We start from the raw sequence: 144179 nt of genomic DNA on the forward strand, positions 1-144179 counted from the left end.
AGATTATCAATTCCTAAAGTATTCTTGACTTCTAATTATTCTCAGTGGTCTAGTATTTTATTTTAATTTTTTAAATTTATTTTTAATTTTAATTTATCAACATGCAATGTAGTTGATTTTCATGTCCCTTTACAAATTCTTCCTTTTCTACCCTCTTTCTCCCCTGGTCAGTATCATATCTGTTCACTTATCTTGACAAGTTCAAGGAAGGAATTACTGATTGTTGTGTCTTCTTCCCCTCCTGCACCCCCCTCCCGATTTGATCTAGTATTTTTAAAAAGTGTGTTCAGATTGCTTGGAATTTGAATATATTTTTATGTGTATATAATTAAAACCAATGTTAACATAAAGCATAAAAATTATTATAGCATTGTTTACAAAAAGTTACTTTTCCACTAAAATGTTCAGAATATCTTGTTAAAATAAAAAGTAAAGTAAAATTATGGTGAATGATTATTGTATAACTAATAAAATTATATTTACAACTAATGAAATTTTAAAATCAATATTCAGTTAAGCTCAAACTTTGATGTTTTGAAATCTTAATTAAATCTTATGTATTTTTATAAAAATAATGCAATTCACAACTTTAGTGTTCCATCTCCCTTTAGTTGTCCAGGTAAGTGATTATGACTACCCTTTATGATATTATATGTAGATCTTTTGGATACAGTTTTAAGGGAAAAACATGAATGGTTCAATATTGCAAAATGTTCTTGGCTACTATGCTCAGCTGCTGCACATCCCACAATAATTTGTGAAAACCTCCAGAAACATGGTTTGGAGCATGCACAGAAACAAAAAAATGATGCTTCTGGAATATGATGCCTTGTGATGCAAACATTTATTAGTTTAATCCTGTGAGGCAGGAAGGATTTGGCTAATTGATTTGTCTTTTCTATTACTAAACACTGTATCTTTCAAGTCATCCTTGAAGTCTGAAGCTCTCTGCTCTGGCATACTCAGGAGAAGAACTTATCACCCTGCCCACTGTTTTGTTTCCAGACAGAGGGCAGGAGGTGTGGAGAAGTGTTCCTCTGTGGTCTAACTGGTATTGGTCGAGAGAGCAGATGTTGTGGGATATGGGTTTCGCTGTGTCCGCACATTGACTACGGTACACAGCATATGTTCTGTATGTTTGTACTGAATCAGAGAATCTGTGGTTAATCAGGACACCTTAACTGAGAGTGGATCTAGCTTGACTGAGGCCATGGAACTCAGAACAGAAGGGGTCAACAGATTCTTTACTGATCCAGAAGCTCTAGTGTATGAAGAAAATATGTTCTTCAGGGTTGTAAATTGTTTAATGTTTAATAAGTAAATGTTTTAAATTTACTAATCAATTGACATTCTTAAAAAGGCAATATTTCCTTAAATAATTGCATAATACTTTCACAAGTAATAAAAAGACTTACAAGTTTAATCAATTAGATTTCTCCAAACATCGAATCATTTATTAAAAATTTAATTAAAGGACCTTTAAAATGTAGTTAAAATCACGATTATAACTGCTTTAAGTCCCATAAGAAACACACGAAATACAAAATTTTGCGAAGTTTACAAAACTGATTAAAACTGTCATACCAAAATGATTATAAATAGCATAGATTAAACATTACTTATTATTCTTATCCTTCATATTCCCAGGGGTTGGGGTTTTACATTTTCTAGGGGTTTCAATAATCCTGCCAGCCACTGTTTTATTACTTGCTTAGGATTTCCATAACCTTACTGGATCTCAAAGAAAATAAAGGGCATTGCAGACCAGCGGATGTTGCAGTTTCTTGGGCAGAAATCACACGTTCTTGAGTTGCTCCATGCAAATCAATTCAAACCCAAGTGTCTGTCATAGGTTGAGCCTGTTTTAAAAATCATTCGCACTTGTTTCAACATGGGACTTTGAGGACCCTCCCTTTTATAGAGATTCTCAGTGTTTGAGACGTGCCTTTCTTCAAATGGGGTATCTTTTAAGTTTTGTGAGACTAGCTGTAGGTTACGCTATATAGATGTAGACTGCTGATATTTTTAAAAATATAGGTATTTATCATTAATATCTTATTAAAATTATTACCTATAATTAGTAGAAGTTTTGCTTTCTGTGAAGATGGAAGATTGAGTTGCCTGTATCGCTTGCTTCTTTAGGACATTTGGTGAGTGCATCTCTTTGAAGCCTCCCGCTGCCTGCCTTCATAGTAGATCTTCCTGAGTAGCCACCGTTGCTAACGTCCCTCTGGTTGTTAGATGAAATCAGCAGAGCTGATCACACCTTCCTGTTCTTGGTACAGTTCCCAGTTTTCTGGAACTGTTGGGCTCACTCGCATGTTTTTGTTCACTCTTTCCTGGTTACGTTACCATGCCCAGGTCCCACTGCTCTCTGCTCAGAAACAAAAGACTCATCAGTCCCATGGGCTGGTGTGAGGCAGGAAGTTTATTATCAGACATCTGAGGAGACAGACTTGAACTGTCTCTGAGCTTTAGAGTTTCAGGGGGGTTTATATAAGACAAAAGGACAAAGGGAAAAGTGTCGTGAAAAATGCCCAGAGATGGGATCGGTGACTGTGTTCACCTCAGCATGTCTCGATCTCAGTCCTTGGGCTCAGTCCTGTGGAGCCTGCAGTCAGACTTCTTGGCTCAGCTTTATCTCCTGCCCAGAACATCCGCGACTTCAAACAAAACTGCTAGTTTTGCGAGTTGTTGTGTTATGGCCTTGCTTTATTACTCCTACAAACTGCAGTGATTGTTCACTGTTCAAGCAGAATGCTTTCCTCACCGTTAAACTCGAACATGGCTGCCCTTATGCTAAGCTGATATTCGTGATGCTCTATCAGTCATTTAGATAGAAAGAAATACATACACTGTTTATACTTGGAGATATATATATGCTCAATTCAATAAAAGAAATCTCCTTGAATATCAGCATTGGCCTATATTTAAAAGTCAAAAATTAAACAACCTATTCCTTTCATTTTTCTTTAGTATTACAACCAATTTTTTTGTATATTTTATACTGACTTTTCTCTTTTGAGCTTTGTTTTGATCTTCTCCTCAAATTGGTGTAACCTGTCTGCTGGGAACCCCTTCAGCTGCCTTCTACTTGACCCTTTTAGCTCTGTGCCTGGTGTTTTAAGACAAAAATTTTATGTTCCAGATCCATCCTGATTTTTTTTTTTTTTTTTTTTGTCTGCCATAAGGACTCCGAAGAGTCTTACATCTTTGAATCGAAGGCTAGTGCTAGAGAGCAAAGTCTGAGTGTGGGAGGTGCATGTGAGATGGTGACGAGTGAGAGCTGCCACTGCTGCTGTTGACTGAACAAGAAGTAAAGACATTTTCAAGGTCATTGTGCCACATTATCATTCTAATTTACCATATTGTTATATTTTATTTTTATTATAATAAATGGCTTTATAGGCCACTAAGATATCCTTCTACAGGGATGAAGTAGAGAGTTGCGTGCTTTTATTAGGAAATTAGTGAGATTCTATATCTGGGTCATCCAGAGGGAAAGATTTATGTGTGTATATGTATGTGTGTCTATATGTGGTGTTTGTGTGTGTATGTGGTGTGTGTGTATGTGGTATGTGTGTGTGTGCTGTGTGTGTGTGGTATAAGTGTATTGTGTATGTGTGGTGTATGTGTATTATGCACGGTATGCATGTATGTAGTATGTGTGTGTGGTGTAGTGTTGTATGTGTGTGGTGTGCTGTGTGTATGCTGTGTGTGGTATGTGTGTTTAGTGTGTAGTGTGTGCGGTGTGCATGTATGTGGTGTGTCTGTATCATGTGTGTGGTGCGTGTGTTTAGTGTGGAGTGTGTGGAGTGTGCAGTATGTGTATGGTGTGTACGTGTGTGTTGGGATGAGACGAGGAAGACTGGCTGAGACAGCTAAGATGGCTATGACAGGCCAAAACATTCTTGAAATTTTTGATGCAAAGATAAAGTTTTATTTTCTCTTCTCTTGATGTTGATTACCTTAGGGGAGTAAATAGTATCGCTTTTGCGTGTGTTGGTTTTGAAAGGTTTTAACTTGTCAAAGGGACAAACATTATAACAGCATCACTCTTTTTTCTATTTTGAGATGAAAACCAAAGTTCTCATTCCTTAGAAAGCAAAACTTATATCCTCATGACTCCTGCTTCACAAATTGGAGAGAAAGTCTGGTGGAGAGTTTTGGTGGCTCTTTAAGTGACAATAAAGTTACTTATGCACACGCAGAAATGGATACAAGGCGGGGTTTGTGTGGAGGCAGGTGGTCCGTACCCATCACCGCAGGGCAGTGAGCCCTTGGGTCCAGGCTCATTTTCTCTTTGCACTTCAACATCCCCTAGCACTGAAGGGCTTTTGTCCCAATTCTTGTTGCCTCAGGGTCACAAAATGCTTTTGCTCCTCTCAAGATGCTTTCTGCTCACCCTGCCACCAGGAACAAGGGGGAAGGGGTAAGGGTAAAAGTTGGGGCAGTCTCTATTTAATAATATAATTAAAATCTTCTAGGAAGTTCTACCCAGCATGAATGGTAGAAATGGAGAGAAAATGTAGTGTAAAAACACAATGGAATACTTTTCAGCCATTAGAAAAAAAAATGAAATCCTGTCATTTGTAGCAACCCGGATGAGCTTGGAGGACATTATGTTAGGTGAAATAAGCCAGACACAGAAAGATAAATATCGAGTGATCTCACTCATCTGTGGAAGCTAAGAAAGTTGATCTCATAGAAATAGAGAGTAGAATAGTGGGTACCAGAGGCTGGGAAGCGTAGTGGGGAGACAGGATAGGGAGAGACTGGCTGATGGATACAAAATTACAACTAGATAGGAAGAATACCCTCTAGTGTTCTATAGCACTGTGGGGTGACTGATTAACAACAATTTATTGTATATTTTCAAATAGCTAGAAGAGAGGATTTTGAATGTTCTCAACACAAAAAAGTGACAAATGTTTGGGGTGATGTACGTGCTAATTTCCCTGATTTGATTACTACATATTGCATACACGTACCCCATAAATAATAGTATGTATAATTATTATATCAATTACAAATAATGATAGAGCAAAAAAAAAAAAAAGAAACTTGTCAGGGTTTTGATTGGAACTTTATTGAATTTATTGAGAAGTGTGTTAAAATTTCCCACTGTGAAGATCAATTAATCAATTTCACTATATAATTCTTTCTGTAGTATATATTTTGTCCGTATTCTATTTGTTCACGTATATTTGAGCCTATGCCATTAGGTTCATACATTGTTATATTTTCCTGTTTTTGTTTTTTATTTTTTGTGTGTGTGTGTAATTATATGATGACCTTCTTTAACAAACTTAATAAAGATTTTTTGCTGTAAGAATTTTTTTTTTCAAGATGTTTTACACCTAAACAAACTTTGTGGTTTCTCTGAGATCCCCTTCCCCCGATAAAAGATTGATTTGTTTGTTCGTATATTTAACTTTATAAAAAGAGGGATGCCAAAAATAACTTTGGTATGGTCCGTATTTCTTAATTAGTTCCACACTGTCATAAGAGCTGCTTGGGAAAAGGTCAAATAATGAGGCTTAACCTTTCCTAGGTTAATTCTATGTTGGTAAAGTATCACCAATAAATGTGTTTCAGAGCTTGTACAACTTTGCAGGATAGATCAGAAGGTCCCGGAAATTTGTTAATTCCCTAACTGTTCATAGTCTATTCTTATCTTCAGGGGAAATATTAATCAAATCCTCAAAAAATAATTATGTATTATATCCTAATATGGAATTTAGGGTATAATCACTTTCCTCCATTCTTATTTTGTTAGCTATTATAACAAATTAACTGCGACCAGTCTGTCTTCTCATAAATAAGTGATTTCAGCCTTCCTCCAACACTTGCCTGAAGTTTCTACTATAAGCTATAGTTCTGGAAACAGATCTTTAACAAAAAAGGATAGTTTCAGAGATTTAGTGGAAAGGGCTCTATCAGAAACTTCTATGCCTATCGTTACTTTAAAGACTAGATTGGTGAATACATAGCTTCTGAGCTGACATTGCATAGACAACTATCAGACTATATCATGGGTCTGAGTCAGAATTTCCAGAACTATTTTCAGTCCAGAAATAAACAAATTCATGAAACTAGATTACTCCCCAATATTTAACGAAACAAGAATTAAGTAAGCAAAACACAACAAACTGATGAGAAGAATTTGACTGTGATTTTTTTATTGGAAAAATGTTGGTATTAGTTTCAACATTAGATTTGATAGGTATATGATAGATATTACTACCTAATCTATTCTTAACTCTTTTATCTTTAATCCTAATTAAGTAGAACATTTAAAAAAGGGTATCTTATTTTCATTGACCCCTCACTATTCAGGAATATTTATTTTTATTTAATCTCTTTCCCTGTAGTGGCAATGTAAATTACTTGCATAGATTGAATAAGAACAAATTGACAAATTGATTGTACAACCAAATTATTGGGGGTTTTTTAGTGTCAATAAATTTATTTAAATACGTATGAAAAGCCCACCATTATGGAACAAGAATTGTGCTTTCTATGTGATACCAGTGCCTAAAACACCTCCCAGGAAGCTGGTCTAGTCTCTGTTCTATGGTTTACAGAGATCCAGACTTACAGGTAGTAAGGAAGGTCACTTCCTAGAAGGCCCAGGCTTGTAGAAGATTTTCAAGGCCTTAAAGAGAGAAGAATTCACCCACATTTATAGCTACTGCTGGTAAAATATGATGGTGATGAATTTTGGGGGTTTGGTTTTCTGCCATCCAAGTACCAATCAGGCCTGACCCTGCTTAGCTTCTGAGATTAGACAAGACAGGGAGCGTTCAGGGTATTATGGCCGTAGATGGATTTGGTTTTCTAACATTGGAATGGAAGAGCAATTAAAAAACATCTTGGAGCGCTGGAAACCGTTGAAAATACAATTCTTACAAAATCTTTAGACAGTTAAACTTCTGTCTTTAGTAGCTGCTTAAGCAGGTACAGCTGTGGATTTGTTGATTATATACCCCAAGTAGGTTTCTATATGTTAAATAATGCTTCTTGCTGCATCTTTGTAAGTTTATCAGGCTAAAACACAATGAGATCATTGATGAGAACAATAAAGGAACCATTAATAAAAAATATCTGTAATTGTAAAAGGAAAAATGATGACTGTGTGACTTTTCAATGTCAAACAGGCCCATCCTTGACTCACTAATTGCTATTTATTAGGATATTTTATTAGTCAGTTATGGCTGCTATGACAGAATACCATAAACTGGATGGCTTAAACAACAGACATTTCTTTCTCACAGTTCTAGAGGTTGGAAAGTCCAAGATCAAGGTGCCAAGAGAAAAATCATCACCTCATGTCTCTTATAAGAGCACTAATCCCATTCATGAAGGCTTCACCTAATTTCCTCCCCAAAGCCTCATCTTCTAATAACATCACCTTGGGAGCTAGAATTTCAAGATATGAATTTTGAAGGGACACAGACTTTAGTCCACAACATCCAGATAAAGTTACCTTTTAGAAATCTGAATGACATGTAAATTTTTCTCTCTAGAGCAATGCAAATGAATTTTTTTCTGCAGACATGTGAGTAACATCCAGTAGAAAAAACCCTAAAGATTATGGTTCATTGATCTGTAGGACATTAACCAAGTTTTTATCTAAATTAGCATTCTTTCTTTTAATGAATATAGATATTTCCGTCTTTCCTATAATCCTTTGAACAAGTTTTACCTTTCTTCTAATTCCCTCACTCATCAGTTAAATCTTTAACATATGCTCACTTGAAGACAGACATACACACACACTACAGAATGAAATATGACTAAATATCCACTAGAAAGGCTAAAATTAAAAATGTTAACAATGCCAAGTATTTATAAGGATGTAGAACAACTAGAATTCTCTTATATTGCTTGTCAGAAATAATTACTTTAGAAAAATGTCGTTATTCACTAAAGCTAAACATACTTAAACCCAATGACTTACTTCTGGGTGTATATCGAACAGAAAACTGTGCTTTTGTATGTCTACCAAAAAACATACACAAGAAGGGTTTCCAAAACTTTATTTGTAATAACCCCAAATCAGAGGCAACCAAATGTTCATCAACAGACTATATAAAGTCCATTATAAATATACAATGGAAATCTCCACGCTAATTTAAAAAAATGAACTGGTGATGTATGCCACAACATGGATGGATTTTATAAACATAACATTGAGTAAAGGTAGCCAGATGCAAAAAACTACATACTAAGTACATCTGATTCTGCCACTAAAACTGCAGCCACAGCTGTCTCATGCCAATCTCGCCACCCTGGCTAGAATGGATTTCATACAGGACTGCTTGCTTGTGACCTTGTTTGCAATTCAAAGTCTAGATCAGGAGATACTTGCCCCTTAGTTGCAAGAGAGGTTGGAAGAGAGAGCATCTGCCACTATTTCATAAGCTGGGAAAATTCCTCAAATTTCAGAAGGAGGTTCTGATGTGAAGCATCCTGCAAGAAAAACAAATGTCTGTCCAGGGGAGGTAATTCAATTAATCAGCCAGTACTTAATGTGTGCTCATGCCTTATTAACCACTGTGCTGGTGGAGGAAATCCTTGAAGCTGTTTTTTTATTAGATTAGTTGTTTTTTCTCATTCAGTTGTGGGGAGGCAAAAGAATTTGTACCCATTCAAAGTGCAGTTACTGAGAAATTAGGCTCAGATCTTAGTATTCAATTAATTCTTTTCCTTCTTTTGTAGGTTTATGAAAAGCAACAGTAATGATCTCAGCTACCTTTTTCTTAAAAGAATGAGATTTATTACTCTTAATAATGAACTTGAACAATCAGAATACTATACTTACTAGGGCATGAGTCCCAGCTTGTGGAGGTCTTGACTGCCTGTCAATGTCTTGCCCCCACAGCTCCATTCTTACCATTGTTGCAAAACCTGGCCTGGCATTTGTGCCTTGGGGTTATTTTGAGAAGAAACAAAGAATAACAGACCAATTTTAAACAATGCAAAATGTTGTTCTCCACTCAGATATGGAGGGGAGTGGTGAAACCAGGCATTGCCTGGATTTTAGCCAGGAGAGAAAGTTTGTTGTTAGTGGGCATTTACATTAAGGAGTCATCTAAAGAACCAATCTCTCCTATAACTCTATCTACATTGAGAAGCAGAGCTATTTCTTCATTACAAAGCCCTGTTCTCAAAACAGTAGAGATGACATGTTAGGAGCCTACAATAGCAGATGCTAAGTGTGTGTGTGTGAGAGAGAGAGAGAGAGAGTGAGAGAGAGAGTTAGAGAGAGAGAGAGAGAGAGTGACAGAGAGAGAGAGAGAGAGAGAGCAGTAAGCATTTGAAACAAGTACTGAGGACATTGTAGATGTGACATATGGAGCACAGTTTTGTTCACTAGCACTGCCTGGCCGTCTATTAAGATGTGAGTAAATATTCCTGGCTTGAACTTGAAACATTCTAAAATGTCTTTTTGACCTTGAAAATCACACTAATAGGTCAAAAGGGAGATATTAGCCCTTTGGTTATAATATTCATATGATCTCTGAAGGATATTGAATGGGACCTTGATTTGCTGTTATAAAATGAGTAGAAATAAAATCCTACTTGTATTTAGTGCCAAGGGAGCTGCAAATTGAACCAAGTGATATAATCAAGATGATAATTTGCTGAAAACATAAGACCTTGGCTGACACCATCTCTGACAAAGCCCTGACTGGAATAACCACGCACATTTCTGAAGGGCTTTCCTGTGCTCAAATTGCATTAATATTGGATCATCTGCAGAAAGATAGTCTTTCCAGCAATGTTCTTCTCAATATTTAAAGTTAGAGTAGACATGGAAAAAGTTTACTTTTGTTAATACAATACATAATTCATGCCACATACACTTGTCATTTTGTTCTGTTGGTCAAGGATCTTTGGGTTGAAAGTGATAGAAATTCAAGTCAAAGTAAAGGAAGGGGGAAAAGTAATTTATTTGTTCACTTAAAGTACAGAAGCTGGGCTGGTTTTTAGTACAGCTGGATTTACTGGAACTCCACAAGAACTCCATCTCTTCCCATCTTTTCCTCTGTTCTTCTTCCTGGTGACTTCATTCTTTAACAAAATTTCTCCATCTGCTGGGAAAGTTGCCCGTGGCAACTCTGGAGTCAAGTGGCCATGGGACCCTTCCATCCCTGAAGCTTTGTTGGGGTGGACCACCCCTGCCTGGTGGTTTACCTTCTGTATTAGTACATTTCTGTTGCTTATAATGAAATATACAAACTGGGTGATTTGTAAAGAAAAACAAAATTTACTGCTTATAGTTGTGGAGGCTAGGAAGTCCAAAGTCCAGGGAACACATCTGGTGAGGGTCTTGGTGGTGGTGACAGTGACCCAGGGCTCTCACATTGCAAGATGGTGGAAGCAGAGAGAGACAGATTCTCCCCTTCTTTTAAAGCCCTCAGAACCACTCCCCTGACCACCATTTTTAATCCATTCACTACTGCACGGTCCTATCACCCAATCATCTCTTCAAGGCTCCACCTTTCAATTACTGTAATAGGATTTCCCACTCTCTTAATAGTCACAGTGGGGGCTAAATTTCTAATACATGAAACTTGTGGGACACAATTCAAGCTTCAGTGAGTTTGGGGAAGACATAATTCAATCCACTACATTCCACTCCTGGCCCCCCAAAGCTTGTGTCCTCTCACATACAAGTACATTCATTTCATCCCTAAAGTCTTAACTTGTTTCAAATCAAAAGTCCAAAGTTTAAAGTTCCATCTGTGAATTAAAAATAAGTTATCTACTTCCAAGATACAATGGTGGGACAAGCATTGGGTACATATTCCCATTCAGAAAGGAAGAAATAGGTCAAAAGGAAGGTTCTGTTATGTTCTAAGCAAGACTGAAATCCAACAAGGCAGGCATTAAATCTCAAAGCTGGTGAATCAGGTACCTTGACTCCATGTTCCACCTCCTCTGCACGCTGGTGTGGGCGTTGGGTCCCCAAGTCCTTGGCAGCCCTACTCCTATCGTTTTCCTGGTTGCAGGCCACACTTCAGCTCTCCCAGGCTGGTGTTCCACACTGATAGCTCTACATGTCTGGGGTCTGCATGGCAGTCCCACTCCCAAGGCTCCACTAGGTACTCTTGGGGTTTTTCTGCTGCAAATCCAACCTAAAACTTCCTCTCGGCATTGCTCTAGTGAAGGCTCTATGCAGTGAATCCTCCCCTGAGCCAGAACTCTTCCTGAGTCCCTAGGCTTTTCCATACCTCTGTTGAAATCAGGGAGGAGGCTCCCAAGCCTTCAGAGCTTTGGCATTCTGTGAGCCTGCAGACCTAATACCACATGGATGCTGCCAAGTCTTCTGGTGTGTGTTTTCCAAAGCTGTGGGTCCAGCCACACCTGGGGCCATTTTAGCCACAGCTAGAGCAGCCAAAGCAGCTGGGGATGTTGGTGCTGGAAGCAGCTTCCAGGGGTAGACCTGGGCAGCAAGCCCATGGAGGGCGCCTCAGGCGTTTCCCCAAGGGATTCTGTCTCCCTCTGCCTTTGGGCCTGAAATGGAAGAGTTGGCCCAGAGGCTTCTGCAATGCCTTCAGGGCCTTTTTCTCCTTCTCTTGATATTCCCTTTCTTTTGCACTAATCTTCGCACCATTGGAGTTTTCTTCTGAAAACGCTCTCTGCTTCTCTACCCCATGGCCGAGCTGCAAATTTTCCAAATCTTTACACTCCCCTTTCCCTTTAAATTCTGGCTTTATGTCATGCCTTTTCTGCCATAACTCAGCATAGGTTGTTGCAAGTAGCCATGCAGCTTCTTTAAGGCTTTGCTGCTTGGAAATTTCTTCTGCCAAATATTCTGGTTCACACCTCTTAAGTTCCAACTTCCACAAAGTCCTAGGGCATGGACACAATGCAGCCACATTCATTGCTATGGTGTAGCAAAGGTGATCTTTTGTCCAATTCTCAATAAGTTCCTCATTTCTATCTGAGACCTTATCATCAGCACAGCCTTTACTGTTCACATGTCTACCAGCATTCTGGTTGCAGCCATTTAACCAGTCTCTGAAATGTTTCAAACTTTCCCTCATTTTTTTTTTATCATCTTCTGAGTCCTCCAAACTCCTCCAACCTTTGCCTAACACCCAGTTCCAAAGCTGCTACCGCATTTTCAAGTATTTGTTATAAGCAACACCCACTTCTCTGGTACTAATTTTCTGTGTTAGTCTGTCCTTTTGCTTATAAAAAAAATACACAGAACTGGGTGATTTATAAAGAAAAGCAAAATTTATTGCTTACAGTTTCAGAGGCTAGGAATTCCAAAGTCCAGGGAGTTCATCTGGTGAGGGTCTTGGTGGTGGTGACAGTAACCCAGGTGTCTCACATTGCAAGATGGTGAAAGCAGAGAGAGATAGATTCTCCTCTTCTTTTAAAAAGCCCTCAGAACCATGCCCTTGACCACCATTTTAAATCCATTCACGACTGACTTTCTTACTACTCAATCATCTCTTCAAGGCTCCACCTTTCAAATACCATAATAGGATTTCCCACCCTCTTAACAGTCACTGTGGGGGTTAAGTTTCTAATACATGAAACCTGGGGAACAAAATTCAATCTTCAGTGAGTTTTGGGGGGACATTATTCAAACCGCTACACCTTCCCTGCGCAGAGCTGCTGCTGCACCCACCCCATGGGACCAAGCTGCTTCATCTGTCCCTCCCAGCAGCTGCTAAACCTGCCCATCAGAGCCTGAGCTGGGGTGGCACACTCTCTTCCAGGAAATGGTGGCTTGGCTGCCCAGAGCAGTCATGCTCCCCTGTGTCTGAGATAAAGTGGTGCCCTGCATCTTGGGGAATTTGTACTTTGGCCACCCAAAACAGTCACAGCCCCTGGGCCAGAGCTGGTGAATTGGTGCCTTGGCCAAGCTGAACAACTGCACATTCTATGGCTGAGCTGATGTGTATTCCACTGCCCAGGAAAACAGAGCACTGGTTAAGCTGAGACACTCCACCCTACAGGTCAAACAACTCTAGCACCCTTCTTCCCTGAAACTGGACTAGCCTCCTAGGGTCTGTTTCAGTCCGTTTTGTGTTGCTATAACAGAACTGCCTGAGACTGGGTAATTTATAAGGAAAAGAGGTTTATTTGGTTTACGATTCTGGGACAGCTGCATCTGGCACGGGCCTCAGGCTGCTTCTACTCATGGCAGAAAAACAGCAGGCAGCTGGCCCATACAAGCAGATCACATGGTGAGAGGAAGCAAGAGAGAGAGAGGAGGTGCTAGGGTCCTTTAAACAATCAGCTCTCATGGGAACTAATATAGAGCAAGAACTCACTCACTACCCTTCCTCCCCCAGGGAGAGCATGAATCCATTCATGAGGGATCTGCCCCCATGACTCAATGAGTTTCCAACACTGCCACATTGGAGATCAAATTTCCACATGAGTTTTGGAGGGGACAACACATCCAAACTCCATCAAGGTCTGAGCTAATGAGACATCCCCTTCCAGAGAGCGGAATTATCACTGTGCTGCTCCATGCTCCTCAGGGCCCGAGTAACAGCAGTGCTTCACCATTGTGAGGTTCTTGCTGTCACTGCATCTGGCCTCATAGAATCTGGGATACTTCCATGTCCTACCATCCCAAGGTCCAGAATCATCCCTACACAGTGCCTCATTCCCTGGGGCTTGCATTGTCAATTTGCCCTATTAGCTCTGGTTCACAAATTGTACCTATGTCCTATTCCAAGGCTCAAACCTTCAGAGTACCTCTTATTCCCCAGAACTTGACCAGTGCTGTGTCCTGCCCCACCAGGGTCAGAGCCACAGCTACAACCTGGAACCCTGGGCCTGAGATTCTGGGGAATGCATCAGAGTTACAGACTCTGGCTTTGTGAGCAATCTGCATCTGACCCTGGCTTATAGAGGGAACCTGCACCCCAAGACCCAGGTGTCACAAGAAGTTTTCAAGATTGTGCCCTGAAACCCAGTGCTGCTACAGCTGGTTGTGGGCCATGTGAGACCTGACACCAAGAGGGAGCATCTCTGCTAAGACTCCCCATTGTGAGGAAAACAAGAAGAGAAGTACCCCCAAAGCCCTTACCACTGAAGACTGTAACAACTTACACTGTGGCCATCACTGCCACAAGCTCCTACAGGCCAGGCCACTGAGGCACCCACAATTATTGCTGATGTTGACTGCTGCTGAAGAAGCTGCATGGAGACTATAGCTCTGCATCTACTCAGAACCAGAGCCACCACGCATTTCTCCACTGGAACACTAAGATCCATCTGCAGGTGAAAGTCTTTCTCTATGAAATCTACTTTATAAATTTGGGAGAGGTGATTGTCCCACCAGATGATAGACAGCAGCACAGGGACACAGGAAGCATAAGAAAGTGCAGCAAAATGATACCACCAAAGGAACACAATAATTCTCCAGTAACTGACCCCAAAGGAAAGGAAACTTATGAACTGCATGAAGAGGAATTCAAAATAAGGATATTAAGAAAACTCAGCAAGGGCCAGCCCTGTGTCTCATTCGGGAGAGTGTGGTGCTGGTAGCGCTGAGGCCATGGGTTTGGATCCTACATAGGGATGGCCGGTGCACTCACTGGCTGAGCATGGTGCAGACCACACTGTGCCGAGGGTTCCAATCCCCTTACTGGTCAAAAAAAAAAAAAAATTCAGCAAGATACAACAGAATACAGATAGACAATTCAAGAAAAATCAGAAAAACAATTCACAATCTGAATGAAAAGTTATACAAAAAGATGGATTTTGAAGCTGAAGAATTCAATGAATGAAATAAAAAATATGATAGATAGCTTCAACAGCAGACCAGATCAAGCAGAAGAAAGAATCTTAGAACTTGAAGATAGGTCTTTTGAAATTAATCAGTCAGAGGAAAAAAAGGAAAAAGAGTGAAGACAGCTTGTGGAACTAAAGAGACACCACTAATCAAACAAACACTTGCATTATGGGAGTTTTAGAAGGAGAAGAAATAAAGATAGGGGCAGAAAGTGTACTTAATAAAACAATTGCTGAAAACTTCCCCAGTCTTGGAAGAGATATGACATTCAGATCTATGAAGCTCAAAGGTCCCCAAACACATGCAACCTAAGATGAAAAGAGAATTGTAAAAGCAGCACAAGAAAAGCATTAAGTCACATGTAAGGAAATTCCCATTAAACTATCAGTGGACTTCTCAGCAGAAATCTTGCAGCTCAGGAGAGAATGGAATAATATAGTCAAAGTGCTGAAAGAAAAAAACTCCCAGCCAAAATACTATACCCAGCAAAGCTGTCCTTCAGAAATGAAGCAGAAATAAATTCTTTCCTAGACAAACAAAAATTGATGAAATTGATCACCACTATACCTGCCTTACAAGAAATACTTAAAGGAGTTCTTCAAGTGGAAACAAAAGGATGGTAATTACTAACAGGAACATATATAAAAGTATAAAATTCACTGGTAAAGGTAAATATGCGAGTCAAATCCAGAATACTTCAATATTGTTATGGTGCCCTTTAAATCATATATATCTCTAGTATAAATATTAAAAGTCAAAACAGTCAAAAATAATAACAGCTATAATAAGGTGTTAAGAAATACATAATAGAAATAGATGTAAATTGTGACATCAAAGATATACATTGTGGGAGGAGGGTAAAAGTCTAGAGTTTTTGCATGCAACTGAAGTTAAGTTGGTATCAGTGTAAAATAGTTGATTATAATTTTTAACATGTTTTATGTAAGCCTCATGGTAACCACAAGCAGAGAATTATAGCAGATACACAAATGATAAAGAGAAAGTAGTCAAAATTAGCTCTATGGAAAAATCACCAAATCAGAAAGAAAAACAACAAATGAGGAAAAAAGGAACAAAGAATCTACAAAATAACCAGAAAACAATTAACAAAATGACAGTAATAAATTCTTATCTAATCAATGTAAATGAATTAAATGCTTTGATTAAAAGATAGAGTGACTGAATGGATATGAAAACAAGATCCAACTATATGCTGCCTATAAGAGACCCAGTTTAACCTTAAGGACACATATAGAGTGAAAGTGAACGGACAAAAGAAGATATTTCATACAAATAGTAACCAAAAGAGAGCAGGAGTGGCTCTACTTATGACAGATAAAATAGACTTCAAGTCAAAAACTGTCACAAGAGACAAAGAAGGTCATTATTTAATGATAAAGGGCTTAATTAATTAAGGGGGCATAATCATCATAAATGTATTCACACCCAATATTGAAGGACCTAAATATAAAAATATTAATTGACATGAAGGGAGAAGTAGATATCCATACAATAATAGTCAGGGACTTCAATATGCCACTTTCAACACTAAACAGATCAGAAAATTAATAAGGAAATTCTGGGATTAAACTTTACTTTATAGACAAAATGGACCTAACAGATATATACACAACTTTCCATCCACCAGCAGGACAATATACATTCTTCTCTCATGTACATGGAACATTCTCCAAGATAGACCATATGTTAGGCCACAAAACATGTTTTATTGCATTAAAGAAGATCAAAATTACATTGAGTGTTGTTTCCAACCACAATGGTAGGAAACTAGAAATCAATAACAGGAAGAATTTTGGAAAATTCACAAATATGTGGAAGTTAAAGAACATGGTCCTGAACAAGCAATGGATTAAAGAAGAAATCAAAACACCAATTAAAAAATATCTTGAGACAAATGACAATGGAAATACAACATACCAAAACCTATGGAATGCAGCAAAAGCAATTCTAAGGGGGACGTTTATAGCAGTAAATGCCTAGTTTAAAATAGAAGATTCCAAATAAATAGCCTAACATTACATCTCAAGGAACTAGAAAAAAGAAGGACAAACCAAACCCAAAGTTAGCAGAGGTAAGAAAATAATGAAGATCAGAACAGAAATAAATCAAACAGATAATAGAAAGATCATATAAAAACTCAATAAAACTAAGAGTTTTAAAAACACCCTTCTCTAATCTAAGAAAAAAGACTAAAATATATACAATCAGAAATGAAAATGGAGACATTACAACAGACATCTTGTAAATTAAAAATATCATAAGACTATTATATGCCAACAAATTTGTATGCCAACAAATTTGATAATATAGAGGATATGGATAAATTCCTAGAAAAATACTACCTACTAAGGTTGAAGCAGAAAGAAATAGAAAATTTGAACAGATCAATAACAAAGAGATTGAAGTAGTAATCAAAAACCATGCGACAAAGAAAAGCCTTGGACCAGATGGCTTTACAGCTGAATTCTACCAAACTTCCAAAGAAGAATTAATGCCAATACTTCTTAAAGTCTTCCAAAAAATAGAGCTGGAGGGAATATTTCCAAACACATTTTATGAGGCCAGCATCATCTTGTTATCTAAGCCAGACAAGGACATCACAAGAAAGGAAAACTACTGACCAATATCTCTGGTGAACATTGATGCAAAAATCTTCAGTACAGTATTAGGAAACTGAACTCAACAACACATTAGAAAGATTAACATCATGACCAAGAGGAATTTATTCCTGGCATGCAAGGCTGGTTTGATGTACACAAATCAGTCAATGTGATACATCACATCGACAGACTGAAAGACAAAAACCACGTGATCACATCAATTGGTGAAGAAAAAGCATTCAACAAAGTTCAACATTCTTTCTTGAAAACTCTTAACAGTTTAGGTATAGAAGGAAAGTTCCTCAACATACTAAATGCCATTTATGAAAAACCCACAGATAACATCATAATCAATGGAGAGAAACTGAAAACTTTTCCTCTGAGATCTGGTAGAAGGCAAGGATGTCCACTCTCATCGCTTCTATTCAGCATAGTACTGGACATACTATCAAGAGCAATTAGACAAGAAAAAGAAATAAAAAGGTATACAAGTTAGGAAGGAAGAAGTAAAATTATCTCTATTTGCAGATGACATGATCTTATATGTAGAAACCCCCAACGACTTCACCAAGAACTGCTAGATCTAATAAATGAATTCAGTAAAGTTGCAGGATACAAATCAATATACAAAAATATGTGGCATTTCTATACACAATAACTATGTACTTGTGAGTACAAGTTAAGAAAAAAATAAAAAAATCCCACCATTCATGATAGCATAAAACATACTTAGAAATAAATTTAACCAAGGAGGTAAAATGTCTGTATACAGAAAACTATAAAAGATTGAAAAGAAATTGAAGAGAGTACAAATAAATGGAATGATATTACATACACATGGATTGGAAGGAATAATATTGTTTAAAATGTCCATGCTATCTAAAGCAACATACAGAGACAATGGAATCTCTATCAAAATTCAAATGTCATTCTTCACAGAAATAGAAAAAACAATCCTAAAATTCTTATGGAGCCACAAAAGACCCTGAATAGCCAAAGAAATTCTGAGGCAAAAAAAGTTGAAGGCAGCACACTTCCTGATTTAAAATTATATTATAAAGCTATAGTAATCAAAACAGTATGGCACTGTAATAAAAACAGTCACATGAACAGGATAGAGAGCCCAGAAATAAATCTAAACATTTATGGTCAACTGACTTTCAGCAAGGGCACCAAGAAGACACAATTGGGAAAGAATAGTCTATTCAATAAATGGTGCTTGGAAAACTGGATTTCCACATTCAAAAGAATGAAATTGGACTCTTAAACCATACACAAAAATCAGCTCAAAGTGAATTAAAGACCTAAACCTAAGATGTGAGATTATCAAAGTCTTAGAAGAAAACACAGGGAAAATCTTCTTGATGTTGGCCTTGACAATGACTTCTAGGATATCACACCAAAAACTCAGACTACAAAAGCAAAAATAAATAAATGGGACTACATCACACTAAGCTTTTGCACAGCAAAGAAAGCAATCAAAAAAGTGAAAAGACAACTTACAGACTCAGAAAAAAATATTTGCAAACCATATGTCAGATAAAAAGTTAAATATCTAAGATTTATAAAGAGCTTTACAACTCAATAATGAGAAAAATAAAATCCAATTAATAAATGGGGAAAGGACTTGAACAGACATTTCTCCAAAGATGACATAAAAATGGTCAACAAATACATGAATAGGTGGTCAACATTACTAATCACCAGGGAAATACAACTTAAAACCACTATGAGATACCACCTCACTACCTGTTAGGATAGCTATTATCAAAAAGACAAGAGATAACAAGTATTTGCAAAGATGTAGAGAAAAGAAAACCCCTGTACACTATTGGTGCAGCCATTATGAAAAAATAGTATGGAGGTTCCTAAAGAGATGAAAAATAGAACTACCATATGACCCAGCAATTCCTCTTCCTGGTATACACCCAAAGGAAATGAAATTGCCACCTTGTAAAGATGTCTGTATTCCCGAGTTTATTGCAGCATTATTCACAAAAGCTAAGACACGGAAACAGCCTAGGTGTCCATTAATGGACAAATAAAGAACCTAATATATGTATTTACAGAGAATATTATACTGTCTTAAAAAAGGAGGATCTCCTCCCATTTGCCACAGCACGGACAGACCTGGAGGACATTATGCTGAGTGAAGTGAGCCAGATATAGGAAGAAAATTATTGCATGATCTCATTCATATGTGGAATCTAAAGGAAAAAGGCTCCCTCCCTCAAACAAGTTTGATACAGCACAAGATGAAATAGGCTCATCCGCTTATGGGGCCTCCTGGTTTCTCCTGGTTTCATTCATTCATTTCAACCTTACCTGTAGAACACTTTCCAAGTTTCCTTTTTTCAGTGTGGATATGCCCTTTTCACATTTCCTATTTTACTCCCTCTCTGCTACCTAATAGCTTTCATGAGGCAACAATAATGTTTGTTTTTTTTTAAATCAGGCTTCAGGACTACTGAATTTCATGTGCTTAAATACTATTGGCCACACACAGTTCTTATTCCCCATCCATCCCATTGTTCTTAATTCACCACCATGCTCCCCCCAACCCCCCCAAAAATTGAAAAAGGTAGTACAAAAATTTTTTTTTCCTAATCCGAAAAACATAGATAAAAGTATTTTTTTTTCAGTCTCCAGGCTTTAAATGTTCAAATCAGTGTTTTCTGACTATTGGGAAAAGCAATAAAACTAATTCTCTAGCTGTTTTATTCTCTCTCTCCATGTAGTTTGCAATGGTTTTTAAGTCATTTGTTACTGAGAATAACTGTATGTAACCAGAAGCTCTATTATAGGCCTTTTTCAATATTTCAATGTTACTGTTGATAGTCTTAATCCAGTTACTAATTCAGAGATCATGAGAAGTTGTTTTCTTTAAAATATTGTTTTTGTTTACATAAAATAGAATTTAAAACAAAAATTTCGTTCAGTAAGTAGAAATATTTCATAATAGAAAATAAATGTATGAAAAAGTATATTCATATAAAACAGAAATGTAAAGACAAATATTCATTTATATTAAATTTTTAAATTGACATATCCATGTCAAATTAACTGGCTCAAAAGTGAAAAACGGATGCTTCAGAATTGCCTTAGTCTGTAATGCTATTTTAGAAAAACTATTTCAACATTTCATTAAATGCCTATTTCTTGGCTTTCACATTTTTATTTTGCTGTCTTAGAAGAACGAAGATTATTATCAGGGATGTTACATTCAGAAATAAAGTTCTTTATTTCATAGAGCCCTTTATTCTCTGCCTCTTCTTTAAATTTTAATTTTGGGGGGAGTAGTGTTCAAATGCAGTTTACAAATGAAATACAAAGCAGGAAAGAATGCATAAACAAACACGACCCAAAGTGTAATGGTGACCATTGCTTTAAGAAAATATGAAACAACTTTAAGATCCTTCAAACACGAGCCGCCTTCCCATTCTCAGAGAGCTCTTGCTTTCCATGCTGCTGAGCACTCCATCCGATTTCATGGGATTTTCACACATCTCTCTTCACTTCTCTGACTTCCTCTGTCTAACATGGGCTGATACAGTTCAGCCACCACACAGAAACCAGAACGAGGTGTGAGAGCTGCGATTTCAACGACTCTGTGAGCCCCTTCGTATATTTTTTGCTCCTGCACTCAAAGAAAAAAAAAAAAAATGGTAAAAAGCTTCCAGTAAGTCACTGCTCTCTTTTGTTAAAATTAGCACAGTCGTGGTAGTAGATTGGTTGTAGGGTTCCCGCCCACACACATTCTCCTTCCCCAGGATCCAGAGGCTGACTGTAACTTGGGAAAGGGACAGTAGAGTGTCCCTGTGGGTGCCACATGACATCTCCCTGAGGGCTGCTGAGTGATTGATCCAGTGGTCAGTCTCTTTTTCAAGAATTTGAACTGGAGAATGGAGCAGACTTGCAAAGATAACAGTGGATGTGGCCACAGAAAGAAAGTCGGAGAGACAGAGCAGATTGCTTGTTATCTCCTAATAAACCTCCTCCCCTCCCCTCCCTTTTTGTATATGAATAAGTTTGAATGGGGTTTCTGTTCCACACAACTAAAGGAAGCCTGCCTGTCTTAGGTGGACACCAAAAAAAGAACATTCTGTTTCACCACCAAACCCAGATAAAGGCACTGATGGTGGATTTAGAATATCATAGCAAACTTTGTACAAATATATAATGCTGAGATTCAAAAACGACTTCACAATACGGTGTGTTGTAAAGCCCATAAAAATGAACATTTGTGAAAGTCAAATGGAATTAAATATTGTTAATAGCAATCTTTAGTTATGCAGGGAAGACCAAGGGGAGATAAGCTGAGGGACTGAAAGGGCACATACACACACACAAACACACACACACACAAATTCTGCTGTTGATGCAAGCACTAAATGTTTATCAATGGTGGTAAATGTGAGATAGAATTTTTAAAAGGTAAAGAAAAATAAGAGATAGAGTAGCAAAAAAGAGGACGTATAATATGGTCAAAATGTCAGTCAAATAAACAAAAGAAAAAATTACCAACCTTATCTGTTCATCTACGCTTACCTTTTCTAATGAATTGTTGATTATAAAAACGCGGTATACTAGTTCATAGTAATTTTCCATTGATATATTTTTTCCCTTTTGGTCTCTATATGGCAAATTTGGAGCATGGAGAATCACCAAGAAAGATCCATTAACTTGGGTTATATTTATGACTGGAGGATCTATTTTTGCTGGAAAAAGAATAGAAAATTTTGACGAATCATTCAAAAAATGTACACACAAACACATTATGCATAGTAATAGATCATTACCAAACTCAGAAATTTGGCAAAAATCATTATGAAGAGATCCTGCTGACACCTAAAGTACAAATATTTAAGAAGTTTTTCTGATGATAATTCTTTTTTGATGATAATTTTTTAATTGCAAAGACTGACACTTTCTATTTCAGCTTTAAGAGGACATCAATCAATCATTTCCATAGCCCTCAGTGATTGTTTTGGAAAATAAAGCATAAAAAGTTATTTGGGGAGAGACCTTAGAGTAAGGCAAATATTCTATAGGTCCTTAAGGATGTAAAATTTCAAAGAAGCTTTAAAACCATTTGAAGACTTAATAGCTATAAAATTAATTCGACAGGAGTATGTCATATCCTATGGAACAGTATTGGAAAGATCACAAGAAAGAATGTTTGATTTGTGCATTTTGTTAGCAATAACCAGATCATTATTAACTAGGAAAGAGAATTAGATAGATAGATAATCATTTTATTTGTCCCCAGATTCACTATAATATTGCTAGGTGTAGATTTAGTTGTTGGTGTTTTTTTGTTTGGTATTTATTATAGATTTGTATCTTTTTGTAGTCTTGAGAAGATAGACATTCTCTCTTTTCTCAGATGAGAGAGAATGGCTGTCTTCTCAAGAATACATGCACGTACACACATAAATATACATATATGTGCATTTATATGCACCTTTTTTTCCTTAGGGTAACATATTGAATGTTTTCCTCAGACATGTCTTTCAGCTGACCAATTTACCAATTTATTCTTCAGCTATGTCTAATCTAATCTTTAAGCCATAAATTAAAATTTAAAAATTTCAGTGATTATATATTTTTTATTTTTAGGAGGCCTATTTGGGTCTTTTTCAATCTATCTGGTCTAAAACCAATAATATTTTGGTCTTTGACTCTGTTTTTATTCCCTCTGTTTTATCTTTACACTTATTTATTTATTTATTTATTTATTATTTTTTCCTATATAAAGATGACCGGTAAGGTGATCTCAACCCTTGGCTTGGTGCTGTCAGCACCACACTCAGCCAGTGAGCCAACCAGCCATCCCTATATAGGATCCGAACCTGTGGCCTTGGTGTTATCAGCACCGCACTCTCCCGAGTGAGCCACGGGCCGGCCCTTACACTTATTTATTTTATCATCTGCTTCCAAAATTACAAATACTTGAAGTGCTGGTTGGGTCAGTGCTTGTTTCTTTCAAGTTGCTTATGTTGATCTGGTTCTTGTGTTTGTATGGTGAGTACATGTCCAAAAGTTGATACTTTCTTTTTTATAGCTTTGGTTTGAATTTTTAAATTTTCAATAATTTTTTATTGACCTATAAGACAGATACAGGCAAATAAATGAATTATAAGGATTTGGATCAAAAATATTTACAAATAAACACTCCTGTATAGATACTACCAAGGTCAAAAAACAGGCCATTGTGAGCACCCCAAATCTCCCTTATGTTTCCTCTAAGTACTTAATTCCAGAAGGAAATCACAATTGTCCTTTTTCCTAATCTACTCCCATACAGATTAATTTGGAATCACGCAATAAATACTTTTTTGTGTGTCTGACTTCTTTCACTTAAATATGAAAATAGTTATAGGCTGAATTGTGTACCCCCAGAATTCATATGTTGAAATTTTTTTTATTGAAACATAAGCGATAATACATATTTGTAGGGTACAGAGTTGACTATCAATACTTGTGTACAATATGTGACTATTAAATCAGGATAATTAGCATATTCATCATTACAATATGTAGTCATTCTTTGTGTCCATTAACCAATTTCTGGCTGACCTCTCTCCCACTCTCCCTTTCACACTTTTAGTAACAACAATTCTGTTTTCTCCTCCTGAAAGTTCAGTGTATTATGGTTTGTCCTCCCTCCCTTCCTCCCGTCCTTCCTTCCTATAGGTATCCAATTTTCCCTGTACCATTTGTTGAAGAGGCTGTCCTTTTCCCATTGTATGTTCTTGGTGCCTTTGTCGATCAGTTGGCTGTAAGTACGAGGGTTAATTTCTGGGTTTTCTATTCTGTTCCATTGGTCCATGTGTCTATTTTTATGCCAGTACCATGCTGCTTTGGTTGCTATAGCTTTGTAGTATAATTTGAAGTGAGGTAGTATAATGCCTCTGGCTTTTTTTTTTTTTTTTTGCTCAGCATTGCTTTGGATATTTGGGGTCTTTTGTTGTTCCATATGAATATTAAGATTGTTTTTTTCTACTTCTGTGAAGAATATCATTGGTATTTCGATGGGGATTGCATTGAATTAGTATGGACATTTTCACATTAATTCTTCCAAGCCATGAATATGGAATGTCATTCCATCTTTTGGTGTCCTCTTTAACTTCTTTCAGTAGTGTTTTTGTAGTTCTCATTATAGAGAAATTTCACCTGCTTGGTTATATTTATTCCTAGGTATTTTACTCTTTTAGTAGCTATTGTAAAGGGCTTGCTTTTTTGATTTCCTTTTCTGCTAGTTCATTGTTGGTGTATAAAAATGCTACTGATTTTTGTGTATTGATTTCATATCCTGCAATTTTGCTGAATTTGTTTGTCAGCTCTAGGACTTTTTTTTGGCAGAGTTTTAGGATTTTCTGTATAAGGAATCATGTCATCTCTGAACAGGAACAGCTTAACTTGATCTTTTCCAATTTGGATGCCCCTTATTTCTTTCTCTAGCCTGATTGTTCTGGCTTGTATGTCCAATATTATGTTGAATAAGAGTGGTGAGAGTGGGCATCTTTTTCTTGTTCCTGTTCTCAGAGGAAAAGCTTTCAGCTTTTCTCAATTCAGAATGATATTGGTGATGGGTTTATCATATATGGCTTTTCTTGTGGTGAGATATTTTCCTTTTATACCTATTTTGTTGAGAGTCTTTATCATGAAAGATGTTTAATTTTGTGGAATGCTTTTTCTGCATCTATTGAGATAATCATCTGCTTTTTGTCCTTTATTTTGCTGATGTGGTGTATCACATTTATTGTTTTGTTTGTTGAACCATCCTTGCATCCCTGGGATGAATCCCACTTGATCATGATGCATAATTTTTTTGATATGCTATTGTTTTCTATTTGCTAATATTTTGTTGAGGATTTTTGCATCTATTTTCATTAGGAATATTGGCCTGTAGTTTTCTTTTTTTGTGTATGTCTTCATCTGATTTGGGTATCAGGGTGATGTTGGCTTCATCAAATGAATTTGGAAGAATAGCTTCTGTTTCAATTTTTTGGAATAGTTTGAAGAGAATTGGTATTAATCCTTCTTTAAACGTCTGGTAAAATTCATCAATGAAGCCATCTGGTCCTAGGCTTTTCTTTGTTACTGCTTTAATCTCATTGCTCATTATTGGTCTATTCAGGTTTTGTATTTCTTCTTGGTTCAGTCTTGGTAGTTTTTATGTGTCCAGAAATTTATCCATTTACTCCAGATTTTCAAATTTGTTGGCATACAGTTGTTCATACTAGTCTCCAATGATTCTTTGTAGTTCTGTGGTATCAATTGTAATGTCTCCTTTTTCATTTCTGATTTTTCTCATTTGGGTCTTCCCTCTTCCTTTTTTAGTTAGTCTAGCTATTGGTTTGCCTATTTTGTTTATATTCTCAAAGAATAAACTTTTGTTTTGTTAATCTTTTATGTTTTTTTGCTCTCTGTCTTATTTAGTTCTGCTCTGATCTAAATTATTACTTTCCATCTACTAATTTGGGGATTGGATCATTCTTATTTTTGTAGTTCTTTGAGGTGGAATGTTAGGTTGTTCATTTGAAGTCTTCCTATTCTTTTAATGTAAGCTTTCACTACAATAAAATTTCCTCTTAGTACTGCTTTTGCAGTATCCCACAGGTTTTGCTAAGGTGTGCTTTTATTTTCATTTGTTTCAAGGGATTTTTTGATTTCCTGCTTTATTTCTTGACCCATTGGTTGTTTAGGAGCATGTTGTTTAGTTCTCATGCATTTCTATAGATTCCAGAGTTTTGTTTGTTGTTAATTTCTAATTTTATTCCATTGTTGTCTGAAAATATACTCAATATGATTTCAATCTTTTAAATTTTGTTTTAGAATTTAAAACATGTGGTCTATCCTGGAGCATGATCCACATGCTGATGAGAAGAATGTATATTCTGCCTTTTTTGGATGAAATGTTCCATAAACGTCTGTTAAGTCCATTTGGTCTAAAGTGCTGTTTAAATTCAATATTTCTCTGCTAATTTTTTGTTTCTAGGTGATCTTTCCATTGCTGACAGCAGCATGCTAAAGTCCCTAACTATTATTGTTTTGGGGTATATCTCTACCTTGGTCCAGTAACAGTTGCTTTATATATCTGGGTGCATATATATTTATGATTATTACGTCTTCTTGCTGCATCGATTCTTTCTTCATTTTATAATGTTACTCTTTGTCTCTTTTTATGGTTATTGGTTTGAAGTCTGTTTTATCTGATATAAGTATGGTGACTCCTACTCATTTTTGGTTTCCATTTGTGTGGAATATCTTTTGCTACCCCTTTACTATTAGGCTATGTGTGTCTTTATTAGTGAATGGAGTTTCTTGCAGATAGCATATAGTTAGGTCTAGCTCTTTAATCCATTCAGCCAGTCTGTATCTTTTAAGTGGTGAATTTAATTCATTTACTTTCAGGGTTATTGAAAGGTACTGCCTTGCTCCTGCTACTTTATTAATTTTTTTATGGTTGTTTTATATTTCTTTTGTTCCTTTCTTTCCCTTTTATGGTTTGTCTTTGCTGTGTGGTGTTTTTTTGTAGTGATAAGATACATTTTCTTTCTCTTTCTCTTTTGTGCATTTGTTCTACTAGTGTTTTTATTCTTTCTCATGTATTTATGGTGATATATATTGCTCTTTTGATTCAAGATATAGGACTGCCTTGAGGATTTGTTGAAGGACTAGTCTTGTGGTGATGAATTGCTGCAGCTTTTGTTTGTCTGGGAAGGACACTATTTCTCCTTCACTTCTAAAGGAAAGCTTTCCTGGATATAGTATTCTTGGTTGGCAATTTTTGTCATTTAGGACTTTGAATATGTCATCCTCCTCTCTCCTAGCCTGTAGGGTTGCTGGTGAGAAGTCTGCTATTAGCCTAATGAAGATCACTTATAGGTGATTTGATGCTTTTCTCTTGCAGTTTTTAGAATTCTTTCTTTGTTTGACTACAGTGCACCTCAGGGATGTCCTTTCTGGGATGAATTTGTTTGGGGATCTTTGAATTTCTTGGGTCTGTGGGACCATATCTCTCCCAATACTTGGGAAGTTTTCAGCTATTATTTCATTAAATAGGCTTTTAATGCCTTTTCCTTTCTCTTTTCCTTCTGGTACATCCATAATACAGATGTTTGTATGCTTAAGGTTATCAGAATGATCTTATATGCTTTTCTTTTTCTTTTTTCTTTTTTCTTTTTTTTTGGTCCAGCTGTGTTAATTCAAAAAGTCTGTCTTCTAGTACAGAAATTCTTTTTTCTGCTTGTTTTAGCCTGCTGCCTATCCTCTTTTTTATTTTATTGAAAGCATTCTTTAGTTCCAGGATTTCTTCTTAGTTCTCTTCTATTGTTTTGATCTCTTTGCTGAATTTCTTATGCATGCCCTGGATCTTTTTTTTTTTTTTTTTTTAAACTTCATTGTGATTTCTATTTTTTCATTTATCACATAGAGTTTCATTAATACTGACATTTGGGGTTTCACTTCAGGCAATTCATCAGTTTCCTGTTCGGGGTCTGATGTTGGACAATTGTAGTTTTCTTTTGGTACTGTCATGTTTCCCTGTTTCTTCATCCTTTTTGTATCTCTGCACTGATGTCTGGGCATCTGCTGGTGGCATAGTCACTTCTCTTAATTTTTGGAGTGGTTTTTGAGGGGAGGAATTCTTACTCATAGCAGTGTTTCATATTGATAGTTGGGTTGGGCTACATAGGTTTGGTTCTCGGTAGGCATGGTAGTAAGTGCTGGATTGTTCCCCTCACCTTCTCCTCTAGTGTAGGCATGCTGCTGTGTCAGATAGGACACTGGATTCTCACGGCAGGTGGCATGGATGGAGGCAGCTTCTGTACCCCTGGCATACTCCCTGCTGGTTCTGGTGGGTTCACTGAGTCAGAAGGACCTCTAAGCTCCAGGGGCAGGATGGCATGGATTCAGGTAGCCAGCACAAGGGACAGGTGCAGCTCCTTCTCGCTGCCCACTGGAGAGTGTACATGATGTTGAGTTTGGCAGGGCTCTGAACTCCCAGAGGAGGAGGGTTTGCATCCAGGCAACCAGTGCAAGTGGCCAGCACAGACCCCTGGTCGTTGTCTGCTGAAGCAGGTGCAGGGCAGGATTCTGAATCCCTGGAGGAGGAGAGTGTGGATCTAGGCAACAAGTGCAAGGGACTGGCACAGCCCCTGGATTGCTATCCACTGAGTGGGTGTTGCATTGAGCTAGGTGTGGCTCTGAACTCCCAGGGGAAGGAGGGCATGGATCAAGATGACTGGTGCAATCCCCTCACTCTCCACTGGCACAGGCAGCTCCCTATGTTGAGTGGGGCTCTGTATTCCCAGAAAGAAGGAGGACACATATCTAGGCAGTTGGTATGCTCCCCCCATGCTCTCTGCCAGGGTGTGCAGGGCCACTGGGTTGGTGGGACGCTGATCTCCCCTGGCTCCTATCCCAAAATGCGGCATTCAGCATCAGCCTGGGAGGGGAATGGGGAATGGTTGACTCAGTACTTAGTTTCCCTCTGGGGAAATGCAGTCATGTGGGCTTGTAGCAGCTCCACACACTGGGCTGACTGTCCATGAGGGCTGTATGGTTACCCTGCAGCCTGGTTTGCAGGCATCTAAGGTGAGGGTGCCTGCTGCCAACCCTCCCCCTCCTACCTTGTCCTGGCAGTGTGGGGTTTCTCCAGTCTCCAAGCCAGTCCTGTTCAGGAGCTTCTCCTTTCCTTCTATGTTGCTGTCTTGAGTTTTCAGGTTTAGGGGGGTTTTCTTCATTGCTAAGCTGGGTTACATTGTTTTTTTCTAGACACACTACTCTTCATGTGACTATCTATTTGCTGCTTTGGACTTTTTTTGCACCAGAGGCAAGGGCTAGTCACCTCTAGTCAGCCATCTTACCAAGAAAAAAACCATATGTTGAAGTTTTAACCCCCAGTAGTTCAGAATGGGACTATATTTTGAGATGGGGCCTTTAAAGAGGTAATTAAGGTAAAATGAGGTCACACTGGAGGTATGGGTGGTCCTTAATCCAATATACTGATGTCCTCATAAGAAGAGATTAGAACACAGACATGCAAGCATACAGAGGAAAGACCACTTGAATACATAGCATGAAGGTGGCCATCTACAAGCCAAGGAGAGAGGGCTTCAAAAACTACCAAAACCATGATCTTGAACTTCTAGACTCCAGAACTATAGAAAAATAAATTGTTTAAACCACCCAGCCAAGTCTGCAGCATTTTTTCATGGCAGCTCTAGCACACTAATATATCCACATTGTTACACGTATCAACAGTTTGTTCTTTTGATTGCTGTGTGGTATTTAATTGTATGAATATCATAATTTATCCACTGTGTTATCACAGACTTTTAAGCTATATCCGGTTTTTAGTTACTATGAGTAAAATTACCATGAACATTCTTGCATGTGTCTTTTGGGGAATGTGCATTTTATTGAGTATATACCTACAAGTAGAATTGCTGGGTCATAGGGTTTATATATGCTTAGTAAATAGATTTTGCCAAACAGTTTTTCACAGAGGAAACACTAATTTAAAGCCCCTTCAGCAGTATGTGAAAGTTCCCATGTTTCACATTTTCTCTAACACTTGGTATTCCATTGTGGTAAGTATATAGTACCAATTCATCGTGTTTTTATGTTGCATTTTCCTGATAATGGAATTGAGCATCTTTTCACATGTTTATTGGCCATTTGGATATCCACTTTTGTGACAATCTTGTTCTAGTCTTTTACCTATTTTTAAATTGGCTGTCTGTCTTTTTATTATTGATTTATAAGAGTTCTTCGTACATTATGGACCTAGTCCTTTGTCAAATATATGTATTGTAAGTATCTTCTCTTTGCAGGTCACATTTTCATCATTTTAATGGTATATTTGGATAAACTGTTCTTAATTTTAGTGTAGTTCATTTAACCAGTTATTTCCTTTATTAGTAATACTGTGGGGGTCTGTCTATCCCAAAATCATGTAAATACTTGCCTATGTTAGCAAACATCAGGAATCAACAAACATTTTCTGTAAAGGGCCAGATAAATATTTTAGGCTTTGTGGGCCACATGTATGTGTGTTGCACCTCTGCCACTGTAGTGCAAAAACTACCATAAACAACATGTAAATGAATGGGTGTGACTTCGTTCCAATAAAATTTTATTTACAAAAACAGAAGAAGGCCAAATTTTGCCCACAGGCTATTGTTGCTGAGTTTTATTGATTTAATCCAACCAGACTTGATTTTGTAAATGGATGATGTAGAGAGACAAGATTTATTTTTTTCCCAATTAATCAAGTCACATTTATTAAAAAGACCATAGTTACTACATAGAACTGTACCATGGACATAAATCGAACGACTGTATATGTGTTGTGCTGCCTCTGAACTCCAGTTTAAGGATTTGGCTTTGCTTCTGCAATGTATTCTGTGGCCCCATCAACCTGGTACAACTTTAAGTTGGTGTTTTCTGAAACATGAAAATTGTATATATTCGAATCTCAAACGTTTATGAATTTAGAGGACACTTAATTCCTAATAAAGTCAAGGCTGAAACATACAATTTTGTTTCCTTGCTTTATTGGAAGGGCTTTTCCTAGTCTGCCCTTTTATTGACAGTGTAGCCTTCAGAAGGTCTAAAATTTTTGTGGGGGTACTGGTTGTAATCCCCCCACCTTGTGCTGGCCTAAGACCTTGTATTTTGTCCTGGGAATGGCTGTTACCACCTAGATCTAGTTACCAAGTTAGGTAAATACCCTCAGGGAACCTGGGGCTTCACTATGTTTATACTCTGGTTTCCCCCCTAATTTCCAGCTATTTTGTTTTGGCCCCTGGGGATTTCCTTTATTTTCTTTCATGCTCCTCTGTAGAGTTAAGAGAATGTGTTGTATTTTATACAAAGTTTCTAAGTGTTTTAGAAAAGGAGGGCCTGTAGAATAATTTGGAACCCAAAGTTGTTAATTCACTTTTCAGCTATGTCGGATATTTTGCCTAATTGCTGGAAGGAAAAGGAATTCCCCCTTGTTTATACTCTAATCTCCCAAAGAAGTTAATATTTAATCCCATTAATGCTTTCCATGCTCTAAATTCTGCTCACCAGTGACCTCTTGCCTACCACCTGCAAATTGAGAAGGGTGACTCACTGCTCAGTTTTGTATGAGCGTGAGGTGTGATTAATTTCCTCCTAGATAAAAAACAAACTTCTAAGTAGTAACATAGAGTTACTATGAGACCCAGCAATTCTACTCCTAGATATATACCTAAGAGAAATAAAAGTATATGTCTACAAAAAACTTGTACATGAATGTTCATAGCAGCATCATTCATAATAGCTAAAAGGTGGAAGCCACTTAAATGTTCATCAGCTGAAGAGTGGATAAACAATATGTAGTGTATCCATATAATGAAATATTATTTGGCCACAAAAAGAAATGCAGCTTGAAATATAGGCTACGACATGGATGAACCTTGGAAACATTATGCTAAGTGAAAGATGCCAGTTACAAAAGATCACATGCTGTGTGAGTCCATCTAGAACAGGAAACGCTATAGAGACAGAAAGATTCGTGGCTGCTTAGGCTTGGGAGGCTGGGGGACAGCCAAGGGTAGAGTATGAAGGTGACAGTCAAAGGGTAGAGTATGAAGTCTCTTTCTGAGGTGATAAAAATGTTCTAAAATTGACTGTGAACAATGGTTGTACATATTTGTGAATATACTAAAAACCATTGAATTGTATATATTATTTGGGTAAATTGTGAGATATGTGAATTATATCTGAATAAAGATATTTAAAAACTCTAAGTGGACACAGGGACAGCCTAGTTTCTCAGTGTCCCATAGTTGCTCTATGGCTCATGAACAAAACGGTTGTATGAAAGGGATAAAGACTATGTATAGACTCAACAATATGGACTCCCTCTTATCAAAGTAGGGTTGACATGGCTGAGTGTCCAACTTCCCAGTAAGGAAGCCCAATGCTGAACCTCTAGTATAGTGCTATGTACTCCAGGAGCTTTCATCTACCACCTGGTTGCAGCTAGAGTTTTTTTGTTTGCTAGTTTCTTCCAACAGAGATGGTGTAAGAAACACCGGAATAGACACTCTTCTGGTTATAAATTTTTCTTTGCTGCTTCAATGCTTTTATTAGCAGACTATCCCCCCACACACATGCATGGATGTAGTGAATGCCTCACTCATTAGCACAGCACCCCACAACACACTGCTTATGACCAAGAAATTAAGTTAACGTGGAAGAAGTGAAGCAAGGTCTCATACCCAAAGGGATATTTGACTTACTGTATATCCCACCACTTAGCAATTCCTGCCTTTATAAAAAGGAGAAATAGATAATTGAAAACTCAGCCTGAGAGACACCTCGTGGGGTGGTATATGAATTGGTATGTGCACTAACTAAGCCTGTGACCAATATATGTTACTATTTCTTCCAGAGACAGAATTCACTGGTCTGGGATACAAGATTGGAAGTGAGAGAGGCAATCTCATTATTACACCTGGTGACCCACTCATGACATTTTTTTGTTTCCTATATGCCTGACCTTTAATTCTGCTGGTTTATAACAAAAATGGTTTTAAAGAATTGGAAGCTGAGGCTACCTTCTTACCATTGGGAGCTCCCTGTGCCATTTAACCAACAAAGAGAAAATGAGGTTCTTGTATCACCTAGGGTGAGTAGTTATGATTGTCAAGGGGAAGTGGAGTTGTTATAAATACAACAAGATCAGGTAGAAGGATGCCTGGTATCCTCTGCTGTGCCTCTTAGAACTTCTATATTCAGTGATAAAAAATAATGTAAGATTAAGTCAAGTTAACACAGGAAAGACCAAAAGGACTCCAACTCCTCATGAATGAAGAGCTGAGGTGCTGGCTGAAAAGGAAGTGAACGCCGAGTTAATAATGACAGAAGTTATAAATATTAACCACAGCTTCATGATTACTTGCAATTATGAAGATTGTGGTAAATACCCATATTTTCTTTCCTGGTCTATTACGCATGTCTTTATAATATACATTAAACTCTTTCTTTTTTTCTCTTTCCTTTTTCTCTACTATGTTACACAAGGTCAGGTGGTAATGGTTAATTTTACAATTTATGTCTTAAATTATATCTTATTCTGTGATTATGACTAAACTTGAAGAGGAATAAACATCATTCAGAAATAGATAGTGAGAACACTATTGGTCTCCCCTTTCAAGGAGCAACTAAAAGTCTTAATTTCTCAACAGAAAATGTTCTAACATGGGTATTTTCAGGAACTTAACCCTCAGATTTGGGAAGGAAGTAGGGCAGTATGACTTCTTTTCTGCTGTCTAAAAATCCTTTTTTTTTTTTTTTTTAGCAGGTAGCAATCTGGCTTCATCAGAGACTCAAGGCTCTTCAGATAACGCAGCAGAAGTTGAATCCTGACTTGGGGAATACAGGTCATGAGAATTGAGGTTAAAGCCTCTATACCTTGATTTCCTGGGCTGGGAAAATGGGGTAATAAATGCTATTTCCTAGAGCTGTCCTGAGAATTAGAGCAAATGAGATGCTGGTGCAGAGCGCAGCAAAGCACAGGGCCTGGGACCTAGGGAGGCTCTGTGAGGACTGTGCAAGGGCAGGAAGCACAAAAGGAAGGAAACTCCAGGGAACTCACTTTCCCACCAGGGAGTGAAGCGGCGTGTCACGCTCCAGGCCGAGCGGCTTCCCGCCGAGGCCGTCCTTACCCTCCCGTAGTAAGGTTCCTGGACGTCTGAGGTTTCATTGGTAAGGTCGCAAAAGAGTTCTTGAATACCCCAACAGTCCTCTTTGCTTTTCCATTTTCTCTGTCCATACCTGTAGAAGGGAAGAGACCAGGCTCTGAGTTTCTTTTGTCCATTAAAGGCATCTTCAGTTTTTTCAGTCTCTTACTAATTTTTTAGACTGGTTGAAACCATCCTCTACCATCAGTACCACTGTGTGCGAAAGCTTATTGGCAACTCTTCGGTGTCTTTTTACAAATTCCTTCGAGTTAACCACAGCTACCTTGTAGAAAGATAAACTCAACCCTGACACCTTCTCTATCCCTAACATAAGGATTTTAATTTTTCTAATACTCAGCCAGTGTTGCTTCTGAAGCATGGACCAACTTCCATTTTTGAGTACTTGCTTTCCACATCCTTAATGCTCTGAGGTTTCAAGTCTTTGTGGTTTTTTCCCCCACTTCTCATCAGCTTGCTGTTGAGTAATGTAGCTGATTCTGAGAAGTGGTTGCAACTTGGCATCTCAGGTGATGCTTACTCAACACACATGATTAATCTCTTTATTGCCAAGTGAGCAGAGGTTGTAGTGAGGGCTCTGTAGACACCCCGTAAGTAGGAGCTGGGAGAGAGGGAGGGAAACCCATGAGAAAAGGTAGTGAGGCAATGAGGCGGATAGGCTGACTCAGCCTGAGACCACGGGATGGTGAAATAGCCAAAGGGAAGAGTAGTGCTTCACCTCCTAATGGGTCACAAATTAGAGCAAAGGCAGTAGGTGATGGTGGTGAGGAATTCGGGACCGGGGAGAAAGGTTTTCTAAAATATTTGTTGAAGGACTTGAAATCTAACTTTTTAAAAATCTTTTAAAAAACTTTTTATAAATCTGCATTGTGCTGTTGAAAATACCATACAGACAGGAAAGAATCCAGTTATTCTAGGGTCCAAAATTTATATAAGCTTGGGAGCCCTCTTTAAGGAAAAGAATTACAAATATAAACTTCTTCCATGGGGCTCTGAAGTTTAATCTTCATTAGCTTCATGGTAAACAGCTTCTAATCACTTATTTCTTTGGACCACAAATAGGTCCTCTTTGGACCTATTTATATTACGTAAGGGGGAGTGTAGAAAGATTACCAATTTCTATTTCCTCTATGCTGAAAGCATCTCCAACTATGCCCAAATCTATTTTTGTAATGGAGAAACCTTTATTGTAAAGACTCGTAAATTTTGTAGTTGCTACACAAAATATGCGAGAAAAGCAGTTAAAGACTGAGAAACTTCTGGGGATAATCCTTCTGAAATTAATTAGTAAAATAATTAGTAATAAATTAATTAGGAAAATCTGACCTAGGATCTACTCCACGCTGGAGGAACATGGATGAATTTATGTAATAAAAATTGCTATTTTGACTCATACTTGCATCTGATTTTCTGAATTTCTAATGAAAAACCATGAAAGCTAAACTGTGTATCTCCTGTCTCATGCTCAGCCAGCCTGTCAAACTATGTCAGAGGAGGAAGAGCCTCAAGGAAATCTAGGAGTGGAAAAACTTGCCATTTTCAAATCAGAAGTGTCAGTTTCCAGGCCTTGATCCAGGAAAGGAGTAGATTTTATCTGAGTGTTGGCAATGATCCAGCAGGACCAGCCTGAAGATCACAGGAGAGAAACATGCAGCAGCATGTTCCAGTTTGTGTTTATGCTTGCAGGAATCATTAATTTTTTACAAGAATTTTAAAAATAGTAAGCCCCACTCTAAAAAAATGAATTTCATGTTAAAAAAATATTTTACACACTCACCTCTATGTTAACCACCATTTCTTTTTCAACTATCAGGAGTTTTGCCTTAATTGAGAACTGACTATGTGTGAAACAAGTCGTTTGCATTCATTTGACAGATATGTTTTGAGAGTCTACCATGTGTGAGGCACTGTCATGGAGCCAAAGGTCAAGACTATAAGATCTAGGGTTGAAGTGTCTGCCCAAAAGACTGCACATCGCTTGTGTTTGAGTCCCCATGCAGCTTCAGGGGAGACAAGTCACTTCTGTCTCTACCTCTGCCTCTTCTCAATCCCTATGAAGCTGAGAACAGCTCAGATCCTAACACTCCATTGCATTCTAAAACATGTTATCCCAGTGGCCATCTCTACCAGCTGGAGGCAGCTCAGTTTACTTACATTTTGTATTGCACAAAATAGACACTGCTGTTGCCAGTAAGCACCCTCCCAGGCTGCCAGTGCAAAATGTTGTGAAAATTCCGGGACTGAAATTGTACCCTCTGAGGCTTCAGAGATTCATGGGCTGGCTGAGTTCCTAAAATAATAAGAGAAGGAAAAACATCGAACGTCCATTTGAGCACCATTGTTATTAGCAGTAGTTTTCAGTGTGATGCGTGCATCAGGATTCTCTGAAGTAGTTCTAAGTGCAGGGGGTGGGGGTAGAGCCCAGAAATCAGTATTTTGAATCTTCAATGAGATGCTTTTGATTCAGGCTAAAGTTTCAGAGCAATGTGTTCCAGGTTATAAAAACATACAGGATATCCTCCCACCCTATTTCCCAAACTGTAGAGAGACAAAACATTGTCCTTAGTTCCTTCCCAGATAGTGATGGGATATAATGGCTGAGATGAAAGATCTTCACTAAGGCCCACTCATCCACCTTCCTAGGAACCACTGTATTACCACTACTCCAAGGCAAAATTTGCCTGGGATCAATTTTGGCTCCAGGACCTCAGCCCAGTGCTCGCTTCCACCTTTCTCAGGTTCTTGTTCAATCTCTGGGTCCTGCCTCTGGGTGGGTCTGCCTTTATTGTCCCTCTCCCGAATGGCTGTGCTCACCTGCCTGCATCCTGGCTCCCCATGGCAAGCGTAGCTGCTCAGATGAACTAGCCCACACTAAGGAGGGCGACTGCCCAAGTCTCTGCTGCAGGGCTGAGTGTTTCTGAGAACAATCATGGCAGGAGAGGGGATCACTCTGCCCTGGCATGGCTTGTGCTTTCTTCCTCAAATCATGTGACATAGGCGTCCCAGCCTTATGTGCGTTTAGTCCCGGGGAGGCAAGAGACCTTTGGCAAGTTTTATTCTAGGGTCCAAAGTTTCTGATAAGGGATTAGAACTTGGGCAGAAGGAGGGGTCAGGAAGCATATCTTCTGCTTTCTCCCTGACCTCATCTTCTGGCACCCTCCCTCTTGCTTCTCTAGAGTGGTCCCCCTGCTCCTGCTCCACCATGCCAGTGATGATCCCACCGTAGGGTTTCTGCATTGGTGCTTCGCTTTTCCTGGACTACCCTGCCCCTGGATTTCCACGTGGCTCATTGCACCACTTCCTTCAAGTCTTTGCTCAAATATCACCTTACTGAGATGGAAGAAAATACTCAAGCCCTGATCTCAGCTTTGAACTTTCAAGATGTGTTATTTTCTAATGAATGGGGCTGTTTCCTCAGCTATTTTTTCTTACCAACCAAATAGTGTTCATACTGTTATTTTTTCTTTTGTTTTTATCTTTATTTTTTGGACTTCCTTCCGGGCAAGAGTGTGTTTCACAGTTGAGTTAGCTCACCAGAATCATTACCTGACCGATCATATTTAGTACATAAAAATTCCAGAAGTTCTCAGGAAGTGATAGGCACAATTCCCTGCAGACCTGCCTAGAGTTGATTGGCTAACCTGAAGACAGATGGCTCAGTACCCTCTTATCTCTTCAGTCTGGAGATTTCTTCTCTCATTCTTGTACCAATACCATTGCTACCACCACCGACAATGATAACAACTGACCTTGCACCAGGCACGGAAGGACTTTTGTCTGCATTGACCCACTTCATTTGCTCAGCTCTTCTGTGAGAAAGGTGCTATTGTGGTCTTCCTCTTACAGACTAAAAAACTAGGCTCAGAGAGGTGAAGAAACTTGCCCAGCAGCAAATGGAGGTGCTGATTTTGTACCTGGCAGTCTGACCCCAGAGCCTTCCTCTTACCTACCCCAGAAAACCAAGAGCAAGTCCTCGGCAGAGAGGAGCTCAAGGAGGAGGCAGAGCAATCGGAGGCTGAGGATACTATTTCTCCACCTCCTTCTCCCCCCTCCTCCTTCTGGCTGGCATTCTTTGAACATTGAACATATATGAACATCAGACATATGTTAGGCACTGTGCTCAAATCCTTACAACTTATTGAATTCCTACAGCCACCAAAAAAGGTAGGTAATTTGATTACTGCATTTTACAGATGAGAAAGCTGAGGCTTTAAGATGTTGTGTATCTTGCCCAAGGTTACAGGCCAGGTAAGATGCAGAGCCAGGATCATTTTGGTAGCACTTGAATTCCTACCATAGTTTGCTAAACAAGTCCTTGTAATTATCAAGGACCAGAGGCATAGTCTACTCAATTCCACACATTTCTGGAAGATGGAGGCTTAAATTACTTTTATGTAGCAGTCACTGGACAACTGTGTGGTCTTGGAAAGTTCCTTGAACCACTTACACTGACTGGTAGCCATTGCTAACTCAGGATTCTAATAGCCTTGCTCACAGGTATGTGGTAAGAAGAAGCTCTACACTTTTGAAGAGTTCTCCATGAATATCAATAGCAAATTCCACATGTTGTTTATGGCCACTATTCTGTGCCAGGCACTGCTCTAAGAATTTGGCATACGTTTGATATTAGACAAAGGCAACAAAAATCTACATTGGGGAAAAGATTGCCTCTTCAGCAAGTGGTGCTGGGAAAACTGGATATCCATATGCAGAAGAATGAAACTAGACATGCATCTCTCACCATACACTAAAATCAACTTGAAATGGATTAAAGACCTAGGAATAAGACCCGAAACCATAAAATTACTAAGGGAAAATATAGGTGAAACACTTAAACAGTTTGGTCAGGGCACGGGCTTTATGAACATGAGTGCAAAAGCACAAGCAGCAAAATAAAAAATAAGCAAATGGGAGTATATTAAACTAAAAAGCTTCTGCACAGCAAAAGAAACAATCAACAGAGTGAAAAGACAACCTACAGAGAGGGAGAAAAATTTTGCCAACTATGCATCCAACAAGGGACTAATATCCAGAATATACATAGAACTCAAGCAATTATACAGTAAAATAAATAAATGACCCAATTAAAAAATGGGCAAAGGAGTTGAATAGACATTTTTCAAAGGAAGACATACAATGGCCAACAGATACATGAAAAAATGCTCAACCTCACTAGTCATCAGGGAAATGCAAATTTAAACCACATTGAGATACCACCTCACTCCAGTTAGACTGGCTATGATGAAAAAGACGATGAATAACAAAATGCTGGTGAGGGTGTGGAGAAAAGGGAACATTACTGCACTGTTGGTGGGACTGTAAATTAGTACAACCACTTTGGAAAACAATTTGGAAGTTTCTCAAACAACTATAGATAGATCTTCCATATGATCCAGCAATCCCTCTTCTGGGTATATACACAGAGGAATGGAAATCATCATGTCAAAGAGATACTTGCACTCCCATGTTTACTGCAGCTCTGTTTACAATAGCCAAGATATGGAACCAACCTAAATGTCCATTAATAGATGAGTGGATAAGGAAACCGTGGTATATATAGACTATGGAATACTACTCTGCTATAAAAAAGAATGAAATACTCCCATTTACAACAACATGGATGAACCTGGAGAAACTTATGTTGAGGGAAACAAGCAAAGCACAGAGGAATAAACAGCTCCTGTGCTCACTCATATGTGGGAGCTAAGGGAGAAAGAAGGCAGGAAAGACCACGGTAGTGCCACCATCCGACAGAGGGAGGGAACATTCCTAGGGCTACAAATTGGAGTTGAGGAGAGAGGGGGAAAGGGAGGGAGGTTGGGGGATAATTGGAAGGGGACAAAGGGTACAAAAGTAATTTCTGGTAATGGGTATGCCCCAGTATGAATCTGGACCCCACATCATGGGCAGGAGGGGGGACAATCAGCTTTGTATCTCATGAATATTTGCAATAAGTAAATAAATAAATAAATAAATTAAAAGAATTTGGCATATACTAACTCATTTGATTTTCATAGTGACCTACAGTCCCCATTCAACAGATGAGGGATATTGAGGCACAGATGTGTTAAATAAATTGCCCAAGTTTTTCTAGATAGCAATTGGCAGAGTTGAAATGCAGACTCTAACAGCTAACAGTCTGGCTTAGGAGCCTGTGCTCATAACCACTGTGTTGTATTGTCCCTTCAAGGAAAAAGAAATTCTAAAGAGAGAGAGAGATGGATGGACATTGGTCCTCCTCTTTAGTAGGTATTCACGGAGTTAAGTACATGTGGAGTTATTCAGGCTGCAGATAGAGACTGACCCCATGTCTGTTCTCAATATTTAGTGACGTAAGAAAGCAAAAATTTTTACAAAGCCCAGAAAAGCACTAGGGATGTTTCTAACAGTCCCTTGACCAGACTCAGATGACAAAGGTGGGAGCAATTAAAAAGACATAAAGCACTTACCTGCTACCGCAGTCAGGAAGAAACTGACGAGGAAGCCTAGAAAGCAATGTTTAGGCGTCATGGTCGCAAGTGTGACTGATAGGAAAACCAGTGTTTCCTTCCATGAGAGGACAGCTCAGGACAGAAGAGGAAACTATAAAATCCACAAACCGAACATTCCCTCCCGGGTTTAACCAAAGGTTGTGGGTACAACTACAATCTTGCTTTGTTACTGCATTATATTGTTATTTTAGGGAAATTATAAAAGTCTTAGAATTACTTAAAAAAAAAACTTGCTGTAAGTCACTATTACATGGAAGGGGTTTTTTGTTGTTGTTGTTTTTTGTTTTGCTGGGGCTTCATTAGCTGTGGAAAGGCAAAACACTGATGATGGGCAGACCTGGAGGGCAGGGTAGGGCAGAGATTGTGCAAGCTGCATGCAGGTGAGAGAATGAAACAACTCATGGGGCCTTAGGGGAATCTGGCCCCAGGAGGCAGAGAGGCTGCCAGGACCAGGACTTGACTGACAGGGTGACTTTGAGTAATGGGGTGGCAGGAATAGCTATCAGAGCCCCCGGCAGTGGTTCAAAGCAGGTGAGGTCTTTCACTGATTCTTCCTTTTCCTTCCTTTTCGGTCACGCCCAGGTGAACCTCCCGGTGTGACTCATACCCTCCCACACGCACTGGCTGTCCACGGGGCTCTCTGCCTCCCCCACCCCCGGTGGCCCTGGGCCCCACTCTACTAGTGCCTCTTCCTTTTCCACACTCACCCCTGGTTTCTAGCAATCTGGATAAAGATTTTGAGCCCGTTGAACCAAATGATTCCTTAAAAGGATGAATGTGGAGGTCAATCATTTTGAACTATATTAGATATTTTTCATATCTTCTTTGAAATCTGATTGAACTAAGTCATCTGTTCTTTGCCCATGATTCATTATATCGCTTTTTCTTACCAGATATTTTTTACCACGTAGTTTTAGAGGTACTAAAATAATACATTAAAGCACAAGAAAGTCATAAAGATTTTCTTTTGTTAAAAAAAGAGGCTCTTTTGGTCAAAAGAGGAAATGAATTCTGGCTCCCTTCTCCTCTTGTTTAGTCTCTTTCAAGTTCTTGGTAGAACAGCCTCTTAAGTAAGGAATAGTGATGGCTGCTGAGCAGTTATTCAACCTTCCATCCATCCATCTATCCATCCATCTACCCATCCATCCATCCAATAACTTTTAACACATATATGCAGCCCTTCCTCAAACTAGGCATTGTTCTCAGCAGCGAGAGTGCAGCAGCAAGACAGACAGACATTGCCCCCGCCTTCCTCCACTTCTAAAAGGGGGGGAATGGACAACAAGGAGCTAAGGCAGGGGCTGTGACTTCTATTCATCTCTCCTTCTTGACTCTTTCTTCTTCTTAAATGGCAAACAAAAAGCCACTTTGCCTCTACCTCCACCGCAAAGATTAGCCACGACTAGAGCTGTGAGGGGAAAGAGAAAAAATGGAAGAGTCGAAAGGTCAGGGATGGAGGCAGAGTCTTCAAAGAGAGAGGGAAGGACCACCTTCTGTATGGAGAAAGGAGCAGAGGGGAAGTTGTTCTCAAGTGTAGCCCCCCACCCCAACCCCATGTCCCAGCATCTGTGGACAATTCTAGATACTTGGGTGCGTGGGACTGTGAAGCCTGCGTGGAGGCGTGCACGGAAAAGCTCGTTCCTGAATCAATGTGTTTTGGAACAGAGCCTGTTGGGAATTTCCTCAAGGATCCGATCTTAGACCAGGTCACTACCATTGTCACATAACAAATTTCACAGTTATTGGGGACAGTTATGACTCAGTCCTTCGGAAACCAGAGCTGTATGGACAGGCTTACGAAGATAACACCAGATTTTTCTGCGTCTCCTTGCTCTGTCACACTTCTGAATCCAGACTCCTTACTTCTTCCAGGTGAAGCTTTCATTGCTTATATGGTAACGTATGCTTTGAAAGAAGAAGCCTGCAGCATATCTTACATTCCCTGTTCACCTTCTTGGTGCACCTTGTCTTCCAGGTTTCTCAGCATCATCTTTCGCTTACACTTGAACTCTATACTTGGCATTAACTTTGGTTTTTAAATGGGGGATGATAATCTGGGTTTGAACTATCGATGTTCAATATCTTCAACACCAATAGATCTTGTTTTGAAGCAACCAAATTGTGTCAAGTTCCAGTTAGAAAAAAAGGAAAATATTTTTAATTCAAGGTTTTATATGCAGAGAAGCAGAAATTGAAATTGGGGTTAACACTGGGTACTGACTTTGGAGAACAAATAATGTGAAATTGAGGGCAGGGGAAGATCGTGGAATACTTAAGAACTGAAGTCTCCTCCAGAATGTGAGCTTTTGTGCTACGTTAAATTTCAGAAACCAAACTAGTCCTGTCACCATTCAGTGAGCTCTGTAATTGTGTAATATCATAACCTGTGTAAAAGCCAACACTGCCAGGAGGGCCTCAAAGTAGATGAAAAGATAAATTTAATTCTAATCTCCCATCAATTTGGAAGCAGAAGCATTTGTACAGAATGTTCCCAATGAAATGCAATTTGGTTTTGGGAGTAAGAAAATTACAATTAATGTGGGGGGGCTCTGCTCTGTTTTGCTTCAGTCATAATATGCTGGCTTCAGACTCCCTCCCTACCTTCCCTTGGGTCTCCCCCACAGCCCTGCCCCCCATGCCTCAGCAGGGAGAATCCACCTTGATAGTGATAGCGGATGCCTCTGTGGTATTGTCTGGAGAGAACTTGCCTAAGCCCCTGCACTGGACAGACGTGATCTTCCTGCTTTCTTCTCAGGGCTTCCAACAGACCAACAGTTCATCTAAGTAAGGACTTATTAATTATATTTAGGTGTGATTTGGGATTTTGGTTATTCTTTTTATTTTTTTTTTAGAGATACATATTGGAGTACTACAGATGAAATGGTATTTCTGCGATTCACTTCAAAATAGTAGAAGGGGTTGGGAAAGGGGGGTGACTGGCCACGAGCTGATAATTTTTGAAACTGGGTATTGGGAACATGGAGGTTTATCATACTCTCTACTTTGGTATGTATTTAAAATTTTTCATAGCAAAGGGAGAAGATTTTTAAAGTTTATCTCCAAGATGTTATCTTTATAAAACTCCTTTTGGTAATTTTAATGCCATTTTAGTGTCAATAATAAGACAGTAATTACGGGGCACCGTGTTAAGCTCTCTCCCTGCGCTTATTGTCTTAATTAATCCTTTCGACAAGCCTAGGAGGTTGGTATTATTATCCTGACATTACAGATGAAGAAACTGAGACATAGAGAAGCTAAGAGAACCCGACTAAGGCTCTCTAGCAAGTATTGACAAAGGGAGGATGACATCAGATCTGGCTGACCTCAGGGCCTGAGGATTGTTATACAATCACTATCGTGTTATTCTTCACTTGCAATATCCATTCCATAAAGGGATCGAATGATGTCAAAGAAGATTTAGCCATTCACTTCTCTAGTTATTTATTCACTCAAACAAATGTCTGTTGAGCACCTGCTTATGCCCGGCACTGTGCTGGGCATCAGGGAGGCAGAAATGAGCAAGACAGCAGAGCCTGTCCTCATGGAGACTACAGCATTTTCTTCAGCCAGGTCTCAGTAGCAAAGGGCCACATTTTCCTGTTCCTCCTGCAGAAAAGTGTTTAAAAACTGGTGTTCAGTGTTCCTTGTGTGGTCTTCATCCATGGGGGGTCAGATTGATTGTGTTTCTGCTCCAGGTCTGTCCCTCATTCTATGATTTGGTAAGCAGCTCGGCATCTTCTAAAAGTTTCATCATGAACTAGAACTTGAACTTCACCCTTCCCTCCCTCAGACCTGTGAAAACCATAACCTGTAGTACGAACAATTGGGGAACTATTTGTTTTTTTCTTTTTTTGTTCATTGGGCCCCTCAACAACTCCACTGAGTAATTCCTATGATCTTTAAGCCTTTAAGCAGTCCTGTATTCTGGAAATAACTGGAATGCAATTTAAAATAGTTTGTGGACTTGAATTCAGAAAAAAAGGAACTTCATTATTCAAACACAAGCAATAAGCACAATTGCTAACCTAACCAAATTTAATTCTGAATGATTTTTGGACTGTGAACACATACATTATTTAAAATCTCCATTCATAGGACTTAGGGCTTCATTAAGTTAACCTTTTCTGCTCTTCGCTCCTGTTTTTTTGGATACAAGACGCTTTGATTGATCTTGACCAAGGTCCTTCATTGACCTTGAAACCCCTGCTGGGGATCATCAATCATTATGCCCATATACTAGCATACTCATGTGTGTTGTTTTGACCTTGGAAAGACCTTCATGGCACAACCAGAATCCAACTGGCTGTCACCCTCTCTACTGCAACCACCTGGGTCCCTGCTACCATCGCCTCTTGCGTGGGTTGTGGCCACGTCATCTTTATTGGTCTCCCGCCTCTGCCACTGTCCTCTGTTTCAGGTCGAGTGTTCCTTTTAAGTGTTAGACTAGAAAGAACATTTTGCTCACAACCCTCCAATGTCTTCCCATTGCACTCAGAGTAAAAGTCAAAATTTGTGCAGTCCTCTGCTAGGCTTTATGTAATCTGGCCCTGTTATCTCTAAATTCATTTCCTACAACTCTCCCACCCTGCAGTGCTCCAGCCTCCATGGCTTTTTTGCTGTTTCTCCAGCATGCCAGGCACATCCACACTCTGGAAAGGTCCCCTGTACTTGAATATTCTTCCTGACATGCCCAGGCTCATTCCTTTGCCTCCTTCATGTCTCCACCCAAATATCACCTTATTGGTGGAGTTCTCCATGACTGCCCCAAATAGCAGCACTTCTCCCCACCAGCTGTCCCCATCTCCTCTATCTGCTTCATTTTTCTCCATGGCATTTTCCATCATTTGACAGGCTATGTTTTATCTTATACTCGTTGTCTACCTCCCCCACTGGAACATAGGCTCCATGAGGACGGGGACATTGCTGTTTTGCTCACAGCTTTATCTCCTGCACTTAGGACAGAGCCAGGCACATTGTCGACACTTAACACGTATATAGTGAATCAATGAAAAGGAATGTGATATTAGCAGCTGACATGAATTTACAAGATTTAAGCTAAAAAACCAGAAATATGCTTCTCTACTTTTTAATGACCTGGGGTCTGAGTCCTGAGGGGAGGGGGCTGAGACTCTTTGGTTGACGGGGTCATATAATCCAGTCAGACACACACAGGCGAAACTGAGCCTTTGCAAAATTGGCACCGAAGCCACCTCTTCAGCTGGACAAATTAGTCTGCGTGACCTGGGAATTATCTGCTTCTTAAGGGCTGGATAGACTTTCCTGAGAAATCGTTGGGGTGCTTTTCTGAGTGGGGGGTTAGAGGGTGGAGCCATATGGGGAATGGTGTTTCTTTGGCAATTTTCTGATTCTTCTCTGGTAATTAGTCTGTTCAGATTTTCTATCTCATTTAGGTTCAGTTTCTGCAAATTACGTTTTCTTTAGAAGAGTATCCACTCCATTCGTGCTTTTAAATTTATTTGCAGGGAGTTGAGCAAGTTGTTCCCTTATGATTTATCTAATTTGCCCTGTTTCTGTGGTTTCCCTTTTATAATATCCTATTTTGAGTAGGAATTTTCCCTTGTTTTCTTATTATATTTTTAATAAATTAGGTCATTATTTATCTTTAAAAATTTTTTTAAAGGACCATATTTTGTAATTAGTTACATATTCTACTTTTTAAAAAATTTTATGTCATTCTTATCACCTTTTCCCTTTTACAATTCCCTCCTTCTGTTTAATTTGTTGGGATTTTTAGTGGAAACTCCTTGAGCCAGATGTTTATTTCATTTGTTTTATTCCTTATTTTATACCAATACAGCTATTTACAGCAGGAATTAACTCAAATGTATTGCAGAGGCTTCCCCAATGGCTGTGAAATGCTATGTTTTCATTATTTTTTTCTTTAGCAGAATTCTGCAACTTAGATTACTTTTTCTGGCTCAGAGGTTTTTTTAGGAGAGAATTAAAAACAAAATTTCCATGTAGAAGAGCTGTTTAATTTGTACTTTCATTGTTGTTTTTTCATGATTTCTAGAGAAGAAGAAAAAGATCCCGACTTACACAACCATGCTCAATTTGGAAATCCCCTGTCTTATTGCTTTGATGTCTGGGAATTGAAGGGCAGAGGGATGGATTAGCCTTTACTATTCAATTTGCTGTTTAACTTAGTATTCAAGAATAAAGATAAACTATATCAACTAGACAACTGCTTAGGTGTACATCAGTCAAACAAGATGTACACTGGACTTCTGTACAAAATCTCAAAATCCTCATGAACCCCAGAGTAAGAAAAATGCCTTTTGCATTTTAAAATAGTGACTTTTAAAAAATGATTTTACTGTAGCATTATAAGTAGTCTGATAAGTAACAGAGTGTATTTCCAACTTCACCTAAGGCTATTTCTGGATGCAGCTGTGGGTTGTCAAAGTTAAATGAAGCATGACACATATTCATGTTGTTCAAAGACAAGTGAAAGGGTGAATGTTTCTTTTTTATATAGGAAGCTAGAGACATCAGACTACAGTGGGAAAAGCAAGGGCTTTGGACAGAGATGAAACCTGAGTTCAAATCTCTCAAAATACACTTCCTCTGAGTTTCATCCACTTGCGATAGGGTCCCCATCATGGCACTCAAAGGCCTGTAGGATGCCATTTCTCACCCCCCTGAAATGCCCACACAAACCCAGAGTACTCACTAAATTTATTTCATTCCTGGGGTCTCTGGACTCTTTAGCTGAATTCATTTAAACATCCCATATTCCCCAAAGTAGGGGCTCCACCTTAACAGTGCTGAGGGCTCCTATCCCCTAACCCCTACCCCAAGTCCCTCCCTCAGAGGCTCCTGCCCAAGGTCCACCTGGGCCTTAGGCTCCCATGTCCCATCCCTCAGCTGTGCCTTAGCCTCTGAGCTGCCCTTATCCTGGCCCCTGAGGCACCCTTCCCATCCGTACTCTGCAAGGCCCAGGCCTGACTCTCAATGTTTTATTTGCATTCCAACTTCCTACTATGTTGTATTCCCAAGATACACTTTTTAGATTTTGAGTTTACCTAAATAACCACTTTTAACTTTCCCATGCCTCAGTTTCCTCACTTGGAAAAAATGTATAATACCAGCCTCATTAAGTGGCTAGGAGGGTCAATGAGAGAAACTCTGCCAAGCATCTGCCTATGGCAGAGGCTTGTAGACATTAGTTCTCCCTCCCATTTCTTTCATCTTGTGGCAGCAGGAGGGACCGTATGCCCCACGCTACACAGAGCTGCCATAATGTTTTCCAAACACGGAGCAGGAATCAAGATGTGTGCAAAGAAAGGAGTCTCCACAGGCCAGTCGTATCCCCAAGAGTGAGTCGGATCTGCTTGTAAGTCCCATAGAAGGGAGGTCGAAGTAATGGAAGTGGGTGATTCCACAGTTGGTGTAACGTAAGTAAAGTTGTTGAGGTAAAATCAAGTCACTAATGTGGCAAGCTGGTATAGCTGTTTTCTGTTTTTGTCTAGCTTTTTGCCATCTGGCTATAATCCCATACCTTTATTCCATATATTTTATTGATTTTCACTCAAGTCTTCTGCAGAAGTTTCCATATGTTCTGGAACCACAGAAACAGACATGTTTCTATCTCTCTCTAATATATATGATAAATTATATTATATTTATATTATATATGTTATATATAATAAAGTGCACATATAAATATATAAATTAAGTTTTTATAAATATATAGAAATATATTTTTATTTTCATAAATATGTATATTTACTTACAAATTGTAAAACTCTAATAAAGGAGTAAAACTGACATGAACATAAGTGAAATAGAGGTAGTTATGTAGACAATTCTTTAGTTGACACATATTTATTGCACACTCTTCTGTGCCAGACACTGCTGCACGCTGAGAATACTACGGTGCATTAGACAAGCTCTTGTTCTCATAGAGCTGACATCCCAGCGCATGTGCAGGAGGCGGGTGATAAACTAACAGTGGCGTTACTGTTGCCTGAGGGGGATGGTAAGTGCTGTGGAGACACAGCAGGGGACGGGGCAGAGGATGGTGGGAAGCTGCCATTGCAAGAAGGGGCAAGGGAAGCCTCGCTGACCGGGGACATGGGAGCAGTGGCCTGTGTTAGGTGAGGCAGGGAGCCACATGGGGGACAGCACAGTCTAAGCAGAGGGCACAGCAAAACTCCCAGGCCCGGGCTGGATGAAGGAGCAGGAGACCATGTGGCTGGAGAGCAGGGAACCAGGGACAGAATGCTGGCAATGAGGCCAGGGGCACCCAGGGGCCTGAGCCAGAGGCCTTGGATGTCATGGAAAGACTTTGGGTGTATTTTGTGGGAGGAGGAAGCCACTGGAAGGCTTTCAGCAGAGAAATTGGAAATGAGAGTAATAAGAAAATGTAAATGTGGAGGCAGCTGGGTTGGGGACATAAGCTGTGGAAGCTCTAACACCTCTGTTCAGGTTGTTCCTTGTCTGGGTCAGTGTAAAGCAGAGCCATGCATCTTCTTCCTCTAGGTGGTGACATGTTCTGGTGAGTCTTGACTGCCTGGTGGCACTGCGGAACTGTGAGGATGACAGGACAGTTTGAAACGGAAGTTAAAAATAATGTCCTCATGTACACTAAAATATGAAAAAATAATACATTGTGCAGCTCAGGATTCTGAATTTGTCATCCCCTCAGTTTGGAAGTTTCTTCCCAACTCACTCTCCCTGCACCCACCACCCAATTTATGCTTAAATGTCACTTTCTCAAGAGGCTGACCTGATCCCCAATTTCAACTAGGTCCCCTTGTTATGCTCTTGCTGTACCCTGTGCACCCTTCCCGACATTTATCAGTTTGTAGCGAAGAATTTGATGACTTAATTGTTTCCTTCTCACATTTGTGGTAGCTAATATTTATTAAGGGCTTGCATATGTCAAGTCCTGTGCTGAGGGCTCTATCAGATGATATCATAACAACACTATGTGCTAAGTACTGTCATTATCCCTACTTTGTAGTAAACTGAGGCAAAGAGAAGTTAAGTAACTTGCCCAAGTCACTTGGTAAGTAGCAGAGTTGGGTTCTGACTTCAGAGCACCCTTTATTAACCACTACCCTTCACATGTTCAGGACTAGGACCACCAGTGCATGCTTGGCTCTTACTAGGTGCTGAATAAATATTTGTAGACTAAAAGATGAGCTTTCTTAGAGCACATCATCATGTGAAATTGATCCATCTTGAGATTTTGAATTTAGAGTGCCCCTTTTTCAACCATAATTTCTAACCCAGGGTGGGGAGGGTGGGTGTCAGTGACACCAGTCTCTCAGGCCCTCACACTTCCCCCCACCCATTGTGTGCAACCTGCTCTTCTTGACCTCTGACCCAGCAGGAGAGGAGGGCCACGTCAATCCTCCACTCCACCGTGCTCTACATGCCCTCTCCTTCCTGGAGCTCCCAATGTGGAAATTCTCTGATCATGCTCCTCATTTTGAAAAAAATGGCTCTGCACTGACAAGCTTTGTGACCAGATGGAAGTTCTCCTCCTCTATAAAATATGGTGATATGGGGTGTAGGAGGAGTCAATGAGGTAGCAGAGGTGGAGCATTCAGCATAGTGCCTAGCACATAACAAGAGCTCAAAAATGATTGTTATTTACTCCTCAGCTCTCAGGGTACAGAGCTTTCTACTATCTCAAAGTATCTCCCAAACCTAAGCGCTAATCTCAAATGGGGAACTCAGTGCAACTCAGCAATCCCTTTATCATCTCCTGTAGGCAAAGATAATCATCAGATACCTACTTCTGGCTGTATCTTCCCTTATCTGCTTAATCCTCCTCCCCCCCTCCCTTTAGTTTTTGACTATCTCTAAAATATTTCTATTTGGGTAGTCTCTGAATACAGCTTAAGCATCCCAGGAAACATTTTCTACTCTAAAGTCTCTGCCACTGAACATGAGAATCACCACAGCAGGCAGCTGCGATTCATTAGCAAAAGCACGAGAGGCAGAATCCTCATCGACGGGCAAGTTACTTCACCGGCTGCACCAGGCTCCTCATTCTCGGTGGGGTTATCGATTCCTCCTCACAGGGGGTTGTAAAGAGGAAATGAGATGGGGGTATTTTTGAAAACAGGTCAATACTTACACATTTGTCCTTTTGTTCATTTGTTCATGCCTTCATTCCCGATTCGTGGTGCTAGTAAAAACAGGCAAGAAGAGCTCAAGCTCCAGAAGGCAAAGGCATAGAAGTTTGACGTGTAGAGTAAGTATCGCACCTGGCGAGTGAAGCTAACCAATGACCAGACAGAGCTGGAATTTATATCTACGTCATCCACTTATATTATTAGGCATAAGGACCACTACCTTAAATTTAATATAGGTAATAATCGTAGACAATTTAACTTGGCATGAAATAATGATTCAATAACACAAGTTCCTGGTAACCAGCAATAATTTAAAGGAAAAATTAAGTTTAAGAAACAGAACTATGTCGGGAAGATGCCCTTATTAGTTAATACAAGTGGAAACACTGACTTTTAGAGCCAAAAGGTAGAGAGGATTTAATATAACTCCCACGAGGCTATGTGATTTAACCAGGGTCACCAGGTTTGGTCAATCACTCGTACGAAACAGACTATACCAATTCATCAAAGTTTGAAGACAAGGGAATAAAATACCAATTTTGGCAATGAGATAAAAAGATTATCCTTATTTATAGATGCTACAGTCGTATACTAAAAAAAACCAATCAACTGAAAACCACGAAGAAAAAAAAATGTAACAACAGTTGTTTTGTACATAGAAATAGTAGTAAGTACTGATATAGTTTGCAATGAAACTAGTAGACTAACTTATTTTGGAAGCTCTCCTGAATACTGTCAGCTATTATAATTAAAATAGTGTGATACATACACAGTAGATGACTGATTAATGGAACTGTTATAGGAGCACAGGGAACTTGGCATATGATGTGACATTTAAAATCAGCACAGAAAAGTTGAATGATTTAATAGTATTTGGATGTCTAATTGGCAAGGAGAAAAATAGGAGTTGAATTGTATCCCTCAAAACAACAACAACAACAACAACAAAAAAAACCCCATATCGAAGTCCTGAATCCTGGTACCTATACACGTGATCTTATTTAGAAATAGTGTCTTTGCATGTGTAAGTAAGTTAAGATGAGGTCATACTGGACTAGGCTGGGTCCTAATTCAATGACTGGTGTCCTTATAAAGAGATTTAGACACAGAGACACACAAGGAAGAACACTACGTGACAGCAGAGGCAGAGACTGGATTGATGCAGCTGTGAGCCAAGGAAAGCCAAGGACTGCCAGCCCCACCAGAAGCTAGGAAGAGGAGAAGGTAGAATCTGGCCCTACTGAAACCTTGATTTCAGACTTCCAGTCTCCAAACTGTGAGAGAACAAATTTCTGTTGTTTTAAGCCACCCAACTCTGTGGTAACTTATTATGGAAGCCACAGGAAACTAAAACAAAATAAAGCTGGATCCCTATCTCATTCCTTATACACCCCCCAATACCAAAAAATCTACAAAACCCTAGATGTATAAAAGAATTAAATGTAAAAATGAAACAATGACCCCCAGACACTAGAAGAAAACATAGATAAAAACTGGTATCTTCCTGGGGAAGGGGAAGGATTTTTTAACAAAGGAAGGAAACATGTATTTGACTGCATAAACATTTCAAACATCTGTGTGGCAAAAGACTTGGTCAAAGGCAAGACATTATAAAATAAATGTATAACTCATGGCAGATAAAGGGTAAAATCAGTAAGACATAAATAGCCCAGAATGAAACAAAGGACAAGATTAGTCACGTCACGGAAGTATAAATACCTAATACATAAAACATGCTCAACTTTACTAATTTATTAAAGAAATACAAATAAAACCATTTAAGTGCTTTACCTATAAGACTGGTGGAGATTAAAGACTGAAATCAGTCAGTTAGCTAGGATATAAAAACAGTCACTTCATTCATATTTGGAGGGAGTACATATTGGTACAATCCTTTTAAAGGGCAGTGACTATTACCTTATTATCCTTGGCTATTTCAATTATTTTCATACTTTTGTTTCCCATTCTAATGTATTATTTCTCATTTAAGGATTTATTTTTTATAATTTTCCCACAAAAGATTGATCAAAGTCTGTCAAAGAATATGTACTTTTATAGAATGTGATATGTACTGGTATATCAGTTTGAAAAGCAATTCAGAAGACATTGCCCCCAAAATAAGTTAGAATACCAGTTTCACTGCAAACCACATCAGTATTTAATATTTTTTTTCAGTAATAGAATAAAATAGCACTTCATTTTAATTTGCTCTTTTGTGTGAAGAGAAATATATTCCCATGGTTTATTTGCTAATTTACTCATGTAAATTGTATTTAAACTTTTTTTTGGTCCATGAATTCATGGGAATCTTTTATATTTCTATCCTTTTAGTAATTCCAAGAACTCCTGTGTAATAAGGATGTTAGCTCTTGGTTTGCCTCTCGTTGGGGATTCTTTCCACACCACATGCTTTAAGGCCTCCTTCACCCACTCCTATGGCTCTGACCACCACCTTTATGCTAAAGACTCCTCAGTCCACACATTCTACAGCTAAATCTGCTTTTCTTCCCAAACCACTTGGATCAGTGTTCTGCACACTGGGTGCTAATCATTGAAATATAGATATAAAAGGATCATTTTTAAAGATCAGATTATTTTTAGGATTGTTTTAAAGATCAGATGTAAACAATGAGAAAATGATTCTATAGCATTAATACATGAAAACAGCAATGAATTAAAAATATTCTGGTTAACTATGAAAGACTGCCTAAGTACTTGAATAAATGAACACAAAAATGAGTTTTTAAAATATTTTATTTAAAAAGCTCCAAATACAATGTTCAATAAAAAATATATACATGTTTCTATTTACATTCTCTATTAACTCTATTGGTTTGAATTAGATTTTAAACTGAGTTTTGAAAAGCTTTCAGAATTTCTTCCGAAATTAAGCATTTAAAAATACTATACACATAAACTTACAAAAACAAATACCATACAGAGGCACAGAAAAGAAAAAAAGTCCATTACATTTCTTGAAGCAGCTAGAAAGGATCCTGAAGTATGAGCTGCTGTCACGGGAAGCAGGGGTGTTAGAGTGTTCACTCCTGCTGCTAATCCACCTACATGGAGAGGTTCATATGCTACATTGTTTTGTCCTTTTAAAAAAAAGTCTGTAGTTTTCAGGCCAAATGTGACAGTGCCAAACAGGCTCTTTACACGCTTCTATCTAAACCAAGACACTGCATTTGGTTAATGTCAACTAAGATACAATTTCTGAGATCATGATCTTTTCATGAAATCAAAGCAGAAAAACTGCCCAGGAAAAGCAGATTTTTCAAAGTTGGTGCATCTTAGTTATTCTTATGACAATTCTTTGGAATGTCCTGTAAGTCTATAACCAATCAAGGACTCTTTACCACCGTCATCCACAAGCAGATCCACTAGCACATGCGGTTTATCGTAACCGAAAGAGGTGGGGGCGGTTCTCAGTGTTATGGACTCTTGCCCTTGTGTCTTTATTTCAGTTTTATTATTTGGGGTAAACTCTGAGTCCAATAAAAAGCTGTCTGATCCCACAAGGCCACTATCAGAACCATTTCTGGAGTGATATACGTTTAAAGTGACGCTGCAGGGTTCAGACTGGTTACTACTTGAACGGAAAGAATCCTCTCTCTTTATTGGAGTCAGAAGGCTGCCAGAGGCCATGTCAGAAATGTTTCCTTCAGTAGTCACCACTTCTGTCTCACTGGAACGTTCTTCTCTGTGTTCTACTTTTCCTGAATTGTCTTCAGCATGCATGCCTGAAATTGCTGCTGGAGACACCTGCTCATCACAGATCACCTTCTCATTTTCTGGCACAACTGGCTGGTATGATATGATGAGCGATACATATTTGGATTCAGGTTTTGTCTCTGAAGTGGCACTTTTTACCACAGAGAGCTAAGAAGAGAGAAAAAGATTAAAGATAACAAATTATTAAACTTACCTATCCTCAAAAAAAAAAAACCCAAACGTCTGAAGGATCACTAAATGGCATGTTTAGGATAATATAATTGAATCAGGTGCTGGTTGCCTTTTCTTTTTTTCTTTTTAATGAAAAGTACTATAATAAGAGTAAAAATAAATTTTTAGGATTTTTAAAAAGTCACCCAATATGTTGCTTTTTGTATATTACCTTCCATGTACAAGCACGCTGCTGTAATGGGAGTACACCTGCTTATTTTATATAATATTTTCATTATTTGCCTTCATCATTATAATTTTCAGTGACTCATATTATTTCTTTATACTAATAAATAACTTCTCTAATACAGATGTTAGTTTCCAATTTTTACTAGTTACAGAACATGTTGAATATTTCACACATCTTTATTTATAAAATTATTTCCTTAGAATAAATTTTTAAGAATGAAATGACTATGTCAAAGGCTACAGCATGTTTATGACACTATATACTGTATGTACACTGTATACCTATACTTAACTTCCTACCAGGGCTATATTACTTTCCGCAAGCACATACCAGTTATACTACTACTAGTCCTACTGAATATTCAGCTTTATTTTCCCTTCTCTAGTGGGTATAAAATGGCATATTGCAAGATTGCTTTGTGCTTAATTACTAGCAAGGATGAATATTATAATTCATATGTGAATGGTCTAATAACTGTTGACAGTTCTTATCCACTTTACTGAAAGGTGGTGTTTTTATAGCAAATTTCGATGTGCCCTTTGAACATCACAGATATTATTCCTGTCACATTTGATGCAAATAGTTACCATTTGTTACCTTTAAATGTTCTTTTTATCATACAAAGGCTTTGAAATGTTAGACTTAAAATGTCAATCTCCTGTGTTAGTCTCATTTTGGGCCATTGTTCCTTCTACACTCCACCCATAATGAAGTATTTGTCTTTACAGATCTTCAAAAGCCATGCTTTGTTGACTGAGCCTTAGCACACACTGTCCCTTAGTACCTGGATAAAGTCCTATCTGTCCCTCAAGACTGCTCAGGCATTACTGCCTCTGGAAAAGCCATGAATAAGCCCCATCCTCAAAGCAGGACGAAATCTCACTGGCTTGTGTGAAAACCTCTATTTTTGAACCTATCGCATTGTACACCCATTGTATATTTATCTTTTCTTTCCACCAGACTTTAAGCTCTTTAACAGACTTGTCTGTGTTTTTGCCCTGAGAATAAAAAAAGTACCCGTGCACAGTAAAAAAGTATGGTTTGGGATGTATGGTAGACTGAGTGATTTATGGCAAAGGACATCCTGCTGAACATCATTCTACTCTAAAAACAAAAGTTAAGAAACGGTCAAAATAGGTTCAAGTTAACATTTTAGTGTATATAATTAAAGAAAAATATTTAAATACATTACCAAAGACTTGGGTAACATTACGCTTTTTCTCTTAAATAGATTCTTCTTAATAAGACACCCTACAAATACCAGGATGAGTACTAGAAAGAGTACAAAAGCAGCAACAACTGGAATCCAAATGGAATCTAAAAAAGGGGCAAAATCACAAATTAGAATTAAGATGGAATACTGCTATAGTCTATCAAAAAGTCTTAGAGTTATTCTTTAATAAATTTACACATTAGTTAATTAGCATGGTCAGAGTTTTAAAGAAAACCAAAACAGAAGTCAAGCAACCTCAGTAAAAAGTTAGTTGTCTGTTCTAGATAGCAGAATGATTCTTCCCAGCTGTGCAACTCTAAAACTTTCTGGAACTATATACTGTCATGACATAATGTACTTAAAATAGCTTTTTCATAACAATTTCCTTATAGCCCCAAATAAAGGGTGTTTCTAGGGTTACAATTTTCTCTCAGTTAAAAAGGGAAAAGGAGAATTTAAAATATCTCTTTAGAAACAAACTTTGGTAATGTTTATTTTTATTTGTTTTTATCTTCTGACAGCTGGCGGGTACAGGAATCCGAACCCTTGAATTTCAGCAATGACTGTAACTCAAAATAATTTAACCCCACTCAGTTTTTTTCTGTTACATTTATTTATTTCAAGACTAGAAATACTTAATGTTGCACAGGAATAAAGTTTCCTTGATTACAAATCAGATATAAGGAATAATATAATAGGTAAGATTCGCTTCAGAGCGCACACATTTATAATTGCTATGGTGTATTTTGCTCTGATGCTGCTTTTTCTTTTTGTGGCATACTCTGTATTTTTTTCTTCACAGTCCTCTCTTCCAAGTTAACAGTACTCTACATGCTGTGCAGTGTTTGGTCTCCTTTGTGGCATTTTATTACTTCTAATTCCTATTCCTGAGTTAATTCTTTGGAAAAGTAACTGGATGTTACAAGTTAATAAATGCTTTTATCATGCTTGTTAACTAATACCAGTACTGTGTCAGAAGTCCCACGGGCTGAGGAAGTGCAGTATGTAAGGCCCTTAGATAGGCAGGCAGAGATTGTTGTTCACGAGCCACAGTGGTGCCACCACATGGCCAAAATACCAGCCAGTTTATAGTTCAGGAAGCATTAAAAAGAAAAAAAATCTGGGGCATTCACATTATTTCAAATTTAGTGCATTAAGTAGGATTATATTTTTCAAATTGCACAATGCAAATCAGCATAAAATGCACTGTATTATTTTAAGTAATCTATTTGAAACCTTCATATAATGGCCTGCAAGGTATTAGTGTTAAATTTTAGATGTCTGGTCTGACTCTTTAGCCTAGATTTCCATTCTTCAAAAAGATACTTGTACACGATAGCTAAGAGATGGAACCAAAAAGCTAAATGTCCATCCATGGATGAATGGATTAAAAACTGTTATATATACACAGTGGAATACTACTCAATTATTTTTAAAAATATCCTATCATTTGCAGTAACATGGATGGAACTGGGAACAATCACGTTAAATGACATGAAACAGGCACAAAAAGACAAAATACCGCATGATATCACTCATAAGTATAATCTAAAAAAAATGTTTTTCACAGAAGTAGAGAGTAGAATAATGGTTAGCAGAGGCCATATGGGGACTGGGTGGCGTGGGAGGGAAGTGGTGAACTAATAGGTACAGAACTCTGCTGTCTACCCAAAGGGAATCATTGTGCAGTATATGCATGTGTTGAAACAACAGCTGTATCCTACAAATATGTACAAATGTTAAAATAAAAAAATAGAAAAAAAGATACTTGCATCATAAAATTTTAGAAGATTTTTTTAACCTAATATATTCTAAAAACATTGTAACAATAGGAAAAAATATATATACACACAAAGACAGTCATCAAAGCATGATTTTTATCACAATAAAAACCTATGATCTTAGAAGTCCAAAAATTGGGGAACATTATAAAAGAAAATTACATGATAAAATATTCTACACAGATTAAGCCATATTAATCAAGTATGTGAAACAAAATGGAAAAATATTTATAATATATGCTTAAAGAAGTACAAAAAACTATATATACTATACAATATGATCATGGCTACATAGAAAACCTAAAGACAAAAAAAAGGATGGGATAAAAACATCAAACTGTGAATAATGGGGTACTTTTTGGGATAGCAGAACTACAGATAACTTTGTTTTTTTCTGGTTTTTTATATTTTACAAATTATCTACAATGAACATTTAAATTTCATAACTGCAAAGAACACCCAAACTTTTTTTAAGGTACCTGCCACTTGAGAATGCCAGTTCTAAAGTTCTTTTATATGTATCCCTCGCCCCCCTCCTTCCCACAAGGAAAAGATAAGGTAAAATTAATTATTTTAAAATGTTATAAGAATGATCCACAATCCACTATTCAAACTGGTCTATGTTTATTTTTGGATATTAATTTCCAGTCCTTGTCCAGTTCACATGTCATACAGTTTTAATCAATGAGAATACTTGCTGTTCAGTTTTTGAACTTACAATCCCCATATAGAACATTTTAACGGATTCATAACATTTTGCTATGTTGAAGCATGAAATTGACATTATTTCTCATAATCCTGAAATGTAGATATTTATGCATATAGTTTTATGTATTTGTTATATTTTTTTCTTTCCTGGGTCAAAAGGCCATAGCATGTCTTTCCAAATTGGTTGTTTTGTATCTTTTAATGCCTGAGATGCTGCCTTATTTTAAATTTTCAACTTCTCTGAGGAATGAAACTACTGAATATTTTTAAAAGAAAACAGATTACTTGAAATTGCAAATGAATTTGCTTCTTTCCACATTATCCTATTGTGGTTATCACTCTCCTTATTTAAGAAAAAATGGCAAGAATTTACCTTTCATGCTGGTAGTGAAAACAGTAATACAAATTTCTTCTGACTTTTCAGTTGTAACTTCCCATGTGTTTGAGTATCCTTCTACTGAAACACAGTACCGAGAATTCACTGAAGACACTGGAATACTCAAATGGCACTGAGTCTCGTTGCAATCATCTTCTGTCTCTATGTGTCTTCTCTCTAGAACCTGTATGGAAAAAAAAAAAAAAAAACAATGAAAATGCATTCCTGTAATCTGCAAAAAAACCCCACCATATTAATCCTGGTCAAATGCTTGAAAAAAACATACATATGATTAATGCTGAACATGTCTAAACAAAGCTTTGATATCAAATAGTAAGTCAATTTGTTATTTCACCATAGCATGATGCTACGTAGCCATTAAAATGTTCATTATAGGGACTATACGTTTAAAAACTTGAATAGCAGAAGTGTTCATTGTTAGTTGTTAAACCAACAAATGTTCATTTGTCCTATTCCTAGAGGGCTAAAATCTTGGCTGGTGAAAGATAAAAGCATTTCATAGGAAGAATAATAAAGATATTACACAAAGGCTGTAAGATCTCTGGGTACAGAAGTGACCAAAGCAATCCCTGGTAGTTTATCATTCATTCAACTAGGCACAGCGTGTGGATCACCTGTGCGAGGGCATGAAGACACAAGGTAGGATGTTGGTGCCTGACTTCAAATAACTTACAATATAGTGTAGAAGAGAGATGAAAAAAATACTGCAAGAGGAACTAGGAATATAAGGAACTAGGAATAACCAGACCACAGAAAACAGTGTACTGGGTCAGAAAAGAATTCAGGGTGATACCCCAGTTGACTACTGAAGAATGAGCTGAAATTTACCAAATGGAAAAGGTGGAGAAGGGCATTCTATGAAAGAGCATGGTACCTTCAGAGAACTAAGAACAATCAGTTCACCAAAGCAGAAGGAAAACATGTTGAGGGAACAGGGAGACAGGTGGCTGGAGATGATGCAAGAGGTCAAATCATGAAGGCCTCGTAGGCCATGCCATAGAAGGGAATTTAGATATCATTTTGTAGTTGATGGGGATTTGTGAAAAGCTTTTAAGCAGCAGAGTAATATGATTAGATTTGCACTTTAGAAATACAATTCTGCTAACATCCAAAGTGATGTTTAAAAATCTAAATCAGATGTCACTCTCCTGCTTAAATCTTTCCAGGGGCACAGCATCTCACTCAGAATAAAAGTATAAAAGTCAAACCCTTCCAATGCCCTAAGAGACGTGGCCCCCAGTGACCTCTCTGACCTCACAAGCTCCCTGAACTCTGCCCCAGCCTCACTGGTCCCCTTGCTGCTCCCTTCCCATCCTACCCTGCTCCTGCCAGGGCCTTTGGCCTACTGGGCCCTGTGCCTGAAACGCTCTCCCCATGTGTGTCCGTGGGGCTCACCTTCTAACCTCCTCCAGCCTTGGCTCCAGCTAGCAGCTTCCCGGAGAGGCCTTCTCTGACCGCCCTACTGAAAATCATTATGCCCCACCCCCATCCTCCTTCCTTGCTCCACAGCAATTCTCCAGAGTTTTGTCTTGTCTGTACTGTTCATTGCTATACTCCTGGTGCCCAGAAGGCACATAGTATGTGCTTGATAAGTATTTGTTAAATAGATTAATGGCAGCACTGTGAAGGACAGAGTAGAGCAGTTCTAAGCCAAGTGTGGACTCCACACCGGTACCAGAATGTAAGTACATCCCCACAGCTGTACTGTTAACTTTTTCCTTCATAAACAATGGTTCAAATTATAGCTTCATATTATTTTCTATCACCACCAGTGAGGAAGAAAAGCTTAAAATTACTGTCATCTTACCAGTGGAGAAATGGAAGTATACGGGAAAAAATCCTAGATTATAGTTGTGCTGCTAAATGCGGCAAAGAAAAAACTTACATGTATTCACCTGGTCACTGTTAGTGATTCACTCCATACCAATTCCTTTCAATAGCATTCACATTTTTTTTTCTTATCAAAGTCTATGATCCATGAGTCTTACCTGAATATTCATTAAGTATCTTACTTTCATTACACTGCAGAATGAAACACCTTATGCTAGCTACAGAATAATTTCCATTTTGAAAAAGATGAAATAGAAATACATACCTCACTTTCATTCACTCTCACATACACATTGTACATGAATGTATCACAAGAATTCTCATAAATAGTTCCCCACTCTTCTCCATTTATCATACTTGTAGGGTGAAATATGTTAACAATGATTTGGTTTTCCTTCTCTCTGATATCCACTCTAGGTGGTCCAATTTTTCCTGGGAGAGGGGGAGAAAGTATAATTAGTACTGGCCTTGGAACTTCATAGTACATTTCATAAAATTACCAAAATCAATCAATCAACCTACTCTTTTTTGTATTTGTTGTTGTTGCTCTAAAGCAGGACCACATTTAAAGCACTCCACAAACATCAAGAAGATATTCTAAGTGTCCTTAATATATAAATGTTTAAAAGATTTCAGATAAGAAGTATTCTTATCTAATCTAAACTCCTCTTTAACAGTTTAATTTCATTTCTAGTTCTAGAGAAAAACGGTTGGTTATAAACCTTGAATAAAAAACAAAACAAAAAAACAATCTGGATATAACAGAAGTTCTACTAAGTAATTTTTCCTTTATCTTTGCTTCTGTAGATTAAGAAACCTGATTCTAAAAATGTTTAGTTATCTTTCCTCACTGAAACTGTATCTTCAACATCTCTGGGTGTCTGGCATGAAGGCTCTGTAAAAGTTTGCATTTAAGTTGTATTTAAACACTCAATTTTTATTGGGAAAATCAGAACTAGATATTCATCTATTTAACAAATATTTATTATGAGTCTTTGATATTTGGAACTTGGCTAGTGAACCATTCTCATCTATTCTTCACATATTCACTGCGTACCTACTGTGTGCCAGGCAGGTCTATTCTTACTTACCAATATATCCTCAGGGCCTAGTATACTTTCTGGCACACAGTAGGCCCTTGATAAATCTGTGTGGGAAAAACCTGACATCCAGATGGTGTGGTTATCACATGACAAAGACGTGGATTCTGGGGAATACAAATATTTAAAGGGCAAGTAGAGGAGGACCTGTGGAAGGGACCAATGGCAGGTGGTTGTGAAGTGATAAAGCACGGAAGCTGGACAAGGAATCAAGTGATGCTAGCAGAAAAGGCACCGAAGCACTAGAAGACCAGAGAGGAGGCAAGCGAGTAAAGGTTTCTTTGACCCAGGAGTGAGGGTATGAGAGCTAAGATAGGACATCACCATCAGAATACAGGAACTGGCACTGAAGATTCTGGACTTTGAGATGATAACAAGACCAGGTATACTAGGGGAGTGGGATGCTGGAAGAGTGAAGAGCTGAAAATCATGGGGGTTGAAGAGATGAAGGAACTCAAACATTTTTTAATGTATTTGGTTAGTATTCAAATTCCCACAAGCATTAAGGACTTAAGGAGAGAAGGATGAGAGCCAGCAGCTAAAATCCTTAGTGACTGTAACTTACAACTGAGCGACAGAAGACGGGGAGAAAAAGGTGGTGCAGAGCACAGCTGGACAGCACTGACCCACATGTGTATGGGGTGGAAATGCAATGGATCAGATTTGATTCTCTAAATTCCTCGTTTCTTAGGCATTCTGCTAACCTGTAGCAACCGCTAATAAAAGCACACATATACAAAAGACATGTAAGTATTTTAAAATTTAAAATTTACTCATGTATATGTTCTACTTACCATGTCGGCACAAAATGAATTCTTTTGACAATGCATAACGAGATTCCTCTTGTCCAACCCTAGCTTTAACTCTGGCCCAGAGAGAATCTGACGGATCATCAATTTGGTCAAAAATATTACAACTATGATGAGAGATATTGACACAGGCATTGTTCCACACTCCTCCCCTGAAATGAAAAGGAATAAGGAAACACAGGGTAACTTTTATTGTCATCACACTCAAACCATCTCAGTCTGTGCTTTGCTTTTCATTCACTGTCTGCAGGTGGTAGAAAGAGCTGAATAAGAATAGGTTAGAGAAGCTAGACAAAGTAGGAAGCCCTTAGTTCGGTTAGAAGTACTACAAATTCCTTTACAATAAAAAGGCTCAATTCAAAATATGAGACCTACAGAAACCACATTGCACATTTTATTTTTTAAAATCTGCTTTTTAAACAACTCTAGATCCTATTAACATAGATGTATTACAAAGACTCCCAACAGTTGTCAAAAATTTTTTTGAAATTTATCTTTCTACTAAAAAGTACACTATAGGAACTAAGATGACACCTTAACTATTAGCTTTATATTTCATGCCTTAAAATGTCCGAAGTTAGTGATACTTCTTTACTTTAACACTGATTGGAAGAAGAAATAAGAGGCAGGAAGTATTCTGCAAAAAGCTAATTTGCATCCTTAGTGCTTCTGGATGTCTACAGCAGTCTGGGAAGTTCTGCCATCTGGGAAGGGAGGATAACAGGAGAACACAGAGGGTTGCAGAATGTGTAAGGACTTAGACTAAAACAGAATAGAAAGGATAAAACAGCAACACTCACAGATACTTCTTCACCTGGACGGTAAAAACAGGGGTCTGTGGCATGACCTGGTATTCCCAATATAGAACAGGGTTCATGTTATAGGACTCAATAGTAACATTGGTTGGTACAGGCACTGTAAGAGATTCAAAAAGTAAAAGAGGCAATAGTAAGAACCTAACATTAACACAGAAAACGATATTACAAGATATCATTTCAATACATCTTAAGTCAAATATGTATACAAATTTGAAGAAACACAGAATTCACCAGAACAGATGCCAAAATAATTTAAATTTAGAGTAGATTTCTAGAACTTAAGTCTATTGAAAAATATATAAAATAGTTCTGATTCATTTTAAATTACAGAAACATCATTGTGATGGAAGGGAAACAAATACAGCATGAGGCAGTAAGTGCCCATGATGTCTCAGGGGTTTTTATAAATAAATGCAGTATCTATTGTAATAATAATCCTCAATTCATTTAATCACTAGAATTTTCAATATTTGATACCACAGATTGTATTCAATGCCTAGAGAAGAATGGGCTACACCAGGGATGGCAAATTTCACTCTCAAATACCACCAGGCACTCAATCCTACACCCAGTACTATTACACATCTTAAACCTTTTCTATACAACAGGAATAGATGCCTGAAGACTGACTGAAGAAGCCATTGGCCATTCCAGTTTCATCAACATTTTGTTCTCTGGGGTGTGGAGGGCTTTTTACAAAAGCTATACCTGACATTTCTTCTTGCCTTTGCTCTTTAAAAGCATTAAAGAAACCATGTGTTGATAAGGCTTGAACAAGTCACATGAAAACAGGTAGAAATCATTTTAACTTCTTCTAATCAAACACTACTAAAATTTAGTTATTAAAAGTAGCCATTTTTTTCCCCTGCTCAGTGTAAAAAATTGTCATCTACCACCCCTTGGAAAATTGAACCCACTCATATCCCCTCCCTCCCTTCACTTCTTTATTTGAACATGAAGGTATAGAATTAGTGAAACGATCTGAAATTTAAGGTTAATCAATCCCGCCTAGCTGGAAAAGTCCATTAAACACGTTTTATTTATACAACTGAAGTAAATAAATGAATGGCGATGTGGACAGGAACAGTGGCTTCCAAACATAACTTATCATCATTCTCAAAAACTGTGAGAGCCAGACATTTATGTTTTTTCAAAACACCCTAGAGATAATCACTTAGGTTTATGTCAAGTGAACTGCTCTAATAAGAAAAATACTCCCTGGCTTGGAAACTAAGAAACCTGAGTTCTTTCCTAGATACACTACTAAACAGTTATCAGATTTCCTCATCTGTCAAGTGTGATATTAATTTCCTATACATAAGATATTTGCTTACTATTGAAGGGAATACCTATCACACTTTTCCTAAAACAAAAATTTCAATATTCATTACTGAATACAAAACTGGCACATTAATTTACAATTATTTAAAACATGTATTATCTTTTCAAAGCAGAACAGGGGTCAAGAGTTATTTAGGTAAATAGTACACACTTATGGACAACTAAATTCTAGTGCCTTTCTATTCTTTTTCTGATTATTTTTTCCTTTATGGCAGTGGTTCTCAGCAAGAGGTGACTTTGTTCCCAGGTGACAACAGGCAATGTCTGTGGACATTTTTGGTTCTTCACAACCTGGAGAGGTTGGTGGGGATACTACTGGCATCTGGAGGATAGAGGCAAATATCCTACAATGCACAGGACAGCTTTCCACAACAAAAAAAGAATCCAGTCCAAGATACCAAAAGTGTCAAGGTTGAGAAATCCTGTTTTATATATTTATAATTTTAGGTTTTTGTTTTAAATTTAGAAGGAAAAACTAATTTTAAAACATAATTCTATACACACACACACTCTCTCTCTCTCACACACACACACAATCTAGTCACAAATAGTTTACAGTCTATTGTTTAGGTGGATTTCCCCACTTCTCTCCCCAACGCAACTCTGCCTGGTTCAATTAAACAGAAATATCACATAACAATCACATATAAAAACATAACTTTGCAGCCAGATAAGAAAGATATCTGATGCTAAGAAAACTTGTAATGAATCTGAACTTCCTTCAGAGGCCATTGCTTAATTTTAGCATCCTTTGCCTCTCGAGAGACTGAGAATTTTCAAACCATCAGGTCCTAGTTTCTTTTTGTTTAACAGTTCTTCCCACAATTTATTAGCCCACTCTTACATTCCACTTTAAGAAGCAAGAAGAAACTAGGTGGCACCTTCAACACTTTGCTTGGAAACCTCCTGAGCTAGATCCTGCAGCTCATCAGGCATACTTTTACTTTCCATGTTAATGAAGGCAATAGTGTTGCTAAGCTTTCTGCCACTACAAAGCTAGGATCCCTTCCTCCAGTTTCCAATAATGACAAGCCCCTCTTTTTAATTATTCCCAACAGGAATGACTTTATAATTGTGTATACTCAATCTGAAATTCCTGTGTTTGAGGAAAAGGCTATAGAAGTCAATCTCCATACTAGAATAGCAATTAAAATGCATTTGGACTTAGGAAGGGGCTTCTAAATCATACATTATAAAACCACAAACAACAATAGACTTGTGCAGCATTAGTTTTTAATGTGAATCAAACCATGTTTCCCATTTTTAAGTAAAAGCCTGACATGGTTAGGCTAGGACAAGGACTTAAATCATAGCTTTCAAGACAATCGAGACAGACAGGTGGTAGGAGGAAGAGGTTTCAATGGATTCTAGCAAACAGAAATCACTACCAGATTAAAGGAAAACTTTTGAGTATTTATGTCAAAAGATGTAATGTGTGGTTTTAATCCTGCCGGTAGAGAAATCATGCAGTGATTAGATATCTGCCTTTGTCGTCTCTGCTAAAATCACATGACAGACAGACATGAATAGTTTGGTTGATAAGTTTCAGAATTTTGTAAACTGAAGTTTAAACTGTTATATATTCAGCTTAAAATAATTAAGGCTTACAACAAGCTTCTATTCATAATACATTTGTGTAAATAAAAATATATGTAGAAATAGCAAAAGAGTATTATTATCTATGGAGTTTAAAGAAAGATCCTACTAGAGTGATTTTATAAAATTAAATCATCTTACTGATATTTCTATCTCTTGAAAATGTCCAGAGAGTCTTGTGTAACTTATGTTACTTTCAGAAATGGGCTCAGAATTATGTGGTACACTGTATCTGCATGCAATACCCAGAGTAAGCTTCAGCTATTTTAAGATCTAGTTCCCAGAACTCTGTCAGAACTTATAGCTGAAGATTTAACAAAACCAGATACAGAAAGAGAAGAATCAGTTTTTCATAACACTCTAATTACAATGTAGAAAAAAAGGAGAGCCAACTGTTTCCTCAGAAAGTTGATAAAAAGCCAGAAGAGACAGGATATGAAAAAAGAACAAAGGAGAGAACAGACAAGACAGGTGGAGATCAGCAGGTGATGGAGCAGTGCCATTGACAGGGCAATGAGAATGTCACAAAGAAACAAAAAACAGCAGCCAGAACAGCTCTGCAATAATTGCTGGTGAATGTAGGGCAGAGGGAGAGGCTGCTATGGGTCAAATATATTCACCAAAGTTCATGTACTAGAAACTTGACCCCCACTGTAACAGCACTAAGAGGGCGGAAGATCCAATTATGGTATTTGAAAGGTGGGACCTTTAAAAGGTGATGGATCACGAGGACTGTGACCTTGTAAATGGATTGATCCAGTCACGGAGTAAGGGGTTGATTGTTTAATGGGTGGTCATGGATGTGGTTCTGATGGTTTTATAAGGAGAGTGAGTGAGGAGATTAGCTCTCTTGCTCAGCCCACTCTCGCCATGTGACACCCTGGTTGTCATGGGACCTTGTAGATAGTTCCCACCCAAAAGAAGGCCCTCACCAGATGCACCCCCTGGACCAAGGACTTCCCAGCCTCCAAAACTGTAAGAAATAAATTTCATTTCTTCTTTAATTACACAGTTTCAGGTATTCTGTTATAAGCAACAGAAACAAACTAATACAGAAGCAAATGACAGATACCTGCAGAGTACAGTCTGACACTGGCAAGATCCTTTGCATGGATGGGTGATAAGAATTGGGGCTGCCACCTATGCTCCACCCCATAATTGCCAATCTGTGCCTCTTTTGAAAGAAGGACAGCCTGAAGAGTGCGTCACCTACTTTAACACACTAGCATACAAAAACTGTATGAAAGACACCTAAGGCAGAACAGAGCTACGGACTGCAAACATCATTCGACAATCTTCTCATCTGCTTCCCTATGGGAAGCACAAACCAAGAAGCATATAGAAGGATAAAGGGGCCAGTAGTCAAATTGTTTTTGTGGCAAGTTATTGGATGCTACAACTCCAAAAAAAAAAAAAAAAAAAGCTCCAAATTAAAGCATCTGCACCCTTTTCTGGCTAAACTCTTGGAGAAAAGATCTATGTTTCCCATAGATCTTTCCCACGTTAAAGTTACACGGCCCTGGGTATTTTCACAAAGGTTTCTTCTGCTCTGCAAACTAAGAAATGGCGTAAGAATTCCAGACTGAATAGGAGAAAAATATCAAGTCAAGGCTTTTGTATTTTTGTCAGAATATACTTATGATTACAATCTACCTCCTGAATGGTCTTATAATGCTGATAAAATGGCTATTTTTCTTAATGCTTTCCAACTTTCATCTTAGCAAACAGCAGCATTCTCTGGATTTAGACAGAATGACATCTTGAAAATTCTTGCACATGATATTTCAAAAGTTCATAAAAGTTTTTAATTGAAATATGTCTTGGCTTTGAAATATTTTTTGGCTTTGAAAAGAACTGTATATTGGCCAGTTTGTGACACTAATGCAAAAACAGTCAATTTTCTACTTCCTTCTATAGATTTTCTTGTACCTTCAGAAAAAGATAGTTTCAGAATTAAGGGTTCAATGAGGACACGTGAAATATCCCTAGGTGCCCTTCAGTCTCCTCTTCTTTCTATCCTCGGGACCTATTCTGGTTCATCACTCACTCACTCTCTTAAAATGTGAAGCCCAGAAGTGACACAACAGATGTGAATGAATACTTTTCTTCTCTTTGTTTAAAGACCTGGACATACCAAATAGTGGCTTACACTGAAACTGTAATGAAGCCCCATCCCCGATCCTTCACTCAAACCACCACCAAGTTAGGGCTTATCCAACAAACAGCTGCTTACCACTTTTCTGACCCAAATCCAGGATTTTGTTCTTGTTCCTGTTTACCCAATAGCATGAATTCTGATTGGAACAGACCAATCTAGTCTCTGAGAGAAGTCATTTCCCAAGACTAATTCCCTTTTGGAATAATTCATTGTAAGTTGAGAAATAATTTAGAAACCAAAAAAAACCAATAGGCCTTTTCAGTCTACCAAAAACAGGGAAAAGGTGGAAGAATGAGTTAGCTGCTGAGTTTTTAAATTTCTTGTATTAATCTGGATGAGTTTGTTATTTAAAAGCCAACACAACTTCTCATATATAACAAACAATTTAATATTTAAAAATATATTTGCTAAAATAGTGATGTACATTATTGGATGATAATCACAAACATATATTAAACATTTACTACAAGACATGCAGTGTGCTCAATTTTTTTATGCATTATCTCAGGTAATCACTACAATTATCCTATGAGCGTATTTTACTAATGAGAAAACAAAAGTTTAGAGAAGTTATATAAAGACCTGACAATATGCCAAGCTTTGCTGGTTTTCATTAAGAAAAACTGCTTAAGCATGTCAGTTCATTTAATAAAATAAGGGGTAAGTAATAACTTCCATATATAAATTGGAATTAGAGATGACTATTTTCTTTCTTTTTTTCTTTTTCTTTTTTTTCTTTTTGTCTTTTTCGTGACCGGTACACAGCCAGTGAGTGCACCGGCCATTCCTATATAGGATCCGAACCCGCGGCGGGAGCGCCGCTGCGCTCCCAGCGCCACACTCTCCCGAGTGCACCACGGGCTCGGCCCAGAGATCACTATTTTCTGATGACTTCACAAGCATCTGCTTCAAATAATGTTGCCTGATTTTATTACACTACCACACTTACATGACGGTCACTGGAAAACCTGAACTATGTATTAAAATAAATTATTTCTTTAAAATGGACAAGACTGAAATGGATACCTAGTATTCTGATTGCTACGCATTGGGATAATCTAAAAGAAAGATACCCTTTAATAAAACTAAAAGTAAACCAATTCGTTTCTGAAAAGAAGTCAGTTCACTCTGGTTCAAATTTCACTTTGATTCTCTGTCTAATTAAAATGAACCACCGATTATTCATTTCGTTTGTAAAATAACTGCACTATTGCTGTGTACCTCCAAATATTGTGAATAGTTTCTTAAAACTATTATTTTTCTCTTCGATTATTTAGGGTTTTTTTTTTTTATATAGAATCAAAATGTGGATCTTTCAAAGTATGTGTGAGTCATGGATCAAAATAAAATGAAAAAGAAAATTTAATACCCTCATATGGGCTGAATGTGTCCACCAAAGTTTCATGTATTAGAAACTTAATCCCCACTGTGACAGTGTTAAGAGGGTGAGAAATCCTATTATGGTAACTGAAGGTGGGGCCTTTAAAAGATGACTAGGTAGGTTATGGCTTTATAAGGAGGGCAACTGAGAAGCTTAGCTCTCCCTCTCTTGCTCAGCCATTTCGCCAGTTTACCCTGCGACACTATAGAGCCACCGCCACCAGGGCCCTCACCAAATGCATTCCCTGGACTTTGGGCTTCCCAGACTCTGAAGCTGTAAGAAATAAATTTTATTTCTTTATAAATTACCCAGTTTTAGGTATTCTGTTATAAGTAACAGAAAGAGACTAATATATATATAACTAAAATGCATTAGCTTAAGTATTTTGGATCTCTGAAATAAATAAAAATAGAATCCACAGAAATAATGAAAAATGTAAACACTACCCAGGGCATTAACTTAAAGTCAGAAAATGAGCATAAAATACAGAAGGTCAGTTAGGAACCCTACATCAGGGGGAAAGTCCAGTTTGGCTCTTCAGATAGTACCCAGAGTGGAAGAGCAACTGGAAGAAGGCAGCCACTAGCACACCCTGATTCACTTAAAAAATATATACTACTTTTATATGTAAAAGTACATGAAGAGTGAAACACTACTGATGATTAGTGGCACATATGGGTTTTATTTTCACTTAAGAAATATTAATTAAAGCCCATGAATATAACACAATACATACCAAATACTTGGATTTTCCAGATGCTGACCATATCACTATATTCTCTTGACTGCTTCCCTGCTCCTACCAGGTTGCCTCATTTAAGGTGAATTTCCAACTACACAGTTAGGCTCAGCAACAGTAAGAGTTAACACACGGGGCGAATACCAGAAGACTGGGAAGCTAACCAAGAGCCATAAGCAGGTGTCTTCCTCCCACTCTCAGGAGATTTTGCACTTTCACTTTAAAAGCATAGGGAACATAAAATCTAGAGAAATGCACTGAAAAATCTAGGGAAATGTACTGAAAATGAACTGAAAAGGGGAGGAGCTCACTGACACTTGTGTTTATAAAATGCTGGGGTACAGAAAGCTGCAGGGTATGTTCCCATGGGAGGCCTACAGGCGATCTTACTCCCAGGGCAGGCTTCAAGGATGTACAAATTGTGCAGTCACACGGGGCCCCACATTCAAGAGGGCCCTGTACTCAGCAGGAAGGGTCTGGCACTTGGTTTAACACTCTGCCTGAGCCAGGAACCTGAGTCATCCTCCTCTTCTCTGCTCACATCCAATCAGGATCCTACTGACTCTGCTTTCTCAATGTTCCTTCAAACTGTTCTCTTTTCTCCACTTAAACTCTATTTACCACTACTCAACAACTCCTTCCCTGACTTAAGCAGCAGCCTTCTAATGGGCTTCTCCTCCCAAACACTTTATAAGATGGCTGGTCTTTCTAAATGGCATATCTGATCCTGCATAAAATCATTCCCCTTTGTAAAATTATCAGTGACTGCCCACTAACTCAGCAAGGTATTATGGGCATATTATTTTTTTGGCTCAGCACCTGCACTTCTTTCAGGAACACCACTCCTCCTCACCCCACCTGCTGTGACAATGTCCTTCCCATGTGAGCTGGTACCTGAACCAAGCTGGGTAAATCAGAGTCTTCCCTTGGGATTTTCATAGGCTGGAGGAAGCTACAAGATGTCAAAACCCAAAAGCTGTTAGCATCCATGATTGCTGTCAAGTAGGGAAAGCTGTCAATGCCCAGTTAGAAATAAGAGGAGAGTTGCAGTAGTTTGGGTTCCTGGTTCTAGCTTCCTGAGGCCCAGCTGACATCTAATTTTCTGTTTAACTCTTGCTTGGATTTTCTAAGTCAATAAATTCCTCTTTTTGCTTAAGTTAGCCAAAGCTATATTTCTATCCCTTGCTGGTATGCATGACAAGGCACTTCATTAATTGGTTCCTACCTCTCCATCTATCCTATCTCCCCTTATGTCCTCACACACACAGTCTGCAATAAAACACTTAACATTCCACTAATTCAACATGCCATTTCACACCTCTTCCTCTGCATACGTCAATCTCTCTGCACCTCCAGTTCCAACACTGGTGTCACCTTCTCTGTGAAGTCTTTCCTGAGTTCCCTGGACATGAGGCCCCCACATCTTGCTTTCCCGTAGTCTGTGCTAAAATTCATCTTATCACAATATCCATGCACTGCAATTGTCCAAGTGGATGATTAACTCGCCCTAGATAGTTGCAGTTGGCAGGGAGGTTAAGAACTTGGACTCTGGAGCCAAACTGTCCAGCTCCTCACTGAATAGTAGTGACCTCTGTGCCAGCTGGGCAAACCTTTCTGGGCTTCAATTTCTCATCCATACATGGAGATACAAATAGCGCCTACTTTACAGGACTGCTGTGAAAACAAGATGTGTTAAACACTTACAACAGTGCCTAGCACTTAATAACTGTTAGTTATTAAAATCATGATCCTTGACATCAGAAAATGAGTGACCATCACTTTTGTATTCCCAGCGCTTGGCACAATGTCTGTTCCAAGGAATGACTATCTGTTTGCTTGACTTTTGAAGAGAAGCCAAAGGAGGGCTGGATATAAATGGAGCACACCTAACAGGAGCTCCTGGAAAAAGTCATAATACAGAGGTTCAGGCCCACAGTTCGCCTGACGTTAAGGCGGTTAGGCTGCCCTACTCCTTCCCCTTCCAGACAGCTTCTAACTGGACACTGAGGAGACACGCAAGACTGGGGAAAGTGGGGAAAGGGAAAGCTGGGTTGAAAAGGTTTACTGATTTCTTCGGAGCTCCAAATCACGATTACTTTAAGCTTTAGAAAAGCTATCCTCATCATTTGTTTCCTGAGAAACGTCAATAAGCAGGCGGAAATAAAATGCTCCTGAGAACTAAGCTCTGGGAAGAGACCTACGGCCCGACAAAACGGCTGGTCAGTGCCCACCACTGACCAGTTCCAGAAAAATCCCACCACTTCCAGACTTAGACGTAAGACGAACCTGTCACTGTCACAATAATTCTCGGCCGGCGACAGAGCACCTTCTCTCCTATCCTATTTTGGGTCCACCCTAAGAATATAGTATTTAAGCCATGAATTGTGGACACGGGGTCAAACACTGACCAGGAAACTAGCTTATTTTAAAACAGATTAAAAGAACAGGAGAAACTGTTTGTGTTGGCAACAACACAGAGGCGACAGAAAGGTAGCAGAGCCCGACGCCGGGGTGGCCTGGGAAGCCCGGCACCGGCTAGGCGGCGAGGGCGGCCGCGGAGAACCGGCGGTTGCCCGGCAGGGGCGGCTCCCGCCCACTTTCCGTCCCCACCCGGCCGCGGCCCCACCGCGAGCGACAGTACCCGAGAACGTCTCCGGTTCCGCGGTGCCCATCGCAGCTCTGCTCACGACCTGCGTGATAAGGAACAGGAGGGCGAGGACAGCCATACTGCTACAGAGCTTTGCTACAGAGCTCCGGGCCTGGCGCAGACCGACCGCGGGAGTCGCCGGCGCGGCCCCGCCGCAGCCCAGCCGCAGCCCTGCCGCCTGGGCCTCGCGTCACTTCCGCCGCCCTGAACTAGCGCGGCGACCGGGGGCGAGGAGTGGGCGGGGACCCGGAAGCTGGTTGTGGACCGGGGGTCGGGAGAGGCGGGCTCACGTCGAGCGCGGCGCTCTGGGCGCTAGTCTGCCGTGGCGTCGGGGTCGCGAGTACGTGAGGAACGAGGATCCTGCGGTTACGTCCTTTCGGCTTGACACTGTGTTCCGCAATTTTTGTTCCTGTGTTTGCAGTGTCCTGGGGTTGTAGACCTTTGCTTTAGGCCACAGCGCGGTCACAATTCTCATTTTACCCTCTTAGACTTCGCCGTCAGAGCGTCTTGGAGCCTGAGATTTTAGAACAGAGAGAGCCCTTAAGGGCCTTCTCCAATCCTTGCATTTTTATTTGAGGAAGCTGAGACTTCGAAGAGATTTGTGCAAACTCCCCCAGTTCAAATCGAGTTGGCTCGGCCAAGAACGAGTTTATTCTTGGACATCAAACAACTTGCTTTACCTTTTCAGCAATTAAATGTCAAATAGCGATTTATTAAGCAGCCTCTCATCCAGAAGGATGCCCTGTTGCCTCTCTGACCAAATCTATTATTTATTTATTTATTTATTTATTTATTTATTTATTTAGTTAGTTAGTTAGTTAGTTAGTTAGTTAGTTAGTCTTTTTTGTGACCGGCCGCACCGCGCTCAGCCAGTGAGCGCCCCGGCCATCCCTATATAGGATCCGAATCCACGGCCGAAGCACTGCTGCGCTCCCAGCGCTGCACTCCCCTGAGTGCGCCACGGGGGTCGGCCCCAAATCTATTATTTTGCATCTCTCCCATTCCACTCCAGCCACTTGGTCTAGTTGCCCTTCCTGAAAGGCTCCCCACTTGTGCTCAAATATGCATATGGATAATTCCTCACCTGCTTCAATTTGCTGCTTATGATGACCTTTAGCAAACATTTTTTTTTTCTTCTTTGTGACCGGTAAGGGGATCACAAGCCCGGGCTTGGTGTCGTCTGCACGGCGTTCAGCCCATGAGCGTACTGGCCATCCCTATATAGGATCCGAACCCACGGAGGGAGCACCGCTGCGCTCCCAGCGCTGCACTCTCCTGAGTGAGCCACCGGGTCGGCCCTAGCAAAAATTTTAAATTGCAACCCACCCTCCCATCCTCCTTACCCACCTCTACTATTTTTTAATGATGCTTTTCTACCTTCCCCCACACTACAATATACACATTAGTGTTTACTTTCTCCTCCTCCTAGAATGTAAGCTCCATCGTGCTGAAATCTTTGCTTGGCACATAGTATTTGTGGAATGAAAGAATGCACGATCACTCTAGCGTTAAGCAAAATTTAGAGAGAAAGACCTTATGAAGACACTGTACAAACTAGAGAGGAATTATTGCCTAATTCATTTTATTTATATTAGGCCTCATGGCTTGCTTAACATCAGCACAGCCAGGTTAATCTCCCCCTCCCCTTTCCCTTTTCTACTCTGGGGACGGAGCAGCGAAATTTCTCTCCTGGGAAGGGGTAAACATGACCATTTTCATCAAAGGAACATCTCGTGGGCTGCTGTAGCTGGCGCGCTTTGCACTGATACAGTAGTGACAGTGATCAGAAGCCTATGCCCTAACCAATCAGGTGTTAGCAGACTACAAGGGCTGTGTCACCTTGCATACCACTGTTTTCGAAGTTGCCCATTACTCTGCCAGAACCCTCAAAGGCTTATAAAACCCTGCTTTCCTTTGTTCAGAGGAACTGATCTGGCTCAGTCTCCCTTCCATGTTAGTGGAATAAAGCTTTTTGGTTGAAATAGCATCTGGCTTGGGTCTCTCTCTCCCTTTCCACCGTCTCCCCAAACCTAACTTTTATTGGTACCCAATGGTGGGACCAGGTAGTTTGGCTTTCAGCCACCCAGGCTATGAACCTGGTAAAGCTCGCTCTCTCTCTCTCTGCCCCCCACCCCTGGAACGGGGTCTGGGACTCGGGCAAAGGACTTTCTCTTGCAACCTGAGAAGGGATGGGCAGTGGCAGCACATTCCGGGCTTATTCCCGGATCCTGAGCAGTCCTTTGTCCCTACCCCCATCTGCCATCAACTCTCTCTCTCTCAGAGATCTCCCATAAAAAGGCGAGATAACTGAAGGCCATTGGCTGAGGCTACACCTCCTTACCATATAAAGGCCCTAGGATTGTTTGCGCCAGTAATCAGCCTCCCAAAGAGTGGAGATCTTTCTCTTCTGCTTCACCTCGTCTGTCCTGTCCTGAGACTGGAGCCAGCCGTTTTTCGCTGCACATTCCATTGTTGATTCTTGCATCCAACACCGACTACTGATCTCTGCTTAGGTCAGTGAATTCTTGTTTCCCTCTCACTATGGGACCCTGTTCACTAACAGTCCAGGACTGTCCTCAAAACCCCAGTGCTCTCCTCTCAGCCACACTGGTGGCTAGGCATCTCCACACTTAGGGGCGCCTGGTGTTGTTGGTTTGCCTCTCACTCGCAGATCCTCACAGATTTCCAGGGACGCCTGGTCTTCACTGAGGATCTCAGGGACCTGAATTTCTCTCACCCCCCAAATTTACATTTCACATTCTGGGCAATCAGGCCTCTCCTTCTACTCTCACCTGATATCCACCCAGAAGGACTTACTTTCTTCTGCAACACTGCCTGGCCACAATACAAATTGGATAATGAAAGCCGGTGGCCAGAGCACGACACTTTCGATTTCCAAATTCTTCGTAATTTAGAAAGTTTCCTCCATTGCAATGGAAAGAGGTCTGAAGTCTCCTATGCCCAAGCCTTTGTTTACCTTCGTTCTCAACCCTCTCTCCATCACTCCTACACTACTTTCCAGATACTTCTTTTATGAACTAAACCCAACTCCCCATCTTGGGTAACCATTCCCTGTCTTGGGGTGATGCTATGTGGTCCACGGCAAAACTGACCACTTTGTCACTGGATCACAAATCTTGCCACTTTGCATCAGGATAGACAAAGAATATATAGCAAATTAGGCTACATGCTCCCATCAAACAGTCTTACAGGCAAAGGAAAAAAAGTTAAAAAGAGCCAGTCAATGACAGGGTTTGTTTAGAAATGGGGGCTCATTTAGCAACATTGTATGTGTAACATTCTGAGCTAAAGGTGGAATGTGGGATGTTTTCCGCAGTGATGAAAACAGTTTCAATTTATAGCCTGCAATGGAACTCAGTAGCTAACACCTAGCCTAATGGTTGAAAAGGGTTGAAGAGTAACTACAGTAGCCAAACTAGTGGAGGCACAATAGACAGCCCTCTCCTTTCTGTGTTCCTTTGCTGCATGCTTCACTACCTAGTTATGCTGAACATCATGTGCTTTGCCTCCTTCCTTACTTTCCTGTTGTTCCCTTTTCAAGCATCTCTCTTTAACACTCTTTTTACACTGTTTGTTTAAAAGTTACCATTTGGGGGGTGAGAAGTGACTCAAGGATAAAAAAGCCAACATTTTGTATGTTTGGGAAAGGTCTGTATGCTTGGGTTTGAGCAATGAAATTCATGCTTTATGGTCATTTAAAATCTGGTGACCAAAAAGTTGTCTCACTGAGTTTCTCTAGGCAAGTTTGAGCAACAGAAATTGGTCTACAAAATTACAGTGGCTACATCTCTGAATGAAATGTATCTGTGCACAGAGTTCTGCAAATGTTAAGGCAAAAGACTGCTAAAGAAAAAACGGGGTAAAAGATTTAAAATCATATCACTATAAAAAATGTTTTCAGAATTATCAGCTTACATCTTTGACTGGGTTTTCTAACCAAATGGGATTACATTTGACTTTGCTAAAGGCTTTTAAGGTTAAAGTTGTGAACCCAGCCAAAACCAAAAAGATCATTTAAAATCAAATTATGTATAAGTTTTTCTAAAAATTAAACATTAATATCAAAGGTACTCTGATACAAGGTTAGAGTTTCCTCTCCTACATTACAACAACCAGATTTCCTGAAAACACTTAACTGCTATTAATAGAAAATTGTAAGAGATTATTTTTAAAAAAAAATTTTTTTTAGATAACTGTTCTAAGAAACTTATTCCATGTTTCATAAAGACAATTTCTTGTGCTCTCTGCCTTTGAAATCCTTTGTCACTTTTGTTTTATTTTTATGGTGATTTGTGATCTCATTAAGCTAAGTATTTTAAGCCTTTGTTATTTGACAAACATTCCAAAACCAAATACTAAAAACTCACACTTTTGACTTGAACTCACTTTGAGAAGTTCCAAGGGCTTGGAACTTTGGAGCTTCTCAAAGGATAGATATAAGAGATGTGCCAAAAACAATTGGCTTATTTGATAAATTAGACTATATGGGAAGCATTGTCAAAGCCAAAATTAATGTTTGATCTTCTTTATGTTATACTGAAATATTATTAATATGTATTCCAAAATTGTGTAAGGTTCTTAAAAATCTGCGTCTTATATAAATGCTATCAATCATAACCTTGGTTCAATTATAATTTTAAAGTGTTATGTCCTAAACTATCAGATAAAGGTTCCTGACAACTTTGAGTTTGTACCATTATTCTAACGAAAAAAACTAATGGATTTATAAAACTACTAACCAAGGTCGGAAGAACAAAAGTTAATTACCTAAAACTGAATAACTGATAAAAAATGGGGTTTCTACAATTTCTTTATTTTGAAACATTGATGGTTCTTTTCAACAATTAAAACATTTACTTTTCTCTCTACTCAATCCCTCCAGGATTTTAAAACTTGTCACCTCTCCCAGGGTGATGGAGATGCGAAGGATTACTCAAAGCCCATTTTTCCAGAGCAGTGAGAGACCCAGAAGGGGTTAATCCCAGGAGCAATTTCTTCAAGAGAGAAGAATCCCTAGGAGTAACCCCAAATTAGGTTTTCTCAGTTTTTATTGTCTAGGCAAGAAAGTTACAGAAAAGGAACACAGGTGGTTACAAAAAGAACAATGAGATAATCATCATGGCAACACTTAGTTCCCTAAGAAACTCAAAGAAAAAGCTGAAAAGGAGATGAGGAACATCCCCCAACTGTTAACATTGAAGCTTTTAGCTCACATACTTTCCCATCAGTAGGTTTAGCTGCACCAAGGATGACTGCCCTTAGAGCAAGCATTTTTGTTATGTTATTTTTTTTTTATTATTATTTTTTATCTACAACAGACTTTAGTTATGGGAAAGTTTTCTGTTTATCCCAAGCTTAGCATTTCTATGTGCAATTCTAAAAAGTTAGGCGATTCCTTCAACTAAAGGGCTTTGGCCTTGCTGCAACTACAGGGCTGTGGCCCCACTAAGCTATAAGTTAGGTTCTGTGAAAATATATGTGCTTATTAATGTTAGTATCCCCCATAAAAACTATTCATGAGTATTGTTATTTTATGACAATATAGTTATTTACATAAGTTCAATAAGGATCTATTCTTGAAACAGGACACAATTGGAGACACTCGTTTTTTTTTTTTTACCAAGGCTTTGACTGGAATGTCAGGTTTTCAGATATGATCAAACTACCCTGCTGCCACCTTCCCCCACCATTGTGCCTCCCCCTGCTTCTCCTGTTCGTCCCCTTTGAGAGGTAGCAGGAGCTGAGAACATTGTTAGGGTCCTTGTCCCCTTTTCCTTCAATGATATGGCTCAAATAGAAAAACAATTAGGATCATATACTACAAATCCTTCTCAATATACATAAAAAATTCTCACTTGACATGACATTTATGTTATCCTCTCTTCCACTTTAAACCTGGAGGAGTAGGACCAAGTCTGGACTACAGCCCAAACCCATGCAGACACCAGGCACACTCAGGATCCTGACTCAGTATCCTCTGGGTCCTGCGATCATCCCACAGACTGACTCAAATTGGAACTATCAACTAAAATCTCCAGATAGAAGAAAGAGAGGTTACATGGCTCACATGTCTCATAAAAGGGATAAAAAGGCTTCTTTAAAAGCATTCAATTACGGGCCGGCCTGTGGCTCACTCGGGAGAGTGCGGTGCTGAGAACACCAAGGCCCCGGGTTCGGATCCCATATACGGATGGCCGGTTTGCTCACTGGCTGAGCGTGGTGCTCACAACACAAAGTCAAGGGTTAAGATCCCCTTACCGGTCATCTTTAAAAAAAAAATAAAAAAAAATAAAAAAAAATAAAAGCATTCAATTACAACAAAATCAAGGAAGTTACTTAGGAACCTAACAAAAGCGCTGCACTTTTTGTTTCTCACCTCACCGAGGCTGTAATATAATATACCAACCTTGACTCTGAAGCCAAGAGGAGGAATCTAAAACTCAAAAACTAAAACGTGACCAAATCAAATGCCAGTTGCTGGCTGCTGCAATCCAGGAAAATCAGAAACCACAAACACCTCAAGGCAAGGTTCAGTATAAGCCTCCCATTGCTTCCCCAGGCAACTGCTTCAAGTGCAGTAAACCAGGGCACTAGGCAAGTGTCTGTTGAAACCTAAGGCCCCACCAGGGCCCTGTCCCCTATGTTGTGAGAAGGGGCATTGGAGAGTCGGCTGTAGCAAAAGGATCTCTGGACCTGCTCCAGTCCCTCCAAAACCCCTACTGAGCCCAGTTTGGAGCTGTCTGACCTGTTGGGACAAGCTGCTGAAGACTGTGACTGACAGGTCCCAGGGCTTACAATCCCTGCTGCCATGCCTATCACCACATCTGAACCTCCGGTAGCAGTAACAGTAACAGGTAAGTTCATTTTTTTCTTACTAGATATGGAGGACCACACACACTTGGTGCTTCCAGAATATTCAGGCCAACCTTTTGATTCCACTATTTCTGTTGTAGCAGTGGGAGGAATTCCATGCAAACCAAAGGTCACTTCCCCTCTACCTTGTATTCTTTTCAAAATAAGTTCCATACACTATAGAGGGTTAGAAATCTTGATTCTTGTTTGATTTTTAGACAGGGCTGTTTAGCTAAAAAAAATACTTATGGGAGAAGGGAGGACTGCTGCTGGTGGCCGGTCGTGGGGGCTGACTGCCACTTTGCCCTTGGCAGGAGATGCTGCCTCATTTACAGGCAACATCTTTGAAGTATGGAGCAGGAAAAGAACTGTTTCTTAGCTGCAAAAGCGAGTCTCTAAACAGGAAACACGGCGTTGTGGCTGCTGTTGACGCTGCCAGGATCCTGGAGGCCGGGGCCGCACTGAAGGTGGCCAGCTGCCCTATTCAGGATTCGAGGTTTCAGGCCAGCATAAAAGAAGATTCCTGGGAGCGCCCGAGCCACGCTGCGGGACTGACTGAGCAGCCCGAGGCAGCGGCGGTTGAGAACGGGGACAGAGATGGCGCAGAGGCAGAGAGGGAGCCGCCTGACACAGCATAGCCCTGTGAGTGACCCCCAGCCTGGCCCTGCTCGGGGGACGGACGCCCGCTCGGCTTCCACCTGCCCCACCGGGCCACTCACCGGCCCCGGGGCTGCCTCCATTTTCTCAGGTGATGGCAGCTCTGGCCCGGCTCGGCCAAGCCTGTCCTCCTCGCCCGGCTAGGCTCCTCACTGAGCCTTCCCACATACTTGCCCCGGCACAGGGCTTCCCGGGGCCTGCGGGCCGGCCTCCCCTCCCACTCCCTCCGCAGTTCTCTGGTGGGGCTGGTGGCATGGGGCGTCCCCGGCCAGCATCGGGAGGGCAAGGAAGTACAGGCTAGGCCAACTGTCACTCCACTGCATCCTGGGCTCCAGCCCCCGGTAAACTTCCTGTTACCGGGAGGCAGATACCATCTCTGCGGCCACCAGTTTGGAAAAATGCCTAACTGATTTCTGGTTAAGAATAGTGTGGTCAGAGAGTTCCCGAGTATGCTTGAACCTGCCAGAGAGCTGACTGCAGGCGGGCACCGGACTTTGTCCGCACTGGGGGGATTCAAAGGTGAACCGTGTGCTGTGGGCTCCTCCCCCGAGGAGCTCATGCGCTGGTTTGGGAGATAAGACAAGTACACAAATAACTGCTATACCAGGAGGAAGGTGATAAGTCCCAAGAAAGATCTACACAGTGCTACAAGGCACCCAGAGCGACCAGTCATCTGCGCCAAGCAGAAACCTGATAGACTTCCTGGCCGAGGTGGTGCTGAGCAGGGTCTTGAAGGCCCAGCTGATAGACGAGGGCTACAGAAGACATGTCCCAGCCCAGCCCAATGCGCACAGAGTGGGAAGATGTCCGGCTAGGGAGGCGGAGACTCGACAGAAACCACACACCCTGTGGGGTCACCACTGCGTGATCCAACAGCCCAGGCCAGAGCGCACGGAACAGGGAGAATTCCTGCACGGGAAGTGGAAGCTCAGCAGAGACCACACACCCTGCGGTACCGCCCTGTGATCCAGCAGCCCAGCAGAGTCCAAGCTGACCAGAGAGGTGGCTCCCCGGAGAGGCCCAAGACCCAAGGCAACCACACACAAAAGGCACTAGAGGACAACTGTGCAGTCACGGAGGTAGCCATACCAAATTGGCAACCACAGCAACATCTTAGTTAGTCAATAGTCTCAAACCGGTGGACTGTGAAACCCCCTGCCACAATGAATAAACATCAAAAAAAGATGCCAGAAATACAAAAAATCAAGAAAGTACACCACCAATAGTTAATAAATCCCAAATTCTAGATCCTATAGAACAAGAAGCCCTTGAAATGACTGACAAGGAATTTCGAGTGATAATTCTAAGGAAACTGAATGAGATACAAGAAAACTCAGCTAGACATCATGATGAAATGAGGAAAAGTATACAGGACCTGAAAGAGGAAATGTACAAGGAAATCAATGTCCTGAAAAAAAATGTAGCAGAACTTGCTGAACTGAAGAAGTTATTCAGTGAAATAAAAAACACAACAGAGAGTTTAACCAGCAGGCTTGTTGAAATTGAAGAGAGAACCTCTGAACTTGAAGATGGGCTGTTTGAAATAACACAAGCAGACAAAAAAAAAAAAAAAAAGAAAAAAGAATCAAAGACATTGAAGAAAATCTGAGAGAGATATCAGACAACCTTAAGCACTCAAATAACCGAGTCATGGGTATTCCAGAAGGGGAGGAAAACAGAGATTGCATTGAAAACATATTCAACAAAATAGTGGCAGAAAACTTCCCAGGTATAGGAAAAATAATGGATCTTCAGATCCAGAAAGCTCAACAATCTCCAAACGTATTCAACCCAAAAAGGCCCTCTCCAAGACATGTTATAGTCAAATTGGCAAAACTCAGAGACAAAGAGAAAATTTTAAAAGCTGCAAGAGAGAAGCGTCAAATCACCTATAAGGGAGCCCCAATCAGGCTAACATCAGACTTTTCATCACAAACCCTAAAAGCTAGAAAGGAACGGGATGATATATTCAAAATACTAAAAGACAAAGATTGCCAGCCAAGCATACTCTACCCTGCAAGGCTATCCTTCCGAAATGAAGGGCAAATAGTATATTTCTCTGATGAACAAAAACTGCGGGAGTTCACTACCACATGACCACCCTTACAAGAAATCCTCAAGAGAGTACTGGGTTTGGTTCCTGAAAAATAACTACCACTGCCATAAAAACCCAAGAAAAATCTAAACCCACTAGTATAATAAAAATGGCATTCATGAAGAGAAAGCAAACAAACAAAAATGCTGTGTACAACCTAAGGAACCAACAAACACAGAAACCAAACAGTAAATCAGAAAGCAAGGAACAAAAGACACCTAAGACAACCAAACAACCAATAAAATCCTAGGAATAAATCAACACCGCTCAATAACAACTCTTAATGTAAAAGGCTTAAATTCCCCAATCAAAAGACACAGGCTGGCTGACTGGATCAAAAAGGAGGACCCAACTATATGCTGCTTACAAGAGACCCACCTCACCCATAAAGATTCACATAGACTGAGAGTGAAAGGATGGAAAAAGATTTACCATGCAAACAGAAAAGAAAAACGAGCTGGAGTAGCTATTCTTATATCTGACAAAATAGACTTTAAACTAAAAACCATAAAAAGAGACAATGAGGGACACTACTTAATGATAAAAGGACTGATCCATCAAGAAGACATAACAATCATAAATATGTATGCACCCAATGTTGGAGCAGCCAGATTTATAAAACAAACTCTATTAGACCTAAAGAAGGAAATAGACACTAATACTTTAATAGCAGGGGACCTGAACACCCCACTGTCAATATTAGACAGATCATCTAGGCAAAGAATCAGTAGAGAAGCACAAGATCTAAACAATACTCTAGACCAAATGGACTTGGCGGATATCTACAGAACATTCCACCCAACAACCTCAGAATATTCATTCTTCTCATCAGCACATGGATCATTCTCCAGGATAGATCACATATTAGGTCACAAATCAAGTCTCAATAAATTCAAAAAAATTGGAATTATCCCATGTATTTTCTCAGACCACAATGGATTAAAACTAGAAATTAATAACTAAAAAACCCTCTGGAAACTATACAAACACATGGAAATTAAACAGCATTCTACTTAATGACATATGGGTCCAAGAAGAAATCAAGCAGGAAATCAAAAAATTTATTGAAACTAATGAAAACAATGATACATCATACCAAAACCTGTGGAATACTGCAAAAGCAGTATTAAGGGGGAAATTTATTGCATTAAATGCTCACCTCAGAAGAATGGAAAGATGGCAAGTGAACAACCTAACACTTCACCTTAAAGAACTAGAAAAACAAGAACAATCCAAACCTAAAGTTAGCAGATGGAAAGAAATCATTAAGATCAGAGCAGAACTGAATGAAATTGAAACCCAAAAAACAATTCAAAAGATCAACGAATCAAAAAGTTGGTTTTTTGAAAAGATAAATAAAATTGACAAACCATTAGCATGGCTAACAAAAAAAAGAAGAGAGAAGACTCAAATAACAAAAATTAGAAATGAAAAAGGCGATATTACAACTGACTCATCAGAAATACAAGGAATCATTCGAGACTACTATAAACAACTATATGCCAACAAATTTGAAAATCTGGAGGAAATGGATAAATTTCTGGACACAGACAAGCTCCCAAAACTGAACCATGAAGACGTAGAAAATTTGAACAGACCAATAACAATAAAGGAGATTGAAGCTGTTATCAGAAGGCTCCCAACAAAGAAAAGTCCAGGACCAGATGGATTCACAGCAGAATTTTACCAAACATTCAAAGAGGAATTGACACCGATTCTTTACAAACTATTCCAAAAGATTGAAACGGACGCAAATCTCCCAAACTCATTCTATGAAGCAAACATCATCCTGATACCCAAACCAGGTAAAGATATAACCAAAAAAGAAAACTACAGGCCGATATCCTTGATAAATATAGATGCAAAAATCCTCACTAAAATACTAGCAAACAGAATACAGCAACACATACGTAAAATTATTCACCACGATCAAGTGGGATTCATCCCAGGGATGCAAGGTTGGTTCAACATACGCAAATCAATAAATGTGATACACCATATTAATAAACTCAAACACAAGGACCATATGATCATCTCTATAGATGCTGAAAAAGCATTTGATAAGGTTCAGCACTCATTCATGACAAAGACCCTCTATAAGTTAGGTATAGAGGGAAAGTATCTCAACATAGTTAAAGCCATATATGCCAAACCCACTGCCAATATCATCCTGAATGGGGAAAAGCTGGAAGCTTTTCCTTTAAGAACAGGAACTAGACAAGGATGCCCACTCTCACCACTCCTATTCAACATAGTATTGGCAGTACTAGCCAGAGCAATCAGAGAAGAGAAGGAAATAAAGGGCATCCAGATTGGAAAAGATGAAGTCAAACTGTCCCTGTTTGAAGATGACATGATCCTATATACCGAACAGCCTAAAACCTCTACAAAAAAACTGTTGGAATTGATAAATGATTTCAGCACAGTAGCAGGATACAAAATCAACACACAAAAATCAGTAGCATTTCTTTTCTCCAATAGTGAACATGCAGAACAAGAAATCAAGAAAGCCTGACCATTTACAATAGCCACCAAAAAAATAAAATACTTAGGAATTGAGTTAACCAAGGAGGTGAAAAATCTCTATAATGAGAACTACAAACCACTGCTGAGAGAAATTAGAGAGGATACAAGAAGATGGAAAGATATCCCATGCTCTTGGATTGGAAGAATCAACATAGTGAAAATGTCCATACTACCCAAAGTGATATACAAATTCAATGCAATCCCCATCAAAATTCCAAAGACATTTTTCTCAGAAATGGAAAGAACTATCCAGACATTTATATGGAACAATAAAAGACCACACGTTGCCAAAGCAATGCTGAGCAAAAAAAATAAAGCTGGAGGCATAACACTACCCGACTTTAAGCTATACTACAAAGCTATAATAACCAAAACAGTATGGTACTGGCATAAAAACAGACACACTGATCAATGGAGTAGAATAGAGAATCCAGAAATCAACCCACACACTTACTGCCATCTGATCTTTGACAAAGGCACCAAGCCTATACACTGGGGAAGAGACTGCCTCTTCAGCAAGTGGTGTTGGGAGAACTGGATACCCATATGCAGGAGAATGAAACTAGATCCATACCTCTCACCATATACTAAAATCAACTCAAAATGGATTAAGGATTTAAATATACACCCTGAAACAATAAAACTTCTTAAAGAAAACATAGGAGAAACACTTCAGGAAATAGGACTGGACAGAGACTTCATGAATATGACCCCAAAAGCACGGGCAACCAAAGGAAAAATAAACAAATGGGATTATATCAAACTAAAAAGCTTCTGCACAGCAAAAGAAACAATTAACAGAGTTAAAAGACAACCAACAGAGTGAGAGAAAATATTTGCAAAATATACATCTGACAAAGGATTAATATCCAGAATATACAAGGAACTCAAACAACTTTACAAGAAAAAAACAAGCAACCCAATTTAAAAATGGGCAAAAGAGCTAAGTAGGCATTTCTCTAAGGAAGATATACAAATGGCCAACAGACATATGAAAAAATGCTCAACATCACTCAGCATCCGGGAAATGCAAATCAAAACCACACTGAGGTACCATCTAACCCCAGTTAGGATGGCTAAAATCCAAAAGACTCTGAACGATAAATGCTGGCGAGGTTGCGGAGAAAAAGGAACTCTCATACATTGTTGGTGGGACTGCAAAATGGTGCAGCTTCTATGGAAAATGGTATGGAGTTCCTCAAACAATTGCAGATAGATCTACCATATGACCCAGCTATCCCACTGCTGGGAATATACCCAGAGGAATGGAAATCATCAAGTCGAAGGTATACCTGTTCCCCAGTGTTCATTGCAGTACTCTTTACAATAGCCAAGAGTTGGAACCAGCCCAAATGTCCATCATCGGATGAGTGGATACGGAAAATGTGGTACATCTACATAATGGAATACTACTCAGCTATAAAAACGAATGAAATACTGCCATTTGCAACAACATGGATGGACCTGAGAGAATTATATTAAGTGAAACGAGTCAGGCACAGAAAGAGAAAAACCACATGTTCTCACTTATTGGTGGGAGCTAAAAATTAATATATAAATTCACACACACACACACACACACACACACACACACACACACACACACACACACACACACAAAAACAAACGAGGGTGGGGGAGAAGATATAACAACCACAATTACTTGAAGTTGATACGACAAGCAAACAGAAAGGACCTTGTTGAGGGGGAGGGAGGAGAGGGAGGAGGGAGGGAGGTTTTGGTGATGGGGAGCAATAATCAGCCACAATGTATATCGACAAAAAAAAGTTTAAAAAATAAATAAATAAAAAATACTTATGGGATAAAAGTCCTTAGCTAGGAGGCAATACCCTACATCTAGCAGAGTGAAAGTCTATCTGATCAAGCAAATGTGGATTCTCAGTTGCTTCTTAGTATAGGGTTCTTAGCTAACAAACTTATGGGACAAAAGTCCTTACCTAGGAGGCAAAACCTACAGATAGGGGGCAAGAACCCATCAAATGAATTCTAATCACTGTTTAGTATGATTATTTAACATACTGATTGTTGTTAAAAGACGTTTAAAAAATTGGTGTAGGGAAAAATGTGAAAACATGTTTGCTAAGGGCAAGCTGTCTGTTGGTGGAAACTTTAGAGACAATTAGATATAATCATAAGAATGTAACTTTTGCTGAAGTCATTTAAGGAGAGATTATATTTTAGATTAGATAATGATCACAGTTGGATCAACTTAGCTTTTCACAAATTGTACTTTGGAATGTCTCATTGTTAATTTAAATGATGTTATTAGTTTCTATTGTTTAAGCTATACTTGGCCATAGATAACTTTTGTCACATTGCCCATGTCATTGTGTCCTTTTGAAATGATTGAATCAACTGATTTTTCCTGTGAAACTTCCTTGTCTTTACAATAAAAACAGAAGCTAACTTTGAATCGGGGCTGTCCTCAGTTTCTCCTTCTAACAGAGGAGTTGCTGAGGTGCGGTCCCTTCGGGCTTCTCATTACATTCATGTTGCTTTGAGTACTCTTTTTTGTGTTCCATTACACAGTGAGAAGTGTAACGATACACCAGTTTATAGTCATTCCACATTGCCCTACTCCTGTTTTGTAAAAGGACATCCTTACCAAATTCCAGGCCTCCATATACTTTATTGCAAACCCACTTGAACTTCTTCTACTCTTATGCCGCCCAGACTTGCTGCTCCTTTCTAACCCCTACCCCCTGATATATATATCCCAAGGTCTGGGATACCACTACTCTTTCTATCACTAAACACTCCCCCCACTGCAAATACAAGTTAAAAAAAAAAAAAAAAAGCCCTTCCACATTCCCTCACCAAGCCCACTATCCAGTCAGTAAAAAGAGATTCCAGAGACTTGCCAGTTATTCAACAACCACTCCCAGCTGGTCTAAAAACAAAAACAAAAAAACCCATCTTCCCAAAATCTGTCACCCACTTCTCACTACAGAATAATCAACACTAGACCAACCACTACCTGGATACCAGAGGAACAGGCTACTACCGATGAGCAACAACACAGCTGCCTCAATCCTCAGCCTCCTCTCTCTGCTGGGCCTTCTGACTCCTTCCTACTTCTATCCTACTGCCCACTTTACCAAACCCTGTATTGCTCTAACTGATATGTCTTTTAAACCTGATTACAAATTCAATTATTACTCCAGACACTCCTTACTTCCCATTGCTTCTATGCTAAAGGATCTAGAAAGCTTCCTTCGTATCCTACACCTCAACTTCTCTTGGTACCCTTTTCAACACCCTCCTACCTCAGTAGATGGACTTTGGGCAGCTGTAACTGAGTCATACCTCCAGAGAGATTTCGGTAACTTCAATTTAGATCAGCCACAGTAGTTTACTTTTATTACCTGCATCCTCCTATTTGCCAAATATACTCCATAATTCTTGGGCCACTCCTTCTACTCATCCTCGCCACAAATATCTCCACTCCTCAGTCCAGCCGTCAAACAATAGCTGGATCCCTTTCATAAAACTTACACAACTCCTAATCCAGTCACATTCTTTCCTGTCAACTAATTGCTGGATCTGCCTTTCTACCCAAACTCCACAAACTTCAACATACCCTGCTAACCAACTGCCTGGATAAGATCTAGCATGAACCTACACCTACAGTTTTCCTCTGTGCTCCTCCCTAAACCTTTCCATTCTCTTTCACTCCTAAATGCCTATCCCCCTCAAACTACAACTTCTCCCTGGTTTTCGGCAGAACAATAACATATTTAAAACTAATAATGCCTGGGAAAACCAATATCTTACACCCCCAAAATCCCCTATATGGGGACCCATATCCACTCAAACATACCTCGCTTCTCACCAATCATAACTCACTTTGCACTCACCCATCATTCTCAGACCGATCCTATCAAGCCTTTATGAGACAGCTCTCCACCAGTAAATGTCAGCATACCCTTAACCTCTCACCCTCCAAAGACCACCAGAACGTCAAACTCACTCACAGAATAGGATCCACCCTAGTTTGGGAAAACAACATCCACTTCTCAGGCCCCCCTATGCATCTCCTGGAATAGACCTCCTTCTACCACCACCTCCAAACCAACAACCACACACCCCTCTCTGCAGACGGAGGTCACCATGTGTCTTAGAGAAAGGAATGCTTTGGCGAAAACACTCCGACCAGTCTTCCTGCCTTGCTTTTTTTTCTCTCAACACGTCTTCCCAACTACAATTCATCACAAACAGCACCCACTTCTTCCTCTCACTCACAAACCGAAAAAGTTTTGACTCTTCCCCCACCAACCTTCCCTACCAGCCCCTAACTAGTGTCATCCTTTCCAGATCCTACTCAGTGTGGGACCTAGAAAAATAAACAAATCTCATGGCTGGCACTTTCGTCTATAGCTTCTGTCTTAGTACCGTGGTGTCTTCTTCCTTTGTGGCACCTCATCCTACCTCTGCCTTCCCTCTCACTGGTCTGGCACCTGTACCTTAGTGTTCCAGCTCCCCACTGTTACCTGACTGCCAAGCAATCAAACTATTCGGGTTCCCCTTCCTGCAATAGTTCTCTCTTCTACAACTTGTCATAATCGGGCTGCTCCACTCCTCATGTTCTTGCTGGCTACCCTAGGAATTTCCACAGCTCTAGGGACAGGAATCGCTGTGTTAACATTGCCACAAACTATTTCCAACAACTGTCAAAATCCCTCTCTAACATTCTGGATGAAATGGTCTCCACTCTTACCACCATTCAAAATCAAATAAATTCACTGACAGAAATGGTTCTTCAAAATAGACAGGCTTTGAATATCCCAACTGCAGAAAAAGGAGGTACCTGTCTCTTCTTAGAGGAAGAATATTGTTTTTTTATGTTAACACATCCGGAATAGTCTGAGATACAACAAAAACTATGTGATAGGACATCTCAAATTCAACAAACAACAAATATATCCTGGTCCCGATGGCCTAGTGGGCCTCTTTTCTAACCCCTTTTCTAAATTCCTCTTGTGCTTCTAGGATTAACAATTGGATTTTTTATTCCAGATGTTCATCACCTTCATCAAATGGACCATGGAATCCATTGCTGTCCAGCAGGTCAAGATGGTCCTCAAACTTCAAGCCGTCTGATACTAATGATTGCCATTGGACCCCCCAAATGCCACCTAATGATCAGCGTCCTTAATCAGCTTGAAGAAAATACAGAAGAAAGAGACTTCCATCTGAACTCTCTCCTCCCTTCCTTTATATGTATATATAAAGGGAGGAATATTAGCCTCATGGCTAGCTTAACATCAGCACAGCTAGGTTAAGCAACTTCCCCCCCTTCTTCCCTTCACCTTTCCCTTTTCTGCTCTGGGAACCGAGCATGAAATTCCTCTCTTGGGAAGGGGTAAATATGACCATTTTCATTAAAGGAACATCTTGTGGGCTGCTACTAGCTGGCTTTGGGCTGGAGCGCTTTGCACTGATATAGTAGTGACGTTGACTAGAAGCCTATGCCCTAACCAGTCAGGTCTTAGCAGACTACAAGGGTTGTGTCACCGTGCATACCACTAATTTCTAAGTTGCCCATTACTCTGCCAGAATCCTCAAAGGCTTATAAACCACATGCTTTCCTTTGATTGGGGAAACTGATCTTGCTGTTTCCCCTCCATGTTAGTGGAATAAAGCTTTTTGGCTGAAATAGCGCCTGGCTCAGGTCTCTCTCTCTCCCTTTTCTCCATCTCCCTGTATGTAACAATTTATATTAGTGAATTCCTTAGCTCAGTACTTTGCGAATTTAAGTGTTCACATGAACCATCTGGGGATCTTATTTAAATGCAGATTCATATTCAATAGGCCTGATTCAGTTTGGGGCTTGAGATTCTGCATTTCTGACAAAATACACAGGGAATGCCAATGCCCCTGGTGCTAGGACCACACTTTGGGAAGATTTTACCTTAATCTAGACTAAGTTTGAAGAATATTTCCTTTGATATATTTATGATGTACACTATATGAAAGGCACTTTCTACTCACTGCAAGAATACAAGGATAAACAATGGGTCGTTGGAATTTATGGAACAGAACAGAATATTTATTTCTGTTCAATAAACATTTTTGTAGTACCCATCACAGGTTGGGTTACCCAGGAAGTAGACTCTGCGGTAGAAATGTAAAGTGCAAACCATTTAATAAAGAGTGCTGTTGGGATCAATCCCTGCAAAAGGGAGGTGGAGGAAACAGAATTGAGCAGAGGAAGAAGTTGATCTGTGGTGTTAGCCCACAATGGCTTCAGCAAACCCCACCAGGAGCTCTGGAGCTGGGATGGCCTTGTAGAGGTCTCTCGAGTTGGGATGAGTCATTAAATACAATCCACTCCTAGAATGGGACATGATTTGGGGCTGTCCATTTCTTTAGCTAAGGCATTCCTCAAATAAGGCTGATAGTTGAGGGTGTCTACTAACAGCACTCCTGATGGCAGGGAGAGAATGGTAGTAAATCTTCTATTCCTGAAGGGGGATCTGGGCAAAGCTTCACAATCACAGCATCTACTGCAGGACCTATTTTTCTGAGGCACTGTGCTAGTCACTTGGAGATTAAAGATATTTATTAATTCACTAATTATTATTGAATGCTACAGTGTATGTCTGACACAGCTAGGCACTGAGAGACAGACCTGAGCAAGGCAAACATGACATTTGCCCTCATGGAGCTTATAGTCTATTGAGGGAGACAGGCACTAAACTATGTATTACATAAGTGAGTAAGTACTCAAATTGTGGTTATTCCCAAGAACCGTGATGGGATTAAAAGAGCATAAGCAGAGACTTACCTTAGTGTAAGTTTTAAAGAAATTCTTTCTTAAGGTAGTTACAATTGTGTTGTGACCTGAATCATAGAGGAAATTAGCCTTTATAAAGTTAGGAGATTGTGGGGGAGGGGGTCCACGAGCTAATAAGAGAGGTAGGAGGAAGGTCAAAAAAAATATTTAAATTCTGATGTATAAATCTTGTATAGCCAACACAGGAGCAAGTGCCAGCTTCCTTGGTAAATTTTCAATATCTAGTGGCTGGAGAATACCCAAGTACAAGGGTATTTCAGAAGGTTCATGGAAAAATGGAATTAAATGATAATATAAGTCTTTCCGTGAACTTTTTGAAGACCTCCTCATATATCTTGGTCCCAACTATAGCATCTGGTAAGTTTTTGAAACCAAGAAAACAAATTTGGGATGGGGTTAGGTCATTCTAAAGCCAAGTGTACACTGAAGTGCTGCTTAAGAGAAAGGATATGTTTTGAAGGCTGCACTCAGCAAGGCCCAGAGGAAGTTAACAGGCCAAATAAAATAATTTAAGAAACTAGAAATATGATCCAGTGAGAACAGAGACAGGGTGTGCAGCACAAACTGCGTTTTGGCTCCATGCACTGTGCATTTCCTTCCCTTTTCTGCAGAGCAGAAATGTTTGTGAGCTTCCCTTTAAAGGAGACTGCTTGTATGTTTGTGGCTGAAGCATATACTTAACTTTCCCATGAAATCTCCAGATGGAAATAAGTGCTATGACAAAAACAAAGTAAAGGTCAGTGTGGAGACATGGATAGAGCGTGGGAGGGCAAGTGCATTGGCTATAAATTATAGAATAATCGGGAGAATTCAGAACTAAGTGCTTCAGCCACAAACTTTCAAGCAATAATTACTAAAATTGTGGTAATCATTACCAAGGAGAGCAATAGAATTATAGGAGCATAAACAGGGACTTAACTAATTCTGAGATTTAAGGAAATTCATGTAAGTGTGTGTGTGTATATAAATATATGTATACATACATACACATGCATAATTTTTTTTTTCAGTTGTCTCTTTTAGTAGAAAATAACTCCTTGTTTTCTTCATGGCCATATCCCCTGCACCTAGACAAGTACCTATTAAATTCCATTAACATTTACTGACTAAATATATGAATGAACAAAATAAGATTGTAAATGTGTGGGACTGAAGCAGGTATAGTTTGATTTATGGTTGACTAAGCTATGATTGGGTCACTGATGAAAATTTAGAGACATTTGGATATCACACTGGTACTAAATAGGCAAAGCACTATCCATTCTTGCACTGTACATGGCCCCCTTCTTAGCTGTCATGCTGCATCTGATTATATCAGACGAACCCCTGGCTCAAAAGCTGCTTCCATAGACAGCAAAGTTTTCTAGTAGATGGCTTGTCTTAGAGTGCTGCTTAAGATAAAACCACCTGCTGCATGGTGGCTGTGGCAGACATTGTTCATTAGCTGACCGCTAGCAGCTTTTCTCAGTTGGCTTCTCCCTCGCTGCCTCGCCACTACAGAGGTGATCAAAGCTCAAATTCACCTTCTCAACCTTCATGGCAGCAAGAATAATCATATGACACGGTTTTGGTCAATGGAACATAAGCAGAAGTCTGTGTGTGTGTGTGTATGTAATGGGAGGAAGGGATTGGAGGCATTCTGGGAGAAATTTTTCTTTCTTATAGAAAGTACAGATGTAACAAGACAGCTTGCTGGCCCTGGCCCTTTCCCAGTCTTCTTGCCATGAATATAGACACTATGATGCCCAGATGTGCAGCAGCCCTCTTGCAGCCATGAGGCAACAAGATTGAAGAAGAAAAGTCAACAGCTAAAAATGTAAAAATAGGAAGATTGAAAGCCTGAGTCACCAGTGTCATCAGTGGGCAGCTGAACCATTGTCTGCGACCACCTAGTTCTGGCTTGTTATGGGAGGACAAATAAACCCCTATTGATTTGAGCTACTGTCAGTTTGATTTTCTGTTGATTGTGCTGAAATTGTTTTATCACTCAATGTCAGGCCAACTCAAATATATCCTCTTTCAGAGAGTTGGCATGTAAACCACATTAGAGAAGAGGATTGCTGAGGGGAAGAAAGAAAAGAGAAAAGAAGAAGCAACAGACTCAAGGACAGAATGTGGAAGACTAGAATAGTAAGCAGAGAAAATCCCTTGTTCAGGGGTGAGCAAGAGGCCCAGCTCTTACAGCTGCAGCAGCAGCCACAGGCTTGATAGAACTGCCATGTGCCCTGAACAGTGCTCCCTCACTGTGGCACCTGGGGACTAGCTCACTGGTGACTCTTTCCTCTTCTGACTTTCCCACACATCTTTAGCAATATCCCGTGTCACAAAAGATAATCTGATTGTCTCTGTTCTGTGAAACTAAGAGAGCCTAACTAACATCTTTTCTAGCTATGTGTGGTCAGTCTCATAAAGGGCAGCTACCATGTTCTTTTAGAAAACACTTCTCAATATCGCACAAAACACTGGGCTGCAAAAACTGTTGCTAAAAGGAACTGAGCAACCTAAAGAAGCATGTAGTGTGTCCTCAGTGCCACATGACTTCCTCTTTCAGTGAGTCTTCCCCTTCAGTCTCCGTGCTTTCCCTCTCTACACAAATGCCCAGTGCCCTCTTGCTGCCTTTCAGACACCCACAGTCCTCTTTAAGAATACCTAGAACTGCCCTGATTCACAAGGCTTCGACTTAAGGCTTCTCCCCACTCTAATCTTTTATCAACACTTAAGTAAACACTACTGTGTTCTGCAGGCAGATGCTCTTAGATGGCTCTGGTAATGATGGATGAACAAGTTGATTTATTGAAATCAGTATTCGATAATTATTTTGGGGTTAGCACTCCTAGATATTTGGGCTTTAAAATAGTTCTTAACTAGCAAAGCAATGGATTTTCAATAGTGACATTGAAAGTCTTGACAGGCAAGTAGAGAATGAGATATTTTGCCCTGGGGAAAGGGGCCTTTTGGGTGCCTTTCAAATCATCAATGGCAGCTCATTTTCCATAAGGCAGGGCTTACTTTATACTAGTTACTACAAGCCAGTAGCTCATGGACTGAATTCAGCCAACAGACATGTTTTGTTTGGTTAGCAGAGAGAATTTTATTTTCATTGGTTTTAGGCAGGGCATGAATTCCTGTTAAGTTTTTAATATCTATATTTATTACTATTATCTTAATGCCAATACGAGGCTTCTAGAGCAGAGCCGAACATTATTTATTTACAGTAAATAATCATGCAGGCTCCCCTTTGTCCCAATTCTTACCCATGCAATGAGAACCAGATGTCATCCTATATATAACGGTGTCTACTGTAGGCAAGGACACCCTCCAAAATGAACCTGAGCATTTTTATAGGAGAAAGACACCCCTCCACCCCACCCCACCCCTGCTTCCGAGAGGAAGTGAAATCTTTTGCTCCCTAGTATAAAAAAACTTTCCTTGGGAACACAGAGAGGGATCCTACATTCTTAGCTTTTGGAATGTAAATAAATTTCTCCACAGGAAAGATAAGACTAGAGTTTCTAGCTTTACATCCTAGGCAATTTCTCTACCGTGCTGGGGGGTTCATTTCTCTTTAGAATGAAAACACATATACCTTTGGGGTGGTAAATTTCCCTGGAACTCTCACTAGCTAATCACTCATAAATTAACTTCCAGATTTGTTCTTTTAGCTCAGATGCCAAGTCTCAGTAAAATTTGCACAGGAAACCCCAACTGTGTAGAAAAATAAAACTCTTTCCTTTTTGGCCTCCAATTCCACAGTGGAACCACAGGCCACATCTCCATCATCTCACATGCTGCCTGGTTCTTGGTTCTTACATGTAGGCATTTGCCACTGATGAGGTGCAGAACACACTACCCCAAAAGATGACACTGGCCAAAAAAGAATTCTCTGACCTTCCTCTGAAGCAGGTCATCAGACCCTCATTCCAGAGCTGCCCTCTCTGTATTCAGAGAAAAGACGTCCCTATCTCTGGACACAGGGACACAGAGAAGAATCTGAACAAACAGGTGTTGCTAAGTCCCCCAGTCATTGCCATGAGATCACACTCTGCCCTCCAATCATACTTCTGCATGACTGTCCACTCTTCATCAAACCTAAGCAGAAAAATACACAGGTTTCCCTGTTTCTTTGGGGCTTCACTTCCTTCTAAAGGCTCCCATGTCACATAAGCTTATATTAAATAAATATGCATGCTTTTCCCTTGTTAATTTGTCTTTCATTACTGGCGCCTCAGCCACGAACCTGACAATGGGTGAGAAAAACAAATCTCTTCACACCTGCACCACCAAGTTATCAAAATCAGTACTTTGACCAAAGAATGTATATGTGCTAACATTAGACCTTTAAGAAGAAATTGAAATACATTGTTTGTGCAAATAAAGAATTTAAAATATAACCTTTTGAACTAGAAATCAAATGAGAATGAAAAGATAATTTCTTACTACTCCAAATTTTATAGAGAAAAATTTGATCTACATGGAAATGTATTATCTGCAAAAATGTGTTAATTTTGTCACAGGAATCATAGCTGTGGGTTAGGAGTGAGCAAGACAGACTTTTCTTTGGTCAGTCAGATTCGTAAACTAAAAAGGGCATTACAGCCTTGTTTATTTATCTTGTAAGAAAAGTTTGTACCAGCTCTGGTGGGAACACAGGAGGGAGTGCTCAGGTCTATTCACGGGGTGAGGAGCAATCAGGAAATTCTTTACAATAGGAGGGGACCTTTGAACTAAATCGTGAAACCAGTTTCTACTCTCACCTTGGTCTCCTAGCAACCACCAAATAGTGGTAGAAAAAATAAAAACAATTTAACAGTATGTATTTTCCTATAGACTAGTAAGAAATGACTATTTTTTAAAAAACATATTTACTGCTGTAGATTTCAGTGATTGCAAGTGACAAATCTGCAAGCATGGTCAACTTATGCTTCCCCCGTTTTTGTCTTTTCTATCTCCTGTCCTTGCCTACCCACAAATACTGCACTGCACCCCATTCCTTAGTCATTTGTATCAGGTATCAGTACATCAGCAGTACAACAGAGGGAGGAACAATTTAACTGGGACCTACGTGAGCACATTAGCACTTTTTAAAAAAAATTGCATCAAAGGAAGAAGAATGGTTAGGATGAAAGCACAGTGAAAACGTTGAGTTCAGGGAAGCAAAATTATTTACTGTGTTCCTAGCAGAGTCCAACACAAAGGGTGTGCTTTTCTGGTGGTGCACGTATCTGTTTCCTTTGCCAGAGAACATAGGGGTTAATTAAGAGTGTGGGAAACCAGACTGACTGGGTTCAAATCCCAGCCCTATTATTTAATAACTTTGTGAACCTGGGTTAGTTATTGTACTTTCGTGTGCCTCATTTTCCTCATCTGTAAAATGGGGATCATAGTGTATTCACCTCAGTAGAGTAGCTGTGAGAAGTTAGAGAATGCATGTAAGTTGTGTGGTGCCTGAGACAGAAAGTGCTGGATAGATCATGGCTAGTGTTTCCCTTTACTCAGCATCATCTAGTCATCCTCTTTCCTCAGGTGCTCAGTCCCAGCACCCTTCATATACAAGCCCACTCCATTCTGACATTCCTGACTTTAACTTTGGTTATTACATGGGGCTGAAGCTCAGACTTTGACTGGGGTTGTTTGCCAAAACCACAGAGCCCCTCAGAGTGCATGGGACAAACACGACTGGTGATGGTCCCAGAACATTGACTTCTTAAGTGTCATGAAATGAATGGGAGCCTTGAATGGGTGCTGAGCCACATCCCTTAATTTAAATGGGCCCAGGAACCTCTTGAGATGACTTTGAACCCTTCTTGCAATTGAGACTCAGAGACATAAAAACTGATATGAAAGACAGCAGAGGAAGTCACCATGAGAGCAAAGCCTGGCAGGTGACCCATTCTGGAAGCAGGGCCAGGCCATTAGTGAGAGCCGGTGATAAAGTGTGAACCTGAGATTGACTTCCCACTGATCCCACCTTTATTCCCATCCCAAGTCTCTGGGCACTTAGTAAGAACAAATGTAGGTAACATATATCATTCATGGCCTAACAGACTCCTTTCAATACATTTTGATGGTTCCTCACAGTGTGAGGGTTCCTTAAGTTTGCTTGCTTAAGGTAGAATTAAAACAAACAAATACTATATTTCCCAGACTCTCTTCTATCTTGGGTACTGACAAGTGCCTACATTTCTTCAAACACACATGTACCAGACTTCATCTGGAAGGGAGCTGGTGTAGGCTGCCATTTTGTTGGTGCAAGACAGTGGCCAAGATCATCAGATTTCCACTGCATTTGTCCTTCTCCACATTGGCCACCCTCACCCTTTTCCCAATGGGGACAGCTGCACACGGCTCGTCATGCTCCAGCAACTTGCAAACTAAAGAGAGGAGCCAACAGAATGTACTGGATCCTCAGCTGGCAAAGTTGAAATGCTAAGGGTGGGGTTGGGGAGAAGTGGGTATAAAGTTGGCCTTTGAGGCAGATGAGAAAATTTTCCAGAAGGTGGTCAATCAATCTCTGACTAAGCAGCATTCCTATTCCAGGGCTTCTTATCAGACGTGCTGTCACATAGAGGGGGTAGCACCATGTCATGATCTGGGGAGAAGAGTGAGTGGAGGGATTCTGCCCTCTTGTTTAATATGGTTGTTCGGAAAGGGCTATTGTCCACTCTACAAAGAAAGAGAGAGAGAGAGAAAGTAAGAATAAGACAGGGTTTCAGAACCCCTGCCAAGTGGCTGGTATACAGATTAAATCAAGCAGACTAAAGTTCTAAGGACAAGGCACACACCATGGAGAATTCCAGATAGGCTGGGCTACCACAGATGCAGCAGTGCTGAAGTAGGGGCAAAGTAGAGACCCCATTCAGGGCATCAAGTCTCATTCAGACCCACCGACCAGTGGGAGCAAGGATGAGAGCCATTAGATGAGACCACCATTCCATATGGTGCAATTAGTGAGGGTTTACTGGTTCACATAAGTAAACATTCTGGAAGTAGGTTAGCTTTAGGCTCCATTCACACTGTTCCCTTTCCTGTGCTTCTCTTGGTCCTTCCTCTTTTTCAGGTTGCCTTCCCCCATAGTCACAAGGTGGATTGCAACAGAGCAATGATTCTTCTCCTTCCTACTTGGAGAGAGAGGGTATTTTCAACAAATTTCAAACAGTTTATCTGTGACCAGTTTCCATGGACAGAGAATGGAGGCAATTACAGCTTGGGCCTGAATTACCATCGTGGTCCCTCCTAGAGTGAGGGATGGGATCTGCTTGATCCAAACCCCATGACAGCTGTGCAGTGGGGGAGGGCTGAGATGCATGTTTTAAGGAGCAATTGTAATGTTCTGAAGGGATGCTCAAACTCTCCTAGGATTGATCAGAAATCACTAGTTGCATAGTCCATTAAATCACCAACTGAACTCATAAAACATTAAGCATGATTGTATAAATCAGGGTTCTCCAGAAAAACAGAACCAATAAGATGTACACACACACACACACACACACACACACACACACACACACACACACACATAGAAAGAGACATTTTAAAGAATGGTCTCATGTGATTACAGAGTCTGGCACGTCCAAAATGTGCAGGGTGGACCAGCAGGCTGGAGACCCAGGGAAGAGTCAATGTCGCAGTTCAAGTCTAAAGGCCATCTGCTGGAAGAATTCCTTATGCTGGATCTTCCTATTGTAGTTTTGGGGCACTTGTCTCTGAGTGGGCCGAGGAGGGAGGTAGGAGCTGCCACAGAGCCAAGTTCCCAGGAGCACTCCTGGTCACACAAGAGAAGGTCAGACGACCCAGTTACACAGTTGAACTTGATCCCCACTGCCTCTGGGAGGCAAAACGTCCAGAAAAAGGCAAAATAGTTAGAATCTGCTTCAAAAAGAAGAAAATTGGTGTCTGGTATAGTTTTCACATACAGTCTTAGACTTACATTGCCTTAGGAAGATTGGAAATCTGATGCAGAAGAGAAGTTAGGGAGGTGAATGGCGTCCTGATCTTGCCTTGCAGGTCGTGGGCACCGTTTGTGACTGTGAGGTTGAAGACAAAGCTCCCATCCTGAAGCCACTGTGGGCTGAGCTCAGCCTCATGGGAGACAGATTCGGTGTTTATAATCATTGCCCTAAAATTATCAGCTGCTTAGTAGTTTTATTATAAAATGGTATAAAATGATGATTGTATTACCTTTAAGTTATTTTCATATTTCTTTTAGAAAATGAGAAGGAAATGACAGAAATGATAATCTTTTGATCGTAGAAATTGTTCTCATTTTCTCTGTCAAAAAAAATATGTTTATGTATATAAGGGAGGTTTTAAATTAGAGCCTAGAAGTTTGAATAGCTATAGCAACGAGTTTCCATTTTAGAAGGTGTTAAGTTCTAATCATTACTTATTACCACTTCAAAAGATTTGTTTTTTCAACTCTGTGGTTTGAGATGTGTGTGCTAATGTGTCAGCAGTGAAGAGGAGATAAGGATTTTTGAGCTATAATTGTAGTTTTTAGCTAGAACACTCACTGTAAATATTGCTTTAGTTCAAAGTTATGTGAGCAGATTCTTCTAAGTGGAAAATTTTGAAACAAAAAATGGATTGGACATATATTCTATTTTGAAAAAGCAAGATTTGGATCTAAAAATCATTAAATCCGCCAGGTTGGTAGGTTAGGAAAAGAGAAACAGTAAAACATTTAAGGATGAGTTGTCCAAGAAGGTAGCCACTGGCTACATGTGTTCACCAAGCACTTGCTCACCGTAGCCAGTCCAAACAGAGATGTACTGTACTTGTGAAATACATGCTGGGTCTGGAAGACTTAGTACAACAGAAGAAAGTAAAACATTTCATTAATATTTTTAAAATATTGATTGCATGTTGAATGATCATATTTTGAATATATAGAGTAGATAAAATACATTAGCAAAATTAATTTCACTTGTTTCTTCATACATTTTTTATACTTATTTAATATGGCTAATAGAAAATTTAAAGTTCTATATGTGGCTTGCATGAAAATCTGCTGGACTAGAAAACTAGACACAGTATCCTTCATTTCTGCCATTTTCTGTCTGTATCTGTCGTCATTGTCTTGCTCTAGGCACGTCTGCTTGGCACAGAAACAGCCTGCCATCTGACACCATGTTCATTCCCAGCTTGGCTCCATCATCTGTTATAACTGGTCAAATCTTTCTCCAACAGCATGTCACTGCTGAGCTGAACACTGACAGTGACTCTACACAACTAAGTGCTAGGTCCCAGATCCTCTGCCTGGCCTTTCTTTATATCCCTATCAGGCTTTGAAATTATGTATTGTTTTAATTCAAGAAATGGAATTTGTTGGGAGGATATGGGGGCATCTTAGGGGCTCCTTAGGAAAGGAAGCAAGGACTTGAGCACCATGGGCTACTGAGCAAAGTTATTTTATTGTTTTTCTGTTTCCATGCACTTGGTTAAAGAAGCCACTGTACGGCTTCTGATTTTTACGAGTGAGTTTCAGCTACGTAAAGAATGACACCTATCACAGACTGATTCTAAATTGGAGGTGTCCAGCTTGGGACCCCAGTCTAGGAACTATATCTAATACTTTGTTTAATCTTTCACATTGCTGCTGGACAGAGCATGTGGGCCATCTCTCAACACTGACTACTGATAAAACCATGCTAACAGGAACTTAGCATTGCTTTGCTTTATAGTACAGGAAACGCTTTTAAACAACCACTATGTTATTGGATTCTCACAACTGGAAGCTGTAGGTAGCACCAATATCGCTTATTACTGTTTTGTAGATGTCGTAACAGAGGGGCAGACCAACGAGCTTGACTTCCCCTAAATTCCAAGCCAGGTGACGTGTTCAGCACATCCTTCAGGCTGGACCCTCAATCAGGTGTCCAAGACTCTTTCCACTCTTGCACACTTCCTGCTAATGTCTTTCCTCAGGAAAATCCCCTTGGCTCTACCTCCTCAAGGAAAAGTTTGTCTTTTAAGGTTGCCAAACAACCCGCTCTTCTTTCTATCAAAGGCACTTTGTGTAGTGGGGAGAGAAAAGCAGCTAGCTGTGCTATTAGATGAGTCACTGTTTCGAGATTAAGGAAGCAAAGATTTGTATATTGGGGACTTTTCAGGAGGACGAGGGTTTCTTGATGGTAAAAACAAATAAGTGGAGGAAGTGAGGAAAACAGACCCTGAGTTTTTATCTTTCCTTTTCGCTGTGGATGCCCTTTATTTCTATTACATTTCCCATTGGCCACATTTCTTACTAATTTTAACAAAGAGTTTAAAATTACTCAGAGTAGACTTAAGAATTACTCATCAATTAAAAACTGATGAGAGTTCTCATTGGTTAAAAATTATCATTATTTCCCACCGTTGTAGTTGACTGTCTATACCATGTCCTTAATTGACTGCTCTGGAGAGGTGGATGGTATCTATGCTTCAGAATGTTTTTTTTCCAGGAATCCTTTCTTGTTTATATTCAGGTGTGGCCTTAACTGTACACACCCCACCGAGGTTCATTATTCGTCTCTTTTCTGCTTGACTGATCTCATTCTCCATCTTTCCACCCATTTGCAAGCAACGGTTATGTAAGGTGTCCTTATCTCCTTGACAGGAAGGAAATGGTGTGTGTTTTCTCACCAGCAGAAACATGTGGATGAGTCATGTTTACAGCCTAATTATTTTCTGCATATGTATGTTCACTAAACATTTTATTGCCAGCCTTTCAATGTTTTTATGAGTATTTAGTATTATCAGTGAGAATCTGGAGGACTAGTTAGTATACTAGATCCTGAACATTTTTTATTTTTTAAGTTGATTGCTTGCTATAGTGGGATAAATTAAGTTTTCAACCAAGAAAATATATTCATTGGGCACTGTTATGTTTGGGCACAGTTTTACAAAGACTTCCAGGATCTTTAAAATGTTTAATTTTGCTTCCTTCTAAGAAGAGAACGATAATATTTTTTCTTTAAATAACTTTTAGTAAATTATAATATACACACAGGAAAGTGCACATATTGTAAGTAAATGTAATTACTTATTTTCATAAACAAAGTAACCAGCATCCCCAAATTCCCCTCATGTTCCCCCCTGTTCTCTATCCTCTAGCCCCAAAAGATCCCCTGTCCTCACTTCTAGCAGTAGAGGTTGATTTTGCCAGTTTTTGTACCTTATATAAATGAAATCATACCGTCCGTACTCTTTTGTGTCTAGAGCCTTTTGCTAACCATCAACAATTTTTAGAAGAGTTTTTAAATATTGTTTTCAATTCATTCTCATGTAGAAAGCCTAGGATGTACAAGGAAGTTTTTAAAAAACAGAATACTAATAAGCACAGTCTCATCATTTATTGAGAACTACTATTAAGATTTTTTGGCTATTTCTTTTCAATCGTTTTTATATGAAATGTTTAAAAAATTCATTGGTTCTGAGGGCTTTAAAAGGAGAGTGCCTGAGGAATTACCTCTCTTCACTCCTCCATTTCTGCCATGTGAGACCTCTGGGTCACTGTCACCACCACCAAGGCCTTTTGCATCTGGCTTCTTTCATTTACATATTGCTTTTGACATTTGCCTGTGTTGTTGTGTGCATCGGGAGTTTGTTCTTTTTTATTCTGGAGCAGATTCCATTTTACGGATGTACAACAATTTGTTTATTTATCTGTTACCATTTGATGGTCATTTAGGGTGTTTCCTGTTCTGGGTGATTATGAGGAAAGCTGCTATAAGCATTCACTTACCGGTATTTTTTCTGTGTGGACATATGGGTTAGTTTATTTGGGATAAATATCTAGGAGTAGGACTGCTGGTCACATGTTAAGTGTTTGCTTAATTTTATAAGAAAATCACAAACTTTTCCAAAGTGGCTGAACCACTTTGCATTCCCACCAGCAGTAAATGAGAGCTCCAGTTGCTCTGTATCCTTGCCAGTGTTTGTTATTATTATTATTTTTTATTTTACTTTAACCATTCTAATAGGTAGGTGAGCTTATATTTTATTGGAAAACATCAGTTCTCTGCCCAATTTAAACATTGTTCTTATTTTTCATTCTCCCACACTTCCTTTTAGAATAAGAGAGACTGTATCCGTCCATCAAATTGTGATCAATAGAAGGACCTCTTGACTCATTCTAACTGGTGGTTCTACTTGTGGATTCTTTTCTCTGGAGTTCAGGCAGACCTTTGCTGTTGACAAGTACGTAGGGTTATGTGTGGATAAAGAGGGCATGTTCATGCACTGAGGAAGGAAGTAGGCGAGAGATGAGAGGCAAAAAGCCTGGGAAATCCCTGAGAAAAGCCTTGCTCCAGGATGACTAATTAGGATGGGATGTTGGTGAGCGCAAACCAGGGGACAGCTTAGGAGGGAACTCAGCTATTTAGTCCTGAGGATACAAGGAGCCTGAACTAGGATGAAGTATTGGTAAAGGCCAGATATGATAAGATAAAAAAAATTAAAGGAGGATTAATATGATAAAGGGATTATCTAAATCGACAGCTGAATATTGGTATGAGGGTAAATAAGGAGTTGACATACTTGAAATTTCATATTTAAATAAGGAGAAAGATCCCAGTACAACAACCAAACACCATTTAACATCATCTTGCTAAATACAATGGTCAGGCAATTCCCCAGGTGCATTTCACTTGACTTATAAGCAGTATTGACATAGGCCAACTGACACACAAGAAACTCCTTTTTCTTCTTTTAGTTTTAGAACACTACTTCCTTTTGGTTCTCCTGTTACACTGGCTGCTCCTTCTCATTTTCCTTTGTTGGTTCCTCCTCAGCTCCCCACCTCTAAATATTTGTATTTCTAGCCTGAATCTTTTTCTCGAACTCCAGACTTGCACGTCTACCTCCCTACTCAACATCTCCACTTGAGTGTTAATAAGCATGTCAAATGTAAGATATCCACAGCCAAACTCCTGATCTCCATGACCCCAAGTCTGTGTCTCCTGCAGTCTTCTTCCCTTCTTCCAAACACTCAGGCACAAAACCTTGAAATCACCCTTTCCTTCTCTCTCTCACACCGCACCTCATATCCATCAGCATATGTTGTGGGCTTTGCCTTTAAAATAGTCCCAGAATCTAACGATTTCTCTCCTCTTAATGCTAATGTCATTAATCGAATCACCATTATGTTTTGACTGAATTGTGAAAACCCTTTCTTTTAGATGTATCCTAACAGCAGTAGCCAGAGTGACTTAAAGGAAAAACAGTCAGATCTTGTCATTCTGCTGTTCAAACCCTTCAATGGCCTCTTACCTCATTCAAAATTAAAGTCCTTACAATGGTCAATAACTGAAAGACTATACAGCCATCAACTCCTTGCTACTGCTCTGATTCAGGACCGGCTACATAATTTGCATTGCCTTGTGAAAATGAAAATGTAGGGCCCCTTTTAAAAAATATTATTAAGCATTTTAAGGTGCTGAGGGCAGAGCATTAAACAAAGGCAGGGCCCTTGTGAGCACAGGACTCTCTGTGACAGCACGCACGTGTGTGCAGCTAGCCCTGCTCTGACCTGGTCTTGTGCTGCTCCTCTTGCTTTTTCTGCCCCAGCTGTAATGCTTTCCTTGGATTTCTTGAACATGCCAGTCAGGCTCCAACCTCACATTCTGTTTCCTCTGCCTGACTCACTGTTCCCTAGATATCTGTGCAACTCATTTCTTCATTTCCTTCATGTCTCTGCCCAAATATCCATTGACAGATGAGGAAATTGGGAAGGAGCTGTTTGGGGGATAATATGATGGAATTTAGTCTTATAGATAAAAACACAGTGTTGTACAGTTTAGACTTTAGGATCATTTAAATGTACGTATTTCCAGGATTAAAAAATAAAAAATCCAAGGACAAGAGAAACTAAATGCTTGACTAAACTTATACAACTACACGTTATGAGTTGAGAGTGTGGTATTTCAAATAGAAACCCTCAGTCAGAAGTTAAGGGTCTACTCAGGAGTAGTGGGGGATATATCAGACCTCACCAGTGTGTAAAGTGTTGTAGGCAGGAAAAGTCTTCATTCTAAGATACTCATTTAGGAGAAGTATTTTTAAAGGCAATGTTAAAATAAATGAAATAATATACAGGGAAACAAACAAAGGACTTTAGATCTCTTCTTTTGGAAATACCCATAGTTATAGGGAAAGATGATTTGCTAAAAAAAGAAAATAAATAGGAGCATTGATTCTGGAGTGAAACAGATCTGGTTTTGAATTTCAGCTTATTCACTCATTAGCCATGCAAGCAATTCTCTAAGCCTTATTTTCCTGTAAACAGGGGATAATAATAATATCTTTTTCATAGGATTTTGTGAAGAATAAATGAAATAACCCATGTAAAGCAGTGAAGGATCTTGTACATAGCAAGCACTAAATGAATGCTATTTAGTGTTTTTACAACTTACAGGAAGAGATATTCCATATCAGAAAATACATAAAGCTATATTTAAAAAAAATACCCCTTTTTCCATAGTCCCAATTTTGAATGTAACGTTTTCAGTTGCTCCTTTATAAGGGTGTGACTATTTGTGCTATTATTGTTTGTGGCTTGGTTGAGGGGAAGTTACACAATGTCCTTTATTTATGCTGACCATTTAAGAAATTTCTCTGTTTTTTTAAGGAGTCTAATGTTTCTGAATAACCTAAAGCATGATTTAAAAACTGAAATATCTGGCTATCCAGAAGAGCTAGTTCTGAATTGTTGTTCAGTTGAACTTTTCTGTTTAGAATAGAAGGATGAATACTTAGGATTGGCAGCCGTTCTTCTGATTGTAGAAGCGAGAACATGCAGCATTTCTTGTCTCCTTTACTTTGTCTCTGAAGTAAGCCCTTTAATCCTTACACTGAATCTTCCTTTATCAAAAATTGGAGGATGGTTTTATTCTCTATTATTTGATAAAGGGATGTATTTAGGGAGAACTTTTTGTTTTTAAATTTTATCAGCCATAGTTACTGAGAAAGACAGGCTACAAGTGCTCTTTTTCAAGCTTCCTTACCCTTGTCATTCCAGAAAATATGAGGTTTAGGGTATGAGGTTTAGATTTTGGGAAGATATCCAAAATAAATGCTCTATCTGCTACTGAAGAAGTCCTTGTTATTAACTCATTTTCCATCCCTAGGATGTTCACTGATCCAACCTTTTTCTTAGTACTCTTTGTGATACTGGCTACCTATTAGAAGTGGCTGATCAGGGTGTGGAACACAAACTGTGGCCCCTAAAAGTGAAGCTAACTGGCAATGAAAGAAGTCTATGTCTAGCTGGAGGCAACAATGTGGGACTGTGTTTACTTGTACAGTGCATAGTATATATCAGTCAAGTATTTGAGGGCACAAACCACAAAACTATGTTGGCTTCCTGGAAATTCTTTTTGCTTGTGGATTGTACTGACTGGCTGTGACAACTGCTATCACTACGTGTTTGCCAGAATTTACCAGCTCGGTGCTGGGAATATCTGTGTGCTGAAATGAGGTTATGCCAGAATCAATTGTGCCTTGGCTCATGGTTCAAACGAGGAGTCACACTGGCCATATTAGAACTAATATTCAGATGCGAGCTCTGCCTTTTTTCTGTTGTGTGTTTCTAAAAAACATAAAGCTTTAAGCATGAGCATTGTTACTGGTCACTATGATTGAAAAATATAATTAAAACAAGAATCAAAGAAATATAAACACTTAAATATAATTAACATTGTCATCCTGGTTCATACATACTGGTTCTTTGTTCATTCTTCATTTCTTCACTGGAAAAATACTTCCTTAATTTCTCTCAAAATCTCAATATTTCATGCTCCAAACTCTCCCATATTATTCATAAGTTCAGAGCTTTGACAATTCTACCCAATTTGTGGGGCAAAATTCCCGACATTTTTCTTGTAACTTTCTGACTGCTGTGGCTGGCCAGTCAGCTCAGCTGGTTAGAGAATAGCCTTGTAACACCAGGGTCAAAGGTTTGGATCCCTGTACCAGCCAGCTGCCAAAAAAACCCCAAATTTTCTGACAGCTGACTATTAAAATTCTTGCTGCTTTTTCCAGCTGTCTCCCAAGGCTTGATTCTCATGATTCACAGAGGTTTTCATTCTTCTTTAACTGAAATTTGGTGTATTTTTTCTTCCATAGGGAGGTAAAAGAGAGATTGTATCTGTTTATGAAGGGCTTTACAGTTTCTCTGATACAGCAATAGATATTGTTTAACTAGGAAATAATTCCTCTCTTCTCTCAATCTCAGCTCCGGTTTTATTGTTTTCCTAATGTACATTGAATATTCTCTTCACAGTCACCTCTCTTAGAAGGTAGATCTACATAAAACACTGTTAAAACAAACCCTAAGTTTAAAATGTATATTTAAGCAATACGGTTTTCTAAACAGTAAGATTTGAAAACAGTTATATGAAAGATATCACCATACTGGCCTATGTAATCATAAAGAACATAAATACTATATATTATACTTATTTATTTATTATTGTCTCTCTTACCCCAATTTTGTCTGTTTTTATTAACTTCTGTATTCTCAGCACCTAGAATAGTATTTGGCACATAAAATACATTGAAATAGTTTTTGATTGAAGCAATTCATGTCTTTTCCTTCCTTTGTAATGCCTATAGCTATTCAGTCTTACCATGTGGTATTATCTTTAAAAGATGGGTTTGAATGAGAAATAAGAGATTCCAAACGAGAGACATATATTTTAGCTTTTACTCCCCCAAAGATATGTTTATATAATAGCCATGTCTTATCTTCTGCATAAGAATTCTGCATAGGAAAATTGAATAAGGCGTATTTACTTTATATCTCATACAAATAGAACATTTTGTTGTGAAGAAGAAATTGGTGTAGGGGTTAGAAGTTCTGGATTCCAGTCCCAGCTCTTCCCTTAATTACATTGGGTAACATGAGCAAATTTACTTTTACTTTTCTGGACTGAGTTCCATTCACAGCATCCACCAGATTGAACTAAACACTCTCCATTCTATCCACCGGCCATGTTCCCATTGTGCCCTGGTCATCTGCATGTGTGTCCCCACACTGATTGCTTTCTATTGAACATAACTGCTTATGTGTGTTTCCCCTACTAGATTTGAGAAACTTGGACTCTACTTCATAAAAAGCAATTGCTACTATTTTTGAGTACTGTCAAGTGCCATTTTCTACCTAACTGAATATTTCTAAGAATACCATTTAATAGGTACATCTAACTCCATTTTGCAGAAGAGGAAATTTAAGACTTCGAGAACTTAAGCAACATGCCCCAAGTCTGTAAACATCTGGGATGTTTACTTCTACTCTGTTCTCCTACACTAGATCCTATCACCTCTCTAAAGGATGGCCACTGTGTCCTGAACACCTACCAAGTGCCAAATATTTATATGTTGATTATAATCCTGAAAATAAGCTTGTACAGTGGATCTGATTATCTTCAGCTCATATTCTATAGACCAGGTAACTGATGCTCAGGGATGACAAGTAATCTCCTCCCCAGACATACTTTTGGTACATACTGGGTAATCTGGAACTTCTTTCTGCAGATTATCACAAGCCTAGTTAATATTCATACTTTCCTTCCTCCTCTACACATTCACGTTCCCTTTGCCTTTAGCCAGCATCTTAAGTGGTTGGAATTCCTTATATGGTTGAATCCTTTTTTTACTTAACTGAGTTTTTCTTTCTCTTTTTTTAAAATTAAATTAAATTTAATTTAATTTTACTTCTCAAAATACATTGTACTAGATTTTCATGTCCCTTTACCCGTTCCTCTCCACCCCCTTTGTATCTGTGCACTTGACTTAAATAGTTCAAGGAATTTTTGTGTTTATTCTGTCTTCTTCCCCCCACCCCCACCCTTTATTTGTTTGTGTGTTCATTTATTTATTAATTTTTAGCTCCCACAAATAAGTGAGAACATGTGGTATTTCTCTTTCTGTGCTTGACTTGTTTCACTTAATATGATTTTCTCTAAATCCATCTATGTTGTTGCGAATGGTAGTATTTCATTCTTTTTTATAGAGGAGTAGTATTCTATTGTGCAGATGTACCATGGTTTCCTTATCCACTCATCTGATGATGGACCCTTGGGCTGGTTCCAGCTCTTGACTATTGTATATAGAGCTGCAATAAACATTGGAGTACAGGTATCCCTTTGGCATGATGATTTCCATTCCTCTGGGTATAAATAAATATGTAAAATAAACATCAGAAAGTTTATTCAAGCCAATGTGAATGGCTGCAGCCTGGGAACACAGCCAGTTTCTCTTGGGATGTGCTCTGAAGGGCCAACCAACCTTTAGCATTTTTATATTCCTATGGGTTCCTAAATATTTTATAGATTAGTGATTAGTGCTAGGTTGCATTTTAGATGTACAGATTTAGTAGTCAGGGTCACAAGATACATTCTCAACATTTTAAAGTTAATATACAACTTCTTTAGTCATCAGCAAGTCTGTTTCCTAAGTTAAAATGGTCATGTGGTAAACGTTCTCAGGATGTAGGGACATGATTACTAACTCATTCCAGTCCGCCCAAGGCTTTAAGAATTTATCTGACCTTGTTCAGAGTATATTTTATCATACTCATTTGAAGGGGTCCACAGTGGCATATGGATTATTTTGAGCTGGAGACATTTGAGAATCAGCAACTCCAGGAAGAGGCTTTGTCTGAACTTCAGTTATCTGTCTAAAAGCAGATCCTCTGACTTAAATCCTCTCCCTGTGAGTTTTGCAATCAGGAAAGTTCACTCAAAGCAGACATTGTCATGAAACTATATCTCTCATCTATTTTCCTAACGGCCCATTTATTTTTCCTAAATGTAATTTGTTCTCCCAGAAGTACCCTCTCTCTGTCCTTCCCCATCCCTTATTAAGATGGTATACATGCCCAAATTCTGCATCTCTGAGTCACAATTCTTTGTAAATTGCTGTGCTTCAGTATGAAATTAAATCTGTTTTTCCTCTTGCTAGTTCATTTTTTTGTCAGTTAATTTGCAGTCCCCCTAAGCACTGAGCATAAGAAGGCAAAGAAGTTTTTCCTCCCAACATATGGGGAAAAGGAGCATTAGATCAAGAAGATATAACAACTGTATATGGGAGACCAGAATATGCCTCCCCAAAATATGAAGGATAGTTGAACTGAAAACAATTAACAAAAAGCAGATACAAGAAAGCTCTCTGCTCTCCTTCTATTTGCCTCAAAGGAGGACATACATTTACAAAGACAAAAAGTATCCTGCTCCCATCTCTTCCAGAGAGAAAAAAACGTTAACCACTGAAGACAACTTTGGACCCTTTTGGTCCTGGAGACGGTACCAGAGGAATCTACATTAAGAAGCTTTATTAACTAACTTTTATGTACCATTTATTTGCCTTTCCCCTAGTTGTTGCCTGTTGAGACTCAAAGTCCTTTTCTTTTGTCATATCACTTCTCCAAAAATTTACTATTCTTTGCTGAAAAGGCTATATAAGCTGGAATTCAAAGCCACCTCTTTGAGAACTACTTGTTCTCTGAGTGTCTCCCATGTACACACAAAATATACATATTAATAAACTTCTGTTTATTTTTGTCTTATTAATCTGTCTTCTGTAACAGGGGTCTATTCCAACCACAAACCTATGAGGGTTATTATTTTCCCCTACACAGACATGCACCAGTCAGTACAGTGTCAAGATCTATAAGGGAACAATTGATAAATTCAGAAGTGCTTAAGGCTCATCAGCCATTTTGTTATTTTCCCAAGAAGCTAACATGTAGCTGGTGTGTGTTCCTGGAGGAAGGAACAAAGGCTTAGGTCTTAGCTTTTGCCCTTCCAAGTACAAATAAGGAGTCAAAGTAGGGAGACTTGCCTCAACTTGAAGAGTTCTAATGTGTGACTCATTTCTGGGTTCAGTTTGGGGAGGAATTATGGTACTGAGCATTAGTTCACCATTTTGTAAAGAACTAGAACTCCTTATGCATGTTTACATTCCCTTATGGTAGTCGATGCTTAAGATATGTTTGTAGAATGCTGATCTGAACTGCCTCACCTACAAGTTTATTATGAGAAACAACTATGTTTCATTATGAGGAAAAGCTATGTTTGAAAATATACATATAACGATGTAATATACTGCACTTAAGTCAGTATGATTTAACAGACAATCATTACTTAGTAAATGACCACTAAATAAATATTAATTTGGATGGGCAATTAGAGCAGGCTGCATGCCACTGCAACAACACTATCTCTTAGCACTACAGCAGTTACACTACTCTTAAAAAAAAAAAAGAAAAGATTACTATAGGTCAATTTTGACCAAATCCTTTAACACATTTAGTTGTAGTTTGGGGTTTGTCATTTCAAAAAATTTTAACTTCCCAATTTTGACTAAAATGCCACCTAATTGTTTGTGTGTGAGCTTTGCAAAATTGAATGCAGAAGTTTTGATTGTGCAAAACTTTCTTTCATGCTGTTTAGAAGAAAATCTACATGTCCCCCTTGGTAATATTTGCTATGCTCCTAATGTTTGTCTCCTCCAAACTCATGTGGAAGTTTAATCCCCAATATGATATTTAAAAGGAGGGGCCTTTAAGAGGTAATTGGACTATGATGGCTATATACTTGTGAATGGATTATTCCATTCATGGATCAATGGGCTAATGGATGAATGGGGTATCATAGGAGTGGGACTAGGGGCTTTATGAGGAGAGGAAAACATATGCTAGCACACTCTTGCTCAGCCCCTTGCCATGTGTTACCTATGACACCATGAGACTCTGTAGAGAGTCCCCACCAAGAAGAAGGTCCTCAGCAGATGTGCCCCCTCAACCTCAGACTTCCCAGCCTCCAAAACTATAAGAAATAAATTTTATTTCTCTATAAATTAGCCAGTTTCAGATATTCTGTTATAAGCAATAGAAAATGGGCTAATACAGTGTTCTAGGAAGAAAAATGAGAAGCGCTCTCCAGGATATGAATTTTCACTACCCTTGTTTTCTACTTCCTTTCAGGAGTGGAATAAATTCCCACTTATTTGGAAGAATCTAAAGGTGAACCAAAGGCAAAATGTCCATCAAACTGAGAAGGTATCTTGAGACCAAAAAGTGAAGCAGGCAATTCCATACAATCCAGCAAAGAATTCTATTAAAAGGGTAACTTACATACAGGATGATGGACCAGGTGAGTGATGACCCAGAGGTGTGCACAAAATTTCTCTGTCCCACCTCCTGGTAGAGCCCAAGTTTACGTATAGGCAGTTCACACAAAGCAGTGGAGAAAGCCAAGGAGCAATTGCTAACTAAGAAACAACTTAATGTCACTAACTCCAAATGTCTTATGACAATGATTACTATCTTTGGTGGTCTCATGATGCAGGTAGCCAAACCAACTTTGCCATACTGGTACTTAATCATTAAGTTCCTTCTTTGTAGTTAACAAGCTGTTTCTACCTATGTCCTAACTACCTTACCCTAGTTACCACATAACTTTTGTGGGCAGTGTTCACACAAAGGACACAGCAAGTAGTAAGGGCTCCAAGATGGAATAAGTTATGTGCACAGTCTCACAGCAAGCAAAATGTACTCCATAATTTCCAAGTAAAGACAAAAGTTTGTCACACATACACATCTAGTACCTCAAAACTTGGATCTAGCTTCAGGTAACAGCAAAGAGTATTTGTATTGTATGAACTCACCAGAAAGCTCAGTTTTGAGTTGACTGTTAATTAATTTATGCAAAAAGTGCACTTGAGGTAACTGATGTTGACAAGGGTTTAAGTAAAATATTAAACACCTCTAGTAAGATTTAAAGTTTTAGCCCTTTATCAAATTAGATCACCAGAATTAAAGTATGTGGTCTGAATGTGCTCTGTAAAATTGCCTTGACTAATGTAACTTAATATTGCTGTCTTTGGTACTATTGAGTGTTGCTATAAGAAATGGTCCTATGGAATAAAAGTTTCTGAACCTTTTTAGAATTCTCTGTTGCAAAGATTCATAATGCTGTAAGAGCTACCATTTAGAGTACACTGGACATTCCAGGCATGTGCTTTACTCAATTTAATTTTCACTACAGTCTTTCTAGATGGATATTATAATCTTCACTTTATAGATGAGAAAACTGAGGTTAAATTAAATAACCTGCCCACAGCTAATAAGTCCTTGACACAGGATTCCAACCTAGGTCTGTGTGATCTCGAAGTCCATGACTTTAACCAATGTTTTATCCTGTTATTATGCTATTCAGTTTCCCTAAAATAAGGATTCCAGTAATCAATGTCATTCTTACTAAATGTCAAGAGGTAATCTGCATAAGGGAGGAGCTGCACTCTAGAGCCAGAAGTCTAGCTGAGGTGACTATCTACAATCAGGATGAGCTGTGGCATGTGCAAGCTTGCCTGGAAATTCTCAGATTCCTTTTACCAGGAAGCTGGAAAAAGACTGGACTTAGGTCACTCAAGCCGTCTGGAGACTCAACTATTAGAGACTTGGACATTAAAGGGAAACTTAGTTTTATAAGCAAGGCTGTCTAAGACATTTAGGTGATTCACACGCACAAGAGCTTACCACTGTTTTCAGGACCGTCAGTGAACCACGGGTTAAGAATCTTAACCTACTGAGGATCATGTATTGCACACAGGTATTGATATTCAGCACTGTACCCCACAGATATGTACAATCAATGATGTTGCAATTAAAAACAAACAAACAAACAAACAAATGAATAAATAAGAATTCCTAATCTAAGCCATGATATTTCTCAGTTTTTCTTGGCTTCTGGAAAACCTTGTATCAAATGAAAAGCTCAATTTCAATATTCTCCTAAACACTATTATGTTCTTCTCACCTCTTAGTAAGTGGTAGGCTTCAACCTGTGTTCCGTGTAGCTGCTAGAGTTCCACCGGCCCTCATAAGGGGTGCCCCGTTGCTAAGGGAGAAGAGAGAAATGATGGAACTGTGAGTGGACACCCCCACATCTTAATTGGAGCAACTTCAGGGACACAATAGTGAAGAACATAAGCTTAATTCTACCCCTGTCTAGTGATTTGACTTCTTTATGCTTCAGTGTCCTCATCTGTAAAAGGGAACTAGTAGCTCTACCTTGTAGCTTTCAGCAGTGATTAAATAACTAAATATATGAATGACACTTAGAACACTGCCTGACGAAGAATGGGCACTCGGCAGCTGTTAGTTTTTATTATTGCTAGATTATGCTTTTGTATGTAATGCTGCTATAATTAAGAACACTGAAACTAAAAAAATATTGAAAACCAGTTTTTACATGATCTCTAAACTTCCTTTGTCTTTTTCTGTTTAATTTTTATTTGTGACATATTATTTTCACAGCAAATGGGATGGTTTATTTGTAGTCTGCTACTTTTGAGTCAGCAAACTGTCCTCCCTCACAATGGCAAGTTATTCCTGCTTCTTCCCAGTGCAAAAATGATCTGATAAATGAGATTGAGGATATTTGAGGTATTTTGCTATCTTCTCTGTAAATGAAGGTGTCTTGGTCAGTTAGGCCACTATAATAAAATACCATAAACTGAGTTGTTTATAAACATCAGAAATTTGCTTCTCACTGTTCTGGAAGCTGGAAGTCCAATATCAAGGAACCAGCATATTCGCTGTCTGGTGAGGGCCCCCTTCCTGCTTCATAGACGGTCCTCTCCCTGTGTCCTCACGTGGTGGAAGGCTACAGTCTATCTCCCACCTCTTCTATGAGGGCATATGAGGTCTCCACCCTCATGACCTAATCACCTTCCCAACCCCCCACATCCAAATACGAGGTGAATAAGAATAAGAATGAAGGAAAAATAATGCCGATTCCTTGTCATTTTAATGTTTCTTACCTTCCATTCTCCTCATTTCTACTTGTGAAACATTAAAGTTACACTGTTCTAAAAAGATAATGAAATAAGCCCATTTGAGCCGCGATCTTCAGTCTGCCCTTCTCCTTGCTCCCTTGCTTCCCACGCCCTGTTCTTTGGGGAGGTGACACGTATGGCTGCCACATACAGCCTCCTATGCCTTCCAGTTGGCTTTGGCTAATGGTGTATTGCATTAACTTATTTTTTTTTCCATACTGTCCTATCTTTGTAAATAATCCCTTTATTAACTTCTCAAATTAATATGAGGTTTCCATCTACTTCCTTTAAGGACCCAACCAGCTCCTAAGGGCCCCTCTTCTCCCTTATTCCCCAGGGAGGTATGCACCAGTTCGAGCATTGTGTTGATCATTTCTTTGCTTTTTAAAAAATGTAATTTGACCATACATGTATGTCAAAAAGTATGTTGTTTAGTTTTGCCTTTTTTCAACTTATATAAATGGATTGATTTAAAGTCTCTCTCCTCCCTGCATCAGGTTCCATTTTTTCCCCGCTGCTAATTTGGAAATTATACATTCTATTTCTGTGTATTTAGTGGTTATTTTAAAAATTTTAATATTAATGTTTTACTTAAGTCATAGCTTAACCAAACATTTACCTTCTCTTTAAAAACTAGGATCTTAGATGCTTCAACCCTGATTACTCCTCTCCCAACTTCAATACTATTTTATCCAGCATTTTGGTTTTGCCTTATTTTCATATTTGCAGAAAGTATTCACTATTGATATTATTATTGTATGCAATCAGTGATTCCATAGATTAAGCCATGTCTTTATAATTTTCTTCACTCACCATTCCATTTCACCTCTGAGATATTTTCTGGGATAATTTTTCTTCTTTTAGAAGAACATACTTTGGAAGTTCTTTAGTGAAGAGCTGTTGCTAGTAAACTCTGCTTTTTTGTCTGTAAATGACTTTATTTTATCCTTGTTTTGCAAAGATAGTTTCACTGAGTTTCTCTTAGCCCTTTGAAGATAATATATCACAATCTTTTGGCTTCCACTCTTGCTGTTGAGAAGGCAGATGTTAACCTAATTGTTGATCCTTTGGAGGTAAATATCTTTTCTTTTTAGCTACTTTTGTACCTTCTCTTTTTTGGTGTTTTTTGTTTGCTTGTTTGTTTTTCTCTTAATACATTATCTATAGATATACATTTCTTTTTCTTGATCTTGTTTAAAGTTCCTTGGACTCATTGAATCTGAGAATTGTTACCCTTCATCAATAGCAAAAATTTCTCAGCCAATTTATCTCTGAAAAAAAATTTCTTTCATTTTATTAGGTCATTCCAAAAAATTGATTAGATATACTGCATATTTGAAAGCCCAAAACTTTCAACCTCTTTTCCCCAATTTCCATCTCATCACCTTTCTGGCAGTGCTCAGGGAATCTTCTCCTTGGTTGTGTCTCATCTGCTATTCAATCCCTCCACTGTGTTTCTAACTTCAACTACCGCCTTTTTCATTTTACATTTTCTATTTCATCATTCTCAAATCTGCTTAGCCATTTTTGATAGCCTCTTATTTCTTCACCTCATTTTCAATTCCTTCTATTATTTCTTTAAACATATTACACACACTTATTTGATATCCTGTATCTGATAATTCCCATTACCTGCAGACATCACGTGTCTCATTGTGCAGTTTGTCCTTTCTGCTGACTCTTACTTCTGATGGCTTGATTCTTTGATGGCCTGAGGTCGTGACTGTCAATTCATGCATTCTCCCAAAGCATATTTATACTTCTTTCTGCTAAGCACTTTGCTATGCTATCAACCTAGAGATTTTAAACTAAAGTTTCAGCTTGCAGCTACTGGGAACACAGACTATGTGAATTTTGGTTCTCACTCTCACTGAAGTATCAGTTTATGGTAGGAATTCTCTGAAGCTGCTCTTTCCTCACTTTCTTCCTGCTCTTCCCTTTCTTTTCTTTTCTTTCCCTTCCCTCCCTTCTTTTCCTCTCCTTCTCTCCCTCCTTTCTCTGTCCCTCTTTCCCTTTCTTCCTTCCTTCTGACAAAGACTCTCTCCTTTGTCCTTGTAGAATCCAGTTTGACCAGAAATCCTGCTGTCAGTTTACTAGTAAAGATGCCCCACCCTTAATATCTGACCACCCTCCATATTTTATCATGCTGCCCTGCCTTAAGCAATAATCCCGTTGATCCAGTTTAGCCTGAAATCCCTTATCCTTGATGTTTCTTCTTGGTTATGTTTCATCCACTGACCCCCACCCTACTCCTTGGTTATAAATCCCTTGTCCTTGTTGGACTTAGAGTTGAGTCCAATCTCTCTCTCTCTCACTGTGAGGCCCTGTTGCAGTGGTCCCCACACCTGTTGCCATGGCTCCCCTGGAATAAAAGCCTGCCTTATCATCTTTAACAAGTGTCACAGATACGTTTGTCTTTAATACTTCCTTTCTTTCCTATCTTCTTCCCTCCCTCCTTCCTTCCTCTCTTTTTTTCTTTCTGTTCCAAGTCTATGTTTGGCAGTAAGCCCCAGCATCTACCTCTGCAGAAGGGGTTTTCATTTCCCAGTTATCCTCCCTTTATGCCGGGGGCTTTAATATGAGTGGTGTGAATCCCAGACTTATGCCCTGGGCACCAGGGTTAGGAAGACGCCCTCAGCATAAATACTACCTCAAGTCTGTTATTTGGAGCCTTGTATTAGTCAGTTTTCTGTTACTTCTAATGGAATACCTGAGGCTGAATAATTTATAAAGAAATAAAATACATTTCTTACAGTTTTGGAGGCTGGGAAGTTGAAAGTCAAGGAATGCATCTGGTGAGGACCTTCTTCTTGGTGGGCGCTTTTGGCAGCATCCTGTGGTGGGGCAAAGCATCGTATGGTGAGGACTAAGAAGAGCACTCTAACGTGCTCACTCACTCTCATCAAGCTCCCGGTCTGTTGGAGTGAGCAGCACTGAAGCCATGTTGGGACCTAAAACTGCATAGGCTCTAAAAGATTTTAGGGACACAGTTTTTTTCTTGGCATGCATTTCTCTGAGTTCCTTCTTTTCCTATCATTATTTGATATTTTGAACCTTTGTTATGGAGCAAGATGACAGTATTTACAAAAATGTAAAGCTGTTTTCCAGCCAGCCTGGAGCTGTAGACTTGCACATACTATCCAGACCCTGGGGAACCAAGGAAGACATCAATAAAGCTATGCTGATTCCATCCCTCCAGCAAGACCCTGAGATAACAGCAAGGATGGGAGCAGACACCAGATGGAGCCTTGGTGAGACCTTGCACCTGGCTCCATACATGAAGCCCCCAAGGCTCACATCACTCTCCCTACTACTTTTCATTTTCCCACATTTCATTCCTTCAACCTCCTCTTTAAAAGCCCCTCAGTCGGGCTGGCCCGTGGCTCACTTGGGAGAGTGTGGTGCTGATAACACCAAGGCCACAGGTTCGGATCCCTATATAGGGATGGCTGTTTAGCTCACTTGGGAGAGCGTGGTGCTGACAACACCAAGCCAAGGGTTAAGATCCCCTTACTGGTCATCTTTTTTAAAAAAAATAAAACCAAAACCCTCAGTAAATCTGAGTCTTGGAGATTTAGTGTGGCCATTCTCTTCCAGGTTTACTGGAGAGATGGGTTAGCCTAATGTCTCTCCTCAGGTCACTAGTGTTCCTGAATAACAGCTGACTTCCATTTTCACCAGCATTTGACTTTTGAGTGGTTTGCTTTCAAAAAGGGGGCAGGCAGCTGGACCTGTGCCCAGTAACAAGTTTACTCCCTGATAACCTGTTAAACTATGAACCCATTTCTCCATGAATGGATTCATCTGTTCATCAGGGCCTAGTCCTCATGACCTAAGTGCCTCTTAAAAGGCCCACCTTTTAATTGCCATATTGGGGATTAAGTTCCAACATGAGCTTGGGGGGACATTCAAACCACAGCAGGCCCTCTAAGGACTTGCCTTACAAGTTCAACCCTGTATTTAAAAAGATGTTTTTAAAATGTAATTTTAATATAGGTGTTCTGCATGGGGAGGCTTTTTTTTTCCTGCAAAAGCAAGATGCCATTTGGCCAAAAATGGTAGTGAAATAAGTAATGTGATATTTTAAAAGCTTTCATAAAAGCAATGCAAATTGTTGGTAGATTTAAAAACTTGAATCATTTAAATCATTTTTTTTTGTAGTAGAATAAAGAATGTAGCTTCAAAACTAATTTTATCTATCACAGTTAGAAGCACGTAGCCCTATTTATGTTATAGTTATTCAGAAAAGAAAGGAGGGTCTGCGCATGAATGGGATCTCGAGACGAGGGCCCATGTGGATAAGACATAGGGGAGAATTATTTCTGTCATGCATTTTTTCTAAAACTGCATTGAATTAACAGCAAAGTTCTCTGATGAGCATTCTCACAGCCTGTCATGTTGGTAATTTCACTTCCTATATTTTGTTCCTTAAATCCTCTTGACAGTGCCTCTTAGAATAGAAGCTGAAACAAACAAAAATCGTTAGATTGTAAATGTTAATTCTCCATTGAAAGCAATTGTCTTCTCTCCTTTTACTCCTTACTTGATGAGAAAAAGGCTTCCCATGTTCTCAAGATCATGGTCTCTTCAGCAGATGGGTAAATATTTAGTAAGTATAATTTTCTACCTTAGTGTGTGCATCTGAGTTAGTGACACTAATCAATAATAACACCTTACATCTATGGAGGATAAGTTATTACTCTCCTTGGAAAAGCTCTGACAAAGATTAAGTTTTCTTGAGACTATTATGCATTGTTTCACAATATCCCTTAAAAAGAGGTCATAAAACTCATCAGAGTATTAAAATAGTGTATTTCAGTTGTAATAACTGCTTCTGTGAGTCAGATGCCTTATACATATATGTTTTTCATAACTCTTCAGGGTAGATATTGTTTGGAAACTGTGGGTTGGAACGGTTAAGTGAGTTGCCCAAGGCCACACAGTTATTAAGTGGCAGACCTGGGGTATGACCCACGTCATAATTTGCTCTCTTTTTTATTATACCATGCTAAGGCCTCTTCAAGCCTTAAATACCTAAAACCACATAAATATAGAATTCTTACATCTGGGAGGAACTTCCATAGAAATTTTCCAAATTTCACAAATGAAGAAACCAAGACCCAGAGAAGTTAAGTAAATCACCAAGTTCACACAGTAATTAGAACTTAGATCTTTTTAATCTTGGGCCACTGGTTGTTTCTCCATGCAAATTTGTAATTTAAAATTCATGAGCTATGAATGAAAAAAATTTTAACTAAAGTTAAAAAAAAATCTGAACTTTGGACGCTGTTTTAATGAAGAAATATTCTCCACCTAAGATGGTTACCAATATAGTGAAGGAGTGGGAAAGTGGTGATGGAGAGCGGAGAAGAGCAAGGCCTTGATTCTCTTCCTTGGAGGCCAACCTGCTCTAGGCAAGGAAGCCCATCATTCCTTCTTTCCTTTTCTGTTTTCCTTCTTTCCTTTCCTGTTTTGCCCTAGGACCACTGCATGTGCTGTTCTGCCTACCTGGTATATGATTCCCCACATTCCTGACTTGGTTAAAGGCCATTCTTCCTTCAGATATCAGTTCAAAACATCACTTCCTCTGGGACGTCTTTCTGGACTTTCCTGGCTGAGCAAATACCTTATCAGGCAGGCACAGCACCACAACTTTCCTTCTGACTGCGGATCACAGTTGTAACTGTACTTGCATGCATGGTGTTTCAATAAATGTCTGTGCTGCCTAGAAATTCCGTGAGGGTGGGGTTCATGCATATTTGGCCTCCTGTTGTATTTCTGCTGCCTCACGCAGTGCTCTGCACAGAGGAGGCACTGTAGCTTGCCACAGTGCCTATCACAAAGCACCTAGCAGGCATTTAATAAATAAATATTAGTTAAATTTATTTAGTTGTTCATTCAACAAATGGATAGTAAAACGCTGTTATTGATATAGTCTTAGCTACCACCCAGCCTTCTCTTGGGCTATGACCCTCATTGTCCTCTCTAAGGTGCAAATTTCATTGAGGTGTTTTCTTGGTTAAAACCCTTCAGGGGGTCCTGGCTGCATCCTGGAATACAGGGCCTCTCCCAGACTTGCCCCTCGCCTTGCTTTCTGGAGCCTGAGCTGCACTCTCTTCTGCTCCTCTGCTTATGCTCTCAGCTGCTGGGGGGAATGACCTCGGTTCCCTGCATCGGCCACACCCAGGATCATGGCTCAGGCTGATACCTGCTGGAGATGCCACCCTGCCCCTTTATACTTCCGACACCACCCCTACCTCACCTTCTTCACCAGCAGACGCCTCCCTATCCTTTAAGATGTGGTTTAATCATTTCCTCCTCTTGTGAACCTTTCCCCCAGGGTGGGGGTAGCCATGATGACCACCACACCCTTAAAACTTCTTGATAGATGATGATAACACTTTATTGAGTTTGCTGCTTTACAGCTCTGTGCCACCACCAGACTGTGACCAGGTTTTCCCTCATTGAATATAAAAGGTTTTGAATGTTTCCTGGAATAAAAGATATTTGTTAGATAAATGTTTTTTCAGAAAAGAAAAATCAAATCACTGAAAATATTCAATTCATATTGAAACCCTGATTGGGAAATAGACAGTAAATATTTACAGTTTCTCCAAATGGAAAGTTCTCCATTGCATGTGTGGATATAGTTATAATGCAACTTAATCTGATTATACTGTACAAAATAAAGTTTCCACTGTGCTTGTGAAGCTATACAGTGTCTTTTATATGTCACACTGTAAATATTTGTTTAATTCATGAAATGGGCTAGACACTCTTGGGCTTTTAAGAGGTATTCGTCCATTTTGTGTTGCTATAACATAAATACCTGAGACTGAGTAATTTATAAAGAACAGAGGTTTATTTGGCTTACAATTTTCTGGGACAGCTGCATCTGGCACAGGCCTCAGGCTGCTTCTACTCATGGCAGAAAGTGGCAGGAGCTGGCGCATACAAGCAGATCACATGGTGAGAGGAAGCAAGTGAGAGAGAGAGAGAGAGAGAGAGAGAGAGAGAGAGCAGGATGCCAGGTCTTTTAAACAACCAGCATCCTTGGGAACTAATAGAGTGAGAACTCACTCATTAATCCCCCCTCTCCCAGGGAGAGCATGAATCCATTCATGAGGGATCCACCCCCATGACTCAATCAGTTTCCAACACTGCCACATTAAGGATCAAATTTCCACATGAGTTTTGAAGGGGACAACACATCCAAACTCCATCAGAGGTATTTGGTCATTTTCTGTGCTCTCAAAGAGGGTAAAATTTAGACTGGGTGTTAGCACCATTGGGCCTGTCCAGATAACCCATCTTCTCCTGCCTGTACTAAAATCACCAGCTCTGGGAGCGCAAGAAAGCCCTTCTCATGCCTGATGGTACTCCTCAGACCAAAGCCAGAGCCCAGACACACTGTCTCAGCCTTGGGGTCAGAGATGATGTCCCTGCTCTGCCACAGTGGGGCCTTTTCCTCTGTTGGGCCCCAGGACCCCAAGGCCGAGCAGTCTTCCAGTTAAACAAATTTTCTTTCTGTACTAACAAACACCCTTCCATTCCTAACTCTACCATATTAGTTTCCTTTTGGTGCTCTAACAAATTACTACAAACATAGGGGTTTAAAACAGCATAAATTTATTATCTTACAGTGTTGAAGGCCAGAATTCTGAAATGGGCCTCTCTGGGTTAAAATCAAGGTGTAGGCAGGGCCATGTTCCTTCTGGAGGCTCTAGGAGAGAATCTGTTTCCTTGCCTTTCCAGCTTCTAGAGGCTGCCTGCATTCCTTGGCTTATAGCCCCTTTCTCCATCTTCAAAGCCAGCAACTACAGGTTGAGTCCTTCTCATGTCATCCTCCTTCTACTTTAAGGATTACATTGTGATTACATTGGGCCCACCTGAGTAACCCATAATAATCTCCTTAGCTCAAGGTCCTTAACTTAATCAACACCTGCAAAGCACCTCTCATCATATCAGGTAACATATTCACAGGTTCTGGGGGTTAGGATGTGGACATGTTTTGAGGGCGTGGGGGATTATTCTGTCTACTACATTCATCATTTCCATGATTATTGCCATTTTTCACCCAGATGTGTATAGCAATTTGATTATTCTCCATGCTTTATCAATTGCCATTAATTTAACAGACATTTATTCATGATTTTGCTTATAAAGATGACTTAAAATATCTGTTAGCCATTTAATATAAAATATACACAGCCAAGTGAACAATGATAAAACCATGTGAAAAGTGCAATATTAAAAGAGTTTGAGGGCATAAAGGGATCAGAAAGGAAACAGTGCTGAAGTCATTCCTGAATGAGAAAGTTTGTCGGGGGGTGGTTAGGAAAGTTTGGAGACAGAATCCTAAAGAATGTATGAGAATTTACTAAATAGACAAGAGAGAGAAGATGCTAGATAGAAAGAACAGCATATGCAAAGGCTCTAGACCGAGAAAGTATGTGGGATCTGAAAATGCAATCAGTTTGGTATCAATAGGACAGTGCTGGCCTATGGAACTTGTCACAGCAATGGAGATGTTCTGTACCTGTGCTGTCCATCATGATTGCCACTGGCCACATGTGGCTAGTGAGCACTTGAGATGTGGCTAGCTCACAACAGGACTGAATTTTCCATTTTATTTCATTTTAATTAATTTAAATGTAAATAGCCACAGGTGACTAATGGCTACCATATTGTCATATAGCACATCTATAGAGCACAGGGTATCTCTAAAGAAATGATGAGAGAAGATGAAGCTGGAGAGGTTAGTGGGGTTAGATTAGGGGAGGCCTTTTTTGCTATACAGGGAATTATGAATTTATCTTTTAGAGATATGGTTTACATGCTGTGTTCCATGGCTAGTGGTTCCAAAGAGGTTACTCAGGGCTGCTACTGGGGCTGGGAGTGGGGGTGGAGGAGATTCAGGAAGACTGAGTTGCTGAGTAGAGGTCTCCCAAATAAACCATCCCATGAGTCCCTTGCCACTGAGCAGCTCCAGTTTTTTAGCCTAATATATCGGGGTTTTGTACACAGTGTTCTTGGAGGAAAATTACTGCCTTAGGGGATAGTGAGAAATGGAATGGCAGAATTTGCATTTCTGATACATGTCTCTGGCTAAAGGTGGATCTGGAGTGTGAGGAAAGGATTGGAGACAGAAAGCATTGGGAGTCCGTCTTCAGTCTGGAAGAGAGTTGGTACAGCCTGAACTTAACAATGGCAGCAGCAATGGAGAGTAGCAGCAGTTTTAAGTGAGATTCAGAAGGGACATTAGACAGGCCTTGATAAGTAACTACATACTGGGAATAAAAAAAAGAGTTTGTGACCACTGCTAGGTTTCAGCTACAAGAGATTGGGTAAATAGAGGTGCCCAGTGAATACATGAAGAGGAAAAAATTAAGAGAAGTGAGATGATGATAATCCAAGGCCCCATCCTTTCCTACCTTAGACAAATCACAGAGTACATTTTTATCATGGCTAATAAACAGAGCCAGAGCCAGGGGGGTCACTGATTACAGACTGACCCTTCACAGGCTGAGCTGGTTTGTGGATAGCACCTGGTGTAAGAAGGAAGGTGTGAAAATGTCTTTGAAGACAGATTGTGGATGGCCTCAGGTAGCCCTCCGTTAATTAAGTCATCAGTACACCAGAGAGGTGGTTTCCAGGTGGCCTCTGGACCCTCAATCAGAGATATTCAATGCAAAGTCCTGCATTTTTAACAACTCACCAGGTGATTCTTAGGCACCCTGGAGTTGGAAACTTACATCCCTAGATATGTTTTGCAAAAACTTCCAGCCCTTAGGATGAGATAGAAACTCAGATCAGGGTAGAGGTTTTGAGACTTAAGTACTAGGATAATTTCAGCCAACTGGTGATCCTCAATGCAGTGGGCCCTGCTGTATTCACTGGAGAAGCAGCAGGAGAGCCTGCTGAGACCAGGGAAGCAAGAGAACCGAGCTGAGCCTGCTGTGTAGTGTGGAGTAGGGTCAGTGCCCTTGATGGCATGAGTAGAACTAACTTGTTTGCCAGGAAGCACATGTCAGACACCCCTGGAAGCACTTGGGGGAGATGAACTTTATAGGGAACCAGAAATCCTGCAAGAGCTGGGGTGGGCATGGAGGTATGCATCATGATTGTTAATGTGACCTTGTTATAGTCCATTCCTGTTGCTATAACAAACTACCCATGAGTGGGTAATTTATAATTAACAGAAATTTATTTCTCACAGTTCTGGAGACTGGGAAGTCCAAGATCAAAGTGCCAGTAGATTCAGTGTCTGGTGAGGACTTGTACCTTCCTGCTGCATCCTCAAATGATGGAAGGGGCAAAAGGGTCATATAGGCTGTCTTGAGCCCTTTTTTAAGGTACCTAATCCCATTCACAAGGGCAAATCACCTCCTGAAGGCCCCGGCTCCTGATACTGTTTTTTGGGCATTAAGGTTCAACATGAATTTTGGATGGACACAAATATTCAAACCAACATAGACTTCATTTACTCCTCCTGGGAAGCCTAGAAGAAATCAGGTTACTGGTATAAACCAGGAAGCTCAGATTAAGAGTTTATAGGTCTATTGTTATATGTTGTCAGCTCTTTAGTTGAATTCTAACCCTGGTCTGCTTAACTTCAAAACTTGGGTTTTGCTACTCTGCATCAAAGTGATGATGTTCAAAGATCTTCTGATGGATTTGAAAATAATCAGAGAGTAAAATATTCTCCAGTTACAGCCTCATTGTTTTGTTTGTTCTTGGCAAAGCTTCCACTGATCTATCTCAGTAAACTTCTACAGCTGAGTTCAACGTAGAGTTTTTAATGGGTGGGTATGGGCAAGAGGTTTGTTCAATGTTGGTATAGAATTGTGTATGAATACACTTTGCTTAAGTTACTTTCACTAGTTTTTCTCACAATATTCTTGGAAGTCATTTATTAATACTATTCTTATACAAAAGGAAGAGATAGACAAAAAGAATACAGAGCCAGGAAGTCAAATTATTTTTTTCCCCCACACTTCAGAAAAATTTAAATGCTCAAATATAGAGCTTCCGTAGGAGTTTGCAGTGTAGCTTGGTAATGTTGAAAGACAGGACAGCCTCTTGTTTCAAATGATAAGAAGTAAAGCCTTTTCAATTCTATGTAAATAATTGACCACTTCCCTGAAAAAGTTTTACTATTTCTCTAGGGACAAGGTGAGTCATAACAGGTGACCTAAATACGTTCTAGTTTTCAATAAGCAAATAACTCAAGGCAAAGTGGTGGTTTTACTAAAGTGAAAAAAGAGGAAGTTGTCAAGAATGTGCCTTGCCAAAAAATCATCAAGAACCAAGGCAGACAGACTTTCTTCTAAGGGTTATAAAAATGTTTTGAAATCAGACATTCTGGAATGGGATGGTTACATAACTCAGTGAATCTACTAAAAACCACTGAATTTTACATGAACACGGTGGATTTTATGTTATGTGAATTATATCTCAGTAAAGCTGTTATTAAAATAGTAATAAGAAGACATAACATTCAGTCAAAAACACACACATAGGGCCGAGCCCGTGGCGCACTTGGTAGAGTGCTGCGCTGGCAGCGCGGCGGGGGATCCTATATAGGACTGACCGGTGCACTCACTGGCTGAGTGCCGGTCACGAACAAATGACCAAAAAAAAAAAAAAAAAAAACCACACACATAACTTTCTGGGACTTAAACAATTTTAGTTAAAAAATTAAAAGATAAAATGGTCAGAGTTGAAACCCAAATTAGTTGTCCGAAAGACTTTTAAAAATCTTAAGAGAGAAAATACATGAAGAAAAGGAAATCACAAGTGAAAATAAAGAAGTTTGAAGATAGGAGGATACTTCAAAAAATTCTTGAAAAAATTGAATTAAGACATAAGATAAATTCTTCCATGAACTTTTTGAAGTGCTCTTGCATAACTAGAAATAATACATAAATAACAAATTCCAGAAAAATGATATATATGGATTTTAATCATATGGAAATGCAAGCTACTCAGAATAGCCAAAAGAATACTGAAAAACAAGAACAAAGTTTAAGAACTCACACTTCAAAACTTACAGCAAAGTTAGAGTGGTCAAGACAGTGTTATACTAGCATAAGGACAGACACAAAGATCAGTGGAACACTACTGAGACCACAGAAGCAAACCTCTATATGCAAGACCTGTGGAGAGGTTCCTTAAATAATTAAAACTAGAACTACCATATGATCCAGCAATCCTGCTTCTGGGTACATACCAAAGGAAGTGAAATCAAGATCTCAAAGAGGTAATCTGCATTCCCATTCACTGCAACATTATTCACAATAGCCAAGACAAGGAAGCAACCTACACACCTATCAAGGATAAATGGATAAAGAAAATGTGGTATGTACACACAACGGAATGTTATTCTGCCTTAAGAAAAAAAAGGAAACCCTACCATTTGTAACAACGTGGATGAACCTGGAGGACCTTAGGCTAAGTGAAATAATCCAGAAATAGAAGACAAATACTGCACAACCTCACTTATATGAGGAATCTAAAATTGTCAAATTGATAAAAGCAGAGAGTAGAAGGGTAGTTGCCAGGGGCTGGGGGGAAGGGGAAATAGGGAGATATTAGCCAAAGATTACAAAGTTTCAGTTATGTAAAATGAATATGTCCTAGATATATACTGTACAAGATAGTGCCTTTAGTTAATAATTAGGTATTGAATATGAATATGTCCTAGAGGTATACCGTACAGGATAGTACCTTTAGTTAATAATTAAGTATTATATGCTTAAACATTTGCTAAAAGGGTAGATCTTGTGTTAATTATTCTTATTACACACACACACACACACACACACACACACACACTAATAATAATAACAAATAAAGAAGGTGGGAAGAAACTTTTGGAAGTGATGAGTATATTTATGGCATAGATTGAGGTGGTAGTTTCATAGACATATACTTTTATCCAAACTCAACAAGTTGTATACATTAAACATGTACAGCTCTTTGTACGTCAATCATACCATAAAAAATGATTTTTAAAAATAAACCTGTACATTTATGATCAATTGATTTTGACAAGATTACCAATGGGGGAAGAGCCTTTCCAAATATGGTGCTGGGACAAATGGGTATCTACATGCAAAAGAATGAACTTGGACCCCTATTTCATACCATATGCAAAACTTAAATCAAAATGGACTATAGACCTTGAATGAAACCAGAATATGTCACTCCAAAATATTCCCCTTTGACATAAAAATTATTTTCACACTAATGGCAACTTAGAAGCAGCAAACAGAGGAAAAGCTTTTCCCAGGCTTCTCCTTTTCTGCTGAAAGGCAGGATACAAACTTTCCTTTACTGGAGACAACTCTAGACTCTCATGTCACCAGAGGAATCTGCAAACAAACCTTACTCCATTCGTTTCCTCCCAGTTTCCCGACCTTGGAAGCCTGCAACTGCTTTCCTTTGTGGTGCCATTTCTCTACAAATTTATTGTTCTTTGTTAAAGATGCTACATAAACCAGAGTTCTAAACCACTGCTTTGAGTTATTTTTCAATGAAGTTTCTCCAGTGTGATGTGTGATGCATGCGTTAGTACAATTGTTTATTTTCCTCTTGTCAACCTGCTTTTGTTACAGGAGTCCCTACCGACTGAGAACGCTGATGGGTAGAGGTGATCTTTAGCCTCCCTGACAACCTAAATGAAGGAACTAAAACTACAAAATTCTTTGAAAAAAATACAATTAAATCTTTGTGACCTTGGCCTAATCAGTGATTTCTTAAATATAACACCAAAAGCATAGCAACAAAAGAAAAATATATATCAACTGCATTACATCAAAATTTAAAACTTTTGTGCTGCTAATGATACCATCAAGAAAGCGAAACGACAATTCGGAATGGGAGAAAATATTTACAAGTCATATATTTGATGAGACTTTTATCTGAATGTGAGAACTCATGACTTAATGGTATAAAGACAAATAACCCAATTTTAAAAAGGTAAAGAATTTGAATAGACATTTCTTCAAGGAAGATATGGCCAGTGGGAATGTGAAAAGATGTTCAACATCTTTTTGTCCTTAGGGAAACGCAAATTAAAACCACATCCACTAGGATAGCTATAATAATGGTTAAGAAAAAAAAAAAAAAGAACACTAAGGAGTGGTGAGTATGTGGAGAAATTGGAATCCTCACATAAGAGGGTGTTTCAAAAAGTTCATGGAAAAATAGAATTAAAAGATCATACAAATCTTTTCATGAACCTTTTGAAATACCCTTGTATTTTTGGTGGGAATATAAATGATGCAGAGTCTTCAGAAAGCAGTTTGAGAGTTTCTTAAAAAGTTAAACATGGAGTTACCACATGGCCCAGCAATTCCACTCTTAGCTATTCAAGAGAAATGAAAACTTACGTTCATACAGTCATGTTCATAGCAGCATTATTCATTACAGCCCCAAATTGGAAATAACCCAAATGTCCATCAACTGATGAGTGGATAAACAAAAAGTGGCTTAAATAGACAATGGAATAGTATTTGGCAATATAAAAAGGAATGAAATATCGATACAGTAGTCTCCCCTTAACTGTGGTTTTGCTTTTTGTGATTTCAGTTATGGGGGGCCAAAAATACTAAATAGAAAATTCCAGAAATAAATAATTCATGTTTTAAATTTTGCACCTTTCTGAGTGATGTGATGAAATCTCATTCCAGGGAGGGGAATCATTCCTTTGTCCAGCATATCCTGCCCTTTAATTACTTAGTACCCATTTGGGTTATCAGATCAACTGTTGAGGTATCCCAGTACTTATGTTCAAGTAACCCTTATTTTACTTAATCATATACCCAGAGCATAGGAGTAGTGATACTGGCATGTTGTTATAATTGTTCTATTTTATCTATAGTTATTGTTGTTAATCTCTTACTGTGACTAGTTTATAAATTAAACTTTATCATAGGTATGTATATATAGGGAAATACATCGTGTGCACAGGGTTTGGTGCTATCTAAGGTTTCGGGCATCCACTGAGGTCTTGGAAGGTATCCCCTGAGGATAAGGAGGACTACCGTACATGCTACACCATAAATAAACTTTGTAAACATGCTAAATGGAAGAAGCCAGTCACAAAAAACCCACATATTGTATGGCTTTATTTATATGAAATATCCAGAATAGGCAAATCTATAGAGGCAGAGCATAGGTTAGTGGGTGCCTTGGACCAAGGGAGCAGGATGGGAACAGGCAGTGATTGCTGGTGGGTATAGGGGGTTTTGGGGGGGAGGGGAGTGATGAAAATATTCCAAAGTTTGATTATGAAAATGGTTGCATAAATGTATAAACATATTCAAAAACATTGAATTATATACTTTAAATAATTGAATTTTATGGTTTGTGACATTTCAATAAAGATGTTTTAAAAAAAACTTCAAGAAAACTGACATGTATACAATTACATGATTATTTTATTTTCCAGAGTCCCACAAATTATAACTCCTGTGACTTGTTAATTCTGTAGCTCCCCAGGCTAGATGATCATAAATAAGTCTGTTCTTGACTAGGAATTTCCTGGACATGTTCCAGGAAAGGAACCCCTTAGCTGGGCGGTGAGCCATAGAAACTCTGATAGACCAGTACCATCTTTCAGTCAACAAAACTGGTAAAGGAATAAGTGATTATTTCAGAAATACAGGCTTTTTGCTAGACAGAATCTTCCCAAATTTAATATTAACAAGAGAAATTAAGAGCAGGGATTTTGGAGAGTTTAAGCTTTGTAAAGGGTAACAAGACTTTCAGAAGATGGTACTAGAGCACCACACATGTACTCGGAAGGTATTAATTGAGAATCTGCTATTTGCCAGAAGTAGTTAGGCACTGGAAAGAAATGGTTAAAAAGCTGAGTTCCTGCCCTAAGGGAGCTTGCAGTCTAGGCAGAGAAACAAACACATTTGTCATTATAGTCAAGTGCTATGGGGAGAGAATGCAAGGAAACTAAGGGACAGAAAGAAGAGTTGGCCACCTTGGCTGGGAGACCAGAGGGGCCTTCTCAGAGAAGTTTCTACGAATGAATCAGGGTCAAGGTGAGAAGTGGGACCATGAAGCAAGAAAGACCCAGTGGACAGAAAGAGCCAATGTCTGAAAAGTCACGCAGAAGATTGTTCTGTCCTATGATACTGTGTTAGTTTCTCTGAGAAAGGAACTATTTAAGAGGCACAGTATCTGAGCTTGAGAAAGAAAAGCCTTTGACCCAGGGTGATGTCCTCCTTACTAAGTATTGTCTCAGAGGACTGCTGAAGATATTAGACACAGAGTGAGTCCTCGTCTTCTCTTCTGCTTTCTTCTCGTCACATTCCGGTAAATTAAATGATCAAAAATCTTCATCATAGGAGCAGCACTTTTTTTTTTTTTAACTTCACACAAATTTTTATTTCAAACATACACAAATATGAAAAAAAGTAAGTTCTGCGAACTCATATTGCATGACATCAGGAAGCACTTAATGTCCCATTAGGAGAGCGGTGTAATAAAACCTCACACTCCTGTCATCCAGATTTAAAAACATCAACATTTAGCCCACTTGAATTACCTATACTTTTTTCCTCCTCAATTATTTTAAAGCAAATTGCAGGCATAAGGGCATTTCACACCTAGTATTTCAATATTTGTCTCTGTAAAAAGGACATGTAACTGGTTACTGCTATTACACCTAACATAGTAACAATAAGTCATTAACATCATCAATACCTAGACCATGTTTTGGATTCCTTGATTGTTTAATGTGTCTTTTAAAGGTGATTTTTTTTCCAAATCAAGATCCAAACAAGATCCCTCCTTTTCTTTTCACATCTGTAACAAGTCCCCTCTCCCCTCTTTTTCTCCCTTGCCATTGACTTACTGAAAAAAACTGGTGCAATTGTCACATAGGTTGTCCACATTTTGGATTTGTCTGATCACTTCCTCATGGTGACAGTATCATTTAACCAGTTCATTTACCCCTGTCTTGCACCTAATTGGAAGTTAGTGCTAAAAGCTTAGTAAAATCCAGGGTCAATTTTTGGCAAAAGTAAGTTCTGTGAACTCATATTGCATAACATCAGGAACCACTTAATGTCCCAGTTTTACTGCTCCTAAAATTGGTCCCTGGGTTCAAGTGACAACCTGATCTCCTCATTAGAAATTCCTCCCCACCCTCTACCATGCTGCCCTCCGCCCCAGAACTATGATGTAAACCATGAGCTTTTACTACAATGTGCTGTAAATATCCAGTGCCCCATCAAGCTTTCATTTACTGGTTTTAGCACTTGTGGATTGTTGTCTGAATCAATTACTACACTAGGAGTTGTGAAATGGTTATTCTCTAATTTTATCATTCTTTCTAGATTATCTGGGATTCTTCTGTAAATAATAGTTTATAAAAAACATTTCCCTTGTAAATTAGAGCCATTTGGTTATCCTGAAATATTGCTCATACAAGAAAATCAGGTCACATGCTTTCCTCTTTTATGCTGTTGGTGTTCAGAGTAAGGAGTTGCTACTATTGCATCCTCCAATAGTGACCAATGAAACGAGTTTTTTTGTTTTCTCTTTTTTTAAGTATCATTATAAACATAAGGAGTTTTATGTATTCAATGTTTTTCAACCAGTTGCAGTTATTATTCTTTTTATATGCTCAAATGTCACATCACTTGACAATGGGACATCCTTCAAGTGCATTTGGGTTCTATTAGTATTTTCCCTGTTTTCTGATGTAAGATGTGTCAGGCTCATGATTTGCTTTAGACCTACAATCAGCCATTTCTTCAAGGAGCCTTAGTTTATTTCAATGGGAAATAATGTTTAGAGACATAATTTAGGTGGTATGGGTCCACATTGCTCCTAGTTGACAAAGCTAAGAAGTATTATTTTTAAAATAAAAAATAGATTTTCACAGTTCATAGTAATATTTTTAATTCAAAGTAGTATTACAGGATTTTAACTTTAAAAAAAAATTTTTTTTTTTTGCTGTCCTATTCTCTTGCATGGAAAATCTTGGTTCTAAGCACCATTAACGTAATTATTTATTTACTTTATCTTATAATATTGAAGGGGTTAAAACATAACTATTCTGGCCTGTTAACTATTTAAGCTAAAGGCACTCGAAAAACAGCAGGTGCAAGATTATTCTGACTTTCATGCTGTTTCTTAAAAGCAGAAAATGAATTTCCCATGTGAAAGACACGCCCTATCCTAGAAGGAAAATATCCTTGTATTCACAGACGGGAAGTCTAGACCGAGAGAATTCTGTACAGACTTTGTTAAAATAAATCTTATCTTTTAAGCCTGTCCACATAATTTAGTGACGTTTTCATAGTAAGCTATTCTTTGTCCAATTCAGAATACGAGTAACTGACTTTGCTTCTTCTGCTCCTCATTTCTTCATGAAATGTCCCGTGTCATCTGAAATTTGCATTATGCTTTTCTCCTTTTTGTGTATGCTACGTCCATTTAATTCTCATACCCAGTGGGAACCCTAAGAGGATGGAGGTGGGCTTTTTCCATTCCTGCTATATATAAACTCATGTAAATATACAAATACCTAATAAGATTACTCAATTTGGCTAAAACAATGTTGCAGTTCTTTTTGTTCTTAGACTGTATCCCACTAAGGCTTTACGGTGAACATACCTTGAAGGTAACCTGATATAATTATTTTTTCTGCATGGTCATGTCACCAACTTGATATTTCATTGAGTTGATTAACTCCAGTTTATTTTTATTTGGGGGGATTTATTTTTTCTTTATAGGTTAATTTTATTTTTTGAAAATTTGAAACGTTTAACTCATTCCAAAATCCTATGTAACACACTATTCAGAGAAGTCTTGCTCCTATCACTATTACTTCTCCCTATTCTTTCTCCCACCCTATTATAGGTAATTATTTTAAAATACATTTTGTTTAACTTTCTAGTGTCTCTTTTTGCATATAAGCATGTGTGTATGTGCACAAGCATATTCTTAAAAGAAAAAAAAACAAGATAACAATGTCAGCATTACAGTATGCTATAATGCTAACATTTATGTAAGAAAAGGGGGTAATACCATATGGTCTCTAATGGCATATATTCTATAACAGTCTATATTATTATTATTGGTTTTCTGCTCCTTAAACTGAATTTCTGTTTACCAAAATTGATACTATATTTAGTTCATGTATTTTCATAGTTTTTGAAATATTTCTAACAAATTTTTCTTCCCCTTGCCTCAGTTTCCATAGCCCAAAAATTATTGGATTGTTCTAGAGGTGATCTTTAAGTTGTCCTGCAGCTTTAACATTGCCCTAGCTGAAAGTTTAGACTTATCTTCAACCTTGTAATAGCTGCTGTAATCCACTAGATGTCAATGCAACATAGCAACCTATTTTGGGGCGTTTAAAAGCCTCTGTATTCTAGATTTAAAACCAGGAGAAAATCAGAAAATTTTATTTATCAGTTATTTATTTTTTTTAAAAGTTAAATGTAAAATACTCTTTTTTTTAAAAAAGAGACAATAAATAAGATTGTTCTACTTAAAAGAATATAAACTCATTTCTAATAGAGTTAATATTTTTCAGAGGTATTTTTCCACTGTTTAAGTTTAAAAATTCAGTTCTCAAATCAACACTTGCAAACTATTTCTTTTCACATAAGAGTAGTGGCATGAAAATCTGAAAATAAATTATTCAATCACTAGATCAACATTTTAAAATTTGGTCTGTTTGGGAGAGATAAACAAAATTTGTTCAGTATAACCACAGGTAATTATCTTAACAAAATAGTATGATGTTTACAGTTAAATTGTATATTTAATGTGAAATTATTTATTAAATTATTAATTTAATAATCTGTTTATTGACAAATTTTAAATCCCCATGATAAGAATTCTTCTGCAAATAAAAACAAACATTATTATTTCCCCTCCTTGAAAAAATGGGGTGATAATATAAATAAATTTTAATATAGAAAGATGTTATGTTTGAGAATTCAGAATGATTGGTTTATTTTTTCATTAAAACTTCAAGGCTGAGGAAATAACTGGTGTTGCAAAGCTGTTTAGTTTTTAAAATTCTACCTTTTGCTTGTGTATCATTATAAATAAATATGCCTAACATGTCTGAATTTCAAGCAAACACACACACGTGCACACACACTTAAGGCATATAGTGTTTCCTAACCAGGAATTACGAAAAGTAGGAAAAGACAACATTAGAAGGAAAAACGCTAGTCGTTTCTCAGTTCCATAAATCAGCAACTATCAGGGTTGCAAATGACAGTGAGGTAAATAGATAGAGGTAATTGTTGATAACTCAAATAAAAGATTCATCTCGCATTAATTACTTGAACTATTTGAATTTATGTTGTAATCACTACTGTAAAATTATTTTCAGTTAAGGTCCAAATAGTAATCTATACTCGGTGAGATTTCTATTTGCTTCAACAAATCTATATCTATATTTTACAATTTTTCTTCGTGAAATCATTATTCAAACAGTCACTAAGTTAGCAAAGTGACATGTCCTACTGTAGAATTAAATTGCTGCTTGAACTTTAATATATAGACAGTTTCACCTAGCAATGATGTTGTGGGAAGCATTATCCTTCGTGACAGAAGACTTAATACATAACACTCCTGGGAATTCGGCATCATTTTCTTGCAATTATCTTGTACCGTATGTGGTTTCTAGGAGGTCACTAAAAGATGCAGAGGTCTAGGCTTTTTCTTAAAAACATATGATGTCTGTATAGTGTTATATATTTATCTCTGATACACATAGAACAAGCCTAAATAGGTGATATTGACAAACTCCAGTCCTAATAGAGGAAGAGAAGATACATATGCTTTAGTGATTTTCTTTTGCAGTGAATTCCTCATCTAGGGAAAGGTTTACAAAGGCTTTTCAGCTGTCATGAATGTGACATTTGCAGGAGAAAGCAACCTTAGTGGTAGGCATGGAGGGAGTGGCCACCAGGGCCAGAGATGTATTCCAGGGCTAGACCTCCAGATCCATGCAGGAGCCAAGCAGTGGTCTAATAAAAATTTACTTAAAATGAAAATTGCAATAAAGCCCAGAAATACTACCAGTTTTATGTAAAATGACAGCAGTACTTGTATTTGTACCCTACTTGTTTGCAAAGAATTTGAGGTATCATTAAGATGAAGAAAAAATGAACCGTGGGAAGGAAGTCAATATAGAGGGACACATGACATCTGTGTTAAGCTTTATAAAAACTCATTTAATACAAGGGGAAAAAATAATGCCCATTCATTGGCAGCCTCAGTTACCAAATTACCTTATAAGAGAAAATTAATGTAAACTCATGGGTGTATGCTATGTAAACCTGATTTAATGTAACTGTTTACTGTGATGAGTATATATAATGTTATTTGTACACATACAATAGCAACATATTTCATGTTTGTATCTATTGATCTTCTAACTATATCATCTTAATTGTTACCTCAATAATTTTAAAATTGTTATATCTTTAAAAATTTAAAGGAATTTTATAATCATAAAGGGAATGCATTTTTGTTGCAGGACATTTGGGAAATATAAAGAAGAAAATAAAAGTTATACTCAAGCCTACCAATGGTTTGTTTTTTTCCCATTTACTTAATGTTTGTTTATTTATTTTATTAATTAGACAAACGTAAATTTGAGCCCTAAATTTTCATTTAGCATTGTATCATGACAAATTTCCAAGTGAATGAATATGCTTTGGAAGCATCTTTAGAAGGGCTGTATAATATTCTATCATATTCATGAATTATAAAAATGTATTGTACATACTGATTATTGCTAATGTTACATTATTATAAATAATGCTGCAGCGAGCATCTTTGCATATACATCTCTGAACCTATCTCTAATTATTTCTTTAGAGGTAGAATTAACTGATTTGAGGGCTATAGAATTTTTGAGACAATTGTCAATTTGCTTTCCTAAAATTAATATCAATTTGCATTCTTCCAAATAACATATAAGTGCCTGTTTTAGTGAGCATTGAGAATTAATAGTTAAAGTATGTATTGTCATCTGTTCAAGTTATATATAGTATCTTATTTTGGTTTTATTGCATTTTTCTCTAATAGTGAGTTTGGTAATTTTTTATATATTTCTTGTAATTAGTATTTTTCCAATTAAGAACTGTCTGTTCATGTACTTGTTTATTACAGCATTAGTGATTTTTAGAGACTTTTATTATACATGAACATAAAGGAAGCTACCTCTTGTCAAAATTATTTCTATCTAATTAAATATTTACTTTTAAATTTCGTTTATGGTTTTGTGCTTTTTTTAGTGTACAGAAGTTTTAATTTTATTACATCATATTTTTCTTCATAATGTCTTTCTTTTATCTTAGAAAATTCTTTCTTACCTTCATACCAGTTAAAAACACATATATGTTTTAATCTGCTATTTTAGAATTTCATTGTTTACATTAAATTCCTTAATAAATCAATTAGTATCGTGTTAGTTAAATGCTTATCTTATTTATATCTCAAATAGGTAATTTTCCAAAAATCTTTGCTAAATAAATAATCTATCTCTTTTGAATTTGTTTATGATATTTTTTACAACATACCAATTTCTTATATATTAGGATTTTTTTTTCAAACTGTTTTGCTGTATCAGTATATCTCTTAATTCTTCATCAATACCATACTGTTTATATTGTAATATTATAGCACTTTTAAATGAATCACTCTTCTTGTTTTGGTTTAAGAATTACTGGGCTATTCTTGCTTGTTAATTATTTCAGAATCATTTTGGGAAGTGTCTCCCATCTCAGCTAAAATCTCATTGCCATATTATTTTTACTTGGTTTTCATTAACATACAAGAAGAATTTAGGAGGAATTAGTCATACATTGTTCTATCCAGGAATATGAAATGTTCTAAGTTTTTTCAACTTATCTTTTATTATTTCTCTGTAAAAGTTTATAGTTTTCTGTAAATAGAGCCTGCTCATATCTTATAGGGTTATTTCTAGGTAGTGTATGTTACCTCATAGCTATTGATTTTTGTATATTTAATTTGTATCCATTCATTTCACTGAACTCTAAGAGTTGTTATTTAATATTGGATGATCTGAGCATATAATCATATCACATGCAAATAATGAAAATTTCCCGTATAGATTACTAAGGCCTATTGAAGGTAGACTGATAATATAATAAAAATATGATTCAAATTTATCACTAAGAATACTATTTTTATTTGTGAATTTACATTTTAGAGTTCAATTTAAAAGTTATAATGATTTCATCCTTATATAATATTTTTATTTGAATATTATTAAAGTAGATTAAGAAATCTGAAATTTCTAAAGAGTAAAATGTAGCTACATACATTTTTTGATGACACAGTACCCAAAGCACTAGGATTAAATGTTTTATCTAACACAATAACATTAAAATTACACATAAAATTGATTTATAAAATAAATCATAATTGTATTCTGCATTATCATGGCCTTCTATGAATAAAATACAAATCAATTCTGCATGTAGTTAAGAATATATTTGCTAACTAGCTAATTTTTAAAGTTAGGAAATGATTTTTCTTTACATAAAATCTTTGGTAGAGAAAGTCACATACTCTATTTGAGCAGAAAGGTTCTTAATACTGTAAACACGAACTTAACCCTGCCTGCAACGTAGACTTTACTAATGCATCTTGAGCTGAACTAATCTAAGAAAAAAACACTATGTGAAGTAGAACAAATTGCAACTCTGTTTTACAGGGCAGTTGTATTTATCTCAGAAGTATTTGGGAAAAATCTATACTGATAAATTTACAATCAAGATAAAACATGGTTCAAGATGACGTGTATAATAAGTTTGCTTTAAAAAAATAGTAGTTTGATGTATTTAATCATAAACCATTTACTAGATCTATTTAATTTTCATTTTATTATATATATATATATATTCATACTTGAAATGAATTTGTATTATTATTCAAAATTGATATTTTCTACCTAAAATGATAAAATACCAAGGGCTACATTTAATTAATATTATCCTAAGGACAGATTATTGAAATTCATCGACTTAGAATAAATTTGCTGAGCACTGAATGAACAACATTCAGGGAGATTATTAAATAAGTCCCTGCAAAAGAACATGTATTAATAAATCATTTTATATTATTTCTTGACAAACTATGTGATATAGAGATCTCTAATAAAATGATAAAATAAAAATAATGTTTTTCTAAATATACTAGAACAAATTTGAACTGATCCATGGATGTAATTTCAGAATTAAGATTTCTGCATGCTTCAACAATGTAAAAATGATAAAGCTTGATTCTTATCTTACTGACTGCTTCATCCTTAAATTTTTTGTACCAAAAATGTTTTCATGCACATTATCCTATTTTTTATCTCAAACAGTGTTGGTAAGATGTATTGCTGTTTACTTAAAACAAAACAGGAAGTATTTGTATGTTTGTATATTGTCTGCTGTAAAATATATGTTTTACATTTCTGGTAAAGTATCTGAAGGTATTTCCAATCTTTTGGTCACTGGGGTTTTGGTCTCTGAGATCACTGCTAATCTACTAGGGCTAAACTTAGGAAAAAACAAAACTGCATTTGTCATCCTTTAAATAAAATGAAGCTATGAGCTTATTTGCACAAAGACACAGAGCCAATTTATTCAAGTTCAGTTTGGAGATACTTCACAAAACTGTAAATCTCATAGATAGAACCATAGTGGTGCTACAATTCACACTAAATAGATTTAGCAATTATTACTAGCATGTAATAAGTAATTTTATGTGATTTTTATTTTGAATAGTGTCTACATGTTAATATATATTTTACATACAACATGCCACATTAGTAATAATAACATATATTGATATATATAGAGAGAAACTTTATCTTGAAATGTAAATATCTAGAAAGAAATACTCTGATTATATTATGTAGGGAAATAGCCAGAGTTTTTATTTTAATTAAAATATGTTCAATGAGAGGAACCAAAGATAAAACTCCAGTTACATTTAAATTCAGTACCCTGGATTTAAATACATGTCACTATATTTGACATTTATTTTCAAAAGATTTAAGTTACTAAGAAAAGTTTCTATAACCAGTAACCTTCATAAACACTTGTGAAAAAAGTGAGAGCATAAATAAATTACTTTTAAAGCAACATGCTCTTAATCTAATCTATGCTTCAGGAATTTCAAAATACTTAAGTGTAAAAAGAAACAAAAATTTCATTTTTGTATACTCCATTTAAATTCATCTTACAAGGTTTTATTTGCTTGTTTGCTTTTTTTGTTGTGTTTTTTGTTCATCTATTTGTAAGTAGTTTTTATTCCAAAGGGTTATTTGAAATGTAGTGAATTCTACTTACCACTTAATTTATAACAATACATGATTTTTAATAAATTAATTAAAAAATAGATGCAGAGTCATCCTGTAGAAAGACCTCAACCCTTTGGAACAGAGATCTGCTCCTGGATGAGCTGAGAGACTTTGGGCGAGTCACTTAATCCGTCCTGGCCTCTGCTTCCATATGCATTTTTGACTTTTTTTTTTTTTGCCTTTGGAAAAAAAACATCACATTGAGCAAATATGATCCTTCTGTCTTTTATTGAGAATTTCGAAATAAACTGCCAATTTAGGAACATGCCCTTAGCTGAGGGTCTGCATTTTTATTCTTGGAAGAGATTTGAAGGATGTTATGGTTAGAAGGCTGCCATATGCCCAGTTTATCAACCTATTCTCTGAAGGACCTTGAAGCCCTGGAATTACCCATGGGTTCAAGGGTTTTTCAGGTGCATGAGAGTCACCCTGAGGGAGAGGTAAAGGGGGAAGGATTAATAGTGCTAGGTTAGCCTCAGAACTGATTTGTCTGGTTAGCGTCCATATGAACAAAGATTGATTGAAGAGACTTAGAATCTTTGTCGGAAAAATGAGGCTAATTCTACCCGGAAGAGTGGTCTGAGCGTGTTGGTATAAGCAAGCTTAAAAAAACAACAAACAAACAAACAAAAACACCCAGGGTATACAGGACTCGAATGTCTGTTCAGATTGGAAGATGTGTTTATATTACAACTTTGTGTCATTTAATAACTTTCTGGTTGGGCTCGTTTTAGTATGCTGAAGAGCTAGGATTTGGATCCATTAAATTAATTTTTCTGTCTAAAGTCTCCCAAGTCTAACAGCCTGTGAGTAGAATGTATAATGTTTCCCCATAAAATCAACCATGAATTTTAAATAAATTAACCCTTAAGCCTCCCCTCAAACCCAAAAGTCCATTGTGTATACTAAAGAGTATCGTCCACCACCACTTCTGTGAAATGCATAGTTCCCTGGGGAAACTTTAAATTTAAAATTCTGCAGGACCTTCTCACCCCTTTCATTTTATTGAAGAAGCATCGACTTTTGGAAATTATTATATTGGATCATTTCTTTCTCTCTTAAAAACAATTTCATTCTATTAATTTAGAGAACACTTGATTGGGTTTTAGCTATCTTCCCTGTTGTCATTTCCCTCTCAACTACCAATCGAGTCTGATGTAGTGTTTGTTTTACAAGCATCGTGGATTCCAGCCTTTCAGAACGTATTTTGGAGACTTGCTACACGGAGTTCCTGTTTAGACTGAAAATGCATGTTCAGGATGTGCAAATGAATTGTAGTACAATTAAGCACTAAAAAAACAGCCCTAAATATCCTGTTAATGAACTGCATTCAGGCACTAAAAAGACATTCCATCATGATGGGGTTATAAAGATCCTGCCCTTAATTATAAGTTGTAAAAGCCACTTTCAGGTAAACATAAAGAGGATAACAGTTGTTCAATTAGAGGTGAACATTCATCTAGGCGGCGAAAAAAGCCTTTCTGTGATAAGACCCAGAAATCTTGTTTTTCTGCTAATGCGATTTCATACATTTTTGTTGCACGGTGGGCTGAGCAGCATTCCTGGTCTGTTGCCTCGGATGGGAATTGTTCAGTGCCATGTCACACATAGCTGTGCCCCAAGTCATCATGCTGAGTGGTGAACTGATCCCATGGGCCTAGTGACAGTTTCTGGAGAAAGCAGGCGCACGCTGATTCATTCTCAGCCTCCTCTCCCCATCCCTGTCTCCAGCCTAGCATCCTTTTCAAATTTATTCATGAGCTCATCACTCTGGGAAGAAAAAAATTTATTTGCATTATAACATTACATTTAAAAGCTATAAATTACACAGAGCTATAAATACTGCCCTTTGGTAAAAACCACCTCTCATAAAATCTGTGTGTGTTTGTGCATGCACTTGCTTGAAATGTCCTTTGTATTTTCTCCCTACTCACTGCATCTTACAACTCTTAAGACTTTAGCACTCAGAAACCTAGCAGCTAAAACAGTGATAAGTTTGCTTTACTTTCTTTAAATGGAGAGAAAAAATTTAGACTTATTGAAACAAGCTGTGATTCTTTGTGAACTGCGGCACCAGGCTCACTCCAATTAGAGAATGGTCCTCATTCTATAATATAGGTGTTGCAATATAATGTATCTGGAAGGTAAAATACAAGATTTTTGTTCTGTGTTGTTCAACAGAGGCATAGACAACTGAACTGATAAATACTTTTTTATTGGGCTTGCCACTCTGCAATATTTGTAAAGCCCTTAATATCCAGGCCAGACTTTAAATCATTAAAATAATAATTACTATCGGGCAGCTATTTTCAGAATCTGAAGAGTTGATCATTTGAGAAGGGCCTGAAACCTTTTCTCAGAATGACTATACAAGAAGTTCATGATTCCACGTCTCCTCTTCCATTGCAAAAAAGAAAATTCTGGACATCAAGACTGCTACTAAGACATGCATCCAACTTGAACTTGCAGAGAATCCTTTTGTCCTCAGCATCCAGTTGCCTAGGAACTAGAGGTGCTGTTGTTCAGGAGGCAGGTGTTGGCTGTTGACACAATAGTGTCTTTGGAGCAGCCTAAGTCAGGGGCAGGAGTGGGGGTGGCCCACGGTGGGG

At 38.6% G+C, this 144179-nt stretch overlaps 2 protein-coding genes across 2 annotated transcripts; both read right to left on the minus strand.

The window, feature by feature from the left end:
* Positions 1 to 20887: 20887 nt before the first annotated feature.
* On the minus strand, positions 20888 to 40655 carry IL22RA2 (interleukin 22 receptor subunit alpha 2). Its single transcript, XM_063096057.1, has 5 exons — positions 40595 to 40655; positions 36300 to 36435; positions 34043 to 34221; positions 21949 to 22118; positions 20888 to 21037 (listed from the first exon to the last, which is right to left on the minus strand). Exons 1-5 carry the CDS (start codon positions 40653 to 40655, stop codon positions 20888 to 20890), a joined length of 696 nt encoding a protein of 231 aa, XP_062952127.1.
* A 12864-nt stretch (positions 40656 to 53519) lies between these two features.
* Positions 53520 to 73575, minus strand: IFNGR1 (interferon gamma receptor 1). Its single transcript, XM_063097327.1, has 7 exons — positions 73396 to 73575; positions 63522 to 63636; positions 62707 to 62873; positions 61078 to 61244; positions 58959 to 59145; positions 56076 to 56200; positions 53520 to 54630 (listed from the first exon to the last, which is right to left on the minus strand). Exons 1-7 carry the CDS (start codon positions 73478 to 73480, stop codon positions 54052 to 54054), a joined length of 1425 nt encoding a protein of 474 aa, XP_062953397.1. The 5' UTR covers positions 73481 to 73575; the 3' UTR covers positions 53520 to 54051.
* Between the last annotated feature and the right edge of the window lie 70604 nt (positions 73576 to 144179).

Source organism: Cynocephalus volans, chromosome 5, assembly GCF_027409185.1.
Source record: "Cynocephalus volans isolate mCynVol1 chromosome 5, mCynVol1.pri, whole genome shotgun sequence".
Taxonomy (NCBI): Eukaryota; Metazoa; Chordata; class Mammalia; order Dermoptera; family Cynocephalidae; genus Cynocephalus; species Cynocephalus volans.

Coding starts and splice junctions, on each gene's coding strand:
- IL22RA2 (XM_063096057.1), bottom strand. CDS start 40,655: ATGACGCCTAAACATTGCTTTCTAGGCTTCCTCGTCAGTTTCTTCCTG. Junction 34,222..36,299: donor TATTTTGTGCAATACAAAAT/GTAAGTAAACTG, acceptor TCCCTTCTACAG/GTATGGACAGAGAAAATGGA. Junction 21,038..21,948: donor TCAACAATTCATTAGAAAAG/GTAAGCGTAGAT, acceptor CTTTGAGTGCAG/GAGCAAAAAATATACGAAGG.
- IFNGR1 (XM_063097327.1), bottom strand. CDS start 73,480: ATGGCTGTCCTCGCCCTCCTGTTCCTTATCACGCAGGTCGTGAGCAGA. Junction 59,146..61,077: donor TGAGAGTGAATGAAAGTGAG/GTATGTATTTCT, acceptor TTTTCCATACAG/GTTCTAGAGAGAAGACACAT. Junction 56,201..58,958: donor TTTCACTACCAGCATGAAAG/GTAAATTCTTGC, acceptor CCCCTTTTTTAG/ATTCCATTTGGATTCCAGTT.